Here is a 129,436-nt window from a genome sequence, read left to right as displayed (position 1 = left end):
TCTCTAGGTTGGCAGTACGGCACCAGCGTAGCACAGTGGGCAACGCTTTTTCCGTAGCTCCGGAGTTCTAGAAACTGTTCATTCTGTAACGGACCACCTCCTCCATAGAGCAGCGGGCGCAGGGGAAGGTAGGACACCGTTCAGGGGGCCCCGTTCTAGTAATAGGTGCGGGTAAGCATACCCTAATACTAAGCCCCCTTGTATACGTAGCAGATTTTTCATATTTTTTACGCGCCGTTTTTGGAAAACACCCCGTCGGTACAGAACGCCGTGTTTTCCATTGAAATCAATGGGCAGATGTTTGGAGGCGTTCTGCTTCCGGTTTTCGGGCTATTTAAGTCAATCCTCCGCATCAGTGGAACTTATTAGAGGGGTTATCCAGTGGCCCAAAAAAATCCACAAAACACTTCTTAAAACCTCCTACTTATTGTTATGTATCATTTCCAGGCATGACATGTTGTTTTTGGGGTACTTGCTATACCGTCATCTTATGCTTCATGGGTGCGATTTTCATTTTTCATCGTGTGCTGAAAAACTACAAATCCCGTGGAAGGTCTGGAACATGCGCATTGAAAGGAAGAGAGCCGGGCCGGCCACGAGCGACAGGACCACACAGAGGGCGGCCTTACAAATGGAGCAGGAGGAGTCACGTGATTGATGACACCCCGACACCAAACGGAAGGGGGAGCGAGCCCGCCGTCACATGGAGCGGTGTCAGAGCGTCATCACTCGACCAAAAACTACAGGGATTCCGGCACCACGTGACAGGGTCCTCAATTCGTGATTCAGAATGGAATTCAAAATGACTCTATATTAGGAAGTGAGATGTATTTTTCTGATAACATTAATGGTTAACAATTTTTATTCCCAGGAGAACCCCTTTAACATTGTAGGATAAACTGGGCAGCAAAGCTACTGTAGAGAAAACAAAAAATGCCAGTAACCACTAGATGGCGCCAAATACTACATTTAAAATATAACTAAACAAGACTGGTAGAAACCGTCAAATATTCAGTGGCGTCCGCTGTATTGTAAGTTTGCTAGAGACGAGGGACTATTCTTAGGACACCCCTATCAAGTGGACCTTTTGTGATAAAGTGCTTTCCTAGGGTGCATACACACAGGCCGGTTTTGTGAGTTCTATTTTTTTTGGTGCGATTATCACAAAATCGGTGCGGTTAGCAGTGTTACCCAGAACTCCACAAGGCCATTAAACAAGCAATTTGACAACCGCCCTGAACGGCGAGCCGGCCGGGTCAGTGCCACGTCATGGAGCCTTCACCTAACAGTTTTTATGATCACGGCAAAACATTACCTCAAAACCCCTATCGAATCGGTTTTGTGTTTTTTTCCCACAATGGTGGCAAAGCCGTGGCTTTGTTTTTTACAAAAATGGTGAGTGTTTGCTGCAATTTTAATAATCGGCGCAAAAAAAAACCCAACAAGATGTAAGCGTATGACCATTAAATTCTGAAGCAAATGAAACTTTTAGATTAAAATGCAACGAAAACACACAATGTGAATGAACCCAGCCCTAGAGTGCAGCCTAAGGCTGAGTTCTCACAGTGCAGATTTTGCATGTATTTTTTTTTAAGTATGGGAGCACGGCCCGTAAAACGCAAAAGATCGGATATGTCCTATCTTTTGCGGTACACTACCACGGCCCAGACACCTTTCTATAAGTAAACCGGAAGGTGGCCGTGGACAATTGAAGTGAATAGGTCCGTAATTGCGTTTCGCAATTACGGACGTTTTTTATGGTCGTGTGCATGGGGCCTTAGGGTATGTTTCGACAAGCGGGACGCGCTGCGGAATTTCTGTGCGCAAATTCCACAGCATTTACAGTAGCAGCAAAGTGGATGAGATATAAAAAAAACCTCATGCCCGCGCTGCGGGAAAAAAACGCCGCAAAAACCTTCATAAATATGACCTGCGGTGCGGATTTTAAAGCCATGTCAATTTATGCTGCGTTTTCTGTTGCGAGTTTTATATCTCCATTGAATTCAATGGGGAAAACCCGCAACAACTAGTCAAGTGTTGCAACTTTTGTGATTCGGCTGCAAAAATCACAAGTCAGGGGAAAAAAATAAATCTCATACCTACCCAGAACTCTCTGCTCCTGCGTCCAGGGATGACGTTTCATCTCGTGTGACTGCTGGAGCAAATCATAGGCTGCAGCAGTCACATGGGATGAAACCTTCAGCCCGGGGGACACACGGGAAGACGTGCGCAGAGCCTGTACGACGGCAGCTCTGTAATATGGTATTTTGTAAGCTCCTTAGGCCTAGTTCACACAGTTTTTTTGGTGCTGTTTTTGAGGCGGAAACTGTACCGAAAAACTGCTGAAATTGCCTCCCATTGATTTCAACGGGAGGCGGAGGCGTTTTATTCTCACAAAATAAGGTCAAAATCCCAGATTTTTCTGCCTGCAAAAAACTGTGTGTGAACACACCCTAAGGGTATGTTCACACACACTAATTCGGGCGTTTTTGCCCCGAATTACGTCCGAAAAATGCGGCTTGAAAGCAATGGGCAGACGTTTGTCTGTTCACACGAGGCGTATATTTACGCGCCGCTGTCAAATGACGGCGCGTAAATAGACGCCCGCGTCAAAGAAGTGACCTGTCCCTTCTTGGGGCGTAATTGGAGCCGTTATTCATTGACTCCAATGAAAAGCAGCGCCTATTACGTCCGTAATGGACGCGGCGTTCAAGCGCCTGCACATGCCGGTACGGCTGAAATTACGGGGATGTTTCCTCCTGAAAACATCCCCGTAATTTCAGCCGTTACGGACGCTGTCGTGTGAACATACCCTAAGAGTCAGCCATGCTTTTAGCTGATTGAACCTCTGTATGAAGTCACAGTACAGGCACAAAGATTTCTGTGGGTACCATATTATAGATCTATAATCCGTTCGTGTGTGTGGCACCTGTGGGCTGTGTACACGTGTGCTGGCGTTTTTGCCTTTTCTTTTTTTTTTTTTGCTTTGTTTTTTTTTTTTTCCCAATAGAAAGTTATTGAAATACTTCAGCCTAGAAAGGGTTACTGCAATTCCTCAGTTTAGGCCTTGGCTACACCAAGACTTTTTGCAGAGCTACTGATTGATTTTCACTCCTCAGTGACAGCTGCAGTCCACATGAATACATTGAGTTGCATGCGATCTTGTGGACTGCAGCTGTCACTCAAGAGTTAAAAATCAATCTGTAGCTCTGCAAAAAGTCTTGGTGTAGCCCTGGCCTTACAGCGATGAATCGTCCCAGAAGTATCCGCCGGCCCACCCAAATATCTACTAGAGGTCAGCAACGATGAAGTCACGAGAACCAGATGAACTAAGGATCGGCCGAGCTCGCTCTTCACACGTCAGTGCCCATCAGTCCACCAACAGGGCAGGATCACACACAGTTTTGGTGCAGTTTTTGGAGCTGAAGACAAAAAGGAATCCAGAATGAAGGAAAGGTATAATAAAAAAAAAAAGGACCCATCTCCTTTCTTCTGTTTTTGCCACAAAAAACTGCACCTAAAACTGTGTGTGTGATCCTGGCCTTTCAGACTGAGCAAAAATGTATCCGCTGGGGAAGTGCAAGGCGAAAAATAATGTGAAAAACAGAAAAGTCTAATGTAAAAAAACAGCCCCCTCTATTACATCCATATATCCTACTAGGGCATATAGAGGTAGACTAGTTAAATTCACACTGCAGTATTACTCTTCCGCCACATGGTGGCAGCATTGTCCTTTTGATATTTTAGAAGTGCAGTAGAATTATTTTCCAGTTTGTTTTACATTGTTTGGACAGGTTTATATGTATGTTCTGAGTCATTTGTAGGCAGAAAAAAATCCAACGCAAAGTGCTGAGTTCACAATGCATTTGTGATGCGTTTGTTTTGGTTGACGAACTCCTATTGAAAGACACAGCCTTTTATCTACCAAAACCATGTGAGCCCGGCCTAATCTGCATCAAAAACCGTATATATATTTTTTAGTACTGTACTGAAAATGTTTTGGTCTAAAAATATGCACCATGTATTTTGCGCCTACACATGCAGAAACGCCTAAAATAGCAATTCAGCATTTATTGCCAGCGTTTTAAAGCCCCACGTTGGGAAAATTTGGCGCAGAGAATTGACGTGACGCCTTTTTTTTACGTGACCCACATTCCCATTGAAGTCAACTGGACGCTATAAACGTCCATCTGACTCGTAAAATAAACGTGTGAACATGGCCTGACAACTGAGGCCGGATTCAGACGGCCACATTTTACTGTCCATATTACGTAGAAGCCTATGGCGATCTGTGTTCAGCTCACTTGACCTGTGCGAGGTCCGGGCACTGCGGCTGTAAGGGTATGTTCACACGGCAGCGTCCGTTACGGCTGAAATTACGGGGCAGTTTTCAGGAGAAAACAGCTCCGTAATTTCAGCCGTAATGGCATGTGCAGGCGTTTTTCGCTGCGTCCATTATGGACGCAAATGGAGCTGTTTTTCCATGGAGTCAATGGAAAACGGCTCCATTTACGTCTGAAGAAGTGACAGGCACTTCTTTGATGCGGGCGTCTTTTTTACGCCCCGCCCTTTGACAGCGGGGCGTAAAAAAAATGACCGTCGGAACAGAACATCGTAAGACCCGTTCAAATGAATGGGCAGATGTTTGCCGACGCTATTGAGCCGCATTTTCGGACGTCATTCGGGGCTAAAACGCCCGAATTACGTCCGTAAATAGTGTGTGTGAACCCAGCCTAATACGGACCCTGTAAGGCCATGTTCACACGGCGTATGTTCAGGCTGAAAAATGAGGCGATTTTAAGGGATTTTTTTTTTTAAGCGGATTTTCTTTTTTGAATTGTCCAATAGAGAAAAAAAAACAGCTCGTAAGGCTCTGTTCACATTGCAGAATTTTAATGTGGTTTACAAAGGGTTTTTTCGCATCGCAATCAGCGTAAAAAGCCTCCCTTTGTCTTAAATGGGAAACTGCCCTGTTGTTCATATGGGAGAGGGGAATTTTCAGCAATCCGCCTTGCTGGGGAAAAAAAGTGACATCAGAAACGCGTCGGGTAGCCACACATTTACCAATTGATTGGGCTAATCTGCTTTCAGAAATGCAGCTGGTTTTACTGCTAAACCGCAGCAGAAATCCGAGAGTCAACAGCGGATTATTGAATGATTCCAGCTACATGCACACGAGCGTTTGTATTTTGCAGCCCGTTAATGGATCCGTTTTTTTATGGTTCGTGTCTCCTCTGTATCCGTTAAGTAGGTTCGAGGTTTTCACGTCGTCGTGGACTTGAATGGGCGAAACTGAGGTGCAAACACGGACAGGAATAGGACCTGCTCTGAGTTTTGTGAAAAAATATTACGTAGAAGTCTATGGTGATCAGTGTTCCGCTCACTTGACCTGTGCGAAGTCCGGGCACTGCGGCTGTAATACGGAGTTTCTTTTTTTTTTTTTTTTAAACGGATTTCACACTGACTAATACATTGGTCATGTGCATGTAGACTCCGTGTCTGCTTTTTCCTCAGGAAAACTCTGTTGTGTGAGCATAGCCTAAAACGCGTGAAGAAGTGACATGTAACATAATGGCCTAAGGCTGTCCACACGGGGCGGATACGCTGCGTAAATTACACAGCGTATCTGCCCCCGCTGGCCGCAGGGAATTCCGGGCGAAAAACCGTGCCAAACAGTGGTGCAAGTTTTTGCCCAGAATGTCCACAGCGGAAAACTGCAGCATTTAGCCTGTGATTGGCTGCAGCGGTCACATGGGATGAAACGTCATCCCAGGAGGCCGGGCTGGAGGAAGAAACACAGACAACTAATTCTGTTGTGGAAAATCCACAGTATTTACGCTACGTGTGAACTGGCCCTAATTGTGGCCCACTATACAGAAGTCTGAGGCCGGGATCCCACATAGCATAAACGCTGCAGGATTTCTGCAACCCTGCGTAAAAATCACGCAGTCCGACCTGGAACCTGCAGTACATTCCATCCGAAAACCGCACCACATTGTGTGGTGCGTTTTTTCGCACGGATTTTCTTCTGCGGAAGACGTTTATACTTACCCCCTCCGTCTTCTCTTCGCGTAGTCCGGCCTCCTACGATGACGTTGCAGGCCATGTGATTCTGCAGCCTGTGATTGGCTGCAGCGATCACATGGGATGAAACCTCATCCCAGGAGGCCAGACTGCAGGAAGGAGGAGGGTGTTCTGAGTAAGTATGATTTTTTTGTTTGGTTTTCCGTAGTTGCGATTTTTGCGGCATAAGCGATAATTGCATCCAATTCAATGTGGAAAAACTGCAACGGAAAATTAAATATAGCGCAGCATAAATTAACATGATGCGGCATTAAATTCCGCATCGCAGGTCAATTTATTAACGTTTACGCTGCGTTTTTCGCCGCAGCGTGGGCATGAGATTTTCTAAATCTCATCCACTTTGCCGCTACTGTAAATGCTGCAGAATTTCCGCACACCATTCCGTTGTGGAAATTCTGCAGCGTTTACGCTACGTGGGAACCCGGCCTAAATCCGCAGGTTAGACGACACCGATATGCTGTGGATTTCTGTGACTGATTTATCAGTATTTTTTGTAGTGCGGTTTTTCCGGCAGCGTGTCTGCTGCGGAATTTCTGCAGGAATAATAAGAAAAGGTTTATACTTACCACAGGCCGTTGTCATGACGACATGTCCCTCTCTTCTGAGCGTAGCCCTGACACTGTAGTCCATGTGACCGCGGCAGCTTTTGATTGGCTGCAGCAGTCACACGCGATGAAAAATCATCCCAGGCGGTGCACAGAATAGAGGATTGTGTTGCCATGACGACGGCTGGGGGTAAGTATAAGCTTTTGTTTTTTCTTTCACTTGCGATGTTTGTGGCGGAATTGCATCGTTTCTGCCTCAAAAGTCGCAACACACTGCTCTTTGTTGTGGGTTTTACCTCCCTGTTGAATTCAATTGGGAAAACCCGCAACCGAAGAGCAGTGATTCCGCAGCATTAATTGACACGCTGCCGATTTAAAAACCGCAGGTCAATTTATGAACGGTTATTCGGCTGATTTTTTCCGTCGCGTATTTACGCCCAGTGTGTTCCTACCCGTAATCCAGCTGATCTGAGCCAGAACAAGTAGTATAAATCTGGAGCTGAGAATTACTTTCAGATCATCTTTAGATAAATTGGAAAACCTGAAGGAGGAACAACTCCTCCCCCATATGGTAAACATGTCCAAAATTGGACAATCCCTTTAAGAACACATGAAGGAAGATGAAGCTATTGATTGTTCATGGTGGTTGTGAAGTATTCTTGAGGAGACCGGTTGCACTGGGGCTGAGGAGGGGACCTTACGCCTCATGCACACGACCGTGTGCGCCATCCAAGTCCCGTCAGTGATCCGAGGAAAGATGGGACATGTTCTATCTTTCATCGGATCGGAGACTCGGACCATTTTTCACGGACCCGATTCACCAGCTAAAGTGAATGGGTCTGTGAAGACTATCGGGTGTCACTCGGATGCCGTCGAAAACGGCCCGAGTGGCACGACGGTCGTGTGCATGAGGCATTATACATATCCCGCCGAGACCGCCATTTTGTGTTGATCTCCATCTCCATATAATACAATGTGTATATGTCTGTCACTAAAAGATAAACTAAAGCTTTATTAGGCGGGGGCAGGGTTCACATCTTCTGCCCCCCATTATCCCCTCGTGGATGTTCTATAATGTTCCGCTTCTATAAGGCATCAGATTAATGTTACTGTAGGCAGGTCCCCTTTAAGACGTATGTCCTATAGAATTTCTTATGGACCTCCAGTCCGCGCTCCTTCCCTTTCCATTTCTCCGTCGGTCGTCTTACTTAACCTGATCAAGTGGCAGAAATTCCCAAGAAGAAATGATCTGGTAACGAAATACAAAGAGACCTTTCTCCTGCGCAAACTTGGAATTTCGTGTTTTCGAGCTTCTATTTGTAATTCCTTGCCGGTGAAACCTGACAGGAGCTCGTGAGGCCCCACCAATGTCTTAAGACCTGCCTGCTTCTCATTCTAGTCTTATCCCTATCCTAGCTGCATCCTTCGTGTATATTAATGTCACCGTATAACTGGTGACACAAGGGAGGCACAGAGTACCTCGTGCCTCATAGAGGTCACTAGTTTCTAGTCAATGCATAGGATGTCATAATGGTCAGTTCTTCACAGAATATCGCCATGTCTTATATGTGCGCTAATGGATATTTCACACATACTAGTGAAAGGTGAGGCACGGTGTGCCTTATGCCTCCCTATGGTCAATAGTTAGTGTAGAATAGTCAACGTATAAGGTGCGTTCTCAGTTCTTTGCAGAATATAGATAGCTATTGACCATTCACATATACACTGGTGAATGAGGTATGAGGCGCAGCGTACCTCATGGCTCAATGATGGTTCTAGTTAATGTAGATATGAATGTTGATGTTTTACATATACCCGGGTGACACTACCGAGGCATGAGGCGCAGCGTACCTTATACCTTAATTATGTCACTCATTCCTAGCCAATGTATAAAGTGCATTTGCATGAGTCAGTTCATCACATGATATATGTATAATGTATATTGACGTATACCCAGGTGACACTACGGAGGTAGGAGGCGCAGTGTACCGTACGCTTTTAAGGGAACCTGTCACTAAACCACCAGCATCGCATGGTGTAGCTGGCGTTTAGCGTTCCAAGCCGGCTCATGTCGAAAATGGCGTTTCGACAATAGTTGTTAAAGAACTTACAAGTTACCGTAATGAGTCCGGGAGAGGAGTCCTGCAGTATCGGGCACAGGCGCAGAATACGGTCCTCCGCTTTATCTGTGCAATGTGCATGTGACCGATGCCGCTGGACTCCTCTCCCGGACTTAACTTATAAGACTCTATGCACACGACCGTATTTTTCATCAGTAATTACGGACCCATTCATTTCTATTGGCCACAGACACCTTTCGGTATTTTTACGGATGGGTGTCCGCGCTGAAAAAATGATAGAACCCGTCCCATTCTTGTCAGTAATTACGGCACAGACTCCCCCATAGAAGTCTATGGGAGCTTCCGTAAATACGGACGGCTACAGATGCGCATCCGTATACCGTCCGTATTTAGGGAAGCGTGGCTATGCAACATGCTGATGACATTATTTGCTCCCTCTTTTTTTACGGATCCGTATACACGGATGCAATACGGACCTTATTTACAAATAGTATTTTTCGGGATAGATGAAATTACGGTCGTGTGCATGGGGCCTCCGTTCTTTAACAGCTGTTGCCGAAACATCCGTTTTGTTTTTTTACGTGGTCGGGTTTGGAACGCTAAACCCAAGCGGCATGACGACATGTTGGTAGTTTAATGGCTCGTAACCTACTGACCGGTTCCCTTTAACAAGGTCACTAGTTTCCAGCCAACGTATAAGGTGGATTTGGCCCCCATTATGTATATTAACCCCTTCCCCCTGCATTCTGGGTCCTAACGACCAAGCAATTTTTTTCATTTTTCCATAGTCACATTCTAAGAGCTATAACTTTTTTGTTTTCATGTGGTCATGGCTGTCTGAGGACTCGTTTTTTGCGGGATGAGTTGTATTTTTCAATGGCATCATTTTGGGGTATATCGAATTTTTTATTTTTTTTAAACTTTACCGTGCGGCGTAAATATCATGTTACATTTATTCTATGGGTCGGTACGATTACAACGATACCAAATAATTATAGTTTTTTTTATGTTTTACGACTTTTGCAGAATGAAAACACTTTTGAACTAAAATTATTCGTTTTTGCATCGCAGCTTTCCAAGAGCCGTAACTTTTTTATTTTTCTGTCCATGTCGTCATATGAGGGCTTGTTTTTTGCAGGACTTAATTGCTACCATTTTGGGGTACATGGGACTTATTGATTAACCTTTTTTATTATTATTTTTGGGGGGGGGAATGGAAAAATATAGCCATATTGCCGTTGTTTTTTTTGTTGTTTTTTTTTACGCCATTTATCTTGCAGTTTAAATAATATGCTAACTTTATTGTTTGTGTCATTACAGTCACAGCGATACCATATATGTGTTTTTTTGTTTTTTTTACACTTTTATTAAATGAAACCATTTTTTATGGAGAAAAAATGTTTTTTTTTTGTTTTTTTATGTGTACCTTTTTATTTCACATTAATTAGTTTTTTAGTCCCACTAGGGGACTTCACTATGCGTTCTTTAGTTCACAGATATAATGCTTTGGTATACTTAGTGCGGGCCTCCGATGGGTGAGCGGGAGCTCCCTCCCTCTGTAAACTACTCAAATGCAGCGGTCGCTAATGACCGTGGCATTTGAGGGGTTAAACGGTCGCGATCGAAGTAAACCGATCACTACAGTTGGAGCAGGAGCCCGGCTGTCGGAAGCCCCCGCTCCAGCCTGCATCAGACACCCGTGCAGGACGTTGATTAGGCCACCGTGAAAAAGCGTATCGGTGGTCGTCACCCCTTAGTGACCGGCCTATTTTGGGCCTTTGTTTTCACCATCGCATTAAAAAAATCCATAATTTTTTATTTCTTTTCTCCGTCGCCACAGCTGTAGGAGGGCTTGTTTTTGTTTTTTTTTGCTGGATGAGTTGTATGTTCAATGGCACCATTTTGAAGTACGTATAATTTGTGGGTTTATTTTAGTTTTTTTTTTTGTTTTTTTTAGGGGGGAATGGGAAAAGAAAAAGCAATTCTGCCATGGCTTTTTATTTTTAAAGTTTAGACTATTCTACGTGCGGCGTAAATAATATTTTACCCTTTTATTCTACTTTTTTTTAGGCATCCGGCTGCCATGGCAACCCTTAGTCATCCTCTGATCCCGGCCTTTAGAGCGGGCGCCCGGCTGTCAACATTTTTAAGGTGCATCGGAGTAAAGCCCGGCACAGGTGTTGGCGGTCATTAGACATTTGGCCGGGCTCCTGCTCTAACTGTTCGGATCGGAGGCTGATGAATGCCCATAAAAAGGCGTATTGGCGGTGATAAAGGAGCGGCACCGTGTACCTTATGCCTCCATCATGTCACTACTGGTTCATGAATAGGCGGCATCCGTTATGTGTATTGATGGAGAAATGACTCTTCACACGTCACCTAGACACAGGTTTTTATATGCCGACATAAAATGAATATATTCTCTGTCAACTTCTACATAATCTAGTACAGCATCGTAACAAAATAGAGATCCGTCCACTTTATATGCAGCAGCTTGGAGGAAAAAAACAAAGCCAGATTTTGGTCTTTACAGGGATAAAAATCGACAAGTTTCTGAAAAAAAGTGAATTTTTTTTTTTTGTTCGTTTTTTTTTTCAATAATACAAATATTGATCAGAATAGAAATCAATGCGCAGCTAAAATGATCGATGGATTAGAAAGTTCATAAAACGCAGAGGGAAGGCTGAGCCTCATCTTCTATACAAAAATATCTTGTTTTGTTCTCCTCGTTACAAAATAATAATCCAGTGTGTAATACTAGTGGGTCTAGTTAGTGGTGGGTCAGCGTACAAACATGGTGCCCCACCTATGGCCACTGCTGGGAGTTATAGTCCGACAACCAAAGAGCCATAGGATGAGGAGCCCCGACCAGGAAAGTGGTCTATTGCAGGACGTGCAAGGGTCTATATAGGAGACAGTGTGGGGGAGGGGCGGTCTTTCCCCTACTATGTATCTACGGTCTGTACACTAGTCCTCCGCCGTACACCTATATACAATGTATTGCGTCTCCAGCTTATGTATTGACCTCGAGTCACCAATATATACAGCAGTTCTTTATTTCAAGTGCCTCCGGCGTCCTCCGCTCCAAATATGTCCTTTACAAAGGTCCTTTAAACTGGTTTCCAGAAAGATGCTGCCGGATCGAAGGCTTGGAGTTCGCTGCGTCGCCCAACTTTCTCCAAACGACCTGTAAGATAGAATTGTAAATGCATTATATTCATTTTCTATCTTGAGTCTCCAATATCGTGGAATCCACGAGAACAGAAGAGTCCGCAGACAGAACCTATTAGAATTTCCTCCGCCCATGAGTTTTATACACTTCTCTATGACCATTTGATAATCCAGCATCCATGGCAGGACTGGCAGTTCTGGCAAACACCAGATGGGCCGGTGAACAGTGGGCCGCCTGCTGGCCGCCCAAACGAACAAATCTCATCCACACGCTGCGTAAATTATAAGCAGAAAAAACACTCAGAAATTTACCTGCTGTATATTCCGCAGCATATCAATTGTATTTGCGTAAATGCTGCTTATTCGTTTCGGGTTTTCCCCATTTAATTCAATGGGGAGGTAAAACCCGCAACAAATAGCAGATGTTGTTTTTTTGCGGCGGAAAAGCAGCTATTCCGCCGCAAACAAAAACCACAACTCAGAAAATTTGAAATCAATGGTGATGCAAACGGAAAGCTGTGGTTTCCGTTTGGTTTCCGTTCGTGGATTCCCCTGGTCTGACTGAACCCATGAATAGAGCCCCGACGCAGGGAAGAACGAAGCCTAATTATTACTGTATGATCTGTCCAGATGATGGAGGGCACTATTTTTTGGCGTGTAGCAACTCCCAGTATATCATTACGATTGTTCAGGTCATACTGGAAGCTGCTAACCTGACTGCAAATTATCTCTGTACTGAAATGTATTTGTACTGAGCTTGGTTTTGGTGTTGTATTTATGTACTGAGGTGTGTGTGTGTATATATACATCACCCAGCCATGAAACCAGCCGCCGCCACCCCCTCCTGCACTAATTGTACCTGCCTTACAATGACTTGCCCTGCCAATCAGCGCCTTTCAACTATGCTAGCAGTGTGATAACGTCATGTGGGGTACCATCTACAGGGGGGCTATATGTGGGGCTCTATGGGGGCACTATCTACATGGGGCTCTATGGGGGCACTATCTACATGGGGCTCTTTGGGGGCACTATCTACGGGGAGCAGGCTTTGTGTGTGGTACACTGTGTCCCTGAATATAACCGCACCATACACACTGTGTGGTGCTATTATAATCAGGGACACGGTGTATGGTGCTATTATAATTAGAGGTACAGTGTACGGTGCTATTATATTTAGGGGTACAGTGTGTGCCACAATGAACATTTTATCTTCGTTTATAGGTGCAGGAATGTTTGAATAGTGAGAAGCTGAAGACGTCTGAGCGACAAACTGCAGAAATGGGTCGTGGCCGGGAGAAGTCGTCATAGAGGTCTGAACCGGATGGAGAAGAAAAGAGAAAAAGAACAACTACAATCTGAGATCGTCACTGGTGAGCCACTTAATATAAATGTTTATTCTGCCTCTAATCAGTACTGTAGTCACTGCATGATCTGCAGCGAGATGATGGGTGGTATGATTTTTTTTTTTTTGTGAAACAGCAACTCTCAGTATATCCTTACCATTGTTCGGTCCATGCTGGGAGCTGTAGTTTTATGCTGTACAAAACTATACGGCAGGGGTTGCACTAAATTGAGCTGTATTTCTGCTGGTGCTGTATTTATGCGCTGAGCTTGGTTCTGATGATGTATTTGTAAAGGATCTGCCAGGCACTGCGGGGTTAACTCCCAGAACTAATCAGTCAGCACCTGAGAATACATCCCTGAGACTGACTCCTGCTTCCACCATTCAGGCTGGCAGGCTTAGGAGTGGGAGAGCCTATCGTAACCTGGCCAGACTCAGCTAGCTCCCGCCCTCGGTCTATTTAAGCCTGCACTTCCTGTCCCTCGGTGCTTGTTATTGCTTTTGTTTCCTTCCTTGTGGTTCCTGGCCCAGCTACAGCTCCTGCTATTTTTGATCCTGCTCCATACCGACCCTGGCTTACCGACTACTCTTCTGCTTTTCGTTTTGTACCTCGCACACTCCTGGCTTGACTCGGCTCGTTCACCACTCTGGTTGCTCACGGTGTTGCCGTGGGCAACGGCCCCTTTTCCTTGCTTGTGTTCCTTGTATGTTTGTCGTGTTTGTCGTGCACTTACTGAGCGCAGGGACCGCCGCCCAGTTGTACCCCGTCGCCTAGGGCGGGTCGTTGCAAGTAGGCAGGGACAGAGTGGCGGGTAGATTAGGGCTCACTTGTCCGTCTCCCTACCCCCTGCCGTTACATAATAACAAGCCCATACCTAGTCTACCCCTGGTCCCTGACACCACTATGGATCCCCGTGAGACCCTGGCTCAGCAAATGCAGGGTCTCTCCCTACAGGTCCAGGCCCTGGCTCAGAGGGTCAACCAGCCTGATGCTACCCTGGTAGTTCCCCGCACCGCACCTCTTGAACCCCACCTCAAGTTGCCCGACCGGTTCTAAGGGGACCGGAGGACTTTTCTCTCCTTTCGGGAGAGTTGTAGGCTTTACTTTCGTTTAAAGCCTCATTCCTCAGGTTCTGAGAGCCAGCGGGTGGGTATAATTATGTCCCGGCTCCAGGAAGGGCCCCAAGAGTGGGCCTTCTCCTTGGCTCCTGACGCCCCTGAACTTTCCTCCGTTGATTGTTTCTTTTCTGCTCTCGGACTTATTTATGACGAGACTGACAGGACTGCCTTTGCCGAGAGTCAGCTGGTGACCTTAAGTCAGGGTAAGAGACCTGTTGAGGAGTATTGCTCTGACTTTCGGAAGTGGTGCGTAGCTTCTCGGTGGAATGACCCTGCCTTAAGGTGCCAGTTTAGGTTGGGTCTGTCGAATGCCCTGAAAGACCTGCTAGTTAGCTATCCCTCTTCTGACTCCCTAGACCAGGTTATGGCTTTAGCGATACGACTTGACCGACGTCTCAGGGAACGACAACGTGAACGTTTATGTGTTTTCTCCTCCGACTCCCCCATGATGCCTCCCGAAGCTCCGTTGCTTCGTTCCTCCCCGAAAGATTCAGAGATACCTATGCAACTCGGGGCCTCCGTGTCCCCCCAACAACGTAGAGAATTCCGCAGGAAGAATGGTCTCTGCTTCTACTGTGGGGACGACAAGCATCAAGTGAACAACTGTCCTAAGCGTAAGGTTGCAGCCAGAGAACTTCCGCGTCTAAGTGATCATCGGGGAGGTCACTTGGGCGCACAGGTATTTCCCGTAAATATGAAACGTACTAAGATCTTGCTTCCCTTTCAGGTCTCTTTTGGTGGTAGGTCTGCTACCGGCAGTGCTTTCGTGGATTCAGGGTCCTCTACTAATATCATGTCTGTGGAATTTGCTATGTCCCTTGCTATGCCTCTTATTGATTTGCCTAAACCTGTCCCGGTAGTGGGTATCGACGCCACTCCTCTTGCTAATGGTTATTTTACCCAGCATACCCCTGTTTTTGAACTCCTTGTTGGCTCCATGCATTTGGAGCAATGCTCTGTACTGTTGATGCAGGGATTATCGTACGATTTGGTGCTAGGTCTTCCCTGGTTGCAGTTGCATAATCCTACGTTTGACTGGAATACTGGGGAGCTAACCAAATGGGGTAATGAATGTTGTACGTCATGTTTTTCTGTTAATTCTATTTCTCCCCCTAAGGAGGCGAATACGCTACCCGAGTTTGTTCAGGACTTCGCTGATGTTTTCTCTAGGGAGGCCTCCGAAGTGTTACCTCCTCATAGAGAATACGATTGCGCTATCGAATTGGTACCAGGAGCTAAGCTTCCTAAGGGTAGGATATTTAATCTTTCTTGTCCCGAACGTGAAGCTATGAGAGTGTATATTCAGGAATCCCTGGCCAAGGGTTACATTCGTCCCTCTTCTTCTCCGGTAGGTGCTGGCTTCTTCTTCGTGGGGAAGAAGGATGGTGGTCTTAGGCCATGCATTGACTACCGTAGCCTGAATAAGGTCACGGTAAGGAACCAGTATCCCCTTCCTTTGATTCCTGATCTCTTTAATCAGGTTCAGGGGGCCCAATGGTTTTCTAAATTGGATCTACGGGGGGCGTATAACCTTATTCGCATCAAAGAGGGGGATGAGTGGAAGACTGCGTTTAACACGCCCGAAGGCCATTTCGAATACCTCGTCATGCCCTTTGGGTTGTGTAATGCCCCTGCGGTCTTCCAGAATTTCATAAATGAGATTTTGAGAAATTACCTTGGGATTTTTCTGGTAGTGTACCTTGATGACATACTGGTGTTTTCCAAGGACTGGTCCTCCCACGTGGAGCATGTCAGGAAGGTGCTCCAGGTCCTTCGGGAAAATAAACTGTTTGGCAAAACCGAAAAATGTGTGTTTGGGGTACAGGAGATTCCATTTTTGGGTCAAATCCTCACTCCTCATGAATTCCGCATGGACCCAGCCAAGGTTCAGGCTGTGGCGGAATGGGTCCAACCTGCCTCCCTGAAGGCGTTACAGTGTTTTTTGGGGTTTGCTAATTATTACAGGAGATTTATTGCTAACTTCTCGGTCATCGCTAAGCCCCTTACGGACCTCACTCGCAAAGGTGCTGATCTCCTCCACTGGCCTCCTGAGGCTGTCCAGGCTTTTGAGGTCCTTAAGAAGTGCTTTGTCTCGGCCCCGGTGCTGGTTCAGCCCAACCAAATGGAGCCATTTATCGTGGAAGTTGACGCATCTGAGGTGGGAGTGGGGGCTGTCTTGTCCCAGGGTACCAGGTCCCTCACCCATCTCCGCCCCTGTGCCTACTTCTCCAGGAAGTTTTCGCCAACTGAAAGTAACTATGATATTGGCAACCGCGAACTCTTAGCCATTAAATGGGCATTTGAAGAGTGGCGCCACTTCCTGGAAGGGGCTAGGCACCAGGTAACGGTCCTTACCGACCACAAGAATCTGGTGTTCCTAGAATCTGCCCGGAGGCTAAACCCGAGACAAGCTCGATGGGCGTTATTTTTTACCAGATTCAATTTTTTGGTTACCTATAGGGCTGGGTCTAAAACTATTAAGGCTGATGCACTGTCGCGTAGCTTCATGGCCAGCCCTCCTTCGGAGGAAGATCCTGCTTGTATTTTGCCTCCAGGTATAATCATTTCCTCGATCGATTCTGATTTAGTCTCTGAAATTGCTGCTGATCAAGGTGCAGTTCCCGGGAACCTTCCTGAGAACAAGCTGTTTGTTCCCCTGCAATTCCGGCTAAGGGTACTTAGGGAAAATCATGATTCCGCACTATCTGGCCATACAGGCATCCTGGGTACCAAACACCTCATTACCAGAAATTATTGGTGGCCTGGGTTGCCTAAAGACGTTAAGGCCTACGTCGCCGCTTGTGAGGTTTGTGCTAGGTCCAAGACTCCCAGGTCCCGACCAGCGGGCTTACTGCGTTCGTTGCCCATTCCCCAGAGACCTTGGACACATATCTCCATGGATTTTATCACCGATTTGCCTCCATCCCAAGGCAAGTCGGTGGTGTGGGTGGTGGTGGACCGCTTCAGTAAGATGTGCCACTTTGTGCCCCTCAAGAAACTACCCAACGCCAAAACGTTGGCTACCTTGTTTGTCAAACACATCCTGCGTCTCCATGGGGTCCCTGTCAATATTGTTTCGGACAGAGGGGTACAATTTGTTTCATTGTTTTGGAGAGCCTTCTGTATGAAGTTGGGGATTGATCTGTCCTTCTCCTCTGCCTTCCATCCTGAAACCAATGGCCAAACGGAGAGGACTAATCAGTCTCTAGAACAATACTTAAGGTGTTTTGTCTCTGACTGTCAATTTGATTGGGTCTCTTTCATTCCCCTCGCCGAATTTTCCCTTAATAACCGGGTCAGTAACTCGTCTGGGGTCTCTCCTTTTTTTTGTAATTTTGGGTTTAATCCACGGTTCTCCTCAGTTTCACCTGGTAGTTCCAACAATCCTGAGGTAGAGGTCGTTCATCGGGAACTGTGCACAGTCTGGGCCCAGGTTCAGAAAAACCTAGAGGTGTCCCAGAGCGTACAAAAAACTCAGGCTGCTAAAAAACGTTCTGCTAACCCCCTGTTTATGGTCGGGGATCTGGTGTGGTTGTCGTCTAGGAACTTGCGTCTCAAGGTTCCGTCCAAGAAGTTTGCTCCCCGGTTTATTGGGCCGTATAAGGTCATTGAGGTCCTCAATCCTGTCTCCTTCCGGCTGGAGTTACCCCCGTCTTTTCGGATACACGACGTGTTTCATGCCTCCCTCCTCAAACGCTGCTCCCCGTCCTTGGCTCCCTCGAGGAGACCTCCTGTTCCCATCCTCACCCCGGAGGGGGTGGAATTCGAGGTGGCCAGGATTGTGGACAGCAAGATGGTCCAAGGCTCCCTCCAGTACCTGGTCCATTGGAGAGGATACGGGCCCGAGGAGAGGACTTGGGTACCCGCCCGGGATGTTCACGCTGGGGTATTGGTCAGGAGGTTCCACCTGCGTTTCCCCAGTAAGCCAGGTCCACTTAGAAAGGGTCCGGTGGCCCCTCATAAAAGGGGGGGTACTGTAAAGGATCTGCCAGGCACTGCGGGGTTAACTCCCAGAACTAATCAGTCAGCACCTGAGAATACATCCCTGAGACTGACTCCTGCTTCCACCATTCAGGCTGGCAGGCTTAGGAGTGGGAGAGCCTATCGTAACCTGGCCAGACTCAGCTAGCTCCCGCCCTCGGTCTATTTAAGCCTGCACTTCCTGTCCCTCGGTGCTTGTTATTGCTTTTGTTTCCTTCCTTGTGGTTCCTGGCCCAGCTACAGCTCCTGCTATTTTTGATCCTGCTCCATACCGACCCTGGCTTACCGACTACTCTTCTGCTTTTCGTTTTGTACCTCGCACACTCCTGGCTTGACTCGGCTCGTTCACCACTCTGGTTGCTCACGGTGTTGCCGTGGGCAACGGCCCCTTTTCCTTGCTTGTGTTCCTTGTATGTTTGTCGTGCACTTACTGAGCGCAGGGACCGCCGCCCAGTTGTACCCCGTCGCCTAGGGCGGGTCGTTGCAAGTAGGCAGGGACAGAGTGGCGGGTAGATTAGGGCTCACTTGTCCGTCTCCCTACCCCCTGCCGTTACAGTATTATTTATGTGCTGAGCTTGGTGCTGATGCTGTATTTATGTGCTGACCTTGGTTCTGGTGCTGCATTTATGTACTTATCTTTGTTCTGATGCAGTATTTATGTACTGAGCTTGGTTCTGGTGCTGTATTTATGTACTGAGCTTTGTTCTGGTGCTGTATTTATGTACTGAGCTTCGTTCTGGTGTATTTATGTGCAGAGCTTGGTGATGATGCTGTATTTATGTACTGAGCTTGGTTCTGGTGCTGTATATATGTGCTAAGCTTGGTTCTGGTGTATATATGTACTGCGCATGAGTCATAAGTGTAAGTGGTGTGCGTGCGCATGTGTCCTAGGTGTGAGTGGTGAGTGTGAGTGGCACGAATGCAGCATGTGTCCAGCTTTGTGTCTGTGTGTCTGAATATGAAATTGAAATCATACTATTTTGTTACAGTATGGTGATATTTTAGAATTGTATACTGGTATAATTTGCAATCTTTATATGTCAGTATTAGGCCATGATCACGCAATCAGGATTTGATTAGGACTAAGTCCCTGTTTCCACACCTAAATCCCTTTCAAATCCACTAACATTCTGCATCCATTAATAGTGAATGGGCTATTTCATACCCCATTCACATGCAGCAGAAATAAGTCTGTTTCAATTTTTTTCGGTTCCGCTAAAAAAATCCTAGAATAATGAGCATGTTTGTTATTCTCGTGGGAACGCAGTGGATTCCTTCGAGTTGGAACTATAATGAACTATTCCTCCTTTCATTTACACCTGTTTTAATAAATCTCCCCGTGTCTTGTATAGCTGAAAGATGGTCCCATGTACTCCAGCCCAACACTGGTGGCTGCAAATGGCCTGCGGTGGGTCTGTCTGCTTAAAAATGCCAGGGCTGATTTTAAGTCCCAGTCTGGGACCCACGCCTATCTCTAGAATGGGGCACTCTAAACCCCGTTCTTCCGATCTGTGATGTGGCTAATGCGTGTGATTTTCGACCATGAAGAAGAAAACAGTGTAGCTTGCTGAGCTATGCTGTTTCCGTAACTCCCATAGTAGTGAATGGCAGTTACGTAAGCAGCCGAACATGTGAGCTACACTGTTTCCGTAACTACCATTCAGTTGTATGGGACTTACAGAAACAGTGTAGCTCAGCGAGATACGCTGTTTTTGTAACTCAAGACCATATAACCTTTTTTATGGTCGGAATTCACCTCATTCAGACGCAACACAGAGCGGTAGAACGGAGTTCCGTTCTAGAGATAGGTGCTGGTCCCAGATGTGGGACCTGCATCTATCTGACATTTATGACATATAATGTGGAGATGTCATAAATGTCTCTGCTGCGGAAAACCCCTTTAACCATTTATCAGATCATCAATAACTTCAAGAATAGAGGTTTGATTGCTGTTGAGATGCTTCAGTGTGCCCAAGAAAGTCCAGCAAGTGCCAGGACTACATGCAACTTGTGTGGTAGATGGCGATCTCCTTACTTATATGAATGAGCTGCTTGTGCTTAAGGGAAATTAAGTTATTAGCACTAAGGCTGGGTTCACACGAGCATGTTCGGTCCATAACGGACGGAACGTATTTCGGCCGGAAGTCCCGGACCGAACACACTGCAGGGAGCCAGGCTCCTAGCATCATAGTTATGTACGACGCTAGGAGTCCCTGCCTCTCCGTGGAACTACTGTCCCGTACTGAAAACATGATTACAGTACGGGACAGTTGTCTTGCAGCGAGGCAGGGACTCCTAGCGTCGTACATAACTATGATGCCAGGAGCCCGGCTCCCTGCAGTGTGTTCGGTCCGGGATTAGCAGCCGAAATACGTTCCGTCCATTACGGACGTAACATGGTCATGTGAATCCAGCCTTAAAGGTGACAACGGTTTCCTGACAATTTTGTCAGGCGGCTGACGCTCAAAAGGGCAATGCATTTCTGTTTTTAATAAACACCTCGCCTTGTGAACCTGCAGTAGTGAAAGGCATTCAAGGAAGAGATCCCAGGGATAGAACCCACACGTTCCTCACTCCTGACGTATTAGTAGAGAACTTTACCACTGCACTACTTCTGCTGTTGAGAGCTGGCTGCAAATTCTTCCAAAGATGACATGTTCTTATTCCTGTTGTAAGTGACGATTACATTTGGTCTCATGGGAACAATAAGAAAGTCCTGAACTGGTGGTCTGGTGCTTAAGCTGCACCCTCAACAGTGAGTGTCTTCTGTGCAGCCCCTGGTTCAAATCCTGAGGTGTGTCCTTGTTTAAAAGGGAGCTCTGCTGTGTGGTGTTTATAGTGGTGTTTATAGTGGTGTTTATAGTGGTGTGGAAGCAGCGCAGTGAGATTGTTGCTGCATAAGAAAGTTAATTATGCAAAGAAAGTTACTTATGCAGCTGTCTCTTTTGAGACAACTGCATTTATATAGTAGATTAATGCAGATTTCAGCAATATACACATCACTCAAACAGGTATCATAATCCATCACTCCATGGGTGGCACTTTGGGAAAGGGGGAGCAGCCCTGGGTCACCAGGACGACAATGTGGGGATTAGAACCCACATTGTAAAGAAGTGATTCCTGCGCTCAACTCAGATCACGCAAGCTGTGAGCTAGCTGTACAGCAGCCTTACAAGGACACATTTTTCACCTCTTTTAAAAACGGGTAATCGGACCATCAACAAGAAAAACTTTAGATCACATTGGGGAGGTTGAGCAGACAGCATCATGACAGCGTGGTAGCTTGGGGGCTTAAGTGCCTAGGCCTGGTTTGCTGTGGAGTTAGACCATGTCTCTAGGTTCAAAGCATCCTGCATGCTCCTTGTGTGGTAGGTGGCGGTCTCCTCACTTATGCGAGCTTGTGCTTGGTGACTTTTTTCCAACAATTTTAGCAAGCAGCTGACGCACAACAGGGTAATGCGTTTCTCCTTTAAAAGGATGACTTGACTTTTGAACCCAAACTGGTGAAAGACTTTTAAAACTGAGACACAAGGAGGAGATCATGGGGATAGAGCCCACATGTTCCTGACTACTCCAATTCATCAGCAAAGAACATTACCAGTGCACTACCTCTGCTGTTGAGAACTGGCCACAAATTCTTCCAAAGATGACATGTTCTTATCCCTGCTGGAAGTGACGATTACATTTGGTCTTATGGGAACAATAAGAAAGTCCTGAGCTGGTGGTCTGGTGCGTAAGATGCACCCTCAACAGTTAGTGTTTTCTGTGCAGCCACTGGTTCAAATCCTGAGGTGTGTCCTTGTTTAAAAGGGAGCTCTGCTGTGTGGTGTTTATAGTGGTGTGGAAGCAGCGCAGTGAGATTGTTGCTGCATAAGAAAGTTAATTATGCAAAGAAAGTTACTTATGCAGCTGTCTCTTTTGAGACAACTGCATTTATATAGTAGATTAATGCAGATTTCAGCAATATACACATCACTCAAACAGGTATCATAATCCATCACTCCATGGGTGGCACTTTGGGAAAGGGGGAGCAGCCCAAGGTCACCAGGACGACAATGTGGGGATTAGAACCCACATTGTAAAGAAGTGACTCCTGCGCTCAACTCAGATCACGCAAGCTGTGAGCTAGCTGTACAGCAGCCTTACAAGGACACATTTTTCACCTCTTTTAAAAACGGGTAATCGGACTTTCAACAAGAAAAACTTTAGATCACATTGGTGAGAGGCAGCATGACAGTGTGGTGGCTTGGGGCTTAAGTGCCTAGGCCTGGTTTACTATGGAGTTAGACCATGTCCATAGGTTCAAAGCATCCTGCATGCGTGGTAGATCGCGATCTCCTCACTTATACGAGTTTGGTGCTTGGTGACTCTTTTCCAACAATTTTGGCAAGCGTCTGATGCTCAACAGGGCAATGCATTTCTCCTTTAAAATGACACCTCGTCTTGTGAACCTAAACTGGTGGAAGACTTTCAAAACTGAGACACAAAGAGAAGATCTTGGGGATAGAACCAACACGTCCCTGACACTTCTAGTTTGTCAGCAGAGAACCTTACCAGTGTGCTACCTCTGCTGCTGAGAGCTGGGCACAAACTCTTCCAAAGATGACATGTTCTTACTCCTGCTGGAAGTAATGATTGCATTAGGTCTTATGGGGACAATAAGAAAGCTAAGATGTCAATGTGAGCTGGTGGTGTGGTGTCTAAGCAGTGAGTGTCTTCTGTGCAGTCCTTGGTTCAAATCCTGATGTGTGGATTGTCCAAAAAGGTACTTTGCTGGGTGGTGCCTATAGTGGTGCCTATAGTGGTGCCTATAGTGGTGTGGAAGCAGTGCAGTGAGATTGTTGCTGCATAAGAAAGTTAATTATGTGAAGAAAGTTACTCATGCAGCTGTCCCTTTTGAGACAACTGCATTTATATAGTAGATTATTGCAGATTTCAGCAATATACGCATCACTCAAACAGGTATCATAATCCATCACTCCATGGGTGGCACTTTGGGAAAGGGGGAGCAGCCCAAGGTCACCAGGAGGACAATGTGGGGATTAGAACCCACATTGTAAAGAAGTGATTCCTGTGCTCAACTCGGATCACGCAAGCTGTGAGGTAGCTGTACAGCAGCCTTACAAGGACACATTTTTCACCTCTTTTAAAAACGGGTAATCGGACCTTCAACAAGAAAAACTTTAGATCACATTGGTGAGAGGCAGCATGACAGTGTGGTGGCTTGGGGCTTAAGTGCCTAGACCTGGTTTGCTATGGCAGACCAAGTCCCTATGTTCAAAGCATCCTGCATGTGTGGTAGATCGCGATCTCCTCACTTATATGAGTTTGTTGCTTGTGCTTGGTGACTCTTTTCCAGCAATTTTGGCAAGCGGCTGATGCTTAACAGGGCAACGCATTTTTCCTTTAAATGGATGCCTCGCCTTGTGAACCTAAACTGGTGGAAGACTTTCAAAACTGAGACACAAGGAGGAGATTGTGGGGATAGAGCCCACATGTTCCTGACTGCTCCAATTCATCAGCAAAGAACATTATACTCATCACTCAAACAGGTATCATAATCCATGGCATGGCCCTTTGGGAAAGGGGGAGTAGCCCAAGATAACCAGGAGGACAATGTGGGGACTAGAACCCACATTGTACAGATGTGATTCCTGCATTCAATTTGGATCACGCAAGCTGTGAGCTAGCTGCATGGCAGCCTTACAAGGACACATTTTTCACCTCTTTTAAAAATGGGTAATTGGACCTTCAACAAAAAAAGCCTTAGATGACATTGGGACATGGCAGCGCGGTGGCTTGGGGGGGTTAACTGCTTTTAAGTGTGGAGATAGAACTCACATTGTCCTCACGCCTCTAATTTCTTAGCAGAGATCTTTACCAGTGCGCTACCTCTGCTTTCAACTGTTTGCAGCAAATTCTTCCAAAGATGACATGTTCTTATTCCTGCTGGAAGTGACGTTTACATTTGGTCTTATGGGGACAATAAGAAAGCCCAGTGATCGGCCTGAGCTGGTGGTCTGGTGCTTAAGCAGTGGCTTTTGTGTGGATCCTGGTTCAAATCCTGAAGTGTGGCCTTGTCTGAGAGGAGACCTCGCTGGGTGGAGGTGGTGTAGTGAAGAGGTTGCTGCATAAGAAAGTTACTTATGTGGCTGGACCAGTTCTCTTTTACAGAACATTATTGCAGATTTCAGCAATATACTTATCACTCAATCCAGTATCACGTTCCGTCACCCCGTAGGTGTTGCTCTATGGGGAAGGGGGAAAGCTGAATGTTGAGCACATAAGCTGTGAGTTTGCTGCTCCATCGGAACACATTCACCTCATAAAAAAGTGCCGTAATCTGACATTCAACAGAAATCACTTTGGACCGAATCGACCGATGTGCGCTGTGTGCTGTGACTGGAGGGCTTAGGGCCAGGGCCGGTTTTAGACAGAGTGTGTTGGCTGCTGGGGCTTGTGTGCCAGGGCTGCTTTTTTGTCTCAGTCCGGCCCTGTTAATGCTGGATTACAGAAATTGTACTGTATTGTCCCACCCATGTGTTCTTGTTTTTCTTTTCCCTATACCAAGTGTATACAACATAATAACCGTTATTTTATTTTCACCACCAGATGTCGCCATTGCTTTGATCGGTGATCCCATACATCACAAAAAGTTGCCTAGAAAAAACAAAAACCTTTCTTTATAATCGAGATTCAACTAATTAAAAGCTTAAAGAGGAAATGTCCGCTCTTCTGACATGTCTGTTTTAGCAAATACTTCTATTCCCCATTAAAAAAACAAAACGATTCTGGAACATCTATTCTTAGAACTTTGTGTTGTGCCGTTCATCTGTTATTCCTCCTGGAAATATCTGAATACATTTACAGTTGGGGGTATGTCCCTACACAGTCTGACACTGTCCAATTAGTGTCAGATTGTAGGGACATGCCCCTTTGACAAGGGTAACGGTAACGCTCAGTTGTTGCTTTACTTATAAGTTTCTAGGAGGAATAATAGAGGAACGGCACAGTAGAGTTCTAAGAAAAGATGCTCCAGAATTGTTTTTATGGGAAAATCAAGTGTTTACTAAAACAGACATGTCAGGAGAGGTGACAGGTTCCCTTTAAAGTGTAACTAAACGTTTGATAAACTCCTGACATGTCAGAGTGACATGTCAGAAGTTTTGATTGGTGGGGGTCCGAGCACTAAGATCGCACCAATCGCTAAAACTTCATTTCTATTCGACGTTTTCCAGAAAGCCGATGTATCGGAGTACGGGCTCATAGACTTTCTATTGAGTCCATACACCGCTACATTGAGTTCCGGAAATAGCCAAACAGATACTAAGAGGCTGAGCGCTTACATGAGCACTTCTGCCGCTTCGTTTTAGCGATTGGTGGGGGTCCGAGCACTGAGACCCCCACCAATCAAAACTTCTGATATGTCACTATGACATGTGAGAAGTTTGTTGAACGTTTAGTTATCCTTTACGTTAGAGTTGCAATTTCTAGTAATTCCAGAACAGAGGCAACACGTGCAGATGCCTAGGGCCACATCTCAGGTCGGCCCCATCCCTGTGCAAGTTTCCCCCTCTCTATGGGCACTGAAAGGAAGTTAGCCTCAAACAAGTACCGGTCCCTTCACGCCCCATGTAGTGGAGTGAATGGGCATTAGGAGGGAGGCCCCGATTATAGATATTTACTATGAGAACCTCTTGATTTGTGCCTCAGAGTAACGTGATGACAAAACAAAATTGCTCACAGTTGCCTTATTTCGAACTTCTGGGACCCCCACCGATTGAGCACGGGGGGGGGGGGGGGGGGGGGTTTCGAACCCCCGTTCCTCCTCACATCTCAACCGCCTTGAGGAGGGCGTTAAATGGAGTGGTGGACGAGCGTGCTGCTGCTCTATTCAATGTCTGAGACTTATGGAAACAGCTGAGCACTGTACGACCGCTGGCGGTCCCCAGTGATAGGAAAATGATCACCTGTCCTGTGGATAGGTAATTATTTAGGATTCTGGTAAAACCCTTTTAATGGTGGACGTGTGATGACATTTGTGAGATCTTATAATAATGATCAAAGTTGCCTGAAGGTGGAAATGTAAAGTAAATGTGTGCAGAATTATATACTCGGATATGCCATAGAAACCTGCCAAAAGATAGTATCGGTGGGGTCCGGGTGCTCAGACGTCCCATGATCTCTAGAATGAGAGTACTGCAGCACGCTTAGGCCGGATTCACACGGGCATGTTCGGTCCTTGATACACTAACAATATGTCGGACATATTTCCCATACCGACCACAGTTAAGGGAGCCGGACTCTTAGCATTATAGTCCCCTATGATGGTAGGAGTAACTGCCTCCCCGTGGGAACACTATCCTGTACTGAACACATGACTACAGTATGGGACAGTATTTTCACGGAGAGGCAGGGACTCCTAGCATCATACGTAACTAATGCTAGGAGTCCGGCTTCCTGAACTGTGGTTGGTCCGGGAAATACTGTCGACATACCGTCCATATATCAAGGGCTGTGTGAATCTGGCCTTAACGTGCCCCTTAAGCTCATGTTGGCTTCACAAAGAAGATACTGTAGGGACATGGACCGAGAAAAAAAGTTTCCACCTTCAGACAACTTTGATCACCGCACGTCAAGACAACAAAGTCACTGAGTTTCTTGGTAGCACAAAGGTTTTCTCGAACGTAAGTGTTTACGACTTTGTAATGTAGAATACTTTCTTTAAAAAGCGGAAACATCTAGACTTTGTCCGTAACATACTCCAGAAGTTTCCTGAGGAGATCAGCGTCGCAGCCGTCTTCCCAGCGGGACTATTTATTTATCTAATAAATGACAATATGATAATGTTCCCGGGTCCCGGGAGTGGCAGGAATTGCAACTGGTGAGATTAAAAGGATCAAAAGCACTGACCCCCGCTAAACCCTCCGGCCTTAAAGTGGCCTTGTAGAATACATCATGTTCTTTTTTTTAGTACCATTAACCCTTTCTACTATGGTGTCTGCTTAATTTTACAACTTCTTTGTGTGCACCTCAACGTTCCTAACTGTAAATGTTGCCTGAGAAAAGTTCTGCAGACATCCACATCGTTTATCTTCAAGACTACCTCAAAAAAGGGGCATTATGGGGGCAAAATAATGGCCACTTCTGGCGCCTTTGAAGAGTCCTGTTTGGTCATCTTTGCTATTGGAGGGCGGTCACCCTTCTGCCTATTCAAAAGTGGCGGTGGATCGGCCCAATGTTTTTGAAATGGGCGTGGAGGGGAAGCAAACACAAGGCTCTTCTGTCCTTGGTGGCAATACCTGAGACATACATAGAAGAAAAGGGGCCCCTTTCGTTCTTTCCTATGGGGCCCCTTTTCCTCGTATGCCATTACATCCCACAGTCCAATTAAAATATTTATTAGACACATCAATCCATGACCATCAGATTCCCAAAATAGATCCCAACCCGGAGAAGTCGTTCTTACATTGCACATTTCTCGTACAATCGCCTTTTCCTTCTCGCTCAGGTCTTCTTCATACTTGTCGGGTGCTTGTCTGTCCAGGTTTTCATGAACTTCCAGAACCTGCGCCAAAAAAAATAAAAAAGTTGTTTTGAGGTGAACGGAAATCAAAAAGATAGTCTATAAATACAGAACCGCCGATAGTAACGGGTAAAGCAGCGATGATGTGAATGGTTTATGTTAAAGTTACTGTAACTCAGGTCTCCGTGATCTCAGAATAAGGCCAAATGCACACTATGTGGATTTCATGCGGATTTGCTGCGTGTATTTTCCGGCGGCAAATCCGTAGAGTAATACAGTACCAGCAAAGTAAATGATACTTCAAGTAATCTCCTTTTTTTTCTGCATGTAAATTGAGCTGCGGTACGGATTTGAAAATCCACAGCACGTAAATTTATCCTGAGTTTCTGCATCTAAATCTAAAAAACGCATCAAAAAACACAGAAGGCAGAACTGCAGTAACAAACTCAGATGAGCCCAGGAAAACGTCTGGACTCGGGGGCAGAAGAAGCACTGCGCTAGATGGACTGGGGGGGGGCACCAGAAGCACTGCGCTAGATGGACTGGGGGGGCACCAGAAGCACTGCGCTAGATGGACTGGGGGGCACCAGAAGCACTGCGCTAGATGGACTGGGGGGCACCAGAAGCACTGCGCTAGATGGACTGGGGGGCACCAGAAGCACTGCACTAAATGAACTGGGGGGCACCAGAAGCACTGCGCTAGATGGACTGGGGGGGCACCAGAAGCACTGCGCTAGATGGACTGGGGGGGGCACCAGAAGCACTGCGCTAGATGGACTGGGGGGGCACCAGAAGCACTGCGCTAGATGGACTGGGGGGGCACCAGGAGCACTGCGCTAGATGGACTGGGGGGGCACCAGGAGCACTGCGCTAGATGGACTGGGGGCACCAGAAGCACTGCGCTAGATGGACTGGGGGCACCAGAAGCACTGCGCTAGATGGACTGGGGGCACCAGAAGCACTGTGCCAGATGGACTGGGGGGCACCAGAAAAACTGCGCTAGATGGACTGGGGAGCACCAGAAGCACTGCGGTAGATGGACTGGGGGGGGCACCAGAAGCACTGCGCTAGATGGACTGGGGGGCACCATAGCACTGCGCTAGAAGGACTGGGGGACACCGTAGCACTGCGCTAGATGGACTGGGGGTCACCAGAAGCACTGCGCTAGATGGACTGGGGAGCACCAGAAGCACTGCGCTAGATGGACTGGGGGGCACCAGAAGCACTGCGCTAGATGGACTGGAGGGCACCAGAAGCACTGCGCTAGATGGACTGGGGGGCCCCATAGCACTGCTCTAGATGGACTGAGGGGCCCCATAGCACTGCGCTAGATGGACTGGGGGGCACCATAGCACTGCGCGATTGACTGGGGGGCACCATAGCACTGCGCGATTGACTGGGGGGCACCATAGCACTGCGCTAGATGGACTGGGGGACACCATAGCACTGCGCTAGAAGGACTGGGGGCCCCATAGCACTGCGCTAGATGGACTGGGGGGCACAATAGTACTGCGCTAGATGGACTGGGGGGCACCAAACGACTGCACACAATATACTAGAAAATCAAACCTAATGGTCACCAGGGGCATAAAATCACTGTAAACAAGGGTCCGTGAAACAAAACCCAACAACAGGAACTACAACACCAAATTACTGCAGCCAACGCAACTGCACGGGGGTCCTGCAGCCAGGTGTGTACAAAGACATCTTCCTACTGTGCTAAAGATTGCCATGGCTCACAGTTACTGGCGGGCAGCAATCCCCCCTGTCAAGGAATGACGAATAAAGTGACCCATGTCCTGTTCATGTACAGAGACCCCCTGCTCCCAAAACACCAGAGGCTGGAGCACCAAACCAGTGGGCTGAAGACTGGGGCACTAGGAACCAGGGCACCTAGAGACTGGGGCACTACAACTCTGCATACCACACAGTAGTGCACCAAATCATTTGGCAAACCAATAAAAAAGGCATTTTGACAGCTTTTATTTGTTTTTAGGTTTTTTTCCCCCGCAAGATTGTACATTATACTGAACCTTCCTACTGGTCTGAATAGTTTGCTCTTCATTATAAATAATTTCTCAACTCTTTACTTCATTTTTATTTTTGTAACGTTACCTTCATGGCATGCACAACAGCCTCTGGCTTCTGCACTACCGGGACATATCCAGCAGGGGGAGTGGACGAGAGATCAGAAGTTATCCGTGCGGTGCCCTGATAAAAAAAAAAAAGGAGTAAAATATGATTCAAATACGTGATTATTATAAATACTATTAAATAAAACACCTGCAGGCAGCGCTATTCTTCCTGTAAAAATGACGGAACCTGCGACAGGACCCAACAAACCGCATTGTAAGTCAGTGAAGTCCGTCAGGTGCTGGTGGTATCCATTATAAATAGAAACTACAACACCAGAGCCTTAGGGCACATTCAGACGAGCGTAAAACTCGTCCGTGTGCTGTGCATGGAAATCACGCACAGCACACGGACCCGTAGATTTTAATACACATGCAGGAGTTTTCACGCAGCGAGAGTTCGTTGCGTGAAATCCACAACTGTGTGTCCTATATTGGAGCACATCTTTGTTATTTTTTTTAATGGAATTGATGCGCAAATCTCGCACAGCACACGGACGTGCACCCATATGCTGTGCAAGATTTGCGCATCATTTCCATTAAAAAAAATAACAAAGATGTGCTCTGCAAGTACGTGAAGAACACCGGCCCCTCGCAAAGCACAGATGAAATAACACAACGCACACAGACCGGATTTACACACTTTTTTTACATGCGTAAATCTGTCACTCTCGTGTGGATGTAGCTTTAGGACCTCATGCACACGACCGTAGTGGCGTGCACGGCCGTGGTTTTCAGCTCGGACGGCACTCCGCGGGACGCCTGAAAATCTCGGATCGTGCACAATGACGAGTGCATTTATTTCTATGAGCCTGGACCGCAAAACACGGCCGTAATAAGACATGTCCTATCTTTTTGCGCTCCAGGCTCGTGGAAACCACGGTCTTGTGCATGGGCCCATAGAAATTAATGGGACTGCAATTCACCCGCGGATTTGCGGGTGAATTGCGGCCGCAAAGACATGTCCGTAGGCATGGGGCCTCAGGTTACCTTCAATGCTCCGCCGCAGGTTCCGTCAAAGATCCCAGAAAAAAAGCTCAACATGAATCGCTGTTTTGTCAGACGAAGTGACAGATACAGACGAAAACCATTGAAATCAATAGGTCTGTTGGGGGTCCATCATGTAACGGATCGTCATTGCTGTCATTATGATTGGGCAGAACAGACGCAGATGTGAACGGAGCCTTATTTTAGAACTCTTTTTAGGAAAGCTGAGTGACAAACCAAATAGATATAGTGATAATCCCCCTGCTCCTATAGGTCTGTATAACTAGGTTTCTAGAAAAAGCTGGGTGGTGACCCCTCTAGACACGTAGGAAAGCTGGGTGGTGACCCCTAAAGACACGTAGGAAAGTTGGGTGGTGACCCCTAAAGACACGTAGGAAAGCTGGGTGGTGACCCCTAAAGACACGTAGGAAAGCTGGGTGACGACCCCGCAGGACATGTAGGAAAGCTGGGTGGTCACCCCTAAAGACACGTAGGAAAGCTGGGTGGTGACCCCTCTAGACACGTAGGAAAGCTGGGTGGTGACCCCTCTAGACACGTAGGAAAGCTGGGTGGTGACCCCTAAAGACACGTAGGAAAGCTGGGTGGTGACCCCTAAAGACACGTAGGAAAGCTGGGTGGTGACCCCTAAAGACACGTAGGAAAGCTGGGTGACGACCCCGCAGGACATGTAGGAAAGCTGGGTGGTCACCCCTAAAGACACGTAGGAAAGCTGGGTGGTGACCCCTCTAGACACGTAGGAAAGCTGGGTGGTGACCCCTCTAGACACGTAGGAAAGCTGGGTGGTGACCCCTAAAGACACGTAGGAAAGCTGGGTGGTGACCCCTAAAGACACGTAGGAAAGATGGGTGGTGACCCCTAAAGACACGTAGAAAAGCTGGGTGGTGACCTTGTGGGACATGTAATAGTAGCCATACAGGTTGTCACCCAGCTTTTCCAGAAACAGATACCGCTGAGGAACATCTGTAAGTGTTTGGTGTTTACAATCTGTGATTAATGACGGAACGATCTACGAGAATTCAGGGGAGAGGATATTATACTTATGGAATATCTCCCAAGCCCATATTTTGGGGTCAGTGTATAAGTCTCTAAGTGTGGAGCTCATGGGTTCGAATCCAACCAGGGGCGACATTTTATTTGGGATTTGCATATTCTCCCCTTCGTTGGGCTGGTTTCCCCCAAGTTCTCCAGTTTCTTCCGGGAAGACAAAACATTCTTGAGTAATAAACGGTCAGGGGCTGATGCCGTGCATTGTATGTACAGCGCTGTGGAATATGTCAGCACTATATAAATAAAGACTAATAAATCTGGGCAGCTGAGCCCTGTAGTCCTATGTAAAATGACTGCGACTTCTACTAGACACGACAAGTCTCTCTCCGGTGAATTTCTTTCTGCTGTGATCATGATAATGTGGCGGCGGTAACATCTGCTCAGACATCAGCGCAGATCCATTATATGTAAGATGAAGAGGCGGATCCAGACACATAGACAGCGGAATAGTCACCGGGGATCCCGCAGCTACTGGATTATGTCAGTGATCAGTAAATGAGAGGAGATCAGCGTCACATTAACCATATAAGAGATGTCCGCTGCTCTCTAGTAGAGATGCCGATGTAATATTCATGAGGATGGCGCCTGTCGCTTTAAAGAACCGTCTCCACCCCTGCCTAATATGTAAATCTAATCTCCGCGTTTAACCTGTTGTTTGCCAATGTTATCCAGCAATCCCGTCTACCGACACTATGAATGTAATGAAAACCCATCCGCTCGGCGGGTCCTGGATACAACAAAGCAATCCTTGGGCATGTGTACAACTGCAACCTTGGCACCGCTAATAAGTACGCCATGAGCACTAGAAAAATGTCAGTCCCCGTCCCCCCCCCAGAAATCACGCCACACTTGTGTGGTATTGGAGCGCATTCACATTCAAGTTTAATGGGACTGGGCTGCAATACCTGACACAGACTGTGGACAAGAGTGGCGCTATTTCTGGTGTTTTTTTTTTTGATCCATGACATACCCTTTAGATCTCGTTGCTCTGCAAAACCTGTAATTTCCTTCGTAGGATAAGGTTTTGAGTGTGTCAGCACGGGAGTCTCGGCACAGAGGGAGGTGGGGATTGTATATACGAGCAGTGAATTCTATTCAAATACAGAGGAAACTTTGCTGCGAGGTATTTGTACAGACAATACTATTCAGAGAAGAATACATGGAGGGTAACGGATGTATTTTGCTTGCTGAAGTCTAAATGTAAGAGGGTTGTGTTTTCTTTTATGAACGCTACAGCAGCTCATGTAGAAGGGGGTATAATATTTCAGGTTAGCCTTCTCTGTCTAAACGATAGGCAATGCGAACCTCCCCAGGCCCCACGATGTTAGCAAAAGAGGATGACGGAGCCGGCCCAATGGTCACTTATCCAACATTGTGTCTGGATTAGCGGCAATACCAAACACAACCCATGGTCAAGAGTGGCGCTGTTGCTGGAAGAAAGCAGCCAGGGTTTTATCATCTAAAACAACTGCTTTTAAATAGTGCAAGATTTATTTTTATCGTACAAAATTATATTATAGACCTTGAAGTCAGCGAGGGAGATTTATGTTTTTTGCTCTAAACCAATATTCATTGAATTTCCGCTGTATCTCCGAGATATTGCATCTACATGGGATATAAATAGATGCGGGTTTGCTGCATTTTCCTGAATATTTGGTTAGCTTGGAAATGTCATTAGGTGGGATGAGGTTATAATCAGAATGACACGGACTGAGCTGTGTTTCCATAGAGCGGAGGTAACAGAACGCAACCTCTGTATTATTCCATCTAGCGGGACGCATAATATGCAAACACGAAGATCTATGAACTGAGGGTAAGACCGCATCATAATTTTTATGTCTGCCTATAGTCAAACTACATTAATACTGTCCCTATGTACAAGAATATAACTACTATAATACTGCCCCCTATATACAGGAATATAACTACTATAATACTGGATCCTATGTATAAGAATATAACTACATTAATACTGTCCCTATGTACAAGAATATAACTACTATAATACTGCCCCCTATATACATGAATATAACTACTATAATACTGGATCCTATGTATAAGAATATAACTACATTAATACTGCCCCTATATACAAGAATATAACTACTATAATACTGTCCCTATGTACAAGAATATAACTACTATAATACTGCCCCCTATATACATGAATATAACTACTATAATACTGGATCCTATGTATAAGAATATAACTACATTAATACTGTCCCTATGTACAAGAAAATAACTACTATAATACTGCTCCCTATATACAAGAATATAACTACTATAATACTGCTCCTGTATACAAGAATATAACTACTATAATACTGCCCCTATATACAAGAATATAACTACTATAATACTGCCCCTATATACAAGAATATAACTACTATAATACTGCCCCTATATACAAGAATAGAACTACTATAATACTGCCCCTATATACAAGAATATAACTACTATAATACTGCCCCTATATACAAGAATATAACTACTCTAATACTGCCCCCTATATACAAGAATATAACTACTATAATACTGCTCCCTATATACAAGAATATAACTACTATAATACTGCCCCCTATATACAAGAAAATAACTACTATACTGCTCCTGTATACAAGAATATAACTACTATAATACTGCCCCCTATATACAAGAATATAACTACTATAATACTGCTCCTGTATACAAGAATATAACTACTATAATACTGCCCCCTATATACAAGAATATAACTACTATAATACTACCCCTATATACAAGAATATAACTACTATAATGCTGCCCCCTATATACAAGAATATAACTACTATAATACTACCCCTATATACAAGAATATAACTACTATAATACTACCCCTATATACAAGAATATAACTACTATAATGCTGCCCCCTATATACAAGAATATAACTACTATAATACTGCTCCTATATACAAGAATATAACTACTATAATACTGCCCCCTATATACAGGAATATAACTACTATAATACTGCCCCCTATATACAAGAATATAACTACTATAATACTGCCTCCTATATACAAGAATATAACTACTATAATACTGCCCCCTATATACAAGAATATAACTACTATAATACTGCCACTATATACAAGAATATAACTACTATAATACTGCCCCTATATACAAGAATATAACTACTATAATACTGCTCCCTATATACAGGAATATAACTACTATAATACTGCCCCCTATATACAAGAATATAACTACTATAATACTGCCCCTATATACAAGAATATAACTACTATAATACTGCCCCTATATACAAGAATATAACTACTATAATACTGCTCCTATGTACAAGAATATAACTACTATAATACTGCCCCCTATATACAAGAATATAACTACTATAAGGCTGCGTACATACGACCTATTTTCAGACGAAAACGAGGCGTATTATGCCTCGTTTTACGTCTGAAAATAGGGCTATACGTCGGCAAACATCTGCCCATTCATTTGAATGGTTTTGCCGACGTACTGTGCAGACAACCTGTCATTTACGCGTCGTCGTTTGACAGCTGTCAAACGACGACGCGTAAAAATACAGCCTCGTCAAAAGAAGTGCAGGACACTTCTTTCAGACGTAATTTGAGCCGTTCTTCATTGAACTCAATGAAGCACAGCTCAAAATTTACAGCTGTCAGAGAAGCCTCGCAAAATGCGAGGAGGAGAATTTACGTCTGAAACGAGGCAGCTGTTTTCTCCTGAAAACAGTCTGTCTTTTCAGACGTAAAAGCCTGCTACCGTGTGCACATACCCTTATACTGCTCCTATATACAAGAATATAACTACTATAATACTGCCTCCTATATACAAGAATATAACTACTATAATACTGCTCCTATATACAAGAATATAACTACTATAATACTGCCCCCTATATACAAGAATATAACTACTATAATACTGCTCCTATATACAAGAATATAACTACTATAATACTGCCCCCTATATACAAGAATATAACTACTATACTACTGCCTCCTATGTACAAGAATATAACTACTATAATACTGCCCCCTATATACAAGAATATAACTACTATAATACTGCCCCTATATACAAGAATATAACTACTATAATACCGCCCCTATGTACAAGAATATAACTACTATAATACTGCCCCCTATATACAAGAATATAACTACTATAATACTGCCTCCTATATACAAGAATATAACTACTATAATACTGCCCCTATATACAAGAATATAACTACTATAATACTGCTCCCTATATACAAGAATATAACTACTATAATACTGCCCCCTATATACAAGAATATAACTACTATAATACTGCCCCTATATACAAGAATATAACTACTATAATACTGCGCCTATATACAAGAATATAACTACTATAATACTGCTCCTATATACAAGAATATAACTACTATAATACTGCTCTCTATATACAAGAATATAACTACTATAATACTGACCCCTATATACAAGAATATAACTACTATAATACTGCCTCCTATATACAAGAATATAACTACTATACTACTGCCTCCTATATACAAGAATATAACTACTATAATACTGCCCCTATATACAAGAATATAACTACTATAATACTGCCCCTATATACAAGAATATAACTACTACAATACTGCTCCTATATACAAGAATATAACTACTATAATACTGTCCCCTGTGTACAAGAATATAACTACTATAATACTGCCCCTCTATACAAGAATATAACTACTATAATACTGCCCCTATATACAAGAATATAACTACTATAATACTGCGCCTATATACAAGAATATAACTACTATAATACTGCTCCTATATACAAGAATATAACTACTATAATACTGCCCCTATATACAAGAATATAACTACTATAATACTGCCACCTATATACAAGAATATAACTACTATAATACTGCTCCCTATATACAAGAATATAACTACTATAATACTGCCCCTATATACAAGAATATAACTACTATAATACTGCCTCCTATATACAAGAATATAACTACTATAATACTGCTCCCTATATACAAGAATATAACTACTATAATACTGCCCCTATATACAAGAATATAACTACTATAATACTGCCTCCTATATACAAGAATATAACTACTATAATACTGCTCCCTATATACAAGAATATAACTACTATAATACTGCCCCTATATACAAGAATATAACTACTATAATACTGCGCCTATATACAAGAATATAACTACTATAATACTGCTCCTATATACAAGAATATAACTACTATAATACTGCTCTCTATATACAAGAATATAACTACTATAATACTGACCCCTATATACAAGAATATAACTACTATAATACTGCCTCCTATATACAAGAATATAACTACTATACTACTGCCTCCTATATACAAGAATATAACTACTATAATACTGCCCCTATATACAAGAATATAACTACTATAATACTGCCCCTATATACAAGAATATAACTACTATAATACTGCTCCTATATACAAGAATATAACTACTACAATACTGCTCCTATATACAAGAATATAACTACTATAATACTGTCCCCTGTGTACAAGAATATAACTACTATAATACTGCCCCTCTATACAAGAATATAACTACTATAATACTGCCCCTATATACAAGAATATAACTACTATAATACTGCGCCTATATACAAGAATATAACTACTATAATACTGCTCCTATATACAAGAATATAACTACTATAATACTGCTCTCTATATACAAGAATATAACTACTATAATACTGCCCCTATATACAAGAATATAACTACTATAATACTGCCCCCTATATACAAGAATTTAACTACTATAATACTGCTCCCTATATACAAGAATATAACTACTATAATACTGCTCCCTATATACAAGAATATAACTACTATAATACTGCCCCCTATATACAAGAATATAACTACTATAATACTGCCCCCTATATACAAGAATATAACTACTATAATACTGCCCCTCTATACAAGAATATAACTACTATAATACTGCCCCTATATACAAGAATATAACTACTATAATACTGCGCCTATATACAAGAATATAACTACTATAATACTGCGCCTATATACAAGAATATAACTACTATAATACTGCTCCTATATACAAGAATATAACTACTATAATACTGCTCTCTATATACAAGAATATAACTACTATAATACTGCCCCTATATACAAGAATATAACTACTATAATACTGCTCCTATATACAAGAATATAACTACTACAATACTGCTCCTATATACAAGAATATAACTACTATAATACTGTCCCCTGTGTACAAGAATATAACTACTATAATACTGCCCCTCTATACAAGAATATAACTACTATAATACTGCCCCTATATACAAGAATATAACTACTATAATACTGCGCCTATATACAAGAATATAACTACTATAATACTGCTCCTATATACAAGAATATAACTACTATAATACTGCTCTCTATATACAAGAATATAACTACTATAATACTGCCCCTATATACAAGAATATAACTACTATAATACTGCTCCCTATATACAAGAATATAACTACTATAATACTGCCCCCTATATACAAGAATATAACTACTATAATACTGCCCCCTATATACAAGAATTTAACTACTATAATACTGCTCCCTATATACAAGAATATAACTACTATAATACTGCTCCCTATATACAAGAATATAACTACTATAATACTGCCCCCTATATACAAGAATATAACTACTATAATACTGCCCCCTATATACAAGAATATAACTACTATAATACTGCCATCCTCAATAATCACAAGTCACAGCTGGAAGCCAGGGTGACATTATATACCATGTATCGCAGTAATGAGAACAATTTTACTGACCATTCCTGTCTTAGACTGTAGTATAGTGCGATAACTATAGCCAATAAATGGCCTGGTCGGCGAGTTAGGGGATCCATCTCGGCCAATAAAAATAACTTCCAACATTTGAAAACGGAAGACGGGTACAGGGTTAACAATAGCCAAAGTCATCCTTGCATTTTTATGGGCCACAAATTGTTCCATAACACGGTGGGCAAGCTACAAAGGTGCTTATTTATCATCTTCAGTTGCCCCATAAGCGCCTGCTTCAGATCCCCTAATAACTGCCTGCCTAAATGCCACCCCATAAGTGCCTGCTTTAGATGGCTCCATATGATTTCCTCATATCCCCTAATAAAGGCCTGGCACAAATGCCCCAATAAACCCTTCCTTAGGTGCCCCCCTATGTGCCTGCCCCCCCATAAGTGGGTTTAATGTGATGTCACAATAAATAGACAGGTGGACGGGAACGATAAGTAGCTTTCCTGGATTAAAGAAATCGTAAAAAGAAGTACAATTGGTTTAAGCTGTATATACCGAAGAATCTTGGTACTATAGCCCCAAAATTAGCACCCTTGGATTTTAGGCAATCAGCGAGAGAGATCTACGCTTACAGAATCCGCGTTGAGCCCCTGATTTTGAGGGCTGTTTCGGGGGCACTAGTGCATTTTATGAATGCCCTATTATGAAAAAGTCTGTTTGACGAAAGATCCTCAACTAGAATCGTATTATGAGACGTTCTATAGCAATGTTAGAATTGGCCACTAGGGGCAGCGTTGTTTTACTTATTGCAGGTTCTCGTCCCATAATAAACCACAGTATTTATCACAGAGCTCATGGGAGATGTGATGTGTACACCGCCCGCCTGAGCTCTGCCAGACTGTCTGAGCACTATGCTACTTATATTACATCAAACCATTACACGGTATCCAAGATACTATTTATACATCCTGTAGAAGCCTCCGAGAGATGCCATAAAGAGCTTTATAATCTAAGATTTGTGCTAAAAATGTTTCAGAATAAAGAGACAAACGTATTAAAACCATCGCAGAGATAAAGTGTCCATAGTGATCAGTGTCCACATTAAATTTTTAGCAATTGAGAGCTGAATGGTGCTCTGTTGCCATGGGCAACAATGACTCTTTTCCACTGGGACAGCTGATACACAAGGCTCATAGCATCAGATCATACAGAACCATTGCTTGCAGCAGTTTCTCAGAAAATCTGAATATTAAAAGCAAGACACCCAAACCATTTACAACCATAACTCAACGTAAAGATCAGTTCCCTTATGTACAAGAATATGACTACTATAATACTGCCCCTATATACAAGAATATAACTACAATACTGCCCCTATATACAAGAATATAACTACTATAATACTGCTCCCTATATACAAGAATATAACTACAATACTGCCCCTATATACAAGAATATAACTACTATAATACTGCCCCTATATACAAGAATATAACTACTATAATACTGCCCCTATATACAAGAATATAACTACTATAATACTGCCCCTATATATAAGAATATAACTACTATAATACTGCTCCCTATATACAAGACTATAGCTACTATAATACTGCCCCTATATACAAGAATATAACTACTATAATACTGCCCCTATATACAAGAATATAACTACTATAATACTGCTACCTATATACAAGAATATAACTACAATACTGCCCCTATATACAAGAATATAACTACTATAATACTGCCCCTATATATAAGAATATAACTACTATAATACTGCTCCCCTATGTACAAGACTATATCTACTATAATACTGCCCCTATATACAAGAATATAACTACTATAACATTGCCCCCTATATACAAGAATATAACTACTATAATACTGCCCCTATATACAAGAATAGAACTACTATAATACTGCTCCTATATACAAGAATATAACTACTATAATACTGCTCCTATAAACAAGAATATAACTACTATAATACTTCCCCTATATACAAGAATATAACTACTATAATACTGCTCCTATATACAAGAATATAACTACTATAATACTGCTCCTATATACAAGAATATAACTACAATACTGCTCCTATGTACAAGAATATAACTACTATAATACTGCCCCTATATACAAGAATATAACTACTATAATACTGCACACTATATACAAGAATATAACTACTATAATACTTCCCCTATATACAAGAATATAACTACTATAATACTGCTCCTATGTACAGGAATATAACTACTATAATACTGCTCCTATATACAAGAATATAACTACTATAATACCACCCCCTATATACAAGACTATAACTGCTATAATACTGACCCTATATACAAGAATATAACTGCTATAATACTGCCCCCTATATACAAGAATATAACTACTATAATACTGCCCCCCATATACAAGAATATAACTATTATAATACTGCCCCTATATACAAGAATATAACTACTATAATACTGCCCCTATATACAAGAATATAACTACTATAATACTGCTCCCTATATACAAGAATATAACTACAATACTGCACCTATATACAAGAATATAACTACTATAATACTGCCCCTATATACAAGAATATAACTACTATAATACTGCTCCTATGTACAGGAATATAACTACTATAATACTGCTCCTATATACAAGAATATAACTACTATAATACCACCCCCTATATACAAGACTATAACTGCTATAATACTGACCCTATATACAAGAATATAACTGCTATAATACTGCCCCCTATATACAAGAATATAACTACTATAATACTGCCCCCCATATACAAGAATATAACTATTATAATACTGCCCCTATATACAAGAATATAACTACTATAATACTGCCCCTATATACAAGAATATAACTACTATAATACTGCTCCCTATATACAAGAATATAACTACAATACTGCCCCTATATACAAGAATATAACTACAATACTGCCCCTATATACAAGAATATAACTACTATAATACTGCTCCTATGTACAGGAATATAACTACTATAATACTGCTCCTATATACAAGAATATAACTACTATAATACCACCCCCTATATACAAGACTATAACTGCTATAATACTGACCCTATATACAAGAATATAACTGCTATAATACTGCCCCCTATATACAAGAATATAACTACTATAATACTGCCCCCCATATACAAGAATATAACTATTATAATACTGCCCCTATATACAAGAATATAACTACTATAATACTGCCCCTATATACAAGAATATAACTACTATAATACTGCTCCCTATATACAAGAATATAACTACAATACTGCCCCTATATACAAGAATATAACTACTATAATACTGCCCCTATATACAAGAATATAACTACTATAATACTGCCCCTATATACAAGAATATAACTACTATAATACTGCCCCTATATATAAGAATATAACTACTATAATACTGCTCCCTATATACAAGACTATAGCTACTATAATACTGCCCCTATATACAAGAATATAACTACAATACTGCCCCTATATACAAGAATATAACTACTATAATACTGCTCCTATATACAAGAATATAACTACTATAATACCACCCCCTATATACAAGACTATAACTGCTATAATACTGACCCTATATACAAGAATATAACTGCTATAATACTGCCCCCTATATACAAGAATATAACTACTATAATACTGCCCCCCATATACAAGAATATAACTATTATAATACTGCCCCTATATACAAGAATATAACTACTATAATACTGCCCCTATATACAAGAATATAACTACTATAATACTGCTCCCTATATACAAGAATATAACTACAATACTGCCCCTATATACAAGAATATAACTACTATAATACTGCCCCTATATACAAGAATATAACTACTATAATACTGCCCCTATATACAAGAATATAACTACTATAATACTGCCCCTATATATAAGAATATAACTACTATAATACTGCTCCCTATATACAAGACTATAGCTACTATAATACTGCCCCTATATACAAGAATATAACTACAATACTGCCCCTATATACAAGAATATAACTACTATAATACTGCTACCTATATACAAGAATATAACTACAATACTGCCCCTATATACAAGAATATAACTACTATAATACTGCCCCTATATATAAGAATATAACTACTATAATACTGCTCCCCTATGTACAAGACTATATCTACTATAATACTGCCCCTATATACAAGAATATAACTACTATAACATTGCCCCCTATATACAAGAATATAACTACTATAATACTGCCCCTATATACAAGAATATAACTACTATAATACTGCCCCTATATACAAGAATATAACTACTATAATACTGCCCCTATATATAAGAATATAACTACTATAATACTGCTCCCTATATACAAGACTATAGCTACTATAATACTGCCCCTATATACAAGAATATAACTACAATACTGCCCCTATATACAAGAATATAACTACTATAATACTGCTACCTATATACAAGAATATAACTACAATACTGCCCCTATATACAAGAATATAACTACTATAATACTGCCCCTATATATAAGAATATAACTACTATAATACTGCTCCCCTATGTACAAGACTATATCTACTATAATACTGCCCCTATATACAAGAATAGAACTACTATAATACTGCTCCTATATACAAGAATATAACTACTATAATACTGCTCCTATAAACAAGAATATAACTACTATAATACTTCCCCTATATACAAGAATATAACTACTATAATACTGCTCCTATATACAAGAATATAACTACTATAATACTGCTCCTATATACAAGAATATAACTACAATACTGCTCCTATGTACAAGAATATAACTACTATAATACTGCCCCTATATACAAGAATATAACTACTATAATACTGTCCCTATATAACTGCTATAATACTATTCATACCTGACGGGAATTCTCTGAAATCACCATCTTTAGAATATCTTTTTGGCTGTTACAATACATGGGAACCATTTATAAACCCACACTTGCCCAACAATAAACCCGATGATATCATATACATTCTCAAGCTGTAAATTAGGTAGGCCTTTGGGATCAAGTTTTATAAATATTCATGACCTTCCTCTATTTAGGGGCATAAATCCCCCTCTATTGTATCTACTTATAAATATTCATCTGGATACAGGAGAGAATGGAGATCCGTCTTTTCCTGCAATGCACGCACATCTAGGTCTTGTCACCAGTAAATGAGAGCGAGCAGAGGGGGTTACTCACGTTCTGCAGGGGCTCCTGGTACTGAGACAGCGATGACAGCTGTGATTCTGAGTGGTACGGAGATAAGCCTTTCCGTAATGTCCTTAACTCGCTATGGCTCGAATGCTGAAAAGCAAAAAAAGGGCTGAGAATAAATGAGGCGAAACACAATTCTGAATTCAACCAAGTCCTAAAATCAGTCAACCAATACAAAGCAACAAATCTCATTACAGTAATGAATCAAAAATATTAAAAAAATTCTATGTTATCTAATTTTTGGGCGTAGAATACAATGTTTATGCATTGGCAATCGCATATACCAAGGTTCGGCAAAATACTGTAGACTTTAGAAGCCAACAAGGAGTCAATATGACTTTTTAGTGGCCCGAAAAATTTACAGTAAAAAAATTAACTAAAAAAGTTGGAAAACTGGACCGCATATTTATGGATGACCTGGTTGGCTTGAAGGATATCAAAAAGTTGTGATCCATCATCTTCTATGAAGGTGGCAACAGTGACAATAAATAGTACAGTATCTACAGAATAGGTCAAAATGGATCACACCGATCAGAGGTGATCAACTGGAAAGCTCTTCATAAAAACAAAAAAATAAGAAACATTTTACATTAGATTTTTTTTATATTTTGGGTTCCAGATAATCTTTGGGTTCTATAATCTTCCTCAAGGATCTCTACCACTAATTGTCATCTACTTCTCTAGAGCCACCTGGTAATCCAAAGTGATTATAATAATCCGGTCCCATTGACAATGAATTAAGGGAACATATACAGTATAATAGGAAGCAAGGGTAACCCAATTGTATTATATGGGTGTAGCTCATACTTATTATTCCTCACACAGCGATATATTGTCCACCGCTCCGTGTAGTAACCATCAGTAACATGTCCTTTGTGTGCCTTTTAATCCTGTTTATTTGGCATGTTGAATCCAAGTCATCCTCAAGGGAGGCACAATCTAATTATGACATTTATCATACCAGGAAGGATTAAGAAAGATCAGAGGACAGGATGGATTGTCTACAACTTAATAAACCCTTCCAGTCTTTTGAAAACCAGTCCAAGAACTGGAAGGACCACCTGTCCGGAGAGCGTATAAACCCCTACTCATCATGTCCGACCTAAACCCAACGAGTCTGTTCCCACCTCTAATAAACTTCTTTATGTCCTCTTATTACATCATGTACTAAAATATGTCCAGAGAACATATCGAGGACTAATCCTCCTATAATAGCCATACTTTGTGATCATTATGTGTCACCTTTTAACACACACAGACATTAAATAAGTTTATGCCATCATACATTCATCCCAGGACATGGGGGCTTACTTTCCTCTTGATACCAGTTCATGCCATCATACACCCATCCTAGGTCATGGTGCCCACTTCCCTCCCGATAAAGGTTCATGCCATCATACACCAATCCCAGGACACAGGGCCCACGTCCTTCCCAATACAAGTTCATTCCACCATACATCCATCTCAGGTCACCTAAAACCTAGGATTATACTATCTCACACCCATACAAAGTTATGGGGCCCACTTCCCTCCTGATAAATCATTTCACCATACACTCATCCCAGGACATGGGACCCATTTGCTTTCTGATACCAGTTCGTGTCATCATACACCCATTCTGGACCACTTTCCTTTTGACACAGGTTCCAGCCAACCCGGGACATGGGGCTAACACTTGTTCACCTTCCCTCTTCCATCCCTTTTAGGACGGAAAGGCAATATTTCCTTCAGGCTGGTTCCCTCACAGAAGACAATAGTCTCAAAGAACAGTGATGTTAAATCACGTTCTCAACATGTCACCACCCCATCCCTATTCAAGGACCTGATCAAATCCTTTTTTATAGAAAAAGGAGGACTTTCAAGTGGTTTCCCCTTTCTATTTTAGGATGTGTGGGGTGCATTAACCAGCATAAGAAGCTACTGTATATACAAGTCTACACTTGACATCCGGCCCAGTATTTTATCGGGTGCCTGTTCGGCCTTCCCCAGGAATAGGATAGCCTTCTAGGATTGACAGTTCTGGTGCTTGTAGAGATGTGAAGTCCTGCTCGGGTTCTCACCACCCATAATTAAAGAAGATAGGGACAACTTTAGATGGGGGCCCAACTACATGAGCCCCATATTAGCCTCAGGGACTGCCCCTATAGTACATATAACCTTGCAGATATGGTTGATCCAGAAGATGTCCTCCTTGACTCCTGACTTCACCATTGTTTTGTCGTAATGTGACCTCTGTATTACTTCTAACACTATTTAATAAGATATTAATCCTTTATAACACATAATAGGAGCAGCAGAAATGGTTTAGAAACACTGCAGATTGTTATTAAATTTAGCCTAATATTCCTCCAACATTTCAATTGTCCTCCTTCCTGGGAAATTAAGTTATTAGCGCTAATAAGTTGATGCGAGAAAATGTTCTGGAGTGGATGAGAACATGGATTCTCTGTATACGTATAATATCTGGTGTTATGTGAGACTTTTTACATAGGAGAATTTTGGATCATCTCAGGGGCCAAAAATTTTTGATTTAGACAAAGAAATTGCTCTTTGTGGTAACAGCGTATTTCTTTTTTAGATAACTTCTTGTATAAAACGTTATTACTGGATACTGGATGCGAGAAGTTCGGTACGTTCATGGTGCTTTATAAAAATATTTAGGTCTATGCATGACTATGATGAGAGACCTTATTCTACATATATATTATCCATATCTGACAACCCTCCGGTAATGTCCGGGAGACCACCATAAAAATGGCAGATGTCCCCACATATTCACCTTTTCCCGATCCTGCGATACTCTTCACCCCATGCGCTGCTGCAGACCCCATCCAGACACCGGGGCAGGAACGGGGAGAGGCATCAGCTGGTCTAAAGTCTATATTTATTGAGGGGTTGGGTCTGGGGGTCTGTATTTATTTAAGTGGTCTAGTCTGGGGACTATTTAGGGATCTGGGGTCTGTATATCGGTGGGGTCTCATCTGGGGAGGTATTTTTTTTTTTTAGGAGTTCTGTATCTATTTAAAGGATCTGGTTCGGGATCTGTATTCGTTTAGGGAATCTGGGGTCTATATTTAGGGAGTCTGGATTGAATTTTATTAGGAAGTCTGGCCTGTGGTCTTTAGGGGATCAGGTCTGCCATCTATATTTTATTTAGGTGGTCTGTATTTAGGTGATCTGGGGTCTGCATTTAGGAGGTCTGGTTTAGGGTCTGTATTAGTTTAGGGGGTCTATCTTAAGGGGGCCTGGGGTCTATCTAATTAGGGGGTCTGGGGTCTATTTTATTTAAGTGGTCTGTGTTTAGGGGTTCTGGGGTCTGTATTTATTTTGAGTTGAGGTGTGATGAAGGGGGTCATATGCACTATTTTGTGATTTAAGTGCGGTAATTCGGGGGATCTGTCCTATATAAAAAGATGGGGCATCAGGGTAACTTTTTTGCTTCGTCCAAAACATTTCAGAATCTCCTTGATGTTCCTTTTTCAAAAATTGACAACGGTATTACGATATTATTGCGAATTTTCACAAAAGGGGGCGGTCACCATAAAGAATTAATAATCCTAATGAGACCTTCTCAAAAAACAACCTTTTTTAAGACTGTGGAGTTTATCTTTGCATCTCAGTGGAGTCCACCAGGCGTGGGCACAGGGCAAACTGATTGTTTATTTGGTCTTGACAGTTTGCTAATCCCACCATAAGGGCAGCTAAATAGAAGACATGAGGCACGCTCTTATGTCGGGAGCAGCTGTCATCTTTAGCATCTCAGGTCACAATCCACGCGGCTCGAATTAATACATTGAGCCTAGACCAGCACAACAAGCCACTGTCTGTCACCTGGATGAGGGCACGCGGGAGCTGCAGGACTTAGACATGTTCTCCGGATCTAGAAGAGATGTCAGATGCCTGACCACCATCGCCAACAAATCTGCAGACATGTAGTCATCTACAGTGGAGCTTCTGGTGACTCTTCCTTCTATATTGACCAATCTGTAAATTATAGCGACAGAAAAGCCATAAGGGTCAGATTGTCCAACAGCTGGGACCAACACTGGGGTCAGGAACGCGCCCTAGCACTGATGAAGAGCACCCCACCCCACCCCCATGGACCTTTTAAAAAGACTCAATTCTAGTTGCAATTAATCTGACCTCAATTCATCAAGAAAATCCATTGTTCTCAAATTGTTGCTACTGTAAATTCATTATGTAGCCCTCGAAATTGGGATTATGTGTTCAGGGTGCGTGCAGGGATGCTCTCTCCTCTGTAAACCCATAACGTGGACTGGAAGAGACAATTCAGGACGAGTTTGCAGGATGAACGTGCGCTATTTTCAGTCATTGGAGATTGACCCAATAATAACGGTCTGAAGCAGAAGTAATGCGCTGCTATGGTGATAGTCCTCTCTGCCTACTGCCAAACTTCACGTGCAATTAAATCACTGTTCTCTCTCCTTGCCAGACAAAGCGGAAGATTCTTAAATCCATTCATCCCAAGCAAAACAAGGAAGCATGGGATAAAAGGATAGATTATACTATACGTTCTATAAGACACAGAAAACAATAGGGCTGATGACCCAAAGCTTCAGTGGACCTATAGGACACTGCATACTATAGGGCTGACCCATAGCTTTGGTGGACCTATAACACACTGTACATCATAGGGATGACCCATAGATTTCATGGACCTATAGGACACTGTACATCATAGGGATGACCGATAGCTTTCATGTACCTATAGGACACTGTACATCATAGGGATGACCCATAGCTTTCATGGACCTATAGGGCACTGTACAAAATAGGGCTGACCCATAGCTTTCATGGACCTATAGAGCACTGTACATCATAGGGCTGACCCATAGCTTTGGTGGACCTATAGGACACCGTACATCATAGGGCTGACCCATAGCTTTCATGGACCTATAGGACACTGTATGTCATAGGGATGACCCATAGAATTGATGTACCTATAGGGCACTGTACATTATAGGGATGACCCATAGCTTTCATGGACCTATAGGGCACTGTACATCATAGGGCTGACCCATAGCTTTGGTGGACCTATAGGACACCCTACATCATAGGGCTGACCCATAGTTTTGGTGGACCTATAGGACACCATACATCATAGGGCTGACCTATAGCTTTCATGGACCTATAGGACACTGTACGTCATAGGGATGACCCATAGCTTTGGTGGACCTATAGGACACTGTAAGCTTTAGGGCTGACCTATAACTTCAGTAGACCCAAAGGACACCCTATGCCATAAGGCTGACCCATAGCTTTGATGCGACTATAGGGCACTGTATGCCTTAGGGCTGACCCATAGCTTCAGTAGACTTATAAGTATGCCATAGGACTGATCCCTAACCATGCATAACCCATGACTATGCATGCCAGAGGGTGGTATCTACAATTGGTGCTCCTCCAGGCACTACCTGTAAATACACCAGGAATTTGCAATTGCATCACTTGCTTACATATGCCTCATTACCCAAATCTTTGCTGCCTTAGGATATGTGAAGTAAGCGTCGCTGCCCTTATTTTGTATAGAAGGAACTCAAGATAGACAACCCATAGCCAGAAAATGAAAGGTACTTCACATACGGCTGACACATTTCCTGGAGTGGGATAATTTGTCATGAAAATCACAGCCACAGGCTGCTACAATGTAGAAACTATACTGTAACACGAAGCACAAGGATTCATAGGCCATTATTCAATTTAGACTCATGTTTTCCTTTAAGGGCATGGGGAGTTACGTTTTGTCCCACAGCCCATTAGAGGTCATTCGACACCACACGTAGCTGCACTTCTATCTCTATTACATGGTTATGAGATGAATTCTGATACCTCCAAATAAAAAGGATAGCTAATATAATAACCGTGCAAGATACAGATCAATTGAACTCTTTACAGAAAGATTTCATGTCGGGTGAACTCCTATGGGCAGGACAGGACAAACTACAATGGGCAAAAGTAGCCGGCTTTCTGATCCTTAAAGGAACACTCCATATACACTTAGCTTAGCCTAGTGCAGAGCCTAAGGGGGTCGTACATGACAAAAAAAATCAAATAGAACCCCTGTGTCATGCTCCGCCCCCTCAGGTCCTACAACAGACATAACACAGTATATCAGTTTTGTCTGTAGTGTTCTTTTAAGCGAATCGGAACAATTGTGGAACCGGAGTAAGCACATAACTGCTGGGTGTCAACCGATATGTAGTCATAAGGGGGAAGGGGGTCTATCACTAGGCAGATATGAGATCAAGGAGACTGGGGAGATCTAATGGTATATTGGCCGTCACCCAGCTTTCTCAGGAGCAGATATAAATTCTTAGAGGTGTTCTATTTACTTTTTTTCTTAAAGTGGAAGTGCTTGGGATTAAATGGGATTAAATGTGCCAACAAGGTTTACAATCTAGCAATTATGCCTTGGTGGCCCTTTAAGGTACTGCAACCTGAATTATCATGTAAGGCGCACTGGTGAGTCCATCGTCCTCCTTCCTCCTTAGACATAAGATGATGGATCGCTTTATTAGGTTGGCGCCATGAGACCCGACACAAGCTAGTTAATGAAAAACATTAAAAACCACTCTGCAGGCCATTTAGGACTTAATTACCCCATTTCTGATGAGAGGGGGCACAAGCCTTTCCCAGCCATAAATAATCCCTACAGTAAGCGGCTGGGATCGCTGGTTAATGATCTGGCGTGCTGACCTTACTAATAGTCCATAAAGACAAGTATCAATAATCAGAGATCCGTTCATGATATCACTATGGGATAAATCACGTGAAATATGGCAGAAATCCCGCAGTGTTTCACGCCACGATCCTAATGAGCCACAGGACTATCTGGATCGTTACTAAGCACCGCCATTTATCTGATTAAATTTGTCAATAACGCCACTAGCTAAAAAAAAAAAAGCCTTGTAACCCTTTCATAGGTAGAGTCTTATATACTGGAGTTCCTCCTGCCCAGGTTCCCTTAAAGAGGTTGTCCAGGATTTGAAAAACATGGCGGCTTTCTTCAAAAAACAGCACCACGCCTGTGCATAGGTGGTATCTGGTATTGCAGCTCCATTGAAGTGTATGGGACAGAGCTGCAATACCACATACAACCTGTGCACAGTTGTGGTGCTGTCTTTGGAAGAAATCAGACTTTCTAATCCTGGACATCCCTTTTTAAATCATTTATGATCTGTTCTGACTAACAAATGAAACAGTTCTATTATACAAGAGACCATAAATGATTTAAAAGGGTTGTCCAGATTAGAAAAACATGTCTGCTTTCTTTCAAAAACAGCACCACACTTGTCCACAGGTTGTGTCTGGTATTGCAGCTCTGCCCCATTCACTTCAATGGAGCTGAAATACCAGACACCACCTATGGACAGGTGTGATGCATTTTTGGGGAGAAAGTAGATGTGTTTTTCTAATCCTGGACAACCCTTAAATTATTTATGGTCTGTTGTATAATAGAACTGCTTCATTACAAATCCCAGGTCCTGCCTTTCCTATCACGCAGTTATGGCCCAGACTGACAGCTATATGAAGTAGAAGTTAGCTACTTCCTTACTGATGAACCGCACTTCCCAGCATTCCTTGTTGTTCAACTTTAAAAAAGAAAAAAAACAAACACATCCTCGATGGAAAAATTATCAATTTGTCACTGATATTTGCATGTCTCTGCATAGCGAGAGGAGAGCGGGGCAATGTGATTGACTGCTAGGGAGGACTAAAGGAGGAATGGGTGAAAAATACCCGGGTGACCAAAAAAGCAGGCCAGTGAGAGATTATATGGCTGACTATTGTAACAGTCAGACAGCTACTTCCTGTCCTAAAAACAAAGCTCTGACTTTTAAAATTGATTGTTGAGTCTTCTGTAAAAATGAAAATGTTCTGCAATTCTTCTAATAAAAAATTGTGATTCAACTCCACACCATTTCAGGATATCTGCTTGCTGTCAGTGAGTGGGAACATTCTTGTTTACATCTAGAGACTGAAAACATAAACCTGTTGTGTTCCTCTCATAACTGAGAGTTTGCTTTAATGAATACAATCTAGGCAATCCTACTTGAGCTAGACAGTCATATTGAAAGATGAACGTTCAATGCTACCTCCTCAGGACAGGAGATGGATTTATGCTATTAACTTATATAGTTTACATTTGATTGCCTACGTTGATACATTGTAACAAACCTTCAGATATGTGGTTAGAACTGGATCAGGATGTGGTTTGTTCCCCAGCCTCTGAATGTTTCCATTCACTGACAGCATGCTGATGTCTTAAATGGTGAAACAAAGTATTTTGGAAAACTACAACTTCTTTCTAGAATCGTTTATATAAGACTGGACGACCTCTTTAACAGAACAAATGGCGGAAAATCCCATTCAGTACAGAAGAATAATAAAGTTATAAGAAATAACTTTTTTTTTTAAGCCCTTTCGACATCCCTAAGAAAATCTTCCGCACAAATCGCCATTTAAAAGCAATTATTTATATGATTACAAGGCCTCTTATCAAGAAATTATCTTCTCCAAGTAAAGAAATTAGATGAGACACAGAGAGAAAAATCAATTTTCACTGGTATAATTAACGTAATCCTTATAAAGTCTCACAAGTGATTATGTTCGGATTTATTCGTTGGCCGCGGCGCTACAAATTAATATCACATCTGAATCCAACTTCATTCCATAGTGAATAGGTAAAATATATATTTTTTCCTACCTGTGACAAAAGTTTATTGTCGTCTTCCAGGAGCTTCACTTTGGTCTCTAGTTGTCGGATATAGTTGGAAGACGAAGGCGTATCTGGAAACAAAGAAAGCGTCTGTTAGTTCATCTGGACTGGGTGGTGTAAAAGACATGGACACTTTGACCACATGATGTTTCATGCCTAATTTTCTAGCATGGAGGTGGCATCTCCATTAGGGATTGAAGGAGATGTGGTTGTATCCGGGTCACCAAATCAATAAAAAGATGTAATCCTATTAAATACTGATCGAGCATAGGGGACTACATCATTCATGGCACCATTGTCCACTAATAAAGCCTTCTCAGAAGCTTTAAGGTAGACCAATGACTCCAACATCCGGGGCACCAGGTAGCATAAGCCTGGTGGTCCTTGACGGCAGAGACTTCAATAAAAAAAAAAAATGAATGACCTGGACTCATATCACATGGTCGCTGCCACTGTGCAGTGGTCATGGGTCATGAGAGGGGGCTAACTGTAAAACTGGGCACCCTGGTGATGGTCCTCCTTCTTTGGGTGCTCTGGGAAAGATCATCTCAGAAGCATCAAGCTACAGGTCTGCCATCAAGATATTCATGATTGTTTAATAGACATGACCGCTTCCATATTAACTAAAGTTGCATGTCTAATGACCTCTAATCGAGACCAGAACATGAGGAAATTGAGAGGTTGTACATTTATATCTTCCCACCATCAAGTCTAAGGTCTCTTCATAGAAGAATCAGGAAGGAGATTTTGGACTTTAGGGCAGATTAGATCATGCCTTATGGTTTCATTTTTTGTCTTCCTCTGGCTCTGGGAGAAACAAAGTTCTAAAAAATGTTCCGACCTCCTTCCCTTCATCCACATCCTATCCTTTCCCTTCCCCTGGTTGAACTCGAAGGACGTGTCTCTTTTTCAACTCTACTAAGTACGTAACTATGACGTTTTCGGCACAATTTCACTGCCCCAGTGGAGGAGTCTCCAAGGAGCCAAGATGGTCTACTGATATGGTAAGGATACATGTGAGAAGATCACATTGGTAATGGAATCAATACTAGTTTGCATAATGTTGTGTCAAGAGTCCTCCATAGAGCCCTTTCACCTGGTGGTCCAAGATCTCCTCACACGTATCTATGACGTATCAGAAGATCATTTTGGCTGGATTTCCCCTTTTAAAAAGAGATCTCTTGGAATGTTTTCCACTCCTTGGATACATACTACCGCTTGTTATGATCCACCTGACAACACATTACTTATAATCGTGACAAGTGGACGGGTGACAACTTTAGCCTTGGGTAACAATTGCAATAAATTCTGGATTTAGAGGTCTGCCGGACTTGCTTAGATTGACCACTATCCTTGGACAGACCAGCCATTATGTTGTCTTGTAGGATAATTATAACTGAAGCTTTGAGTCGTGACCATCCTGTTTTTGGCTAGTGACCTCAAGTATCTACTCAGAAACATTAGACCAGGTAGACCTGTAAGGAAGATCTACAGGTTGATTGTAAGTATAACAAAGTAATATGACCTTATGCAGAAAAAGGGTAAGGATCAAGCACTATGGAGTAAGATCGCTTCAAGGAAACATCAGGGTGCTACAAGATGTAGTCGTGGGCCTGAACAAATTAATCTAAAAAAAAAAAAGGAACCGATTCGGTCTTGTTAGCAATCACCAATCAGCCATAGTATAACTTCATTAAATAGGGCCCATGTAAAGGGTTTTCCAGGTAATAACATATTTTTGCTCATTTAAATGTAAAGAGAGATTTACATATAGATCACTGCTCCGGCGATCAGATGCACCGCTCCTCCATGTTACCCGTTTTCAGCAGTCACGTGATTAGAACAGCTCCGCCTCTTCATTAATAGTCAGTGGTTCCAACAACCTGTCTCTGTGCTAGACAATCCCGAAGTGATCGGCGTGTCAGACCATACCGGTTTGCGAGCAGCAAGATGTATAGGAGGAGAGAGGGGCTCGGGCTGTAGGTGATGTAATTGACCCGCCCATTGGAATCCCCTTTGGAAAAAAAAAAAACGGAGTGCCATGATCACGTGACCCCAGTGGAATGGTGATTCTGACCACCGAAGCGGCGATCTATATGTAAGTAACTCGTTAACATGTTTTTGCTCATTTAAAGGTAATCAGCTGGAACACCCCTTTAATTATACAAATTCTATTGCATGAGGCTGAAATAGTATGTCAAATTCATATTAAGTTTCTTTCCATCCCTTTATATGGGCCCACATATTAAAATAATGCTCTCCTACACCAGGTACCCACATAGTCTACACAATGGGGTACAAGATGGGGCACGTGAAGGGGCCTAAGGGGCCCTGCCCTTTTTACTCTATGTGGCCCACATTTTCTAAACTGTGGCCCTGCAGGCTGCACGCAACACTTTTTTCCTGCCAGGGATGCCAAAAAGGGTGGCAAAAAAGTGGGCCATCTGGCATTTTTGGCTCTTAGCAAACTTTCATGTACAATTATATGTGTTTTAAAAGACTATTTCAGGCAAAAACACTTTGGTATTAAAAGTTGCTCCAATATGTCGTAGTAAACTGAAGAATAATGAATTTATTTTGGAAAATATATTTAATAAATAAGTTGTTGGTTTTTTTTTTATAATCGTGCCGGTTTGTTCATCGTATTAACCTAGTCAAGTGTCACTTAAGACATTTTATAAGAGTTTAAGTATGAAGTAAGAGCCTAGAAGATAAAAACTAGGAATACACTCCACATTCCAGCTACGTGGGAAATGTTAGTGAGTTGTAATGCACCTGGGCCACTCCTAGGCCCTTAAAGGGCAACTCCAAACACATAGGGGAAATTTATCAACTTCGACTACAATTTTTTTAGGCTAGAGAAGTTGTAAATTCATCAAAAGCCTATAATGCTTTGTACCAAATGCAACTTTTCTACCCTGAACAGCTCTTTCATCTGGACTAAAGCTCCGTTTCCTCTCGTTGTTGTGTGGAAGAAGTTGGAATTACTCGTAGATATCGCGTTCGATTCTCCAGAGGACATTTCTGGGAATATTCCAGCTAATAATCTCCACTCCAACGTCCCAGCTCAGCGCTTTGTCGTTATTACAGGAGAGGAGGAGAAGGGTCAATATTTATTTTTTTGTTAAGGTCATTGAAAAAATGCCACTGCTTAGTAAAAGGAGGATAAGAATCCGAAATATATGGAAATGAAACGGCCCAAACTATAAACAGAATTCACAGGTTACAATGCTGCACCCACATTCTTTTGAATTCATAAACTTTGCCTCTGGCTGCCAGGGCTGCAGTGGAGGTGGGGAGCCACTGTTGGCAATATTTGCTTTGGGCGGCAAAAACCTTAGGCCTAATTTTTAGCATGTTTTGGCCCTACATTTGGAGTCTAGATCCCAAAAACTCCCGATGTACATACTAAACGTGTCTATAGGGCTCTGGAAGCCTGATAGAGCGTCTCTTTGGCCTCCGTCCGGCCGGTATAGGTTAGTATACCTTTTTATTTTTTAAGGATGGAATAGTGTAGTATACATTTTTCAGGAGCTACACCAGGGCCGGAGTCTCGGGGAGGAGTGCTTCTGGGGCCAGGGACTCCGGCGTTGTAAGCTCCTGACATCACAGTGACGTCAGGAGCTTCCCTATGGACTATGGTATTCTATCCTGAGGGATCCCACAAAAAAAATAAAAACGTGCAGTATATGTTTTTCAGGAGCTTCACCAGAGCCGGAGTCTCGTGGAGGAGTGCTTCTGGGTCCAGGGACTCCGGCGTTGTAAGCTCCTGACATCACAGTGAAATCAGGAGCTTCCCTATGGACTATGGTATTCTATCCTGAGGGATCCCACAAAAAAAACAAAAACGTGCAGTATATGTTTTTTAGGAGCTTCACCAGGGCCGGAGTCCCGGGAAGAGCGCTTCTGATGCTACGGGGCCAGAGAATTGTAAGCTCCTGACATCAAAGTGACATCAGGAGCTTCCCTGGGCACAGTGCTTCAGGTACGGTTCTGCCCAGGGGGTTCAAGCGACTTACCCCACTGTTTTCCTATACAGTTAGACATATTGCAGGCATACTTTGGGAGTTCTGATGCATACCTCTGACAGAAGGGAAAAACATGATGTGAAGAGGGCCTTGCTATACCGATGATAAAGTCCCTGGTGCCTGAAGCACAATGGCCTCAAGGACAACACCAGTATTATAAATGGCACATGGTGGGGATGGGGGGGGGGGGCTCCTTCACACCTTGCTATCATGGCATTTTTTGCCACAGTACCGCAGCTAAACCAGCTGGCTTGAGTGGTGGAAAATATATGTGCGACATTGCTAAAGATGGTGATTAAAATCCACACAGTGACCACACCGCACCCAGCAGATAACAAGAGGACAATTTCCATTCGAATCTCTAAGTAGCGCAGCCTCAGGCTTTGGGCCTGTAATTAAATTGTATCCTTTTTATTTACTTTTCTTATTTCCAGTAGGTTTCCTTTAAATTTAAAGCTATATTCAATAACCCTTCATGTTTGAATACTCTTCACTAACCTCTATATCAATTTATCATGATCTCAGCTTGTCGAGACGGGTCAGAATTCAGCCTCTCAGAAGACGTTGGTAATAAAAAGAAATGTATGTTTTGCGGCGGGTATTACTGCTCAAGTTGTTGGAGGACAGCTCCGATGATGGATGTGTCCTCGGTATTGTCTAGGTCCTGGTTCCAGAAAGTACAGTAAATCTCTACAAGAAGAAAAGAGCCAGGTCTACAGTGACAGGACAATAGCGAGGCTGGGTATCCCAAGGGAAATTCTGTTTGCCATTCTTCATGTTCGGTATCGACCCTGACACAGAATGGGGAGATAATTATACCACCATCTTGGTGCCTGAAAGGCTATAATATGTCACGATAATTTTCTGAAGTGCTAATACCTTTCTTAAAGGGGAATTTCAGGTACGTTGAGTTCCCGAGATATCTTAGACATGTCCGATGATAAAATTGGTCAATGAGCTTAAACCCTCCAGGAAACAAAAGTATGTAGATCTCCGAACAGGACTTGATGGGATCGGGCCTTTGTTTTAGGAATTAGTGGGGGGGGGGGGGGGTGATGTTTATTGACCTTCACCAATCTTACCTTCCGACACCGTATTCTGGACTTAACACTTATAGGCTGGGTTCACACGACCTATTTTCAGGCGTAAACGAAGAGTATTATGCCTCGTTTTATGCCTGAAAATACGGCTACAATACGTTGGCAAACATCTGCCCATTCATTTGAATGGGTTTGCCGACGTACTGTGCAGACGACCTGTCATTTACGCGTCGTCATTTGACAGCTGTCAAACGACGACGCGTAAAAATACAGCCTCGTCAAATGAAGTGCAGGACACTTATATACATTATATGCGGGACACTTATATACATTATATGCGGGACACTTCTATACATTATATGCGGGACACTTCTATACATTATATGCGGGACACTTGTATACATTATATGCGGGACACTTATATACATTATATGCGGGACACTTATATACATTATATGCGGGACACTTATATACATTATATGCGGGACACTTATATACATTATATGCGGGACACTTATATACATTATATGCGGGACACTTATATACATTATATGCGGGACACTTATATACATTATATGCGGGACACTTATATACATTATATGCGGGACACTTATATACATTATATGCGTGACACTTATATACATTATATGCGTGACACTTATATACATTATATGCGGGACACTTATATACATTATATGCGGGACACTTATATACATTATATGCGGGACACTTATATACATTATATGCGGGACACTTATATACATTATATGCGGGACACTTATATACATTATATGCGGGACACTTATATACATTATATGCGGGACACTTATATACATTATATGCGGGACACTTATATACATTATATGCGGGACACTTATATACATTATATGCGGGACACTTATATACATTATATGCGGGACACTTATATACATTATATGCGGGACACTTATATACATTATATGCGGGACACTTATATACATTATATGCGGGACACTTATATACATTATATGCGGGACCCTTATATACATTATATGCGGGACACTTATATACATTATATGCGGGACACTTATATACATTATGTGCGGGACACTTATATACATTATATGCGGGACACTTATATACATTATATGCGGGACACTTATATACATTATATGCGGGACACTTATATACATTATATGCAGGACACTTATATACATTATATGCGGGACACTTATATACATTATATGCGGGACACTTATATACATTATATGCGGGACACTTATATACATTATATGCGGGACACTTATATACATTATATGCGGGACACTTATATACATTATATGCGGGACACTTATATACATTATATGCGGGACACTTCTATACATTATATGCGGGACACTTATATACATTATATGCGGGACACTTATATACATTATATGCGGGACCCTTATATACATTATATGCGGGACACTTATATACATTATATGCGGGACACATATACATTATATGCGGGACACATACATTATATGCAGGACACTTATATACATTATATGCAGTACACTTATATACATTATATGCAGGACACTTATATACATTATATGCGGGACACTTATATACATTATATGCGGGACACTTATATACATTATATGCGGGACACTTATATACATTATATGCGGGACACTTATATACATTATATGCGGGACACTTATATACATTATATGCGGGACACTTATATACATTATGTGCAGGACACTTATATACATTATATGCAGGACACTTATATACATCATATGCAGGACACTTATATACATTATATGCAGGACACTTATATACATTATATGCTGGACACTTATATACATTATATGCTGGACACTTATATACATTATATGCAGGACACTTCTTTCAGACGTAATTTGAGCCGTTCTTCATTGAATTCAATGAAGAGCAGCTCAAAATTTACGGCTGTCAGAGAAGCCTCGCATAATGCGAGGAGGAGCAATTACGGCTGAAACGAGGCAGCTGTTTTCTCCTGAAAACAGTCTGTCATTTCAGCCGTAAAAGCCTCTCATCGTGTGCACATACCCATACACCATTTCATAGTGTAATCACTTTAAAGGGAGCTGAAAATCCAATAAATTTGTTTCAATGTGGCACGCAAGGGTCTGGGATTCTTGATGGTCTGGCAAGCATGGACCACTTCTATCTAGAATTGTCCTATACGAGATCCCGATGCATATCCAAGTGGTGAAAGTATCAAGAAGAGGCAAGTAGACCTCATGAGGTGTTGGGAACTTTGATTAAAGTGTCTTTAATACCCTACAGATGATGTATAGGGAGACAAGAAGACAAGTTTTGAAGGGGTATTGCCGTCTATGGCGGAGAATCTATGGAGAAGTGGCCAGGAAAACAGCCGAGTTCACTGTGCATGGCTTTTTCCATAACTCCCATTCACTTGTATAAGAGTTGCCAAACGGAATGGGGTTGGGTTCTGTATAAAGGTGCAGGTCCCAGAGGTAGGACCCACATCACTGAGACATTTATGGCATATACTGTGGATAAGCCATAAATGCCTAAGATGGGAATACCCCTCTAATGTATTTTTCTGGGGTGTAGTTATAGGGGGTGCAGAGGTAGCAGTAACACACATGGGTCCTGATGCCTGAGGGGGCCTGAGGCCCCTCTGCCACATAAAAAGTCCCCAATATTATAAATGGTAGATTGGGAGGACCTCTTACAGATTTTACAATAGGGCCCAGGAACTTTCTGGTTCTCCTCTGGTATTTTTCATTACAGAATTTCATTATGCATTCGAAAAGACGTTCCTCCACTTTGAGAACACTTTTTTACCTCCATTACTTGGGCCGTATTTGGACTACACTGAGGAACATAGTACGGTCTAACTATCTCCAATATGATTAGTACATTGGTACCCAACACCCCAATTCCCATAATATTATACAGAACATGGAATAAGTCATCAGCCCAATTAGCCCACGTTACAAAAATAGCATCAGCCGTAAGTAAATGTTGTCTCGAAGCATCTCTAAAATGTAAAAATCAATACACATGCCATATCCGCTAATGACGTGCCTCCATTCATCCTGCGCTGACACTGTAATATCACGACCCAGTAGCCAGGATAGAGGTAGTCTTCCGTGATCATCATTGGATGGATGAAGGTTGGAAGAGGTCAGGGAAATAGAAACCGTCTCTCCATAAAGTAAACAGGATTCCCAACCAGCCAACAAGGTAGAGACAGAGGAGGATTAGACACATTCCCGGGAATGTTCTCCTGACCTGTATCTTATCTCCGATACCATTCACCACTCTTCTGATGATTAAGGCCACCCATTCGGCCCTTTAATGCTGCAATGCTAGAAGTAAATCCAATCATGTTGATTTATTATCTCTCGGGTTCTGTATTTGTAATGGGGATAATGGAATGTCAGGTCTACGTTTGGCCTATTTGATTGGCTCAATAATAGGATTAATAGCGGAAGAAACTCTTCTGCTCCGGAACATGTTCAGATATAATCACCATTGTACTCCCATGCTATAGATGTTGTGCAACCACATCACCCAGAATGTCTCAGGAAGGCGTCCACCATCATGTATTGGAGCGCCCACATAGAATAATTGTAATTGCATAAAAAAACATGATGGCGGTTCAAGAGCAAGACATTTCGAGGACTCGACCACTTTGTAAAATATTTTTTACATAATAAGATGTTAAACCTGGAAGCACGTACTTAGATGTAGACAGCTCAAATGGGTATAACATTACAGTACCAGTTCTTGGGCATTATTCTGACAACCTCCATTGTTGCCATTACAGCTCTAGCCAGGGGGGGGGGGTGTTCTGCCCTAGGTAATGTATGAAATAAACCATTATATGCTCAACATACTTATACTCAGGTAGATAAGATCAGGAGGTTAGTAGCACAATGTAACATAAAAGGATACAACAATTAGAATGTGTTGTCCTCTATACGGAGGTGCCCTAGGCACATGCCTAGCTTGCCTACATGGTAAATACAATCCATTTACAAGGTCTCAAAGCCCAAAGTTGGCATAAATGTGTTCAGTCCAAAGCATAGTTTGAAGGTCCACAGCCTTTAAAGCATAATCTGTAACAAAATCCTTCACTATTAAGTGCCATTTATAGTCCTGCAGCTGGGAAAGCAACATTTAGACTCTCTAAGGCTCTAAGCCTGGGTGCAACTGCAAACTCTGCACCCCTTACAGCTACACCACTGTCTTCAGCTGGTCAAGAAGGCCTGTATGTAAGGGTTAATTTGTAGAATATACATTGTGGATGCTGAACTAACTGTGCCGTATCACAGGCTTCTTTATAGGAAACCATTGCATGTCCATAATAAGGCTCCGCTCAACATCCGTTACATTTCTCTCTCTAGGATTCTTACTTCCGAAAATAAAATGTCAAATATATCCCAGCTTGGCATTTGTACACTCTTTGATACCTCCATTGTACATGAGCCTGGTGCCCGCACCCCCGTAGAATGTACCTCAAAGCCACAATGCTCCCTGAAAACCAAACAATTCAGAAAGGAAAAAGGTCAAAAAGACTAAGCGACTGCACTCGAAATCTGCAGAATTTCTCGCTAACAACTTGCAGTTTAACACCATCCTTCCCAGATTCCATGAAAAACCAAGTTATTATAGCAAGCACAAATATGTAATTGTCGGCATTGCCAACACATTGCTGCGTCCTCGAGGCCAACTAGTGCCGACGCGGGGACACTGCAAGAAAAACCGTTACCTAATGAGGATTCCCTGACATGGTGCCTCTATATCTGTGTGTACCTGCAGAGGGGTATATAGTACTAAGCCAAATACATCCCAGAAGTATACAAAGGTCTCACCGGATAGGTGATGCACCCCTGGTCCAATCATTTCCTAGGTGACCACTTAGTTTAACTACAGAATGGTAGAAGGTGGAAAATCCCTTTAAGCCACACTATACTGTAGCCATGTGAAGAGATTTATGTAAAGACCCTCAGGGGTGGCAGTGACTTGAAATATAATCTCATCCATGGAAATGTTCTGACTTCGTTTATAAACCATAGCAAGAGCTCATGAAGCTGCAAAGGGGCAAATGTGAAGAAAAGGCGGACTACCCTCTACCACCGGCACCGGAGAGTGATCAAGAAAGGTGGGAACCAGTCCTTCACGCAGGTAGATGGAATAGATAGATGAATAGATAGATGAATAGATGGAATAGATAGCTGGATAGATAGATAGATAGATAGATAGATAGATAGATAGATAGATAGATAGATAGATAGATAGATAGATAGATAGATAGATAGATAGATAGATAGATAGATAGATAGATAGATAGATAGATGATAGATAGATGGATAGATAGATAGATAGATAGATAGATAGATAGATAGATAGATAGATAGATAGATAGATAGATAGATAGATAGATAGATAGATAGATAGATGGATGGATATCTGGGCAATAATTCGTAATATCGAGTAAAAGTTGTAAACATGTGGAGCGTCAGCACGATCAGCAAGAACTTACATGTTTGTCGTAGAGCGAATCTTTTATGATGACCTAAAAGTGATCACTTGTCGGCATTATATCTCCTCCTGTACACCGGTATCTGCTAGTCGTCAGCAGATGAGACAGGAGGCGTCAAATTAACGGAAAAAACATACGATTATCGTCACATATAAATACATGTCTATCGAACGTTAACTACTCGCAATATCGTTGATCAGCGCTCGTTTTCATACAAAGGACTCGTCGTCAGCCACTAGAATAAACAGTTTTTACTTGACCGCTTCATTGCCAGGGAAGGCTACCATGCGATATGATATTCTATTTTAACGCTGGTGGTCATGGCAACACCTTACTAGATAAATGACATTGTACGAGACTAGTTATTTTACAACTAGCGTTTCCATTAACTCTACACGACGGAAGAAAAAATTGGCACAATCATTTAGAGCGACGGAACATTCCGGAAATTTCCCATTATAATAAATTCTACGCAGACATTTCAAAAAAGTAATTAAATATATCGAATTTATTATAAGAAGGAAAACGAAAAAAATAGTTTTTTTGTTTTTGTTTCTTTTTAAGAAACCTCTCGTAAACTATTACTGAAAGTGAAGTCCCGACATAGGGAAAGGAGAGGCGCCAATTTTATCCACCGGAGCACTATATTCGATATCAGTCAAATGATCAACGGCATCATATCCCTCAGTAACGTCGATAGTCCCTGGGGGACTGAGTTAGTGGAGATTCATGAATATTTCCGCAAAACGGCTGCCATGACGGTTGGCACACAGCAGGTACACCCTTCGAGACTGAGACCTGTATAGTAGGGCATCTTTACTGAACTACTGGGTTGAATTGGGTTTTCCAAGGAACCAATCAGGGAGCTGGACAATATCTTCTATAAATGCCCCTCCCCTGTGTGACATCCCTCAGCCAATAAGCAGAGCTGAGAGCAGGTCACATGATACCCTCTGCAGACCTGACTACAGGAAGAGTCTGGTTTTTAAGGAGTCTAGGGGGCAGGGCTCACTTTTTTTGTCCCCTTGATTAGCACTTTGGGGGTATATTTAGTGGGCGTAGTATATTTAGTGGGTTATATTTAGTGGGTGTAGTATATTTAGTGGGGTACATTTAATGGGCGTAGTGGGATCCACTTGTTCATAACCCTACCAATGCCTTATTTTACCAGAAGCCGGTTCTGGTGACAGTTTCCCTTTTAAGATATAATTTGCCTGCCTCAGGCATGACAACAAGACAGGGGAAAATTAATTCTGGTTGGATTGTGGTTCAAGATTGTATATGACATGAATAGGAGATTCACTTTCACTGTCCCTATGGCGAAATATTGACAGGTATGTATATGTGTAATAACAGAAATGTGAACCAGGGGGCGACACCTGTTGTCCCTTTCCCAGCAGGCTTGTGGAGACCTGTGGGAAGCAGGAGACACTTGTATGAAGATGAGAGACGCAGGGAATTTTACAAAACAGGTAAAACAGGAAAAACATGGAACCCGCAGCCTGGGCAACAAACGTCAGGAGCAGATTGTGTGTCTAGGCAAGAAGCGCGTCAAAGCGCTCACAGGAACCCAAACTGTAAGACAGGAATATAACAACACAGACTACGGTGCCATCTGCACCCGCCACAGCACAAAGAACGCATGCGGCTGCGATGGATGGATGGATGGATGGATGGATGGATGGATAGATGGATAGATGGATAGATGGATAGATAGATAGAATAGCACATTTGGTATTCATTAAGCAGAGTTGACTCTTGGATGACAATCTCCAGTTATCGGCAGGGTGTGGGATGTTTTATTTGGCAGTGGATCGGGCCTCGCTGTCGGTCTTGTTCTCGGTGCGGTGTCTCCAGACTTATGAAGAATGCGGATTGCTGACATTAAAATTAGGTGGAGAGGTTCGTTGCCAGCAAATATGGAGAAGTCTTCACTTCAAAGACACTTGAACAGTTCTCCGAAAAGATTTGAGGTATGAGGCGCCCGCTACCTCCTCTTATGCATTTATTTTGTTATGTATCATATGATTCATCTGGAAATGATGATCTTGTTTTTCACACTTGTACTTTTCTTCCTCCACTTTGAAGACGTGATCAAAGACGTTTGCCAGGCGAGAATTTTTTTTAAATAAATTGTTGTCATTGTATTAAGAATGTGGGAAAATGAGAATGTAACGTTCTTAAAGATTAGAGCAGAGGATTCTGGGTAATCCACAGTTCAGCTTACTTTGCCCTCTCCTTAATTAATGTCGTCTATTGTAATAACATTTGTAATCTTAAATCGGACCTAAATTCGGTATAAAAATAATTAACTCTTTGTAGTAATTGAAATGGTCTACTACATATATAGATCTACACACACACACAGATGTAGCAGAGCTATAATTGTCATCAAGTCACACGACTGAGTCATTGTGTCCAGGAATGGTGATTTTGGAGAAAAATAAAAGGGGGATCTGCGGACCCTTCTTTGTAGGCATCAGTGGGGGTCCATACTAATCATTATGCCATCAATGTTTCAGCTAATCGGCTAAATCTCACTTGCAGTCCTATGTAAAAACTGCCTACAGCACATCATGATGACACTCTGCTCCGCTGCGTCGGTCCTTAGAAATCGCATAGCTGAATGTTATTTCATGTTTCTTTTCTTCACTGTGATAATTTTTTAGCCCTGTGTAAAAATGACAGATAACACGTCTTTGCCTTGAAAAGTCTGGACACCTCCCAACCGTGCCATGCCACTTATAGTACAGCGGTCCACCGCAGCCCCTACATCTACGCCAGTGCTCTGCTATCAATGGTAATTGTGCCAACGACAAACTCAGCTCTGCTACATCTGCTAACATGGTTGATGCCTTGTGTAATAAATCCGACTGCGATTTATGGATTCTGCATTAGTATGAGAAGCAAAACTCTGTCAGCAAACAAAGGGTTATCAGAATGACCGGCTGGGTCATGCCCGCACCATTAAGCCTCTTTGTGTCCCTCGTGCTATGTTAATCTGGTCAACATGTGGCGACACTGAGTCACATGACCCAGCGGCTCAGCCAAGCCGATTACTGGCTCCTGGTAGTCAAGTCTAGGGTACTGTGGTCTATAATATAGCGTCATCCCACTGTCTGCCAGGATGCCCTCACCTCCTATTACTGCTATAATTGCTTAATTGTTAATATACTATAAGGAAGCTCATAAAACGCGTCCCGTTAATATAGCCGCAGGGGGCTCCCTGGGCAGAAAATGTATATTGTTAATGATGTGTCCGGCAAGCTCTCCTGACATGTATGTTTTAATAACTATTTGGAAAAACAATTGTAGAGCATCTTTTCGTAGAACTTTTGCCGTTCCTCTGTTATTCCTCCTGGAAGTGTATGAATAAATTGGCAACTGAGCATTACCAGTTACAGTCCGACACTGTCAGCACTGATCAACAGTGTATCGGTAGGGACACGCCCCATTGACAAGGAGAATGGCTACACGGTCAGTTTATTAATTTATTACCAGGAGGAATAGCACAAGTTCTAAGAAAAGAGGCTCCAAATTGTTATATCCTGGAGAATGCAAGTAGTTACCCAAAAAAAAAAAAAAAAAAAAAAAGACATGGCAGGTGAGTTGACAGGTCCATGTAACAAGTCGCGTATCGAGGCACAGAAGCCATTTCGACAGAAGAAGCAACTTTAATGGGACCTGACAGCACTCCTGACACGTCTGTTTTAGTAAATATTTGGGATAACAATTCTGGAGCATCTTTTATTAGAACTGGTGCCTCTGTTATTCCTCCTGGAAATGTATGATTAAATAGAAAACGGTATAACCATTGAGTCACTATGCAGTCTGACACTGTCAGCTCTGCTTGGACAGTGTATATGTAGGGACGCGCTCCATTAACACAAAAAATGGTTATATCCACTTGTCAATTTCTTCATATTTCCAAGAGGGATAACAGAGTAGCGGCACTCAAGAGAAGATGCTCCAAAATTTTACTTTTTAATGGAGAATGGAAGTATTGGTGTTAGGAGAACAGAGAGGATCCATGAGAGGCAGCCATTTTTTCAGAGTGGTCCCAATATACGCGATCATGTCCCTGGGACGTCATTAAATCTACACACTTTTATATTCTTTACTATTTTTTTCAGTCATTTCATGACTACCAAACCGGCCGCCACTATTGACCCTGCATGGGCCGTCACCCAGCTTTCCTGAGTTGTCGCCAATGGCAACCAACCAAGATGGCGGATCAAGAAGGAAATAAGAGGGGCGGGGCTCAGAAAAGCTGATCATTTCTGCCTAGATATAGAACATTTCTTATTTATAACATACGAGACGAGTTTTCTAGAGAATCAAACCTCTATTCTTTGTTTTACAGGAAACATCTTAATTTCTTCTGAGGTAAATATTGTGTTTCCGACACTTCATGCAGAGAGGCAATGGGATAATTACCCCTAGCGTCAATTAATGAGACGACATCGTACAATGCGGGTAATTACAGTGTGTGCTGGCTGCGCTAGGCCTCTATATAACGGTGGAAAGAAAACGCAAATATATTATTATTACTGATCACTGAGCCGAGGCACAACATGGTAACCACAGGGAACGATGGAGGGAGCAATAATAATAATCGTTTTAGAGAAGCAACAAAAAAAATACAATAGTATTAGAAAGATTTGGCGTTCAGGAGTCTCTGAGAAAACTGGGTGACACAGCAACAACTCCTATGGGCGCTCTTGTGGCGGCCATTTTGGTTATAATCCAAACAGAGGAGGTAAAGTCTGTCAGGTAATCCTTCTCGGCCAATCAGCGGTTATAGACCCCTCCGCAGGCTGTACTATGGCACCCGCTTAGTGACTCCGTGTGGTGCTTTGCCTCGGTGTGCAGTACATTATACCCCCTGGTTGCCCTCTCCTGTGGCATCGCTGGGCTGGTATCTGAATGTAGAGAATGTATTATAATATAAATCACTTTCCTGGGGCTACAGATCAAGCGCTATGAATTATTTCTTGCGCACGGATTAGGACTACAGTCAAGGACAGGTTGGCTGGCTTGGCATGTTCCCAAATGTGCCGTGGGCAAGAAGGAGTTTTCACTTCTATGTCACAATGGGGAGTTATCGGTCTGACAGAACTGGCACAGAAAAGAGCAGACACCATTCTGATCGCTGAAATTACTTCTCATAGGTAGCGCCGGATCCCACGGGGTTTATAAGAGGCCTTATAGATGTGCCCGTTGTCCCCTTCACCACATCAGTCAGTCTGTAGAGGAGGCTGTGAGTCTGAGCTCCGTTAGGCTGGATTCACATCTGCGTTCGGTGTTCCGTTTTTTTGTTCCGTTATAGAAACAGAAGGCCCGAATCAGTCACAAGATGGATACCAACGGCGCCCGATAAAACCCATTGATTCAAAAGGGTTGTGTTGAGTTTCCGTCGTGGTGTTGGTCGTCTAACAGGGAAAAAAACAGCGCAGCATGCTGTGCTATTTTTTTCTGCCGTTTTTTTTTTACCGGATCTGCGACGCAGATGTCAACAGAGCCTTAAATGCCGTTACATCCGAACCATAATATTATATATTTCCCATTGCTTGTACAGCACCAATATATTCCACGTCGCTGTACAGAGATTGTCACCATTCCCATCATAGGAGCTCACAATCTATAGCGAAACCAGAGATCCCGGGAGGAAACGAACCAAGCACGGGGAGAATATACAAGCTCCAAATTGGACCCAAGCGCCGCAAGGCAATCGTGCCAACCACTGAGCCACCGTACAACTATCAGGGAATATAGATAATATATGGGATAATGTACCCCTACTGTCAATTATAAGAATATTAGTAGCCGAGGAGCTGTACCATCACCATGTCAAAGCACAACAACATCCCAGGCCAAGTCATGGAACTCCGACCTGTATTAAACCAACGAATACTACCATATACCACTTAAATAAAAGTACCATAGTACCTACGTGCCATATACTGCTCAATTAATACTGCCATATAATATTACCAGCTATACTGCCCATATAACAAGACAATCCATATCAGAGCGAATATAAGGGCACGTTCAGACGTGGCGGAATTGCTGTTGAATTCCGCTGCGGACAGTCCGCAGTGGAATTCTGCAGCGGCCGTTTTTTTCATTTGTTTCTATACATTTTTTAGGAAACTTAGTTCAGACGTTGCAGAAAATTACTTTGCGGAAATTAGGCTGTGGTGCAGATTTTCCCTCCGCAGCATGCTCATGACGTTGCGGAGAAGAAGCGGAATTTCACTGCGGATATCAGCCTTTGCAATGCAAAAACTGCAATCTGTGGCAAGTCCGCTGTGTTATCTGCAACGTCTGAATTACCTGTCAAATATGCAAATGTTGCTGCAGATTCGTTGCATAATTGCCCCGAATCTGCACCAACATTCACAGCGGAAAAATTCTGCCACGTCTGAACGTGCCCTTATAGAACCCGACATGTTAGTGGTCAAATAATAGCACCAGAAAGGGAGCGTCAATCCCCAGGTTCATACAGACACATTTCAATGAATGGAGACTATAGTAACGCAGATAAACAGTGTGGATTTTGGTTATTTTAAGAATTTCCCCTTCTGGCTCAGTCCGTTACTGAATAAAAGTAGGTTTTGTCTGTACAAGACTCCGACCACTGCTCCCTGTCACTGTATACAGTCATTCAGAGGCAGCATCGTCCCGGTAAGTGATACCTGCAGCTTCAATGCCCAGTCTCTGATGAATAAGACCATAACCTGCGGTCGATCACCATTATTATTACAGCACATGTTGATTTGTAGACATCTGCCCTAAAAAACTTTTTGTAAACTTTGAATTTTCTTTTTGTAGCTTCACAAACTATCAGATATATAAATTACCCACGAAGCTGCCCTACAGGCCAGGGACGTACATAGGGGAGAGTGAACCCTAAGAGAAAAATTATGTCAGCCTCCTGGTGGTGGGTTCATATCACCGTGCCATCCAGGTAACACGACCGGTAATTATTGACCTTCCTATCGACATTGCAGAACAAAAAGATAATTGCGGTCCTTGTTCTTCAACTCTTATTTGGTGGAGGTCCCCGTGGAGAGGTCTACCCTACCAATGGAGAAGAAGGATGAAGCAAAAAGATTTGGGTCCCCTCTCATCATGGGCCCCCTAGCAGTCTCCTTGGATGCCTTCATGGTATAAATACCCTTGCTCTAGGCATTGTCGACAGAATGTAGGTTCCATTTATGGAAGCCTGTATGCTGTGAATGTAGGCGGTCATACAGTAGGTCACCGCATCGAGAAATCCCAAATGCTCTGTGTTGCAGTAAATTGCACCAAATTTATTAAAAGTTGCACGCCTCTTAATAGATTTGGTGCATTTTGTATTCTAAAGTCAGAAAATGATATCTACGCCTGATATTAGGTGTAGTTTGCGGCAAAATAGACCACGCCCGCTCCTGGTAAACACCGCCCACGTTTATTGCCACTTTTAAAACTGGCAAGTGCTGAGAAAAGTTGCAAATGGTGGTGCATGCCATATTTGCTCAAAAATGTGCAACTTTTCTCAGCACTCAAAAAGTTCACATCTATGTTGGAGGCTCCGGAATGCAGGAAGAACACAGCACTATTTTATCCCAGTAGAAATAAGGAAACTATGGCGGAAACCCAACGGAATCCAATGTAGTCATTGGGTTTCCATCAGCGCCGTTGGTGTCCGCCATGAGCTCGATCCGTCACTTCGGTCATTTTCGATGTTCCGCTCCTGTGACTGAACAGAACAGTGGAGGTAAAAAACGGTGATGTGAATTTTGCCTAACGGTTTGAGACAATGTATCAGTCTAGACCAGGGGTCTCAAGCACGCGGCCCGCGGGCCGCATGCGGCCCCTGGGGCTGTCATCTGCGGCCCGCGGGACACCGAGCCGCTAGTATCGGCTCTGCTCCGAGACTCTGGAATTCCCTGACATCGCTGTCCACATATGAACAGCGATGTCTGGGGCTTCCCCAGTGTCAGGGTCTTCCCCAGAGCGGAGTCCTGAGCAGAGCGCTAGTACAGGCTCTGCTCCGGGACTCTGTGGAAATCCCTGACATCGCTGTCCATATATGGACAGTGTGTCAGGGTCTTCCCCAGAGCGGAGTCCCGGGCACAGCGCTAGTACAGGCTCTGCTCCGGGACTCTGTGGAATTCCGTGACATCGCTGTCCATATATGGACAGTGTGTCAGGGTCTTCCCCAGAGCGGAGTCCCGGGCAGAGCGTTAGTACAGGCTCTACTCCAGGACTCTGTGGAAATCCCTGACATCGCTGTCCATATATGGACAGTGTGTCAGGGTCTTCCCCAGAGCGGAGTCCTGAGCAGAGCGCTAGTACAGGCTCTGCTCCGGGACTCTGTGGAATTCTGTGACATCGCTGTCCATATATGGACAGTGTGTCAGGGTCTTCCCCAGAGCGGAGTCCCGGGCACAGCGCTAGTACAGGCTCTGCTCCGGGACTCTGTGGAATTCCGTGACATCGCTGTCCATATATGGACAGTGTGTCAGGGTCTTCCCCAGAGCGGAGTCCCGGGCAGAGCGTTAGTACAGGCTCTACTCCAGGACTCTGTGGAAATCCCTGACATCGCTGTCCATATATGGACAGTGTGTCAGGGTCTTCCCCAGAGCGGAGTCCCGGGCAGAGCGCTAGTACAGGCTCTGCTCCTGGACTCTGTGGAATTCCCTGACATCGCTGTCCATATATGGACAGCCTGTCAGGGTCTTCCCAAGAGTTGAGTCCCGAGAAGAGCGCTAGTATCGGCTCTGCTCCGGGACTCTGTGGAATTCCCTGACATCGGTGTCCATGTTTGGACACGCGATGTATGGGGCTTCCCCAGAGCCGGAGTCCAGTGCAGAGCTCTAGTACAGGCTCTGCTCCGGGACTCTGTGGAAATCCCTGACATCGCTGTCCATATATGGACAGTGTGCAGGGTCTTCCCCAGAGTGGAGTCCCGGGCAGAGCGCTAGTATAGGCTCTGCTCCGGGACTCTGTGGAATTCTGTGACATCGCTGTCCATATATGGACAGTGTGTCAGGGTCTTCCCCAGAGCGGAGTCCCGGGCACAGCGCTAGTACAGGCTCTGCTCCGGGACTCTGTGGAATTCCGTGACATCGCTGTCCATATATGGACAGTGTGTCAGGGTCTTCCCCAGAGCGGAGTCCCGGGCAGAGCGTTAGTACAGGCTCTACTCCAGGACTCTGTGGAAATCCCTGACATCGCTGTCCATATATGGACAGTGTGTCAGGGTCTTCCCCAGAGCGGAGTCCCGGGCAGAGCGCTAGTACAGGCTCTGCTCCTGGACTCTGTGGAATTCCCTGACATCGCTGTCCATATATGGACAGCCTGTCAGGGTCTTCCCAAGAGTTGAGTCCCGAGAAGAGCGCTAGTATCGGCTCTGCTCCGGGACTCTGTGGAATTCCCTGACATCGGTGTCCATGTTTGGACACGCGATGTATGGGGCTTCCCCAGAGCCGGAGTCCAGTGCAGAGCTCTAGTACAGGCTCTGCTCCGGGACTCTGTGGAAATCCCTGACATCGCTGTCCATATATGGACAGTGTGCAGGGTCTTCCCCAGAGTGGAGTCCCGGGCAGAGCGCTAGTATAGGCTCTGCTCCGGGACTCTGTGAAATTCCCTGACATCACTATCCATACATCGACAATGATGTCAGGGGCTTCCCCAGAGCAGGAGTCCCAGTGATGTCAGGACCACAGCTGGAGTCCCAGGAAGAGCCTATTAGCGCTCTGCCCGGGACTCCAGCTCTGGGTTTGCCCCTGACATCTCTGTCCATATATGGACAGTGATGTCAGGAGCAGAGCTAGAATCCCAGGCAGAGTGCTAGAAGCGGCTCTGCTCCGGGACTCCAGCTCTGGGCAAGCCCCTGACATCACTGTAGCAGCATCTGCGAAGGGTACTGTGGCAGCATCTACAGAGGGCACTGTGGCAGCATCTACAAATTTTAAACCTAGCGCTATTATTATTGAAAATAATGCGGCACGTCAACTTCCCATTTTTTCTATATGCGGCCCACTTACCCTGCCGAGTTTGAGACCCCTGGTCTAGACAATCCTCTGATCTAATTACAGTTAACATTAAAGTGATATGAAAAGTATTTGCCCCCTTCGTGGTGTATTCTATTAGTCCACATTTTACACATTGAAGGGTGTTACAGAATAGTTTCATTATTACTGTTTAAGGAACACATTTGTACAACTCCTATATCATATGAAAAACTGCCCCCATTAATCAATCATTAGATCAAACACAACACATCTAGTCCTATTGTATCGAAACGATAATTGAAACCTGAACGGAGAGGAAAGTAGTCACCAAAAAGTTTCTTCAAGAATACTACCCCATGACCAAGGGGAACTACAGATGAGGAATAATTCTAAGGGATATCTTAATGGGACATATGATTTTTCAAATCAAATCGATCGCCATGTTTAAATGTGTCTGGGTAGAACTGCCCTTTAAATCCTTTTAACGCTATTCTATACATCGCGCAGTAAGACAATGTTCGCAGTTCAGCTCTATGAAGCCTGTTGTACAGAGATAGCCATCTGAGAACAAATGTTTTTACATTCAAGCTCTTAGACAGACCAGTCACTCCTCAGAGACTCCGGTGACGTATCACACCGCCCGGACTCTAAATCATCACTAAATAATAGGACCCAGAACAAAACATGACAGTATGGCGAAGTTATCTCCTTGTTCCGGCCGCAGATCGGTATAATGAGGATCAGTGTTGTGGACTGATATAGCCCTGCTTTTTGCAGAACAATTGATCATATAACACAGCAGGAACAAGTTGATAACAGGCTATCCTGATCCTTGGACACCTAGCGATCATCTGCAACTGTTTAATTTCTGTGCAGTGCCACCACAGGTAGAATTAAGTATTACACAGTTCCTATTGAAATCAATGATCTCTTAATGTAATAATGTAAACATGTGTCCTCCAGAGCAAGAAACGCTCTTTGCAGCCGCTCTCCCCTCCAGCTGATAGATTAGGGTCCTGAATGGTAGACACCTCCCCCCCCCCCCTCTCGAATTACAGGTATTGAAAAATAGGTTTTCTAAACCAGACAACCCAGATCTAGTTTGTAGGGAAATATTGTTTTCGGTCTTTGCCACCCATGTAGTCCCCACCACCTCTGTGAGAATCGCTTCCCAGCTTTTATTACATTGGTTTATTTTTCTGTCTGGCTTCCTCCTGTGTTGTTTGGCTGTGACGGAGTGTCATCTGGCTGAGTTTATTTCTTTCTGTCCTTGGATATGACACAGGTCTGCAACGCTCTATGTCTTGACTAGTGTCTGGGGATGGGATCAAGTCAACAAAAATAAACAGCCCCCTCTGATTATATACAAGACTAAAACAAGGTTTAAAACAAGCAAATCGACCAATGTTTTTGTAAAAAGTTGCAGGAGGCTACAAAGAAATAAATTGAAGTTATCTGAAGGTGGATTAACCTTTAATAAAACCAATTGCTCTTATTTATATATATATATATATATATATATATTTATTATATAAAAATTTATATTTTGTTTTATTTAAAAAAAAACACACAAAAAAAATAATGTTATTAGGGCATACTTATATGAAAATCAGACCATAGGGGGCAGTATTACTTAGCACTTAGTATTTTTAAATGCAATATATTATACTTTTCTGTTTCTGTATCACACAAAGGGCACAATACCTCCGTGAGTAAACAGACGGCATGGAAATGGGGCTTCGTGATTTGTAGTGAATGGCGACTGAAGACGTTTTACTGCTCCCAATTATTTAAGGTATCTCTCCTCTCCGTCTGCTGCCTCATTGAATAATGGCCATTACTTTATCTCTTAATGTGTTTCTAGGCATAATTTGCTTTGTTCCTCTCCAGATAAATCAGACATAGCTCTGGCGGACCAGTCAGGAAAGAGGGATGACCATAAATTAAGAATTTTATGGGCTAATTAGTAGAACATCTGCATTTTTATCTTTGTGCAGCTTCCAGCTCTAAATAAGATATGACGCATTTCAGATTGCATCCTAGAGAGACCCCTCTCAAGCCAACAGCAATGAAAATCTGCCAATATAGAAAAGGCTCGAATGCGGCATCCGAGATGGTGGATTTAATATTTACAAATTAAACAAATGACGGTAGCCCCAGGGCGAAACGGGGTAATATCAATCAAAATTACAGCAACGAAATTCATTGGGGCTATTCAGACATTCGTGGGGTTTTTTTCTTCATGGATGCGTGAAAAACACGGAGAGCACACGGACGACATCCGTGCATTGTTCATCAGTTGCTAAAGAAATGCAGAGCCAAAAAGAAAAAGTAAAAAAAGGAAGAGCTTGCACAGGAGAAACATGGACGAAAAAAACGGACGACACATGGAAACCACACTGACGCAACACAAGCAGTCATATGCATGAAAAAATGTCATTTTATTTGTGGATGTAAATCGGACAAGCTTGTGTGAACAAGGCCTAAGCAACACAACTGTTCCTTTAGGATGATGGCATGATATGTCTATAAGGGGGTGGCTCACTTATGACATTGATGGCATATCATTAGGGTATGTCATCAACGTCTGATCGGTGGGGTCCAACCGCTGTGATCCATATTAATCTAACTTTGGATCCTAATGGCTCCGCTCAGCCTGCTTAAGAGGCCACATGGTCGGCCTTTAACTATAATGGGCCAACCACGCGGCTTCCAAAAAAATATCAAATGGAGACAATAAGAGGTAAACTGGCACCCCACCCGCCACATTATTCTAGCAATCATTGGGGGTCACAGTGGTCGAACCCCCAAGATTGGACATATCCTCTCACTGTCTTTAGTCAGATAACCCTTTTAAAGCTTACCTCCACTGCCTATGTTTTTGCTAAATCTATCTTAATTTATATTCTTGTCTAGCCCCTTAGGGCATTCTAAGGGGTATGGGAGTTTAGGTTGCCTAGAAAACATATCACTTCCTGTCTGGGTGACCACCATTTGAGAACATCGATCTACAGGGACGTGGAATTGGACACAGGAAGTTCTATCTGCTATACAACAGACTGCCTCTCCATGCTACAAAGGCTTGTATTAAGTCCCTCCACAGGCGGAATCAGAGTCGGACTGACTCACCAGAGAATCCTCCTGTTGCCCAATGCACAATAATGGGCTCCAAAGATCCAGCAGAAGACAACCCCATCTGGAGGTGACTTTGGAGCCAATCACTTGCCAGTAGGGTCGATGTCTTATGGGAAGATCCACAAATAACCTATTAGACCTTAGTGATGATATGTCCATCTGTATAGATGGAGGGCGGCCCTCAAAATCCTTACCTCTGGCGTGCCCAAGGATACCCCTTCTGACACTTGAAGGAGGTATCAGGAGACTTTTAAAGAAATCATGCAGCTGCAGCCTTTAGGTTATTCAAGACAAGGGCGGAAAGTATAAGAACAAGGAATATTGTAAGGTATGAGCCATCTGAGAAGACGCCTTAAGGGAGACCACGTGCAACAAAAGGAAATCAATCAGGTCATATAGCGCTCCTATTGATGGAGTCATCTCCCTTCACACGTAACCCCACAACCAATAAATGACGTCATTAACATCAGGATAATACAATTAGCAGCGATCCATTGTGAACAATAAACAGTCCATTATTTAGCATTAAGCAAATCGTTATTGGTTCTCATTCACAAATTCCACCGTCCACAAACATCGCTCTCCGGGGTCCCAGCTTGACCTTCAGAGTAAAAGAGAATGAACCAATTTCTGAAAATTATTCAAATCTCCCAGGACATAATAGAAGACGTGAACCTCCGAGCAGGGGGCATCTCCAGCGCTAGTATTTTCTCAAATAAACACAGCGCGGAGATCTAGTGGTGCCTTCTAGATCATCTGGAAAACTCATTAAACTGTGATCAGAGAAAGATCTGAGACGAGACGCGGGACACAGCTTGTTAAACAGCCGGCCCCCTCAAGTGTCACGTAAATGGAAGGAAATGTAGTTATACTAAAGATATTCTCGGATACAACCTGGAGTACCGGAATATCTATTATCTACTGTATCTAATATCTTATCTACAGTATACATCTATATCTGTCTTATCTATCCTCTCATATCCATCTAATATATCTTATATCTTATATCTGCTATCTATCTATCTATCTATCTATCTATCTGTCCATCTCATATCTATCTATCTATCTATCTGTCCATCTCATATCTATCTATCTATCTATCTATCTATCTGTCCATCTCATATCTATCTATCATCTATCTCATATCTATCTATCATCTATCTCATATCTATCTATCTATCTATCTATCGAGAGAGATATAGTCTGTCTATTATCAATCTTATATCTGTCTAGTTAGTATTATATTTCGCTGTGCTATTGCCCATTCAACATATAATGCTGCTTTTTCACAGTACTCGTACTTGTCTATGTATCTATCTCATATCTGTCTGTAATATCATTTATCTCATCTGTATTATCAACTATTATGTTTCAATCTATTTATCTATCTAGCTAATATATACCGGTCCCATATCAATCACTAGCCAATATATGTCTATCTATCTTATATCTATCATCTTATTTATCTAGTAACGATATAGGAAATAGATCCAGCGCCAAGACAAAAGAAAAATTTAAAAAGGGAAACTCCGTTCCAAGTTTATTCAAAATTTTTTTTTAAATGGAAGAAAGTGCTCCAGCTACAAGGGTGGATTTGAGATGTAAGCGTTGTCTACGCGTTTCGGACAACCACAGCGTCCTTATTCATGGCTCATCTAGGTGGTCGTCCGAAATCCACCCTTGTACCTGGAGCATTTTTTTCCATTTTTAACAAAATTTCAAATAAACTTGGAATGGAGTTTCCCTTTTTAAATATCTCTTTTGTCTTGGCGCTGGATCTATTTCTTATATCGTTACTTGTTCCTACACCGTGTGCCGACGCGGAGATCCGGGCACAGCTAGCAGTGCAAAAATCTGCCAAAGGTGAGCTGGAGGATTCCTCCTACAAACATTTTTTCTATCTTATTTATCTCATATCTATCTACCTATCTCATATCTCTCGCTTTCCTTCTCTAGAGTAATATTACTGGTGCTAGTAAAGATTTACATTGCCAATACCCCAGTCATAGCAGCTGATCTCAGCAATAGATCTCGTCTCCAGAGGACCCACAATTTGAAAAGGGGTTGAAACTTTTTGAATTGTTTTATTTTTTAACATTTTATCGTAATTAATTCACTTTTCAGACTTGGCCAGACTACAATTCGATGACTATTGTGACATTTTGGGGACCACTTAGCTCACAGGATCGCCATCTCCAGGGTGAGATGGTTGGCACACTTATAAAGTTCACTCCAACTCATTGAATAAAAGTTTATACCAGCCGCAGCTAGCTTTATTGTCTTCACCACAGCAAGCAGTGTTACAACAAAAAAAACATACAAAATAAACCCTAGGCCGTCCAGCCTCTAACTAAACATTAATTGTCCCTCACTAAGAGACCCTGAGCCTTGTGCCCAGCACCTCAAAACATAGGCAGTTTTACCTTACACGTTGGTGACTCTCACAGGCTAGCATGCCTGTCTTCCCCAGACTGAGAGCCCTGTGTGAACTGCACACACCTGAATTAAAGAGCTGCCTCAGCTGAAGCCTAACTAGGCTCATCAGACAGCCCAAGACACGGACTGTCTGTATGGAATGGAAACCGCCCTTCTCCTTCACACTCCAGCAAACCAGGCCCTATTCCAGGCTTTACACCCAAGCAATAGCAGAGAAAACCCTCTCTGCTGTACATGCTCCCTGGTTGCTTAAAAACCTGACAGTTTCTGCACTGTCCAGTAGCTGCACTGCTACTGTTTCATGTTCCCTCTAAATTGTAAAGTGCTGCGTAATATGTTGGCGCTATATAAATAAAGATTATTATTATTATTATTACTACACTATTTAAATTAAAACTTTTAATAATATTGGCAAATATGCCAAACATTTGTTCTTCCATCACCCAGAGACCCTCTCATATTATTGACCACCTTAGTAAACCCTCTATGGAGAATACTTCAAAATGCAACAAACTGTAATCCTGGGAACTTGACTGCAAAACAACTATACTAAGCCAAGTACCAAGTAATAAATTCCTAGCCTATGGGTACCTGCCAATGTTACCTACTGGGACGTCCGCCATAATTGCAAGAAAGTCATAGTAAGATGGTGAGACAGTAAGACGGTGCTACTGCTATTAGCCGTGGTCCTGTAGATCTCCACATAGAGGGATGGATGTATCATCCCAAGTTAATCACTGTCTGTTAGAAAGCGCAGGCAGCCATTCTCAGGTCTCTTTGTCTGCCACACAATGGCACCGCACAGATGGCACGGATGTGTGAATCGCAGGCCTTGCACTAATTGTTCATTCTGGCCGGAGACAGTAGGAATCTTGGAAACCCGCAGACAAGACGGTGTGTCCACAAATGATCTAGAGATGGCGGCATCTGCTCCCTTCCAGGCCCTTGACCAAGCCTGGCTCAGAGTGGGCACTAAATCAGGCCCGCCTTGTCACATCGCCTCCGCTTCCTATTCAACAACTTATCAAAGACTTTGGTGGGAAACCATCAGCGGCTTGTTCACAAGTGACACTCACAAAACACATTGAGTAGATTTTTGGAAACAAAAGGACAACTCAGGGTGACGCTGGTTCATGTGCACTGACTCATGTCCCTCCGCCGTGTGTAATCTGCTTTATGTTTTTGTTAAACAGGGCAGCAGTTTGTTAATGAACTTTCCTGCCCTACCAGCAAAATTGGCACCGTTAAAATCACAAAGGCGGAGTAGGGTGGCAGCTTTCGGATGGTAGATTGCCTGGAGGGAAGCAAAGTCACTGTTTACGGCACCTATGAAGAATGCGTCTGCGTATACTTGTAGCAAGTTGGTGACTGGGTGACCAGAGATATCTCTCTATAGCTTCCAAAATGGCTGACTATGTTGGCAAAAATGAACACGAGTACGTTTTATTATTCGGTGGCGATATCCCCGGGAAAATTGAAGTGAACAGACTGAGATTGGTAGGTTTTGAATAGTTTGCGAGAACAGGAGAGAACAGTCCTTTACTGTTTTATCTGCGGGAAATCACTGCACCTCTTTTTACGAGCTGAGATTTTTTCTTATTATCTCTCCGTCATAAAATTATTTTCTCAGGTTCTGTGCCAAAGTGCACAATGAAGTCTTTTAACGGCACATAGAACAACAAGCTCCGCCGCAGCCCTGGTATTACGGACGCCATAATTATCAATACTATTATTATCGACCCACAGACTCTAACGTGTTATATAATTAATTGCAAAGCAAATGATGTGGATCTGGTTAAATGTATTGTTTAGTGCAAAACCACACTGTATTCATTAATATATACGTCTTATAGATAAGAGCATAGACAGCAGTCCCAGTGGTACGGGGAAGGTGGGTAAATGACTATATATTATCCATTACTATGTATATAGCTCATGTTTCGCTCTGCTGTGGAGAGAATGTATTCATCTCTCCCTTCCACACTGGAGCAATTACTGGAGAAACTAACTCTTTTGGTTTCCTGTGCAAAGACGAGAAATCCCTGTTGTGTGTATCTAGGGATTTTTATGATCCAGTGGTTAATTATCCCAGTCTCTGGGATCAAGTGGTTAAACATCCCCAGTCCCTGGGTTCCAGTGGTTAGACATCCCCTGTCCCTGGTGTCCAGTGGTTAGACATCCCCTGTCCCTGGTGTCCAGTGGTTAGACATCCCCTGTCCCTGGTGTCCAGTGGTTATATATCCCCAGTCCCTGGTGTTCAGTGGTTAGATATCCCCAGTCCCTCGTGTCCAGTGGTTAGATATCCCCAGTCCCTGGTGTCCAGTGGCTAGATATCCCCAGTCCCTGGTGTCCAGTGGCTAGATATTCCCAGTCCCTGGTGTCCAGTGGCTAGATATTCCCAGTCCCTGGTGTCCAGTGGCTAGATATCCCCAGTCCCTGGTGTCCAGTGGTTACACTTACTCAGGGATTAGATATCCCCAGTCCCTGGTTCCCAGTGATTAGATATCCGCAGTCCCTGGTTCCCAGTAGTTAGATATTCCCAGTCCCTGGTGCCAAGTGGCTAGATATCCTCACTCCCTGGTGTCCAGTGGTTAGATGTACCCAGGGGTTAGATATCCCCAGTTCCTGGTGTCCAGTGGTTAGATAACCCTAGTCCTTGGTCCCCAGTAGTTAGATATCCTCAGTCCCTTGTTCCCAGTGGTTAGATATCCCCAGTCCCTGGTACCCAGTGGTTATATATCCTCAGTCCATGGTTTGCAAGGTTAGACATACCCAGTTACTGGCATCCAGTGGTTAGATATCCCCAGTCCCTGGCACCCAGTGGTTAGATATCCCCAGTACCTGGTGTCTAGTGGTTAGATATCCCCAGTACCTGCTGTCCAGTGGTTAGATATCCCCAGTCCCTGGCACCCAGTGGTTAGATATCCCCAGTACCTGGTGTCTAGTGGTTAGATATCCCCAGTACCTGGTGTCCAGTGGTTAGATATCCCCAGTGCCTGGTTCCCAGTGGTTATATATCCCCAGTCCCTGGCCCCCAAGGGTTAGATATCGCCAGTCCCTGGTACCCAGTGGTTAGATATCGCCTGCCCCTGGTACCCAGTGGTTAGATATCGACAGTCCCTGGTACCCAGTGGTTTGGTGATCTAACGGTCAAATTTTTTACTCCAGTCCCTGGTTTAGTGCCCCAAACTCCAATATTCAGTGGTTTAGTGCCCTGATCCCTGGTTTCTAGTGGTTTGATACCCCAATCTCTAGTATACTTATGTGTCCCAGTCCCCAGTGTCCTGGTTTGTCACAAAATTTTAAGTGGTTTAGTGCCTTTATCCCTGGTATCCAGAGGTCAGGTGCTCTAGAGTCCAGTGGTTTTCGAGCCCTAATCCTTAAAACTCTGTTGACTTGGTGCCGTAGTGCCTAGTGTTCAGTGGTTTGGTGTCCCAATCCAGAGTGTTCAATAGTTAGGTGTCCCAGTCCTCAGTCCGAGCGGTTTTGATAAATTGCCCCGGCATCCAGTGGTTTAATACCTCAGCCTTTGTCACTTTCCTGCCTGCTCCCCCTTGTCTGCAATAAGAAAGCTTCATGCAATTGGCCACATAAAACGTCCTGTTCCTGCACTGATCTGGCCACAAGCAAATTGGGGGCATAATAAGTCATTTAGGGTGTATTCCATCTAACCGATCCTAGGGCCCTGCCTGCAATCTGGCACATGGAGCCAAACAAAAATCAGGGACCTTGGTCTCTTTCCATTTTAGCCAGTTTATCCCCTAAATTGACTCATTATCAAAAAATTACAGGACTTGCCTATCAATTCCCAGTGCAATCTAAATGGAAAAATGTTAAAATGAATCTCAATAAAGCCAATTGCCCCCTTGCCCTTGCGACGGCCCCGACATCTGGAATGAAGTCGCTAGCAGTAAATGAACGTGTCGAAAACTTCATTAAGAGGCAATCTTTGTGATTTGAGCAGCTGGAGACAGAAAAAAAAACTGGAAAAAAAGTTGAAGTTACAGAAAACTTTTAGAGGTCGTCATGTCTTTGAGCGCGGGAAGGTATCAAGGCAAATTAATAGTCGGATCTAACTTCACAGTCTGCGCGGTGCCTTAGAAGGATTAGGCTTCTTGAGTGACTGGAATGAAAACAGTGTGAGAGCCGCTTTCAACCTGCGTCCTCTATTCAAAGTCCAAATTCATTTTTGTATCAAGGGTGACCCGCCGCGGCCCCGCTTCCCCACCCCCCAACAAGTCGCCTATTCTTTTCAATTACAAAAAGCTACAAAATTCTCATTAAAAGGAAGACACTCGCTAAGTAACTTGTGCGGCTGAAGATTCATCCTCTGGGGAACAAATTGAGCAAGGAATAATGAACCCGGGTAAATAAATGGAAAACAAGAGGTTACGGGAACGAGCTGAAATTGGTTCTCCAAATGGTGCGAAGAGAGCGGCAGGTCATGTAGAAGCTGGAACACTCCACGACTTTGTGAATACTGCAGAGTTGTGCGTGTTCAATTTTTGACAGCTCGGAAGAAGGTGTTTCCGCTATTGAAGACCCTCATTAATTTCACATAAAAAAATGAAAAAAATTGTGACCAAAAAGAAAAAAAAAATTCTGTCGCTTCCGGATCATTCTTGGGAGTCCCGTGGAATGTTACACATGGGAGGTAATGATTTCCAGTCCTTCTGTGAGTCATTGTGTTACCATATGGTCGTCATTACTCCCACATAGCGGCACCTGAAAAGTCTACGGAAATTCTACACGTGTACATAGAGTATCTTTAGCCTCATGCACATGGGCATAGTTCAACTCCGTACAATCTCCATAGAAATCTATGGGACACACAAACTCCATGGGCGTCCAATTTCATATGGAACACATTTATTTTTTATTTTTTTGGGATTCTGTATATAAAAAAAAAAATTAAGTCATGCCATATCCCTTCTTAGGTTCCATATGGCGGCACTCTAAATGCCTGTGGCTCCGTAGGTTGGAGCTGTAGGGACTGTGTGCGCCGCCATATGCCCATAGTTTTGCATAAACCCTAAACCAGATGTATTTAATAATGCAATGGAATTCCTTTAATCTGGCATCCAATAATCCAGAACGTCCGATAATCTGGCATCTAATAATCCAGAAAGTCTGATAATCTGGCATCCAATAATCCAGAAAGTCTGATAATCTGGCATCCAATAATCCAGAAAGTCTGATAATCTGGCATCTAATAATCCAGAAAGTCTGATAATCTGGCATCCAATAATCCAGAAAGTCTGATAATCTGCCACAGAATGCAATATCATGTTTAACATCACAAAACGAGAAGCAGAAAGTGGAGCAGAGGGAACCGATTTGGAAAAGATCTCATTCCAAAAACAGTAACAATAGATTTTGTCATGACATTTTTGGCCGTCTTCCTAAGGGCGAGTTCACACGTAGCGTAAATACTGTGGATTTTCCTCAACGGATTTCATTGCGGAAAAGCCACAGTATAATTCAGTAGCAGCAGAGTGGATGAGATTTGAACAAATCTCATCCACACGCTGCGTAAATAAGCGGGAAAAACGCTCAGAAATTTACCTGCGGTGCGGTTTTTTAATTCGCAACATGTCAATAGTATTTGCGTAATCGCTGCTTTGATGTTGCGGGTTTTCCCAATTGAATGCAATGGGGAGGTAAAACCCGCAACAAATAGCAGATTTTGCTATTTTTTGCTGTGGAAAAGCTGCAAAAAAAACGCAGCTCGGAAAATAAATCGTATACTTACCCAGAATTCTATGCTTTCGTCGAGGCCGGCCTCCTGGGATGACGTTTCATCCCACGTGACTGCTGCAGCCAATCACAAGCTGCAGCGGTCACATGGAATAAAACGTCATCACAGGAAACCGGTCTGCAGGACGTCAGAGGGTAAGTATGTGTTTTTGGATTTTTTTAACGTGCAGTTTTCCGCAGCGGACATTCCTTTCCAAAAAAACTGCACCCCAATTTGGTGCGTTTTTTTTCGGCTAGAATTCCCTGCGGCTGCCAGGACGGATATGCAGCGTATCCACCCTGTGTGAACGTAGCCTAAAGGTTATCTTCCCTTCCAAGTGAGCTTTATATCATTCTTCTATTACGTTTGATAATCCAGAATATTTGATAATCCAGCACCTATACACAAGGCTGTAATGTGGACACTGTATTCTCGGTGGCATAGGTCACCGATAATATGATGGCTGCTGTATAAGGAAACGCACAGTCTTCGGTTGAGTTTTAATCCAAATGGGCGACTGACAAGATCAAAAGACGGCCGTAAAATATAGATAAGCGGCAGGGGACGGGCAGCACGACGCCGCTCTGAAACATTGACATGACAGCTTCTTTACTTGCACGGATTGATTTTTTTTTTATAAAGTTCCCATTAAATCTGTGCTCTCAGATCTGCAGCTCCCTGGAATTTCAATTTGAAATTGGATTTCCAATTCTTTCCACTTTCCAAAGAGTAAAAGCAAAGCTACAGAAAGTCAGCACCCAACTGTGATCGACTTCACAACTATGGGCACTGTGTGGAGCACGGACTTAACCCATTCTGCTGCCTCCTTTAAGACTTAAAGGTGTATTACAGTTTCATCAAATTAAGCGTAGTCATTGTATGATGAAAGAATGTTCCAATATACTTTCTGAATCAATTCTACACGGTTTTTAAGACCTCTGCTTGCAGAGAAACCTTAAGGCTGAGTTCACACGGGGCGGATACAAAGCGTTATAGCACGCAGCGCATCCGCCCTGTGCGCCACAGGGAATTCCGGGGTGAAAAATGCACCAAACCGTGGTGCAGTTTTTCACCCGGAATGTCCGCTGCGAAAAACCACGGCACAAGCCGGCAAGCTAGCAGACCGGCCTCCTGGGATGACGTCTGTGATTGGCTGCAGCGGCGGTCACATGGGATGAAGCGTCATCCCAGGAGGATGAAACACAGACTCCTAGGTAAGTTTAGTTTAGTTTTTTTCTGAGTTCCGTTTTATGCGGCGGAATCGCCGCGAATCCGCCGCAAAAAACGGAACTGCTATTTGATGCGGGATTTACATCTCCATTGAATCCAATGGGGAAATCCCGCAACGTATAAGCAGCGTTTACGTAAAGACAATTGAGATGCTGCGGAATATATTTCCACACCACGGGTCAATTTGTGATCAGTTTTTCCACTCAGTGTTTACGCAGCGTGTGGAGGAGATTTGTTTTATCTCATCCACATTGCTGCTGCTGTATTTGCTGCGGATTTTCCTCAACGAATTCCATTTTCCTCAACGGTGTTCCGCAGTGTGAACTGGCCCTAAATGTGTGCTCGCTGAGCTACACTGTTTCTGTAACTCCCGACCACCTAACCAGGAAGTGTCCGGGAGGCAGCGGGAGCAAAGTAAGCTAGAACGGGGTTTAGGGGGCCCGTTCTAGAGAGAGGTGCAGGTCCCAGAGGTGGGACCCGCATCTATCGGACTTTTATTGCATATCCTGTGGATAGGTCGGAATTGTCCAAGATGGGAAAACACCTTTAAAAGAGGTTGTCTGAGCATAGGGCAGATTTTCATACTGATGACCTATCCACAGTCCAACACCCGGACCCCATAAGTAATGTATGTACACAATGACTCCACCAGCAGAATAGTGAGTTCAGCTCTGGAGTATAATACAGGATATAACTCAGGATCAGTACAGGATAAGTAATGTAATGTATGTACACAGTGACTCCACCAGCAGAATAGTGAGTGCAGCTCTGGAGTATAATACAGGATGTAATTCAGGATCAGTACAGGATAAGTAATGTAATGTATGTACACAGTGACTCCACCAGCAGAATAGTGAGTGCAGCTCTGGAGTATAATAGAGGATGTAACTCAGGATCAGTACAGGATAAGTAATGTAATGTATGTACACAGTGACCCCACCAGCAGAATAGGGAGTGCAGCTCTGGAGTATAATACAGGATGTAACTCAGGATCAGTACAGGATAAGTAATGTAATGTATGTACACAGTGACTCCACCAGCAGAATAGTGAGTGCAGCTCTGGAGTATAATACAGGATGTAACTCAGGATCAGTGCAGGATAAGTAATGTAATGTATATGCACAGTAACTCCACCAGCAGAATAGTGAGTCCAGCTCTGGAGTATAATACAGGATGTAACTCAGGATCAGTGCAGGATAAGTAATGTAATGTATGTACACAGTGACTCCACCAGCAGAATAGTGAGTCCAGCTCTGGAGTATAATACAGGATGTAACTCAGGATCAGTGCAGGATAAGTAATGTAATGTATATGCACAGTAACTCCACCAGCAGAATAGTGAGTCCAGCTCTGGAGTATAATACAGGATGTAACTCAGGATCAGTGCAGGATAAGTAATGTAATGTATATGCACAGTGACTCCACCAGCAGAATAGTGAGTCCAGCTCTGGAGTATAATACAGGATGTAACTCAGGATCAGTGCAGGATAAGTAATGTAATGTATGTACACAGTGACTCCACCAGCAGAATAGTGAGTGCAGCTCTGGAGTATAATACAGGATGTAACTCAGGATCAGTACAGGATCAGTAATGTAATGTATGTACACAGTGACTCCTCCAGCAGAATAGTGAGTGCAGCTCTGGAGTATAATACAGGATGTAACTCAGGATCAGTGCAGGATAAGTAATGTAATGTATGTACACAGTGACTCCACCAGCAGAGTAGTGAGTGCAGCTCTGGAGTATAATACAGGATGTAACTCAGGATCAGTGCAGGATAAGTAATGTAATGTATGTACACAGTGACTCCACCAGCAGAATAGTGAGTTCAGCTCTGGAGTATAATACAGGATGTAACTCAGGATCAGTACAGGATAAGTAATGTATATGCACAGTAACTCCACCAGCAGAATAGTGAGTGCAGCTCTGGAGTACAATACACGCTGTTACTCAGGATGTGAACTTAGCTTACAACTTTCCTTCATCCTTCTGCCCCGTCTTGCAGTGTGTGAACTTGGCCAGCAGATATATCTAGAGGCATGCATGTGTACAAACACTATCTGAAATAATCAGCCTTTCTGATGACTAATAAGTGTTCATCAATGAAAATTGAAGCCTAAATAGAGGCGTCCGCTGCATAAAGAGTCATGTTGTAACACTCCCAAATATTTATGTAAACATTTCCACATAGGAATGTGCAAATTGTTATCCCCGGGGGGACATAATTCACCTTTGCACTCTGTTCTTCCTCATCCCCCCTATAGGAAGTGTATATAGTTGACAGAGATTGACATGTGATAAATGGGGAAAGTGCGCCGATAAAGTTTGAAACATCATTAAGCCTTTTATAGACAGACTGTTATTTGTATTGCTTTTTGTTGTCGTTGTTGTATTTTATCTATTGTATCAACATTGACTTCTGTATAGATTTCTTTATTGTCACTTTTTTTTTTCAGGAGTGCAAATATATGGGGTTTAAAGTTGAAATTAAAGGTTTGAGAGATGCCACAGTACGGCTCAATGTGACACAGTACAGGCTCCGCGCACACGGCTCTGCTGTGCGCATAGAAACTTAATATGGTCATTCTGATGGGGGTTAATAAAGATACCTGTGTGACTGAAAGTGTCTGTGCCTTTGTTTCGTTGTTTCTACTATTGTATTGTTCTACTTTTCTTATTTATTAGCTGCTTGTGTTATTATATTCATAGCATGCATTTGCTTTCTATACCTGATCACTCTTTGTTGTTCATGTGGGGGAAGATAAATTGTTAATTGCAAAAAGTGCATGTTATCAATAGCTACATCTATATAGGTTTAGGATCACACAAAACCTATATGGTGACATACAGAGTACCTCCATATTATGGACCTTCATGTGCCTCTGTGAGACCGTATATTTTTCTAAAGGCAGAATACCTCTGTAATACACCACAAAAAAACTCCTTACGCCTCTGTATAAAATCGGACATGCAAATAGATACAGTATGGATTCATAGCAGTCTATGGGCGCTGTATTATGGTCAATAGCGGATCCTCATTGTTCTGATTAGGGCGTCAATCCGGAACTCGAGACTCTCAGAGAGCCCATGGACAGCCAAAGAATAAAGCCACAATAGGACTCAATTGTCCTTTGACGCAGATACAATGGACAGCGCTGGTGAGGCAAGGGAACAATCGGTTCCCTTTTTTGAAATTCAGCGTTTTTGTGATGCAGGCGGTGCGATGACGTCATCACGTCGCTGTGTCGCTCCGCTGGATGAGTCCTGGTCAGAAGGGACCAAGTCTGCATCACTGAAGGAGAAGACGGCTCAGGAACGGGTGGTGCTATCTACAAGGGGCTGTGTGGCACTATCACTATCTACAGAGGGCTGTGTGGCACTATCACTATCTACAGAGGGCTGTGTGGCACTATCTACAAGGGGCAGTGTGTGGCACTATCACTATCTAGAGAGGGCTGTGTGGCACTATCTACAGGGGGCACTGTCACTATCTACAAGGGGCAGTTTGTGGCACTATCACTATCTACAGAGGGCTGTGTGGCACTATCTACAGGGGGCACTGTCACTATCTACAAGGGGCAGTTTGTGGCACTATCACTATCTACAGAGGGCTGTGTGGCACTATCTACAGGGGGCACTGTCACTATCTACAAAGGGGCAGTTTGTGGCACTATCACTATCTACAGAGGGCTGTGTGGCACTATCTACAGGGGGTAGTGTGTGGCACTATTCCACAAAAAGTATTTGTGTAGTCCAGGACTAATAGACAAATGGCTGTTACCATTCCCCTTGTCAGTAGGAGGTGTGCGATATGGTCAGCGATGGTTGGAGACTGTCAGTATGTATGGACACAGCCTTTTGACTAAGGGAATTGTAACACATTGGTCAATGCTCACGCAAAAAGATGGGGTTAACTAAAGACATGGCGTGGCAAGGCGGCAGTGGAGAGGGGGGGGGGCAAGTTCGGGGAACCTCCCAGGGCATATAGTCTACTTAGTCCGCCACTGATTATGGTTCCACGCCACCACAGATCAGTAATACGGTTATGTACATGACACCTAAAGGTGTTGTCTCAAAATCTGTATCGGTGGGGGGTCTGGTTGCTAGGTCCCAGCCAATCCCAAGATGAAAATGGAAAAAACAGGATCCTCCGTTTCCACTAAAGAAGTGTCTACACATGTGCAGTCCTCCATTGGAACAAATGTGAGTTCTGGAAATCTCAGGATTTGAGCACTAGGACCCCATCGATTTGTCACCTCTGAAATATAAATTTTAGAATAAACGCTTTAAGCCACCTCGGCTGCACTGGCGCCCCTCACCAGTGCATTATGCAGCCCACCCAAAAATATATAATAAAAATGTATATTCCGCCATGAACCCTGTGCACCATCTTTGTACAGTATCAAACACCTTGTGAGGGTGGCTAAAAATTCAGCATCAATAAAACCCTAGGGCGAGTGATGACTGCAAGGCATTTACCATAACACTAAGCCGGCCCCACGGGATCTCTGAGAGCTGAAGATGGATGGGACCAATCCTATATCTTTAAATGTAAGTAAAACGGAGGAGAGAGCTGCGAGCATCTGTCACGCTGGCGAGGAAAATATCTAATCAACATAAAGCACGCTGCAGAGGTTAGCGCTGCCTTCTACGTCACAGCAGCACATGCTTATACAAAGAAGCTAAAATAATGTAATGCTGTAACAAGCTGGTAATCTTTGGGAAAGCAAAACATTTTTATGGTCTTTTGACCACTAGGGGGCAGGGTTTCTTTGGTGCTACACATGTCAGTCACCAATATACATGAGACGTTGCGCAATATCTTCAGTTCACCAACCCATTCATGGATAAATCTCTATATGTGAACAGATGTGATATTTTTTTTGTTGTCTCTTGTCTTCCCCTTGAGATCAGAGGCATCAGCAGATCATACGATCCCACCCAATTAATAGTGTGTATGTTAGGCCGGTTTCAGATAGTGGTAATATGGAAGCATTTTAACGTCCGTATTATGGCAGCAACATCTCACTGAACCGAACCTAGATCACCATAAAGTTCTATGGTGTTTGAAGTTTAGTTCATTTGAACTTTGGGGGTCAGGGTCTTGACGCTGTAATAATAGGGTAATCTCAAACTGTGCAGAACATGCAAGTTAATATATGTGCCAAATGCCGGAAATTTCCTTTTCTAACAGGTGGTTTAGTTGCCAACTATCTAACGTATGATAAACTGCTGAACGCAAGCAGAGCTGCAGTGTAAAGCATGGGGCAAGAAAAGAACGCAGCCTATGCCTCTGTTGAGACAGGACGAAGATTTTAGACGCCCAATAGGCATTATTTCCATTTTTTTATATAACCAAGATGAAATGGGTGAACACATTAATCACAAGAGATAATGCAAGCACAGACACAGTTTAGCAGAAGATTTAGGAAGGTGCAAGTGTAAAAAAAAAAAAAAACAACAAAAAACGTAAAAAAGGCGATTTACGTTTTCAGTCATAATTTCATACCCGGTATTATATGACACTTTCTAGCATGTAAAATATGCACGGGAATGATGTCATATATAATCCACTTATTCTATTACTGTAATGCTGCACTGTTGACTTCCTCTCTTTATATAAGATGGTGACGGGAGGGAGCGGACAAACTGGCGTAGTTCTATTAACCATCAACTCACTCAAGAAGGACATACACGTAGTATAATAAAAGGAACAATATAAACACACACAAATATAACGTACAGGTAAAGAGAGCAGAGGAGCTTATGATAATGAAAAGCAGCAGGGCTGGCGCGGGCACCAGGCAAATCTCTGCAGGTGCCAGTGGTGATATGGGTATACATCCCCTACTCTAGTCAAGCCAAGACATGGGGTCCACTGTGACTGCCGCCTAAGGGCCCCTACACAACTGGAGCCGGTTCTGAGCGGTATTCTCATCAAAAACTGTGGTGTAGCCAATGAGGGTGGGAGGGGTTGGCGGCACCCGTGGGCTCCTTGCGAACAAATAAACCTCAGCAATGATATAAGAAGTCAATACAGGAGCATTTCCCATCATTTTCAGATTCCAGTAAGACGATGATCTTCTAGATACAATTAGGTGTCTAGTTTTGAGATCGACCATGTTGGATTTTCAGGGCATTCTCCTCTCGAGATCAGTGGTTCAATGGGTATCTGGCCGCTAGGGGCTGAAAATGTCAGTGCGAAAAACTTTAGGGTGGAATTTATATTATATACATGGAAAAGTTAAAGGGGAGATCCATCAAAGATCATCCCCTGATGTCACCAAGTCATATAGACATATTAGAAGGCGACATTGGTGGGAATCCATTGGCTTAGATTGCTACCGATTTAAAAAAAAGTCACAGTACGGAGCACCCAAAACCTTTGGAGATAACCATTACTAGATATGTGACACTATGCTTGAGATACAGCGTGACTGATACGATCTAGATTTCTAATGATGGAAATTGTCAAGTAGCTTGGGGTTCTGGTGTTTTTTGAAAATTGCCGGAAGCCAACATCTTAGAAGATGATTTTAGCGTATTTCCCCTTTAAGGATGTAAACGTGCTACAAGTAGCTGTCACAATATACTAATATAGTTAATAATATGCGAATAAAAAAAAAGCTAAATTGTAACCATAGATGCTGCGCTGCCTCTAGTGGCAGAACCATGTATTTTCTGGTATTTTTCTGAGCGCTACAGATCTCAGGCTTTAGTAATATAGATAATTACTGTGACATCTTCCCAGAGATTTTAGTTTTATTGTATATTTAAGTCATGACTTAGGTCGCCCTACACTACTAAAATCCCTCACATTTACAGGAGACTGCCTGACCTCTCGGTCATCCTTGCACTTAATTTATGTGAGATGTCTCTTTCCATAAGGTGCTCTGTGTCTTCTCAGGTTATGTTTATATAACCTCTTCTGTGCACTGTCCCAAGTCTCCTCCTAAGATCACAAGGAAGACAATTTTACGCCTGAGAGTTTTACAATCCATGAAAGGTCAAAGGGCGAGTAGGACACTCTGATGACATCATCTGGAGCCCCGTTCATGTTTTATGTCAGGGACTGTAAAACTTTCTGACAATCTGCTATGTAACTTTTTATCTCGCACTCGCTCAATAAGTGTCAGGAAGAAAAGAGTTCAGATCTTACAAGGAATTCACCATCTATCACCTGAACAGGTTATTTTTAACCCCTTCCCGACATAAGCCGTATATACACGGCAGGGGTTTAGTATGGAGAGGGCTCACGGGCTGAGTCCGCTCCATAAGACTAGCGTGTCGGCTATTATATTACAGCCGACACTTCAGTGTAACGTGCGGAATCCCGTTCGTTTAACCCCTTAGATGCCGCTGTCAATAGTAACTGCGGCATCTAAGCAATTAGAAACAGGGGGTGTTCCCCTCTGACTTTCCATCACCCCCCCCCCTCCAGGAGGGGTGCAGATGGTTGTCATGGCAGCCTTGGGGCCTAATGAAGGCCCCCAAGTCTGCCATCTTTGTACTCCTATTAATAGGAGCCTGTCAGAATCACGATACATTGCAATACATTAGCTATCCAAAGATCGCTGGTTCACGTCCCCTAGGGGGACTAACAAAAAAAGTTACAGTTAAAAAAAGGCTTTTTTAATATATGGGAAAAAAAATACTAAGAAGTAAAAAAAAGTAGTAAAAAAAAAACAAACAACTTATACATTTGGTATCGCCGATGGAAAACAAATAAATATGGCCTTTTTGAGGTGGGGAGGAAAAAGCAAAATAAAAATCTGAAAATGGCTACAGAGGGAAGGGGTTAATAAGGAGAATTCCTCCTAAAATCCATAAATCACCGGTAATGATGATGATAACTGAAGGAATCATATTTACGGGGGCTTCTGACAGGTAGTTATATCTCTTTCTGGGAAAAATGGGTGATGGCCACCACAACATCTCCCAGAAGAGCCGTCACAATGTTATTCTTCTTTCCCAGATTACTAAACGCTCAGGAGTCTGGGAAGGATGGGTGGGAGATGTAATGGCGGCCATATTGGTATTCAGCCAAAAATCATTGGATTGTTAATCCATTTACTCTCATGCTAAATACACAAACCAATTGTCCCCGTTCTTTTTGAGTGTAACCTCTGCCCTGCGATTCTGAGTGATGGGATTATGTCGCTCCCCGCTCTCTGCTTCATCATCAATTTTAGTCACTTTTCACATTGTAAAATCTTCCCATCCGGTCTGACCCCCAACTCATGCTCTAAATTGCTTGGCTCAATCAACCAAAAATCCAATCAATGTCATAATAGACCGGGGGCCCCGAGCAGCCTCACAGGAGCTGGCGACCTGCGCCGTCCGACAATCCCATACAAATGCGGCCTTTGTCTTAATACGGCTATTGTTGCGTATTCTCTCACATCTCAACATAAAGCATTTGCTGAGAGGAATTTATGAATGAATCCTGATTGCTGCAAACGCTGATATTCAGCACTAACCCTAAGCCTCAGCAGCCAAACCAACAATAACATGATGAATTATAATGTATATAAAAGTTGGGGAGAGGGGATTACGCTCTAAAAACTCCTATTGTATCTGGGTGACAACTAGTATCACTGCCTATACAGTTCCCATTGGAGTGCCCTGAAGAGCAATCTGCCTGGGTCTCAACCACAGTGGTCGCAATATCAGAATATAAAGAGTGTCCTTTTGGCCTCCGTCAGTTGGTGTATGTCGGGATACCTTTTTTTTGAGAATGGAATAGCTTAGTATACTATACCAGTGATGTCAGGGGCTTTAAATTACATCGTTCCAAGCCAGAGCATTGGTAGCACTCTGGCAGGGGACTTCAGGACAAGAAAAGCCCCTAATGTCACTGTACACCTATGGACAGTAAGGTCAGGCGCTCCTCCACCCAGAGTCCCCGGCCAGAGAGTTTCCAATTCTATGGCCGGGGACTCCGTAGTTTAAAGCCCCTGACATCACTGTCAAAATGTGATGTCCTCACAAGTGGAATCCCCGGCCAGAGCGTTGCCGACACTCTGGCCGTGGATTCCGTGACATTTAAGCTCCTAACTTAATTGTCCATATATATAGACAGTGAAGTCAAGGGTTTTCCCAAGACGGGAGTCCCCGGTCAGCATTTGCGATGCTCTGGCCGGGGACTCCATAGTTGAAAGGCCCTGACATCACTGTCCATATATGGTCAGTGACGTCAGGGCCTTCCCAGGGCTGAGCGCTTAAAGTACAGATGTGCCCAGGGAGTTCATGCAACGTATCCCACTGTACGCCTACACAATGTGATATACGCCGGTGCCTTCCATCAGAGATAGACGTCAGGACTCCTCCTGACGTATGCCTCCGACGGAAGGTAAAAAGGTAATGTGAACAGGCCCTTAAACATGCAGATCTTGCTATGGATTCGGTGTGGATTTGTGGTGTAGTTTTCTGCCACGTGTGCACCTACCCTAAAGATATTTTAAGACATTAACAAAAAACAAATAATAATAGGTAGACGTTAAGATTTTCCTCCTGTACTTGATCTATGTATCACCTTCTCTCTCATTCTGTCCTAATCTTTCCCCACATTATTTGTGTTTCAAATTTCCATTGAGCCCACGAGGAATGTGAGGATCTGGTTACAATGTTTGTTTTAAGTTTGTTCTGTAATTTTTCCCATAATGTAAATGTTGTGGGATAAGTTGGGGCTATAGTACTGCCACATTGATGTCGGTTCTTCCCATGTTTCTTTCAATTTCATACGAGCACTGCAATTTCCTCCCACGTTTCAAAAATCTATTTACCTGTAGCTTCCTATACAAGTGCCTCTAGGTTGTATGTGTATGAGACAGTAGAAGTAATTATCAGCTGGTTATAATGTAATTCAGATGGACTTCAATAGAGCAAACCTGCTTGCTGATGGTTTCCATGTAACACCCAGGATCATGCTTGTTGACAGTTTCCATGTCGCAACAGGAGATATTTTTTTTCTACACTGATTAGAGTGAAAATAAACTGAAAATAATCTGTTATTCTACTAGCAAGCACTGGGGAATGGCAAACATCTTCCGATGAGAAAAACAGTGCAAGTGCCGGTGGTGCATTATTAATATGGGATCTAGTATAGTTACCAATTTGTGCAGTGCCTTTTGCTCAACTAGAACTCAAGCTTTCTCAGCCCAGCCAAAAAATATATTCATTAGGAGTCTGTAAAATATAATTGAACTGGTAAACTCCATTTTGTATCAGAGTATACCTTTAAATGGGTTCTCGGCTTTTTAGAATCCCTACTTGTTAGAAGGATCCCTTGATATTGAGCAAATTACAAATTGTCCCCCTGCTGTGACCCTCAGCGATCATCTGTGAAGGAAAGCTGAAGGTAAGTGTTTTATTTCCCTGCAGCACCACCACAGGAGAAATTAAGCATTACACAGTGCCCAATCATATCAATGTGTTCTCTGTGTAATAGAGGACAGGACAGGTCCTCCAGAGCGAGGCACGCTCTTTGTAACCGCTCTCCACTTTGGCCGAGAGATCCTGAACAAGGGACCCTCCACTATTAACTCAGAATTCCCTAATAGGATGTTTGAAAATGGGTTTTATAAACTGGACAATCCCTTTAAGTACGTTAAATCTACTCCTATTCTATAAGGGTGCGCTTACACGTGACATACTTGCATTGTATTGATATTGTATATGAAAACTACAATATATGACTATGTGAAAAATATTCCGCAACTCTGAACTTTACACATATCCTTGGCGGGGTCATGTGACGTGGGTCATGGGTCACCTCCTGGAATTCACGCTTAGTAGATAACTTCAAACAAGCAAAAAACAGCACTAAATAAGTCAATGGGAAGAGGCAAAGACAGCAATTAAACCATTGTACACAATAACAATGCTGAGAAAGCGTTTCCTGTGGGCGACCATTGCTTGTAAATGGCTGAGTGATCTGGGTGTGTTTTATTAAGAGGAAACCGGTGGAATTTCTAAAGCATCCAGGTGTATCCAGCATTATAATATACAATACACTAGTATATGGCGAGGAGGACCCAGGCAAGGGTGTATGAACCATATAGGCAGCTGCTAGGGGCCCAGTAAACAGGGGCCTCATTTCAGATTAGACTTCTAATAACTTAGGGGCATTTTGGACTTACGCAGTCCCAACAATGATAGGAAAAAAAGGGCCTAATGATCAGCCTGCCCTTCTACTTCAAGCAAAGGGGGTGCTATAAGGGTCCCTGTAATAGCTTCTTTCTGGGCATTGAAAGGGGTTGTCAGGTTTAAAAATTAAAAAAATTACTCTATTAGAGAACTTGAGAGCACTATCAGCTAGTCTGAGTGGAGAGGGGCTACAAAAAGCGTCTCTCTAGAGGACCCAGCATGTCCGTGTATTACAATGACATCCCATTGATTTCAATGGACAATATGTAATGCTTAATTTCCCCTGTGGTGGCGCTGCAGAGGAATGGAACACTTAGTGGCAGGTTCGCGAGCAGAATACAGATGATCGCTGGGGTAATCAGACTATTTTTTCAGGACCTTTCTAATAAAAAGTGATTGTAAAAAGCAAATAATATGCTAATAAAAATGCTAATATAAATCATATAAAGAAATGCATTTTATTATGCATATTTCCAAGAATCTCTACCCTAAAACTCTACCCTTCATATTCTTGTCAATATGGGGCTATATTATAGTAGTTAGTGACAGCGTTTAGTTTTCAGAGAAATGGATAAAATGGTCTTGAAATGGAATAAATACTTTTCTGATCCTGTACTAAATGCATTAGCAGACACTGCTTTAATTCAAGGTAAAACTGGATAGGAGGAATCACAGAAAAGGGGAGGAGAGAGCAGGGGCTGGTTATTTCTATAAAGCCCGGGTGACTGTGTGTGCTAGATGATACGTCCAAAGTAGTTGATCTTCCTGGACTGGAAATTTTTTAAATAAAACCGATTAGGGGCCTACTACGTTACCCACAAGTCACGGTAAAATTGCGGCATGACTACGACTCATGCACGACCTCAATGTTTCCCTATGAGGAGAAAACTTGACATGGTCATAATTCTTGTGTGTCACGAGTTCCGTGCAACTTTTTCTCTCTTAGGGAAACATTGAGGTCACTTTCACTTCGTAATAATGGCGACATTTTTCCTAAATGTAAATTTCCAAGCAGAGTGGAATTCTACCAGCGACAGTTTATAATATATACTAAAAACATCCCGTTTCAAGTATACAATGAGAACACTGTCTCCCTGTCAACGGCTTCCTATCTATGAACAGATGACGATTGTCCAACGCGCACCTCCGAGCCAGAGATTATTAATCTCGTTCAATTAAATTTCTAAATTTACACGACTACTGATGGATTGTAATGAAGGTTTAGAGAGGACTTTTTGCCCTATGTTGTATTTTTTTTTGGGGGGGGGGGGGGCTGGGTGGTTACCAAGTTAGCCTCCATTACAGGTCAAATAGGGATTGTTGCATAGCTTTCCCAAGCTCTTGAATGGCATACCTGCCCAGGTATTTTCTTCTCCCCTATCCTCCAATACTGTTGCATAAGGGTGCCCGTATAGAAGGCAATAAGGTGCCCGTATACAAGGTATACTCCGGAGGGTAGAGGAGGGGGGACACTGGAGATGATGGCCTTGCTGGGCCGGGTCGGAGTTTTAGGATGAGAGGTGACAGTCTGGATATGCGGGGAGTGATCACTACCTGAGGTGATGACCCCTCACTGCTCGGGTGCCATACGAAAAAATTACCCATGACCACGGCAGGTGTACCGAGTTCTTGGAATGACAATCGAAAGCAGTATTGTAAAAAGCTGGGTGGCAACTTCTATGCCAGCTTTCATGACCGCTATAAGTTGTTACCCAACTTTTCCGGAAGCAGCTATAACGGCTTATACAACTGGCGAGGGTGACTCCAGCACTTATATTTCCAGATGAATTTTTTAAGTTTATAGAATTTTTGAAAAAAATAAATTAAAAAAATATTTTCACAAGTCTAAATACTAAAAGAGGTCACGATATCAGCACCCGGGCTCAGGACTCAATATTATATGACTATCTGCAGGCAGTAGGTGAAGCTGGCACATGTTTCCCAGCATGCAATGTGCTGCAGACAGGTAACTTGCACTCTCTGTTCTCTTGTATAATTTAGTGGCCAGGACTTTCTACTCTGCTCAGTCATTCGGAAACCTGTTCTCTCTGGTGCAATTATTTAACAAGTGACCTCTCCCTCACCCTCAATACCTCCTGATGCAGCTCCGCAGCCGCCACATAGTGCTGACCACAATCCCGGCTCAGCCTGACGTTATCCACTGGGAATCACAACTTTGGACAGCTCTTTAGTTTGCAAATATAGATTCAGAGATGGACAAAAATAAAAAATTGATTCTGAGAGCCACGCGCCAATTATTAGTGGCCCAGCAATAAACATTTAGTTTTATTATATAATCCTATAGCTTTAAGCTCCACCTATTTGACTGAGACCGCCTGCAAAACGGACTTGAAATGCCCCTTTTATGCAAATCTTTTTATGGTCTGGTTCGTGGGACATCCATGCAAAAAACGGGACTGCAGCAAGGTATGAAATCCTACTTGTTGATCCCACTATCGGAAAACTATTAAAAAAGTTTTCGCTTTTTTCCTATTCTGTGTGTCATGATTTGAGTTTTCCAAATCCCCTAAATGAAGCCCCAACAGAAGAAAAAACATTTGAAATATTCTTAGATTAATAAATGTGTCCCATGAAGTTGATTTACGGTGATGTCACAGAACCTAGATGGCCAATCATTGCATTCTCTGTGATTGTCCGTAACTCATGTGACATCACCATGTCGCCACGACGTCGCTCTGCTGTGATTGGCACTGAGGTTACATCACGTGCACTCACCATGGAATTTTTTTTATTTTTTTTTACACGTGACTACATTGTTCCCTCGATATCACAGGCAGGCACAGGAATGGCTATGGCCGACCCCACAAAACAGCTCCCAATATCTGCGTTTCCTGGACCCCTATGACTATACAGAGTGGGATATTAGGCTTACCTGCAGCCACATGTGAATTGTTTTCGGTTTTGAGTTATGGCTTTATGGGCATAATGGTATAAAAAAGGCTATCCTTGATTTAAGGGACGTTCCATAATGTGTTTCGGCACTAAATGGAGTTGCCCTTTTAATTCTATTTTTCTCGGTCACCAAAATAACCTTCCCAGGTGACAATGTATTCATCTTAGTTTCTGTCATGGTGTCTAGTGGTTAGGGGTAAAGCACCTTATAGGAGGTCATTAAAGCAAACCAAATTGCAAAAAGGCCAAAGTAAAAGTCGTATGGTCCATGAACGTGGAGGACATTTAGCTGCCTCTTCGTCAGTATGAGGATTCTTACCTGGAAACTTAGAATCTTGTTCCTGTGCTTTTCCTTCTTGTCTTGCAGGTATTTTATCCTGAATCTGCATGACTTATTCTGCCATCATTTAATGCCCCTTGTTGCTTAAGGAGCTAAACAAGTCTGTGTATCATGGAGAGGCAGTCTATTGTACGGCAGATAGAATTTCCTGCAGAGCTTTATGATGCCCTGTGTGGTACCTTCTGTTGGTGCTCCCCACATGGTGTACTGCTATACAGCGTAAAAATAACTATACCATACAGTGCCAAATAAACAGGATGGTGCCTAAATAACAGTGCCATACATTGGTTATATAACAGTTGCCCCCACCACTATAAACTGCAAAAATATTATACTGTACAGAGAGTAATCAGCAGCGTCACACAAAACCTAAGTAAATACCACCATACAGTGCTCAAATAATAGCTCCATATATATGAAGGAGTCCAATAACAGTGCTATACAATGTCCAAATAAATTGCAATAAAATGAATATTAAGATTGGTGGTGGTCACAAACCTTGGGTACAAGGTCATCAGTGGAGCCCCCTTCAGCAGGGGAGGCGACAGCACAGGTTGTACAACCCTAAGATCGGCCCTGTTTACCGGTGACCACTTTTGCATATGCAGCTACACGTACCTAAATGGGGGTCGACCAGAAATCAAACTCAGTTTTACTCATAAGCTCAACATCACCTAAAACCAAGAGTTGACCGTGATACAGATATCTAAATATCAATCCAAACAATATCCTGGATGAGCACAATACAACATGGATGAACAAGAAGACACATTGCTGGCCGGCGTCACATCATAATATGGAAGATGGTTTCTGTGTTGAATCAATAGTTTTTCTTCCAATGCAAGCAGCCTGGAAACGGAGGACGCAGCAGACTGTTTACCCAATAATAACGACAATTTCCTGCCAGACACAGCTCAGAGGAGGAAAAATAACCCCAGAGACGGAGACAGAAAACCGGAAAAGATTCTGGGAAATTACAAGGTTTTCTTACATCTTAGAGGCAAGTCTCCAAATGTTTCCTGACTAAGGCTCTGTTCACACTTGCTCTTTCCGTCAGGTTTCCATTGCTTTATGAAGGTCAGAGTAGCGTAGCGTTCTGCACTATTATATCCAGTAAAAGAAACAAAAAACTGATGGAAAGCTGACGGAACAATTATAAGGCTCAGTTCACACCTACATTTGCCTCAGTCGCAGATTCCGTTATATTTGATGGGAAAAATAATGCAGAATCCATCTATATTTTTGATCACAAAACGACAGACACCGCAGCAGAACCCAATAATAAGTGGGGTGCATCGGGCATCGGTGGTATCCTTCATGTGATGGTTTTAGTTCTGCATTGTGGTTTCCGCTATAAACGGAAACCACAAAGCAAGTGTGAACAGAGCTTAAGTCAAAGGGAGTAAAAAAAGATGGATCACTACTGATCATGACTGATCCTTTAAGCAGATCATGACAGATCATAACGGATCCATCATATCCAAAAGCTAGTAAAAACGGAAGCAGTGTCGCCAGTGTGAACAGAGCCTAATACACACTGAAACTACTACGAGACTATGTAATGTTGCCATATTACCTCTACTGTGGGTAGACAGCCCTATATATTGTGGCTAGCTGCACTAGGTCTACCTCTCTATAGACCTTGTAGTCCTCCAATTCTAAAGGTTGACCATGATGTTGAATATTTGAAAGAGCCCTAAAAAGTTAGATTGAAGGTACCTGAACATCTTGGTGAAAAATCCGTACCAGGGACTCATTCCATACAGTACTGCGGGTGGGACCTTTAAATCCCTTCAAGAACCATGGCGCGGGAGTAACCGAAGCCTCGGCACCACCTATAGCTGGCTGCACCGCTAGAACCTTCTATCATAGATATAGGGCATGGAAGGGTTGTTTAAATGTACCCAATATTTTTTTTAATATTATGCAAATTTATGCCGATTCCATAAGGCGATTACAACCAGTTACTTTGCTTACTTCATGCTCGGCACGGCTTAACAAATAAAAAGTCCCACTTCTGGTGCGACTGCCTTGAATTGAGAGGAGGAATAGCCAATCAGCCTGAAGCAAATCATAGAATACAGGCTGCCAAAAACAGCGCCTGTACTCTGCTGACCGGGAAGTGATTAGGAATTTAAATTCCCTGCAGCTTGTAGGATTATTATTGGTGTCCTTTCTATGGGGACAACTGTCCTAATTAAAAAATGTCAATATAGTTAAAGTGGCCTGAAGGTGGAGCAGAATTATAAATTCCACAATTGAATAATTCAGGGAACTGTTTACAAGCCAGATATTAGAGACATAAGAACACAGTAAATCCACATTGGATCAATGGGAACAAGTAACTAATGAGAAAGTTGCATTAATTTTTTACCGTCTTACTGATCCATTCCCTTTAAAGTTGGGCATGAAAAGAAATGACTAATTAGTTTTCAGCTGAAATGAAAATGATGTGAGAAGTTCAACAGTGAACAAAAATAGAAGCATTTCACGTGGATATCGGAAACATTTCTGCAGGAGATGCGAATGATGTGAGCAGAAAGTGCGGGTGCGAAACAACCTACAGAGGTGACACTTCTTCGTACCGGTATGGGTGGAGGGGGGAGGATGTAAGTGGCTGGAGATTGGAGTGAAGGGCCAGGGCTCGATTTACAGAAAGGAGAAATGTATTAAAATTAGATGAATTAATTGCATAGGACTGCCGAGAAGAAACGTGAACGCACATGACAAGGCGGTGGTGGGACATAGGGCAGGGGAGATTGTGTGAAGAAGGAGCGCAGGACTGTAGAGTCACGGGGTGCACTGGACTCTAGTGATAAATATAATTGTCAAGGACTGGAGAGATGGTGGTTGCAGAAATACGAGGGTGCCCAAGACTGGGGAGAGAGAAACGGGATGCATCGGAGTAGGGGGATTACGAGTGGGTAAAGAGGACCACGGAGAGGGACTCGTGAATCAAACCGAGGAGATGGGGGTTTACATGCCGGAGAACATGGGTGCACAGGGCTTGAGAGAAGATGATGGGCATAGAGCTAAAAAGATAGGACACATCATAAACACATTTGTGAAGATGGGCCGGTGCACTGGACTGTAGAAATGGGGGTTTACAGGCCTGGGGAGATATGGGTTTACAGTCCTGGAGGGGGTGCACAGTCCTGGAGAGAGGGGTACACAGATCTGGGGAGATGTAGTATAAACAGGTCTAGGAAGTTTTGGGAGTGGAGGCCTAGGGAGAAGGGGTACACAGTTATGGGGAGATGGGGTGTTCAATCCTGGGGAGAAGGGGGTGCACAATCCCAGGGAGATGTGGGGTGCACAATCCTGGGGAGATATAAGGTGATCAGGGCTGGGGAGATGGGGGCACAATCTTAGAGAGATGGGGGGTGTACAATCCTGGGGAGATATAGGGTGATCAGGGCAGGAGAGATGGGGGGCACAATACCGGGGAGATATAGGGTTACCAGGGCTGGGGAGATGGGGGGCACAATCCTGGGGAGATGAGGTGTGTGCAGCACTAGGGAGTTGTGGGGGGCACAGGACGGTGCGACAAGTGTATAATATAGTACAGAATTGGTCATGGCGAAATCTCTACATAGGACTCTGATCTGCCACTCTGATATTTGGGGACTCATTAGTCACACATCATACGGAGTATACAGCGCGGCAGGTGGAGGATACAGCAGAATGATTCACCACCTCACACCTCGCTGAGTCGCACACCGTCTTGTGTTAACATCCGAACGTTTGTCATTTTTTAAAAATCTTTTCTTTCACCTTTTATAAGCCGGATAGATGAATCACACATCAAGTGACATGTGTAAATCCATCATAGCGCCGACAAATGAGTGAATCACTGCTCTCAATGGAGGGGAACGCAGAGGCCTCTGGTTATTTCATATATATTTCTATTTATCTAAGATGCATTCCTATTGTTTTACACACGTTGGACGCAGCAATTTTGTGGCCCGAAGCCAAAGACTTGGAGAAGTCTGAGTCGCACCCGTGCGGGACGAAAATAGGACATGCCCTTTTTTTTCACAGGCGATTCACACGGTCCATTAAAACAACGGCTGTGTCTCCGACCCCATTGAAGTACATGCGTCCGTCAAAAAAACGTCCGTCACACGACGAGATATACACTCGTCTGAATTCGGCCTAAATCTATAAGAATGCGTCGGTATATTAACTAGTCAAGCAATTCAAGGGATCCAACACCCACGTTCCTATAAACATAGGAGAGATTTATCAAAACCGTCTAACAGAAAATCGTTCCTTCTTGGCCATAGCAACCAATCAGAGCTCAGCTTTCATTTCTTAACCTGCCCTGGTAAAATGAAAGCAGATTTGTGATTGGATGCTATGGGTAACGAGGGCAGTGAATGAGGCCCCATTGTTGAAACCCATAAAATGTCTCCCACCACTGCGTGGAAAGGACTTATGCCTTAAAGGGATTGTATCACCAGGACAACCCCTTATAACGAAGCAGGATCCAGTTCCTCTAAGCTCCGTCGATCAGCTGTGATCGCTGGGGTAACCTGCATCTGGCCATTCATTCCAAGCACTATTGGGGAAATATAGTATTAGATGCCAGCTATATAAATGAATGGCACTGGCCGAACATGTAATGCAAGGACGGGCCGGAAAGAGTCCAGGTCCGTCTTCTGGCTCATGGGGGAAACCTTCTCTATGCCGTCCATGTGGGGGGCTGTCTTTATGAGACAATCTTTTTAAAGGTTTAAAGGGTACCTCCACTTGCAAGAGACGCTCCTGTAATCATATGAACCGCACAGTTGGCATGACAACTGTACCGTCAAGCGTGCAGGGGTGTTTCACCACGCCCGATGTCAGGTTGGGTGGGAGATCAGGACTGGAGATACCAAAAATTATAATGGACCGTGAAACTTTAAATAAAAATACATATATTATTACAGCTTATGTCAAATGAAATTGCTAATGACCGAAGTTGGTTATGTGGGCGGGGCTGTGACAATTTGAATGAAAAAGAAGGAATAACATAGCTACTAATTTAACATCTTTGGTTTAAAACTCATTAAGATATAATGAATTTTTTTTTTTTTTACCAAAACTAAGAAAAAAAAAACGACGGGCCCCGGTCTTGCCTGCATTTCAAGTATGCAATTTTGCATACGATCATGATGATTGATCCACTTAGAGCAGACAGACACCTAAATTTCACTTAAAAATCATGTAAAGAAAGTGAGACAGCGTGTATTCTCCATCGCCAAAACATTTATAGTTGAGTAATAAAGATGTCAATCACCGGCTGTCTGGATTGACAGATCTGTAATTCATCGTTACATATGCGCAGTGAGGAAGGACGGAAACACTAGAAAATAGGAATTCCGCCCAATTATCTGGTCTTATACCTATAGGTCTCCCATTATTGTGTGTATGTGTGTGTGTATATAGATTTAGTCCCAGTTCTAGGTGTATGAGCAGCATTAGATACCCACCTTATAGGGGTCGCCTTGTCGTGGCGGGTGGGCTCACACAATTTGATCAAAATGTGCGCTAAGAACCTCCCTATTGTAGGTAGATTTAGCAGTAATGCATATTTATTTATATTTAGTGGTTTAAGTGGAATTGGTATTTGCAGAGTGTGGCCGCCATTTTCTTGTGTGCTGTATATATATATATCTATATCTACAGTCACCGTTCTCATGTATAACCTGATAATAGGTAGAAATCAAATCACTCAGGCTTCCTATGCTTAGTTCCCTCCAAAAATAGAGAAAGGGCATCATCATGAGAAACAGGACGGGTGAATATTGTTGGAGGGGACCTTCTATGATTTTTGTGAAAGGAGGAACATATAAACCTACTCCAATAACATAGTTAAAGTGTGACCAACTAGTACCAGAACACACTGTCAAATAACAGTAAATACAGTGTCCATATAATACTGCCATACAGTGCTTAAATAACAGTGCCATACAACGCTGAACTAAAAAATACCATACCATAAACACATACCATGCAGTGATCACGTAATACCATACAGTGAACACATAAAAATACCATACAGTTAAAACATAATAATACCATAGAATATATACATGATAGTGCCACAGAGTGCACATATAATACCACAATGAATTTGCAATGAGCCACTACAAAGTAATGTTAGAGCAGGTCGCACATGTCGGGGATATGTTAGTGGGCACCTCTAAGTGGCAGAGCCCCCAATGTGAAATTAGGAAATATTCTCCCATGGTGCAGTCATCTTGGATACAAAATACTTCCCTATCTCCTACCTAATCTAAAAAGTGCTGTGTTGTAGATAACTACTCTTGTTTTTTTTAAACCAAACCTTTATTAGTGACAAAGTTCTGCTAATTTTTACATTTATGCAAATATTTTGTAAAAGCCCAACTGGGCGTTTTTTTTAGTTTCACCAAGTGGACGTTGACAAGAAAAGTGTAGGACGCTGACCAATCAGCCTCATACACTTCTCTTCATTCATGTCCAGCTTTATTCATAGCACAGCGTGATCTCGCGAGATCATGCTGTGACGTCACTTTCTCCCGCAGTTCCTTCACCAGAGCGACGGGAGAATGACCAGACATTGCCTCCAGCCGTGCTGCGGCGGATAATTGTCCTGGCACGGCTGGAGCCGATGTCTGGTCATTCTCCCGTCGCTCCTGTAAAGGAACTGCGGGAGAAAGTGATGTCACAGCATGATCTCGCGAGATCACGCTGTGCTGTGAATAAAGCTGGACATGAATGAAGAGAAGTGTATGACGCTGATTGGTCCACGTCCTACACTTTTCTTTACTACGCCCACTTGGTGAAACGGAAAAAAATGCCCAGTTGGGCTTTTACAAAATATTTGCATAAATGTAAAAATGATCAGAACTTTGTCACTAATAAAAGTTTTTCAAAAAAAATAAAAGAGTAGTTATCTACATCAAAGCGTTTATTAGATTAGGTAGGAGATAGAGAAGCATTAAACCGGTGACAGATTCTCTTTCTGATTTGTTACCCGAATTAGGACTTTAGGGAGGTAGGGGGGGGGGGCAGAAAACAGAACAACAGTAAAGATACAGGATCTGTAACCTAACTTTCCAGAGACCCTGAATGGAATCTGCATTAATTATAGAAGTTAATTTTACAAACATTGCGGAATCATATGCCACTCAGGGTTTGTGGAAAGCTGGGTGACGGCCCCTATGAGTGCTGTAATGCTCTGTACAGCTCCCAATATATGGGAGGAAATGCCACAAGACTTAGAATGCTCTCGCTGCACCCCTTTAGTCTTTGTACGTTCTCACAACACAATCAAAGCTTTATACAGGTAGATGAAAGTCGAAGCCTAAGTTGTCTGGCCAAGAAGCCATCATCACGGCAATTAGGGTGATGAGAGAAAACGCAAAATACGGCCTCATTTCTAAGCAAATTCTGCAAAACTGTGACTCTGGGCGCCCACGGACAAAGGCTTGTAACTCCCATTGGATACAATAAACAATGGGCGACGTTGCATCGTGTACGACCTGCGGAGCATGGCTACACTCTCTATGGAGTAACAAGGTTGTAAGAATGCCGCGGCTTCCCGTTTCATCCCGATTCCAGCGATCTGAGCGAGCGAAGAAAGCAAAAACAAAGACTTGTATTCTCTGCTTTCTGAAATGATATCTGTGAAACAAGCAAGCAGTGATAGTGATACGGCGGCGGTGCAGATCTATCGCTGCGGCAGACAGTTGACCTATCCTTGGTTTTCCTAGAAGTTCCTTTGTCCATCTGTCTTGGAAACAATTTGACGATTCAGATCGGAGGGGTTGGAGGCTTTGAACAAACCTGTGCAATGGTCTGAATGACAGGAAAGGGTCTTGTTTCCCACAGATTGTAAGGCCGAGATATCAGGTAATACTATTCGAGGAGCGCCGAGCAGGAACGGTTTGGTTTCGGTAAATGGATGGAGTTTACAATGGTGAATGATGGTCTGTACAAAGCTGAGGGGCCGGTCTTGGAAGTTAAAGCGGTTTTCCAGTTTTCTATAAAGCTTAAACATTCTATAATTAAAAGTTCGGCAACTTTCTAATATACTTTGTGTTTCTATTCCTTAATATATTCAGGATATGCTTGCTGTTAGTGAATGGGAACATTCTTGTTTCCCATAGGGAAATGCCATCATGTAGACCTAGCCTAATACTTCTCATACGTGAGAGTTTGCTGTATATGTATCCAATCTAGACAATGCTCTGCGAGCTAAACAGCCTGGACTCTACCTGCACAGACACATTGTAGCAAACTATCAAGACAGAGAGAGATTTGTGATATGTCTAGCTTAGAGAGCCTGGACAGCCGTGGTGCTGCACAGGGAAAAGTTTAGGGAGCCACACGGCCCAACAGAACATCGGGGGCCCTCTTCATTCTAGCAATTGGTGGTGGTAGAATGAAGGGGCCGCTGTGCAATGTTATGAAGGCCATATTGGTGGCCACCCAGCTTTCCCAGAAACAGACACAATAGCTGAATAAGATTTAAAGGGGTATTCTGGACGTAGCTAGGGTATGCTGTCACTTACTGATCGTGAGCATTCAGCTTCTGGGAAAGCTGGGTGGCCATCAATATGGCCTTTATAACAGCTATCATAAAAGGTTGTCACCCAGCTTTTCCAGACTCCTAAGTGTCAATTCCTCCTAACTATGCAGTACTAACATATCGCTAGGCCTAACTAGGCAGATCTGGGAAAGCTGGGTCACAACCCCTATAGTTTGGACTATAGTCTGAAGTTAATGGGGGGAATATATTAAGAAACTCGTTTAAAAAGCCAGTCCTAAACTAAACTATGGCAGCGGTAAGTGATGGTTGTTCCGTCGGAGGCCCCTGTCCCCTCCGCTAATAAAAGTGGCAAAATTTAGTTCAACTATGGCGTGCACCAAAACGAAAAGAGGTTGTCCACGCACGGACAACTGATGACCTATCCACAGAATAGGTCACCAGTATATGATCGGTGGGGGGTCTGACACCCAGACCCTGCACCAATCAGCAGATCTGCGCACCGGATGTTATGCAGTGTTCAGTGCCGGAAGCAGTTGGCTCCGTATACTGTATATCGGTCGTGCTGCAGAACAGCAACTCTGCCCCTATTCACTTGAAATTGAGCCCTCAGTAATGCAGAACGGCTGCTATACTGTGACCGGAGCCATCTGCTTCCGGCATGGACATCCGGCGCCCGGAGGCAGCTGATTGGTGCAGGGTCCGGGTGTCGGACCCCCACCGATCATATACTGATGACCTCTCCTGTGGACAGGTCATCAGTTGTCCTTGCCTGGACAACCCCTTTAGCTTTTTTTATACCCTAGAAAACTGGCGTAACCTTTTAATATAATCCCCCTTTATCTTTATTGTACTTATAATTATTCATATGAGCGCTCAGTACATAACTATACTTAATATCCCACATTTGCCAGGCACGCCACATTTGACCGGGGGGCAATAAATTTAGGTCAAAGTCTTTCTGCTATAACATGGCAGCACAATGTAGAGCATCGAGTGATGAGGTGGAGATTTGATCACGCTATTCATAGTACATTTTGTTTTTTCCTTTTTTTTTTACAGCCGACATGGCATGAGAACAGTAATGAAATGAGACGTGTCTGGGTGTTCTGCGCACCGTGCAGGGTCTGCGCCTCGACACTACGATAAGAATAATTCTGTTGCCATGGAAGAAATTGGAAGAAGACCGTGTTCAAGTCATCAGCCATGAGGAAATGTGCTCTAAAAACTAAATTCTCTTAGACAAAGTAGCTCAGGAGTACGGATCCATGGCGCTAGAGTGCAGAAATCTGTGACCAAAACTTCTCATTGCAAAAAAGAATACGGGTGACTTCACACACGGCAGAGATTTCGGCAACTTTCCCACTTATTAGAGTTTGCAGAAATTGCTCCAATCAGATGCGTGGAAAACATTTTCAGTTGCAGACATTTCTTCAACATATCTGCTGCGTGTGAATATACCCTAAACGTAAATGACCAGCCTTAAAAAAGGTCCAAACTTCTGTGCTGATTCGTCTTTTTAATATGTCTAAATAGTGGACAGGGTTTTTCTAATACAGAGCTCCAAACCCGCTGCATAGTCTTAGAGATAAATTCCAAAATTCTGCTACCTGCAGCCACCTCTAGAGGGAGCAAAAGAGCTTACAGCATACATTTTTATTATTGAGATCAATGGACAAGCTGTATGCAGTTAGCTCCCCCTAGTGGAATTTGTATCCTTTTTTAATCATGTGAAACTTCAGCTCATATTGTGGAGATTTCCATCGCTCCAAGTTATGCTGTTGGGCTCCCCTGTTCCTGAAACCTCCAGGTTACCAGTCAAAAGTTGCGCACACCCTTTTAAGGGGTTTTCCCGGTTTTATGTTAGTAAAGTTTAATCATTGAATAATGAATAGTTATGCAAGTTTCGAATACACTTTGTGTTTAAATTCTTCAATAATTTTCAATATCTCGGCTTGCTGTCTGTGAATGTAAATATTTGTTTAATTCTAGAGGCTGAAAACCTGTCCACACCTAATACCTATTACAGTTGAGAGTTCGCTACAATTGTATCTGACCTAGACAATCCTGTGTGCGCAAATAGGCTGGACTCCAGACTGCTATATTATAACTGCACTGATACATTGTAGCAAATTATCAGGACAAGAGATTTGTGCTGCTGATGTATTTATCGGACAGATGATTGCTGCTTAGACTGGATACAATAGTAACAAGCTGTAATACTGTGCTCGCGTCTCTTCTTGCATTGGAGGTATATCTCAGAGTATTTGCCAATGTATACTCCCCACAGAAGGCTTCCGATGTATGCCTCCGTATGGCCAAACAATAGCATATGTCACCCCTAGGCTCACATGATAAAAAAAAATAAAAAATGCAGTATAAATGAAAGCAGCAGATTACACTATCCTATACAGTGGAAAAAAAAAAAAAGGTACACCTATGCATAAAGGACACTCGGGTAAATAAAGCCCTATAGATACGTTTGGCCTATTCGCCCAGGAGCATTCAATGCATACGCCAAATATACTATGCAAAAGCTATATCAACAAAACCTGTATTAGGGCTAAACAGGTTTTCATTCACCGACTGCAAGCAGAGATCTTGAAAGTTGTGCGGAATTGCCTCTGGCTATATATAGAAAACATTTTCATTCACTGATTCTCTGCCTTGATCTATTACTGGAGGGGATATATTAGGGAAATACTATTTATGCAATTGCTTAATATGTAAGTATATGGGATCATCAAAGCTGAACCTACAGCTAAAATATGAAACATAAACGATTACACGCTTTTACATGAACGACGGTGCTCACGTGTTTCGCTAACGTTGCGTGTTTTGCCATCTAGACAGCGCAGCTACGAGCACACAGCGTGAAGACGTTCTGATCCATAGTCACAGAGACGGATCTGCTGCTCCCTCGACACCAAGTGCAAATAGTGCAGTAAATACAGTAAAACGCTCCAAGGGTTAAAGGATCAAGATTAGAACAACGAAGCTTTAAATGAGATCAATAAAATCCACAGGAAACGCCGGTCCGTCTGACAAGCAGCGCGCACACGCGGCGGCGACCTGCGGGAGGCGTATATGGGTCACATCAGCAGGGATACATTGTAGCGGACGTCCTATACTGGAGAAACAGTGAATTATATCAAACGAAGGAGAATCAATTACTGCTCATTCCTTATACTTTACTGGCCAGGATAACGGACAGCAAGAAAACCAACATATTCTCCATTCACTTCATATGTACGCAGCCAATGATAGAGCAAATCCGTTCCAATGCACCGCTGCGCCACTCCTGACCCGGAATTCTATTATATTGTAAACTAAACGTAATTATCATTAAATAATTTTATTTTTCCATTTCTCACTGTTTGTAAAATATCTCCTTGCCGTTCGTGAATTTGAACACTTTTGTTTACATTCTGAGGCAATTCCTCACCATTTTCAAGATCTCTGGTTCCTGTCAGTGAATTGGAACAATCTTGTATACATCTAGGAGGCATAAACCTTGTAAAGATCTAAGACCTCACAGCTGAGGATTTGCTACAATGGTATCAGCACAAATCTCTCTTCTCAGCTGATAAAACGATTTTGCTCAGAACCGGGGCAAGAGGTTGGCGAACACGGTACCCATCTAGAGAGATTTCAAGGGACTGTAGAATCAAGGGGTTCCAAATAATTTGTTCTTCTCCTTATTCCCCCATTTTTATATCATGCAACCACATTTTTGTATTCTTCATAAAATAATAAGGCTGGAGCATCTTTTAAAGCTCTGGTGTGTGTCGTTCCTCCGTTATCCCTCCTGGAAATGTATGAATTCATTAACAACTTGGCATTACCATTCCTTTACACCATCTGACTGTTAGCACTGATTAAACAAGGGGAATGGTAACACCCTGTTGTCAATTGATTCATATATTTCCAGGAGGAATAATAGGAGGAAATAGAGAAAGCAGAATTCTAAGAAAAGATGCTCCAGAGCTGCTATTTTATGGGAATGCAGGTATTTACTAGAACAGACCTGTCAGGAGAGAGGACAGATCCTCTTTAATAAAAAGCAGATACAGCACATTGAGGTCACATTCACATTCAGCACTTACTGCCGCGTGTACTCGGCCCTTGTCAATCTTGAGTTTTTCAGTGTTTCTGGGAGAATCGGGAATACACACAATGCACTTTCTTTTTCCTTATTTGAACATAACAGAACCCGCTGTCAAGTTCATGATATACTCAAGGTTACATCTCACTAATTCTAACCACATCCTGTAACTTATCTACATTTCAGCTGGATTTGATCTCTGTGTTCCAAAGGTCGATAATGTAACGCTACCAATGAGAAAAATATACAAGGAGGGTGTGGGTCTAGGAGGACCGAACCACAGATAAGTACAAAATATCAGGCTGCCTCAGTCACACCAGAGCAAAGTACAAATGACCTGTACCGAGGACTATTCTATACAACACAATCACAACTGTGTCCTTCCTGAAATCCTGATATTAGTTGTTTTTAATGACTCAACTCCAATAAGATTTAAAAAAAATCTCCTCCCTGTTCACATGATTGTCAAAAGGCAGTAGTTTATATTCTTGTACATAGGGGGCAGTATTATAGTAGTTATATTCTTGTATATAGGGGGCAGTATTATAGTAGTTATATTCTTGTATACAGGAGCAGTATTATAATAGTTATATTCTTGTATATAGGGGCAGTATTATAGTAGTTATATTCTTGTATATAGGGGGCAGTATTATAGTAGTTATATTCTTGTATATAGGAGCAGTATTATAGTAGTTATATTCTTGTATATAGGAGCAGTATTATAATAGTTATATACTTGTATATAGGGGCAGTATTATAGTAGTTATATTCTTGTATATAGGGGGCAGTATTATAGTAGTTATATTCTTGTATATAGGGGGCAGTATTGCAGTGGTCATATTCTTGTATATAGGGGCAGTATTATAGTAGTTATATTCTTGTATATAGGGAGCAGTATTATAGTAGTTATATTCTTGTATATAGGGGGCAGTATTATAGTAGTTCTATTCTTGTATATAGGAGCAGTATTATAGTAGTTATATTCTTGTATATAGGAGCAGTATAATAGTAGTTATATTCTTGTATATAGGAGCAGTATTATAGTAGTTATATTCTTGTATATAGGAGCAGTATTATAGTAGTTATATTCTTGTATATAGGGGGCAGTATTATAGTAGTTATATTCTTGTATATAGGGGCAGTATTATAGTAGTTATATTCTTGTACATAGGAGCAGTATCATAGTAGTTATATTCTTGTATATAGGAACAGTATTTTAGTAGTTATATTTTTGTATATAGGGGCAGTATTATAGTAGATATAGTCTTGTATATAGGAGGCAGTATTATAGTAGTTATATTCTTGTGTATAGGGGCAGTATTATAGTAGTTATATTCTTGCATATAGGAGGCAGTATTATAGTAGTTATATTCTTGTATATAGAGAGCAGTATTATAGTAGTTATATTCTTGTATATAGGGGGCAGTATTATAGTAGTTATATTCTTGTATATAGGAGCAGTATTATAGTAGTTATATTCTTGTATACAGGGGCAGTATTATAGTAGTTATATTCTTGTATATAGGGGCAGTATTATAGTAGTTATATTCTTGTATATAGGGAGCAGTATTATATTAGTCATATTCTTGTATATAGGGGGCAGTATTATAGTAGTTATATTCTTGTATACAGTGGCAGTATTATAGTAGTTATATTCTGCTCTATTAGAGGCAGTATTATAGTAGTTATATTCTTGTATATAAGAGGCAGTATTATAGTAGTTATATTCCTGTATATATGGAGCAGGATTATAGTAGTTATATTCTTGTATATAGGGGCAGTATTATAGTAGCTATATTCTTGTATATAGGAGGCAGTATTATAGTAGTTATATTCTTGTATATAGGAGGCAGTATTATAGTAGTTATATTCCTGTATATATGGAGCAGGATTATAGTAGTTATATTCTTGTATACAGGAGCAGTATTATAGTAGCTATATTCTTGTATATAGGGGGCAGTATTATAGTAGTTATATTCTTCTATATAGGGGGCAGTGTTATAGTAGTTATATTCTTGTATATAGGAGCAGTATTATAGTAGTAATATTCTTGTATATAGGGGGCAGTATTATAGTAGTTATATTCTTGTATATAGGGGCAGTACTATAGTAGTTATATTCTTGTATATAGGAGCAGTATTATAGTAGTTATAGTCTTGTATATAGCGTGAGTATTATAGTAGTTATATTCTTGTATATAGGGGGCAGTATTATAGTAGTTATATTCTTGTATATAGGAGCAGTATTATAGTAGTTATATTCTTGTATATAGGGGGCAGTATTATAGTAGTTATATCCTTGTATATAGGGGTAGTAGTATAGTAGTTATATTCTTGTATATAGGAGCAGTATTATAGTAGTTATATTCTTGTATATAGGGGGCAGTATTATAGTAGTTATATCCTTGTATATAGGGGTAGTAGTATAGTAGTTATATTCTTGTATATAGGAGCAGTAGTATAGTAGTTATATTCTTGTATATAGGGGCAGTATTATAGTAGTTATATTCTTGTATATAGGGGCAGTATTATAGTAGTTATATTCTTCTATATAGGAGGCAGTATTATAGTAGTAATATTCTGTATATAGGAGCAATATTATAGTAGTTATATTCTTGTATATAGGGGGCAGTATTATAGTAGTTATATTCTTGTATGTAGGGGGCAGTATTATAGTAGTTATAGTCTTGTATATAGGGGGCAGTATTATAGTAGTTATATTCTTGTATATAGGGGCAATATTATAGTAGTTATATTCTTGTATATAGGGGGCAGTATTATAGTAGTTATATTCTTGTATATAGGGGCAGTATTATAGTAGTTATATTTTTGTATATAGGGGCAGTATTATAGTAGTTATATTCTTGTATATAGGGGCAGTATTATAGTAGTTATATTTTTGTATATGGGGGGGGCAGTATTTTAGAAGATATATTGTTGTACATAAGGGGCAGTATTATAGTAGTTATTCTTGTCCACGAGGAGAGTATATAACAGCTGAGCAGTTGTCATTTCCCTCCCCCACCTACATGTAATGTGCATTACACAGCAAGAGGAAGCTTCTCTCTGTATAACGTGAATTTGACATTTGTACTCCAATCTAAAGAATGAAGGAAGTGGCGTAGAAAAAATCATAATTCATTTACACTAGATACTTTACACTATTGAACTACAAGTACCAGCAATAATAGCAAGACCTGGAACAAATAATATATTAAAGAAGGATCATACAACATCTTCATTTTAGTATAAACCTAGAATTACAGGCTGTGGGAGATCCCGGCATTCAGTAGTAGGATGTTGGAACATTATGGGTCTCGGGTGAATACACATAAACCTACAATTGTTATATTTATTTTAAAAGAAAGCGAAATACTTCCTTGAGGAACACAATGCAAGCCTTGAAACAATGGAGGAAACTTGACTTACTGGATTCCAGGAATTACACCTGCGAGGCTCAATACACAAATGTGCGACACTGACTCTACTGTCCGGAGGAATCCTGTGTTAATCAGATAACGTTCACGTATCATCAGCTACAACCAGGACACTAACCTGCAACCCCCAATGAAGGAGCCCTGTGTCTTCCCATACAGCAGGCCACAAATACTGAAAATTGACTTTCGTTGTGGAAATGTGTACAAAAAAAATCTTTCAAACTTTTTTTTATTTTTGAACGTAGCATTTGCATTGCTCAAAAAGTTAGTTACCACCCCAAATTCAAATTCCAGGGCACGACTGCCGGATAATAAAGTCATTGGTCCAGACCATTTGCTTTGTAGTTTTCTACTTTTTGATAACTTCAGGGGAGTCAGGAAGGTTGAATTCTCATCAAAAGTACAAAATATTGTAATATACTCCAACAAATTGGCAATTTTTTGAGCTTTCTAAAACATGAAATCTCTGACAAGGTGAAGCCCCCCTGATTTCAATGGTAACGTTATACATGGATTAGACGCCCTTTGTCAGAGTTTGTTCTGGGAATCGATGGGGTTCATGATCTGGGATATTTCAAGAGATAAAAGGTGGAGTTCAAAAAATAACTCAACAAAAAGAATTATTCACATAATACTTCCCAGTCCATTGCCCAGAACCTGAGACCATCTTTTCCGGGTGGTGACAGTATCGCTATCAGTAGTACTGCCCAAGGGTGTAGAAACCAGCGTAGAAGTCATTGTAATCAGCTATAGGGCCCAGCAGCGGAGAAGACCGACCACCACTGTTATATAGGAGGATGGATGCTGGGGGGGGGGGGGTATTGAGTCTTAGGAATAATCATAACCGTTCAATTTCCAGATGATTATTTTTTACGCCGTTGCTCTGGTTAATGATAGGTGACCGGTCTATAGAGCATGATTATCCATGCTGGGCTACTTCACTTGGTGCTAGGCAGTGCCCAAACTCATAGGGGGACTACCTAGCAAGCTCCGCTGTCCGTTATGCATGATTAGAGTAGGAAACGCCGCCTTTCACCAAAGATTTATTTTAAAGAGGACCTGTCACTAGGTTATATAAGTTGAACTGGTTAACTGACCTGAATAGCGCTGTCTCCCTGATTCCAGCGCTGTTTTTCTTTTTTTCCTGGACCCCTCCATTCCAGAGATATATCCCACTGTTATGTTGGCTCCCTATATGCATATTTGCTGCAGTTAGTCAATGGGGCGGAGCTAGCTTCCCTGCCTCTGATGCTGAACAATCAGCACGCGGCAGCTTGAGGGTAGATCACGCCCTGTTGGCTAACTACAGCAAATTAGCATAGAGGAAGCCAACAAAACAGTGGGCCATATCTCTGGAACTGGGGGGTCTAGGAAAAAAATAAAAACAGCGCTGGAATCAGGGAGACCGCGCTATTCAGGTCAGTTAACCAGTTCAACTAATATGACCTAGTGACAGGTCCTTTTTAAACTCTTATTTGCAGACTGGTCCACAAGTGAAATGACTCTCAGGCCCACCCACCATTTATACACATATCTATGGGCATGTCCACTTTAAATGTAATCTTTTTACATACAGGACATATCAGTAAGACTTATTAGGTTATTTGTGAACGAACCCATAAAAAAAAAATAGACCCTAGTGGTAAGTGAGTGGCACCAAAGTCAGCTCCAAATAGGGTCGTCTTCCGAAGGACGTCGAAGCCCACAATTGATGCAAACTTTAGGTCCAATGGGGCATTTATATTTCATCATATTCTTGAATGCAAGTTATAAAATCCAAAAATAAATAACCCCATCCACCCAAAAAAATGTATGAAATAAACCTATCGTATATAACAATAAATATAAAGACTGTGGCAGGGGAAGAGGAATTTACTTGGCTGCGGTTTAGGTATTTTTCCAAAACGTCCTCTATTCTGTTGAAACTTGCTCCGTTGATACAGATACATAATTTGAGATGCGTATTTACTGCTGGTAACCGTCCAGTCTGCAAACATCCTGATGGTAATGGTACCTCTATAGATAATCATTGAGATTCAGTAAGTACTTTACAGCTGCAAGTGAAAAGCCAACCCTGCAGAGATGGAACATGACCAGGCAGGTAAATTCGGTCTCTTTTGTAAAGGTTTTATTTGACACGTATCGAAATATAGCGCAGACAGGGAAGAGACAATAGATTTTCAAACGCATCATGGGACAAAGAAGATGCTATGGTTTGAATGTAAACTATTATTCGAGCAGTTAAGGTTGTATGTGGTATTGCAGCTCAGCTCCATTTAATGGAGACTGGCTGCAATACCAGACACATCCCATGGACATGTGTGGAGCTGTTTCCAGAAGAAAACAGCCATGTTTTTTTAATCCTGAACAACCTCTTTAAGGAATATAGGAAAGAAAAGTGACTGCCCCGTGCGGGAAGTGTGAAGGCAGCTATATCATTTTATACTAGGGGGTCAAAATTAAAGGGGTTTTCCAATAATTTTTTTAAAAAAAAGTTTAAAATCCCCCATAACCATGTAGCTTTCATAGAAACAAACCACTTACTAATTACTAATACACGTTGGTTATGGGGATTTAAAAAAATGTCTAGATTCCCTGAAAACCCTATATCAGATTGTGGAAAAAGAATCGTATCTTCCATACGTATCCAAGAATACACAGCGCTCCTACACGGCCCAGAGGACGCAGCACCCCTACGCGGCCCAGAGGACGCAGCGCCCCTACGCGACCCAGAGCACGCAGCGCCCCTACGCGACCCAGAGCACGAAGCGCCCCTACGCGACCCAGAGCACGCAGCGCCCCTACGCGACCGAGAGGACACAGCGCCCCTACGCGACCGAGAGCAGGCAGCGCTCCTACGCGACCGAGAGCACGCAGCGCCCCTACGCGACCGAGAACGCAGCGCCCCTACGCGACCGAGAGCACGCAGCGCCCCTACGCGACCGAGAGCACGCAGCGCCCCTACGCGACCGAGAGCACGCAGCGCCCCTACCCGACCGAGAGCACGCAGCGCCCCTACGCAACCGAGAGCACGCAGCGCTCCTACGCGACCGAGAGCAGGCAGCGCTCCTACGCGACCGAGAGCACGCAGCGCTCCTACGCGCCGAGAGTATGCAGCAATCCTACACACCGAGAGAGTACCCAGCAGTCACAGAGGGTTCTCCACTTCCCTGTGTAGTATGTACATTGTGTTCATCATCTGTATTGACACCAAGCAAATATAAACAGACTCTTGGAAGGAAGAGAAAGGCGCAGGGAAGCTCGTCCCACATCACCAAATCTACAGTCACGGAAAAAGTTTGCATTACATCACTGACAACAATATGGCTAGGAGCTTTTTTATTCTTCTCAATTATCCATGTTGGTTTTTAAAGTGTAACTCCATTAAAATCTTAAACCCCATGGGTGAATATAGCTGACCTCAATATTTCACTCCCCCTAATGGCACACTCACTGGAGGCCAGGAAGCTGAGATATTAGGACCTGTTGGGTTTTGTCCTCACACTGAGGAGCTACTGATCTGGAGGAAACATGGTGGTCACCGGTGAATTTATACTATTCCCAACAAAGTCAAAAAGTATTTGGTTTTCGGACTTTGTAGAGGAGCTAATTTGTTAATTTACGGAGAGAAAAACCACCGGTGACTGCCCTGTTACCTCCATGTCACAGACAAGGTCGGCTAGGGGAGTAAAAGGGTATGTGCACACACACTAATTACGTCCGTAATTGACGGACGTATTTCGGCCGCAAGTAGTGGACCGAACACAGTGCAGGGAGCCGGGCTCCTAGCATCATACTTATGTCCGATGCTAGGACTCCCTGCCTCGCTGCAGGACCACTGTCCCGTACTGTAATCATGTTTTCAGTACGGGACAGTTGTCCTGCAGCGAGGCAGGGACTCCTAGCGTCGTACATAAGTATGATGCTAGGAGCCCGGCTCCCTGCACTGAGTTCGGTCCGGGACTTGCGGCCGAAATACGTCCGTCAATTACGGACGTAATTAGTGTGTGTGCACATACCCTAACAGTGTGAGGACCCGGGCAGACCCTGCTATGTGACTGCATATGCCCCACTAATCTTCTTGTTCACCCTTGGTCATCTTCTTACATGTTATCATGGGGTTTGCAAGTCAAGATCTTCACTAAGAATGAAGGGGTCAAGAAGACACCTCACCTTTAGTCAACTTTCCTCTGATATAATTCTATATCTCCTATCGAAGCTGATGAAACGTCCTATAAAATCAATAAGACTGTAATCTGAGTGAAGCCAATAGAAGCAAAAGGCCGCAAAACTTGGCCAGTCTTGGCTCATGGGCCTCCACCACTAACATCTCCTGATGTGGTACCAGCTTTGATCCCCAAAAATGTAAAGAATAAAAGAGCTGCAGTACTCATCATGCCTCTTTGGCCTCTCTCAGGTCTCAGGAGAAACTAAGATGAGCCATTGACTTGGTCTCTCCCGCGAGAAGTCTCTATGACATTTCACAATTATATAATCTTTCATCCGCTACAGAGCGACCTTACAGTCACTGCTCTAGGCAACGGAATAGTTGAGCACATCCCTGGATGCAGCGCATCGAAGACAAAGCACTGCCAGCTCCTAAATTTTGCAAGTAATTTCCATTGACGTCAATGGAGGCACATCTTGCCTATTTCTGTAAAACCTCATGCCGATTGACTAAGCCGTGAACTCTACATTATCTTCTGCATACATCCTATTGTCGTCACTATTATCCATCTTCAAATTAATTGTACATGAGCTGTTTCATGGGTGTAATTTGCTTCCTATATGACTGACTTAAGAATCCATAGTCATCACTCTTTCGACATGTCACACTGGTTTACAAGACAATGATCAACTATAATGACCATACCGGTCTCATCATTAGTGTTCTCCAAAATATTTACCAACCAGGACCAATGTACAAAGGTAACATTTCCTAAATTTAAAGGAGTTGTGTGGGTTGGACAACTGTTTCATCTTCAAGGTCCACCAATGTCAAGCTGTTTGGGAGTTGGTGGGAAGAGATAACCCTGGGAGAACCTCAAGGAGAAAGCTTGGTGGTCCTCCAAACCCTCTGTAGCCAATAATGTGAGAGGAGGTGGTTCCAACACCAGGACCAGAATTAATATGCATGGATGCTACAAAGTAGAACCCAATATACAGAGAAGTGCTATATCTCATCAGGTTTGGTGCTCTTCAGGTCCATATGGTTTACATCTTCATCTGCTTTCAGGACAAGGGAAGTATTGATGGTTTAGAATTTAGGTGCTGGTGGAAATTTTTGAGAATTTTTCTCGGTCTTCTCACATGAAGACCCAGCTCCTTGGAAAAGAGAAGGACGAGCAGCAACACAATGGATGGAAACAAGTACAAAACTCATAAATATGTCATTGAGAAGCCTGAAGACCCAAAGATAGGACTTTCTGGAGAAACATTATGTATACGGTTATAGCATTAGGAGAAACGTAGATGTCCCTCAGGTCCGTCTGACATATCGACGTATGAGTCTTTGACATAAGTATATTACATTTTAGCTGTATCATCTGAAGGTTCAATGAAATTTGGGAAGACCCAAAACTAGACTAATTTCCTTCAACACCACAATGTTTCAGAATGCAAACCAACAAATAAGTTACTCAACTATCACAGCGCAGCTATTGTTCCTTGTCGGAGGAACAGTCGAGAAATATACTTTTATAAAATAAAATATTTGTTTTTGGGATCCTCCCCCCCCCCCCCGCTAGGTCTGGGAATACGGGAGGGCACATTGCCGCTTCTCATTGAAATGCATATTATCCTGAATACTTCAAACACAAATCACCAGAGTAACACTAATCACACAGTCAGCTCTGAATGCCAAGCTAGGGACTTACCATTCAACCCATTAGGAATACTTCTATGGTGGGGAAGGGTGGAAAGGTCATCTGCAGATCTCCTGATGGTGCCAGCTTTATTCTCCACTGGTTTGGGAGGATGATGATGGTGGTGGTGGTGGTGGTGGTGGTCCGGGCTGCCTGCGCTGCCAGCACTAGATGTACTGCTGCCATCCCCTACGTCCCTCGCCCCAGAGCCGCCATTTAAATTGGTCAAACTGTTTTGGCTATCAATGGAAGTCCTAGAACCAGCGCCATTCCTCTCCTCGTCCAACATGAGGACAATCTCCTTGAGCTCCAAGTTATCTTTAAGGAGAGCCTCCTGCTTGGATTCCAGCTCCTTCAGTTTTTGCTGATATGACCCGACCTCCTTCCACATCGACCCGGCAGTGTGTCTCCCGAACCTCTGCCATTCCCTGGAAAGCTTTTTCCCCTTTTGCCGATCATCATCCAAAAAGCAACACAGCTCCCGTAGCTCCTGGTTATCATCTTGAAGTTTCTGGTTGACTTCTTTTAAGCTTCTGATCTCATGAAGATGGACCTGTAGCCTCCTGTTTACGTCCTTCATTAAATTGCCATGTTCCACCATCAGATTCATCTTCTCAATGTCCACTTTCCTCAACCTCTTGAGAAGGTCCTCCTTGCTCCACCGGAGAAGCTCTTCATCTGGGACCTTGTTGAGGTCTTCTGCAGACCCTGCTCCTTGAGAAAGCTTTGCCATGATAAATAACTCTCAGGATAAAAAAGAGGGAATCAGAATTCAATCAAACTCCCCTTTTTTTTTTTTTGGGCAAAACTACCATCCCTGAGCTGCTGCTGGAGAGGTTCCTGCATCACCCATGGTGCAGAGATCTTATGATTTGCAGGTGGAAACTTGTGCAGAAAAATAATGTGTAATCCAATGGAGAGCAGCTTCAAATTGCCTTCAGAGTGATCCTGCCTTCAGTCATTTGTATGACTATCCTCCCTGCGATCCTCCCGCAGAGTCCGGGCTCGATGTCTCTGCGCTGCTGTCTCCAGCTCCTCTGAAGCCTCCTCCTCCCCCCTCCCGTCCTGCCTGTCCTCCACTTACTGTTCTTTTTTTTTTTTTTTTTCCTGAATTGAACAAGCGTTATTGACAAGCACCGGCCGAGACAACACAATTCAAACTAGGTCAACGTTCTAGTCCTGATTAAAACATAACAACACCTGACGACAGCAAGCAGAGGACAGTGATGGCTTGTAGAACTGATGGCTGCATGCTATTCAATGACAGACCTGGAGATAAAACTACAGGCAATGATGAGAATGATACATAAGAGCAGAAAATAAATATGTATAGTGTGTGTTTTGTAATTATTATTATTAGGTTTAGGAATTTATATTTACAAGAATAGAAAATGAATTCAAATACAAAATAGAAGACAGGAAGATGTGATGATAGATAAATAGATAATAGACGGGTAGATAAATATATGATGTAGATAGATATAGACAGGAGTGAGTAGTAGAAAGTCAAAAATAATTTTAATGTAATTTAATGGCATATATATTTAGATACATTGTATATATGTTTTTAGATAGATAGATAGATAGATAGATAGATAGATAGATAGATAGATAGATAGATAGATAGATAGATAGATAGACAGACAGACAGACAGACAGACAGACAGACAGACAGAGAGAGAGATAGATAGATAGGAGACAGATAGACAGACAGATAGACAGATAGATAGATAGATAGATAGATAGATAGATAGATAGATAGATAGATAGATAGATAGATAGATAGATAGATAGATAGATAGATATGAGATAGATAGATAGATAGATAGATAGATAGATAGATAGATAGATAGATAGATAGATAGATAGATAGATAGATAGATAGATATGAGATAGATAGATAGATAGATAGATAGATAGATAGATAGATAGATAGATAGATAGATAGATAGATAGATAGATAGATAGATAGATAACTGTGTCATTTTCTGTTAACAAACTGAAAACCATGCAACTCCTGTGCCCCAATGCAAAATCAGTGCCAGGGCCGCACCTATAACACTGGTGTCTTCCTATGTGGCTAAGGGGTATTTTGGCCCTTCAGGCACCAGGTCCCACTGCCACCTCTGCACCCCTTATAGCTACACCCCTGGGTGGCACACAAAGCTTCCAATTGACTGTTCCGTTTCCACCAGTGAAGGATTGTTTCTGACTCCTGAGAGCTCCTCCAATCCTGAGAATGGGTTCTCATTGTACTCAGTGGAGAGGTCCTGTGCATGTGTGCTCTATCAATGAGAACACATGCTGGGAGTTGTAGTTCTTGGGTAGAAAGTTGCAGGTCATCCTGAGCAGGAGGACATTTTGGATTTTTTTTATCAAATTGAGGACATTTTGAATAGTGACATACTGAGACCTGTGGTTCTGGCATGGTGTTCAGGGTAGCATGACATGCCCACGTAGCAAAATGCTGATCATTCTGGGTATGAAGAAATGCTGGCACTTGGAGTTCTATAATTGTTGTCAAACCCGATGAAAACAGCTGACAAATTATTGTTATTATAATTATTTATATTAATATTATTTTTTTTACATTATTATTATTATTGTCATCATCCATATTATTATTATTATATTATTACATTATTATTATTATTATTATTACTACATTATTATTACTACATTATTATTATTATTATTATTATTATTATTATTTTAGTTTTACTACAATATTATTCTTATTTTTAATACACTTGAATTACTTTGCCTTAGAAAACTTAAGTTGTTTTCTCGCCCTGGAACTTTCTTGGGATTCACACGACCGGGTCGTTCCCGAGCCCGAGTGTCGGCCGGTAAAATCGGCCATTTTGCCCGGCCGGTTTGCATAAAGTTATGCATCCGTGCCGGGCCGGGCAGATCCGGACAGTGACATCAACGGCAGCTCCTGAAGGGGAATCCCCATGTGTTCGGGGATTCCGCTTCAGGTGTTTCCCCTGATGTCACTGCCCAGATATGGACAGAGACATCAAGCGCTCTGTCCAGGAGCGGAATCCCCGAAAACACGGGGATTCCGCTCCTTCAAGGAGCTAAAGTGCGGCTAGCACATAGCAGAGCGGGGAGATACCTCCCCGCTCTGCTATAGTGGCGTCGCTACAGTAGTAGCAGCCGCAGCAGCAGCAGCAGCTGCTGCTACTACTACTAGCGGCGCCATCGAAGGTGTCGCCGAGCCAGGGTGCTTTTAACAAGCAGGGGAAGGGAGCCAGCGCAGCGCTCCCTTCCACCTGCTGTACACCCCGGCCCTGCAACACAGTGTACAGCGATGCCATTCGTCAGAATGGCATCAACTCCTCCTCCTCACATGCACTCTGCGCTGTGAGGAGGAGGAGATAGAGCGCAAGCGCCGGGAAACCCGGCCATCACTCGGAACACATTCCGGTGATGGCCGTGTAATACCCGGCCCCATAGACTTGTATGGGAGCCGGGCGGCCGGGTGCCCGGGCAAAGATAGAGCATGTCCTATTTTTTGACGGCCGGATTTTCCGGCCGTCAAAAAATCGGTCGTGTGAATAGCCCCATTAGGGGTCTATCATTCCTAATGCAGCCGGGTGCCGGCCGATTTATGAACGGCCGGCACCCGGCCGGGAAACCCTGCCGTGTGAATGAGGCCTTAGAGTTGGTTGGAGAATGCAAATTCCAACAGTTTCTGGTGAATGAGAGCAGCGCCTTCATGTGAGCTCTTTGTGAAGTCTGAATTCACGTTCAGTGGGGGGTGGTCTTCTCTCATCCCCCCAGTGGGAAAGATAACATGAAGTTGCTTTTATTTCTGCAGCTCTCCTCTGGCCACCTGGGCTTTCTCCTCTGAAGTTAAAACCCACAGCAAATAAAGCTTCTTCCAACACAATGTTATCACTGTCCAGGGATTTATGGCTTTTTAAATTAGAATGATTTAAAATTTGATATTTGCTTAGAACAAGGATTAATAAAACATACCCAGAAGGACAAAGCTGTGAGGATTTTTTTTTTTTTACATTTATATCAAGGTATTAACAAATTATTTTTTTTAAATAACATTTGTGATATTTTTGTTGCAAACAGCTTCCAAGGATAGTAAAGCGCGGTTAAATACCCGCCATCCACAATTTCCCATATATATTAGTCAATTATATCAACACTCTTGTTAAACGCTGCCACCTAGTGTTTATATCAAATACTGGTGTACATGTCCATTAAAAATATTTCACATGCTGCTCGTGCCATTTTAATAAATTTGGTGCAATTTGCGTCATTTTTGCCAAATCGTTAATTCATCAAATTGGGTACCGATAATAGAAAAATGCTGCAGTAATACAAAGTATGAGAACGCACATGAATACTATCATACATTGTAAGCCATTATGATCCACATATTACCTCCCCCCACAAGATATGGAACCTACAAAGCGTCGTTAGTGGCAGGTTCTTGCTGGTCTTTTTAAATGTTCATCTGCCTTCAGTTCTTGTCTCTGTCCATTTGATACACTTTCCCCAAAATCTTCTTTTGGCAACCAGAAGTGCTCAACATATTGGAGAAACTATGGGGGGGGGGGCTGAGGTTGCCGTCGTTCCTAGGCCGTGGTGCACGAGGGTCCCAAATATCATTCTCCGCAATAGAGGACAGATGTACTATAAACGACATGTGATGATTGGGCAACCTGGTGAAAATTTTGCATCAAGGTCCAGACCTATGGCTCAACTTTTTTTAAAATGTTTTTCCTTTTTTTTAATTAAAGTTAAATTAAAAGTTCAGCAAATTTTTTATAGATTTTGTTTATCAGTTTTTCACCATGATCTCTGTTTGCTGTTAGTGAATGGAACTTCTTTTGTGTACATCTAAAATATGGAAACCTGTCCTTTACAATGATGCATAGGCTGTTACAAGAGACAGAGCTGGGATACACAGGCGCCGATCAATGAGACATCGTTGATCGGCAATCGCTTGCTCCTGTCACACGAAGCTATGGATGGGGAGGAGCGGTCATTACTCTGTTTTGACAGGGAGATGCGCTGCCGACAACGATAGTCTTTTACTTTTTTATAACGATATGACCAGCAGATGAACAAGCTTTTGCTCGTTCATCTGCTGATCGCTGCCCTGTTTACACAGGGCAATTATTGGCAACGAGCGTTATATTGACGCTCGTCTGCCCGATAATCGTCCTGCGTAAAACCCCCCTTAACGGGCTAGGCACCTGTGTCAGTTGGACATGATCAGGACATGTTTTCAGCCTCTGGATGTAAATAAGAATGTTTCCATTTACTGATAGCAAGCAGAGATCTTAAAAAAGGATGAGGAACTGATATACAAAATATATAATATAGTGGCAGAACTATTCACTATACGATGAAATTGTATTTAACTAAAGCATAAAATGTTGGTGTTCTGTCTCTTCAACCAAACAGTCTATCTTTTAACGACATGTCATTTTTAGGTACAACATTATGTGCTAATTAATTTCCTAATATATCTTTATAGTGGTCGTACCTCTTTTAATCTGATACACTGCTCCAAATCTCTTGTGAAGACATAGTTAAATGATAAAATTATATCTACCTGCAGCCACCACTAGAGGGAGCTGAGGAGCTTTATTACGGAGTTCAATGTATAACTGTATGCAGTGAGCTCCCTCTAGTGGTGACCACAAACAGAGAGACTTTATAATTTACCTATATGACTATGCACGGGATTTGGAGCTCTGTGTCAGAAATGAACAGAATTTTGGATCTATTTGAATTAACAAAATGGTATTCAAAGGTGAACATTGCTTTAAAGGTCCCTTGACAAGATAGGAAGAGGAGAATATTTGATTATTATGTTGTACTCAGCCCAAACTAGATTCATTCTGGTGATTATAAGCTATAGACTTGCATCGTGTATGTCAGGTTAGCGGATAGGACTATATCATGTCATGGACTAACATTACATGATATGATCTGCTATGATCCCTAGATGAATGCACGATCACCTGGAATGGTGCAGCTGGTGGAGCGGAGGAGCGCTGCTAGGGGGTTAATCCATGATGTTTGTCTTTCTTCTAGATAGGACAGTGAGATAAAGTAAATACCAGCACTTAATGGACTATTGTCTCCATACAAAGAGAAGCTTCCCCACAGAAACTGATCTGTAAAGTGAGATTTAAAGGGAACAGTAATGTGAGGATTGTGGAGATAAGGAAAGAAAGAGGTGACATAATGGGAATGGCAGAGAAAGGGAAATTACGGACATCCTTCCCATTCAGATCATTAATTTACCTTATTTATCTACATTTATAGACGTCCAGCTCAGAAGAGTAAACACCGAAATACTAAACCAAGAAGGAAGATCATGAAGATACAGCGTCATGTGACGGAGAGGAATGTCGTATAATTAGGAGGGGTTGTCCATGGAAATGGTTGAAGAGGGGTTAATGGAGGGGTGACATCACATCACACAGAAGAGAGGGGGCACGATAGCAAAGATAAAACTGGGCCCCCAATTATAGGGGTGGCTTTTGCCACCCAAGACATAATAACCAGGTGTTTGTGTTCCCCTCCACCTCCTTTCTATGACCCTTGGGCAAGATCTCCATCCCCCTTGCCCTCTTGATTGCTAACAATGCAGTTCCTCTGGATAGGGGAGTTCTGCACAGATTCTCAGCACCTAAAAGTAAAGGGAAAGGACCAACCAGGACTGGCCCCCCCTTTCCAAAGGGCCACATGGCAGTCGAATGAGCTGCCTGTTCAGGATCCTCATCTCCTGACCAGATTAGAGAGAGGTTATAAAGAGCGTCTCTCTCTCTTTCTCTCTGGAGGACTTGTCCTGTCCTGCATGATGTATCCTGTGTAATGCTTAATTTCTCCTGTGGTCGCGCTGCAGAGGAATTGAACTCTTACTGCCAGGTATCCCCACAAATTACAGCTGATCGCTGGGGGTCCCAGCAGGAGGACACGTTGTGATCAGCTTATTGTCAATGACCTAAGAAGCAGGGAGAACCCCTTTAACAAGGG

At 42.7% G+C, this 129,436-nt stretch overlaps 1 protein-coding gene across 1 annotated transcript; it reads right to left on the bottom strand.

Moving 5' to 3' along the window:
- Positions 1-11,090: 11,090 nt before the first annotated feature.
- CCDC85C (coiled-coil domain containing 85C) lies at positions 11,091-123,470 on the bottom strand. The gene is made up of 6 exons (XM_075844056.1): positions 122,429-123,470; positions 52,937-53,019; positions 44,194-44,298; positions 29,965-30,060; positions 27,793-27,891; positions 11,091-11,897 (listed from the first exon to the last, which is right to left on the bottom strand). Exons 1-6 carry the CDS (start codon positions 123,147-123,149, stop codon positions 11,808-11,810), a joined length of 1,194 nt encoding a protein of 397 aa, XP_075700171.1. The 5' UTR covers positions 123,150-123,470; the 3' UTR covers positions 11,091-11,807.
- Positions 123,471-129,436: the final 5,966 nt, after the last annotated feature.

The sequence above is a fragment of the Rhinoderma darwinii genome, chromosome 12 (genome assembly GCF_050947455.1).
Source record: "Rhinoderma darwinii isolate aRhiDar2 chromosome 12, aRhiDar2.hap1, whole genome shotgun sequence".
NCBI classification, from domain to species: Eukaryota; Metazoa; Chordata; class Amphibia; order Anura; family Rhinodermatidae; genus Rhinoderma; species Rhinoderma darwinii.
Note: the sequence above shows the minus strand (reverse complement) of the source record. Positions and strands in the feature narration are given on the sequence as shown.

What these genes read in the sequence shown, in the direction of transcription:
- CCDC85C (XM_075844056.1), bottom strand. Translation starts at nt 123,149, where the DNA reads ATGGCAAAGCTTTCTCAAGGAGCAGGGTCTGCAGAAGACCTCAACAAG. An exon ending in ACCAGGAGCCCCTGCAGAAC is followed by an intron (nt 30,061 to 44,193) that starts GTGAGTAACCCC and finishes TTTTTTTATCAG; the next exon opens with GGCACCGCACGGATAACTTC. An exon ending in TTGTACGAGAAATGTGCAAT is followed by an intron (nt 11,898 to 27,792) that starts GTAAGAACGACT and finishes TCTATCTTACAG; the next exon opens with GTCGTTTGGAGAAAGTTGGG.